The following is a 144,179-nucleotide window of genomic DNA, read 5'->3' on the forward strand; positions in this document are numbered from 1 at the left end:
ACTGCTCCACCAGGGCTGCAATTATTGTCACTAGAAAACAAATTATGTGAAAATCTTAATTATGAATACATAACTTAGTGGTTTTGCTGAAATGAAGGCAGTAAAAATAACTACTATGGAATAAGGATGTAATAAATTATGAATTATGTCTATATTCATTTCGTTATCATCCATTATAGATGGAATCGTGTCCCCCCAAAACGTGTCAACTTGGCTAGTCCACGATTCCCCGGGTTGCGTGATGGTCCACCATTTTATCATCTGCTGTGATTTTCCTGTGTGTTGTAAACCCTACCTCTTTGATGTTAATGAGGCAGGATTAGAGGCAGTTATGTTAATGAGGAAGGACTCAAGCTACAAGATTAGGTCATACCTTGAGTCAATCTCTTTTGAGACATAAAAGAGAGAAGAGAGCAGAGAGACTTGGGGACCTCGTACCACCAAGAAAGCAATGCCAGGAGCAGAGCATGTCCTTTGGACTCGAGGTTCCTGCACTGAGAAGCTCCTAGACCAGGGGAAGACTGGTGACAAGGACCTTCCCCCAGAGCCGACAGAAAAAGAAAGCTTATCCCTAGGGCTAGTGCCCTTAATTCAGACTTCTAGTCTCCTAGGCTGTGAGAGAATAAATTTCTCCTTGTTGATGCCATCCACTTGTGGCATTTCTGTTATAGTAGCACTAGATGACTAAGATATCATATAAACACTACCCAGACTAACAGAAAAACCCTCAGGCATACTCAGTAGTGATTAAGTCAGCCATCACTGACTTTTGTCAATTTTCAGTGTTAGGAAAACCAAAGCTACACAAATGTTTTTATTCCATCGTTACCAGAAACTGTCCACATAGGAGGGAAACACATGTTTATTTAATAGTTGGTTACTTTCTCCATAATTTTAAAAAATATTAACATATTCTAGGTAGAACTTCATTTGTGCTCCTACCTCAGGATTTACAAATACTGGGCCATAAGAATATGTATCCAAAGTAAAATCTAAAATTCTTACTTTTTCTGTCATTGTCTTCTCTTATGGCATGCATGTCACCCTGTGTCCCCATTAAATGGTGAGGTATGGCACCTGCCTTTTCTCTATTGCTCATGGCATCCTTCACTATTCTGAGCAATTTGTTGGTCCCTAAATACCTTTTGGGAGTCCCTGGGTGATTAAGTGCTCATCTGCTAAACTAAAGGTTGAAGGTTTGAGTTTACCCAGAGGCACCTCTGAAGAAAGGCCTTCTGGTCTACTTCTGAAAAATCAGCCACTGATAATCCTATAGACCATAGTTTACTCTGACACACATGGGGTCTCCATGAATAGGGGTCGAAGGCAACGCACTTTTTAAAAAACATTTGTTCACTGATTAGAAAGAGACGAGAAGACACAACTATGAGGTTACAAATAGCTAGCGTTTCCAAGCCAAGTTGGGTTTAGGCAGCAGTGGTAAGGAGGAGGTTGTCTGGCCTGGAAAGACACAAGGATGGCAGAGGGAGCTGGTGAGGGTTTCATCAGGGAGTCTTTGCACAGTTCCTACTGACAGAAAACGGGTGAGCAGGTGTCTTCCTGGAGGAAAACCAGGTTCTCACAGCTGTACAACAACGCTCAGTGGTGTTTAATTTAAAAATGAGGGGAGTGAGAGTACTCTTAGAAAGCAAATCTGCACTCAATCTTTTTGTAGCTCTCCTTTACGGCCATGTCAAACTCCTCCATTTGCGGCCCTTCAGTGGGCCTGCTCAGAATCGATTTTTGTGTGAGCAGAAGTGAAAAGCTGCCCTGCCTAGCCTCACGGAAGAGAAAATGCATGATATTTAAAGCCAAACTGATGTTTAATGATGGCCAGTTTGCTATTAAATAATAGGATTCTTAAAAAAAAAAAAAAAAATTAACCAAATACCAAAGCCATCATTTTACAAAGACATTTGGACTTAGCTGATTTCTAAAGCCGTTGTTGAACAGCTGCAAAGCAGTTCAGCTAGAGACATTTCTCCTGTACAGAGAGCCTAACGTTGCAAAATGTGTGTTGTAAAATTTCTAAATAAAAACCAGCCTACTGCTCTAGTTTTAGGTGTTTTAATAAACATTTGTAAGATCATGCCCAAGATAGTTTTTATTTGGGAAATAAAATGCACAATATTCTCATCCCCCATTCCAAAACACATATGCTTATATATACACTCACAATGGCTTGGAAAGGGTGAGAGGCAAAAAGCGGAAGCTTCGCAGAAAACAGATGCTCATATTTAACTGTGAATAAGCCCTATTTCACATCACTTTTCTTACCGTCTTGTAATTTGAGTCAATGAATGTAAATAAAACATTTAGATTTTAATTTGTCTATACGTATGTTCGGAAACCCTGGTGGCTTAGTGGTTAAGTGCTACGGCCGCTACCCATTTGCAGTTCAAATCCACCAGGCGCTCCCTGGAAACTCTTTGGGGCAGTTCTACTCTGTCCTATAGGGTCGCTATGAGTCGGTATCAACTCAACGGCACTGGGTTTGTTTTTTTTTTGGTATAAGTATGTTCAAGTTCTGGAAACCCTGGTGGCATAGTGGTTAAGTGCTACCTCTGCTAATCAAAGGGTTGGCAGTTCCAGTCCACCAGGCGCTCCTTGGAAACTCTATGGGGCAGTTCTACTCTGTCCTATAGGGTCACTATGAGTCAGAATCGACTCAACAGCACTGGGTTTGGTTTGGTTTTGGTTATGTTCAAGTTAAGTTATGGTGAGACAAACTTCATAAAAGGTTAAGCTTCAGGACTTGGATTGTATGCCAATGATCAGAAAACATTGTGGCTTACATTAAAACAAGGTTAAAATCTGAGCTACTCCTCTTCTTCTGCCCCCTCTTTCCTTCTTGCCCCTTCTATTTCTAGTCTACAAGTCACCCATGGAGCCCAGTGAGCCAAGCCTCTGTGCCTACTGGGGTACCAATGGTCAGGAGTCATGTGACCTGCAGGACATCAGGGGCCACAGGAGAGAGGAGGGTGTCCATAGGAGGGGCACATGCAGGGGGCACTGTCCACACTCTGGGGCAGCCCAGCCAGACATCAGAGCCCACACGAGGGGAAAGACACCACACTTGAGGGTAGCCTGAGCTGGGTGACAGGTCATTCATGCGGAGCTGGGTATGGCCAGCACAGTGTGGGAGCCTGAGTAAAGTGAGGAGGACATTCATGTGGGAAGAAGAGGTAGGGGCAGCAACAGAGGGTTGGAACCATGGTGGGAGGGCGGGGTGGAATCGACAAAATGAGTAAATAGTATAATGGGAATTACTCTTGGAGAAGGAGTTTCACATATGGAAAGAGGAAAAACTAGAACAAACTTGTAGTGTGGAGTAGAAATTGATGGTATTGCTGGGAAGTTATTCTTTTTGGTATACATAGCAACACATATAAATAACCCATTGCTGTCGAGTCGATTTCAACTCATAGGGACCCTATAGGACAGAGTAGAACTGCCCCATAGGGTTTCTAAAGAGCGGCTGGTGGATTTGACCTGCCGACCTTTTGGATAGCAGCCAAACGCTTAACCGCTGTACCACCAGGGTGCCAAATAAATTTGGATGTAAATGAATATGTACATGTGTGCATATACACATTCACGCACACGTTCCCTGGCTCAGTACACTGAGAGGGTGTGGATCCTTGGAGAAAGCGCTGATTCCAGGACCTGTGCAGGGAAAGATGAGCCTTGGGCATCTTGTGCCAGAAAGTGAGGAAGTGTTCAAAGACAGAGGACCACATGTCCAAAGAACAGGAAGCCTGCTTGAAGAGGTTAACAGTAGCCACATCTGGGGATTTGAGCATCAAAATGAATTGTAATAATGGATTATAACGCATTGAATAAATAGAAAACTATGAGTCCATAAAGATGGAAATAAATAGATAAACTGCAAGTTTGACGGGGAACAGGACAGTTACCATAGTCTCAAAGTAACTCCCTGCAAAATATTTACTCACTACAAAAGATAAAAGTAATTTTATAAAGAAACTTGGCAGATGCCACCTTGGCCATGTGATCAAGCTCATCATTAGTAATGGGGACAGACCAAAAGTGTTTGTCACTTGATAGGAAAAGAATGCAGTGTCTCTTCTGTGATATCCCTGCCAAAGATGCATAGCCTAAATCCAAGCACAAGGAAACATCCGAAAAACCCAAACTGACATAAATTCTATAAAATAAATGTCCTGTAATCTTCAAACATGTCACTACTATGGAAATTAACGAAAGACTGATGAATGCTTCCAGATTGAAGAGGACTAAAAAAACTTCACAACAGATTTGGAGTGGTATCCGTGTGCTCTAAAGGACATTGTTGGGACAACTGTCACAAGTCACCGAGGCCTGAGGAGGAGACGGTAGCAGTGCAGCCCTGTTAGTGCACCATGTTGGTGTTTGTGTTGTGCTGATGTAGGAGAACGGCTCGCCGTGTAGGAAATAAACGCTAACATCTTCCAGAGATATGGGCCTTCAACCCAACATCTCACTCTCAAGTGGTTTAAAAAGAAAAGTTCTTTGTAGTTCTCTTGCAACTTTTCTGTTGGCTTAGGACTCTCTAAAGAAAAAAAGAAAAGAAATTTTGAGCCTTAACATACAAAGAAGCTCTCCTCTTAAAAGATAGTACAAAATAATCTGAGAGAAGCTCTAAAACTAATTTAATGGAATTTTCTTCCCTTGCTGGCTGTATTTCCATTTTTCATTCAGGTAATATGATCAGAGCCTGCCCTGTGGCCCACAGTCTATTATTACTAACATGACATGGAGATCCTGGGCCGACTACCACTGCCTTCTACACCACCTAAAACCCCATAAATGGAAGGTCCTCCCCAAGGACTAAGAATCGTCTTTTGAAAGAGCCATTTTAGAATGATTTCCTGAATGCCAGATGAAGAACTCTTGGCGGGAAAGCACCCAGAAAGAAGTACATGCTCAGGGTAGGTTTATCTAATCTTTCACTCTTGCAAACCTATTTTGAGAATATGTGATGGGGAGAAAAAGAAAATGTCACATGCCAGGGAGTAGCTATGCCCTGGTGTGGTGAGCTGGAGTCAAGGACCAGGTGGTGCCCTCTGCCAGCAGGACCTACCACAGGGACCCAGGCAGAGGTGCCCTAAATCAGCATCGGGGGTAGTGGGTCCAGGAGCAGGTGAGTGACTGCTGGGGGAGGGGCGGGGACAGAAGAACCAGTGGCCAAAAATGGAGTATAGCCAAAGAGACAAAATAAGCATGAAGACGGGCTCTAAGAGTGAAGAGCGGTTGGCCAAACATGATTCACATGACAAGAACCACACTCAGAAAGGACTTGAAAGGCAGCAGTACTAGACAAACAGCAGTGAGGCGCAGAACGCCACCCCCAGTGCAAACGTGTGTGCTGAGGGCCCAGTCAGTGCTCTCTGGGGCCCAGTCTCCTTTCTTCCCAACACTCCCCCTTTTGGTTCCTGGTCCCCTGGAAGTTTAGTTATGTAGACGAGAGGCAGGTGAAGGCTACAGGTGGTCTGTTCCACAAGCCACTGTAGGCTTAGCTCATAATGGTGTCAAGGCTTATGATGCAAGTTACCAAGGTTGGTTAACCCAAGTGTATTTGGACCTCCATGGCTATCAGGTCATTTTGGGTAGATCTCAGTGTTCCTCTTGGGAGAGTCTGTCTCATGAACAGAGGTCCCCAGAAAGCTGATTCCTTCAGACTACCTCATATGCCTCTTCTCTTAACTCTCTTATGGTGAAGCTACCAAACCTACTCACCTTCTCTCTCTCCTGGGAAATTTCAGAGGCACCAACTTCTATGATAAAAAACCCAGTGCCCTCGAGTTGATTCCGACAAGACCTTATAACTCTGCCTTAAGGAATTTAGTGCCTTTGTTCCCAAAAGGGTGCAGCGAGGCAATGGAAAGAGCTCTCAATTACTACTTTAGTGCATTCAATAACAACATCTTTGGAGGCTGCCAAAAGCTTATATTTAACGAAGCAATGATGGATTCCAACTCATAGTGACCTTACAGGACAAAGCAGAGCTGCCCCATAGGGTTCCCCAGAAGTATCTGGTAGATTTGAACTGCTGACCTTTTGGTTAGCAGCTGAGCTCTTAACCACTGAGCCATCAGGGCTCCCAAAGGACAGAAAAGGATCTCTCAAACCCATCTTCAATGATGTGATGGAGTGATACTTGGCTTTCACTATGCAAATGGTTTCTGGGTTAAGAGGGGCCATAAACCTCTCCTTCTAGCAGCAAGTGCCTGGTGTTATGGACTGAATTGTGTCCCCCAAAATATGTGTTAAGTCCTCACCTCCATGCCTATAAATATGACCCTATTAAGAAATACGAGTGTAGAGTGGATCCTAAACCCAATCACTTCTGAGTTGCAAAAAGGGCATAACAGATACAGAAACACATGTAGGGGGAGGACAGATGCTACACAAAGCCAAGGATCACCAAGGAAGTCCCAGGGCTACTGACAAGGAAGGCTCTCCCCCAGAGTCACGGCCTGAATTTGAACTTCTAGACTACTGAACTGTGAGAAAATAAGTTGCTGTTCATTAGTTGTGGTATATTTTGTTATGGCAGCATTAGAAGGTTAAGATACCCGGTGATGGACAAAGCCCTCTATTCCCCACCCCCTGCATCCCCTAGAACGTTGGGAACCCAGTTCTTCACAGACACATGGAAGGGAGGGTCCACTGAAAAGGAAGGACTGAAGCCAGGAGAGTGCTGTCTAATGCTATGCATTATTATTTTTTTAGGAAAATAAAGGATTTCCTAGTTTCTTGATTTTATGAATTATCATTTAAAAGAACTAAAGAAAAAAAAAGGATTGAATTAAAAGGAGGAAGTGCATTTTAATTTTGGAAAATACCTAATAGAGCTTCATACCCATTCTGACTATCAAATAGTCAAGCATTAGAAAATTGACAACACCGTTAACATGTAAGAAACAATAAAGAGATAAATGCATGGTAGTATGTTTGCTTGTGCTGGGAAACCCCTATGTGATAGCCTGTACTGGTTCTACATGCCAACAAGAATTTATCCATTGTCTTAGAAATGGAGCCCTAGTGGTGCAGTGGTTAAGAGCTCAGACACTAACCAAAAGGTCAGCAGTTCAAATCCACCAGCTGCTCCTTAGAAACCCTATGAGGCAGTTCTATTCTGTCCTATAGGGTTGCTGTGAGTCATAACCAACTCGATGGCAATGTGTTTGGTTTGATTATAACAGAAATTCCACAGGTGGGTGGCTTTAACAAGCAGAAATTTATTTCCTCACAGTTTAGGGAGCTAGAAGTCTGAGTTCAGGGCATGTGCTCTAGAGGAGGGCTCTCTCTCTCTCTCGGCTCTGGGGAAAGGTCCTTGTCTCTTTTCAGCTTCTGTCCGTGGTTCCTTGGCATTCCTGTGGCATGACATCTGTCTTCTCCTATCTGAGTTTGCTTCTCTCTGCCTAATCTGCTTGTTTTATATCTCAAAGTTGATAGGCTTAAGACACACCCTATACTGATAGGGCCTCATTAAGGTAACAAAGAAAACCCTATTCCCAAATGGATTACATCCACAAATTTAGGGGTTAGGATTTACAACACATATTTGGGGTGGGGGGGAGAACACAACTCAATCCATAACATCATCAGGATCCAAAGCAACCATCCCCTACATCCATAAACTCCAAGCTGCCTTGTCTCCTTCACCACAATCCTTTACTAATTAAAAAAAAAAAAAAAAAAACAGCAAAATGGGAAACACGTTCTTTGTCTCCAATTAAAATAGATCCAATGTCCCAAGAAGGATCACCTTTAGGGAGCCTCCAGCACTGGCAGTAAGTATGCAGAAGAGGAGTAAGTTTCTCCCATTGGGTGCACCAAAATTATTGCATAAATCTGAATATCAACACTGAGATTTCTGGTAAATGGGTGTGAGCTAACAATCTCTGATACTCCCACCATGAGTAGCCATGGTGATGAATCAAAAACCAAAACCAAACCAGTTTCCACCCAGTCGATTCCAACTCATAGCAACCCTATAGGACAGAGTAGAGTTGCCCCATAGGGTCTCAAAGGGTTGCCTGCTAGATTCGAACTGCCAACCTTTTGGTTAGCAGCCAAAATCTTAACCACAAACACTTTACCAGGGTTCCACAGTGATGAACAGTAAATATTAAAATGCCTTGTAACTTTTTTTTTTTACACTTCTTGATCCATTTCCATTTTTACACTTTCTTGTCTCCATTTCTGGTAGACAGGAGCAGGCTGCATGAGAAGACTGGCCCAGGTAGAATTAAAAAGCGATGTGAGTAAAATGCTTCTGAGCTCTGGAGTTGCACAGGAATCGAACTGGTTCTCATGTGTGGTTGGGTAAAGGTGATTTAAAACCCCAAGGGAGTTGCACGAAGACTTAACCAGACAAATCTATAAAGTTCTGAGTCACTGAGCCTTCAGAAAATTCTAATGGGTGAACTGGGGCAAGGTTAAAAAGGAAAACAATACCTCGTCATTTGTTTTACAGATATTTCTTTTCTCTCTGTATGTTTGCTGTTACAATCGGCTGATTTTGTTTTACTGGTGTATGGATAAATGTGATGACTTCTGACCTGTTCCTAAACAACAGTTTTTGACTTGCCTCTCCTCCCAGTAATCATATTTGCATTCTTTTGTAGATTTGGTATAAAAGACAAGCTGTATAGTACAGGGGCTCAAACATAGCAATGATTGTGAGGGTGAGGCAGGACCAGGCGTGTTTCGTTCTGTTGTACATAGGGTCACTATGAGTTGGAGCTATTTCTGTGACACCTAACAACAACAACAATATTACAGGTTCATCTCCTCTTTTGCACTGACTCTGCAATTAGGAGTTATTGTCCCCAAGTATGTGGTGGTATCTTGGTAACAGTTGCATAAGAAACTATAGTTGAGGGGAAAATAATATTCCATGCTTTGCACTGGATTCTCTCCTTAAAACACGTATGTATTGGGCAAGGTGACACGCTGTCCACATCCTCCTTCAGGCATGAAGGGCTCCTTCTCTGAGCTGCTGGAGAGCTGTGGTCCTAAGCGTTGGTCCCTCAGGTCTGATTCATCTGCCCCATGAAGACATACTCCTTCCCAAGGTGGCCTTCGTTCCATGACTGGTGTGCACAGGGATATAAGGACTACCCCTCACCCCAACTCTGAAGGGCTCCCTGTGGCTTAGGATGAGGCCCTCACAGACTGCACCACAGCTCCATGTTTCATCTGCTCTGCTCCCCACAGGTGTCTTTCCTACTGCACCCCAACAAACGCCTTCAACCCTAATCTCTACTTCAGTCTACTTACCAGAGATCTCAACCTAAGACAAGTGCAATATTCAATCAAACTTGAGCAACATGTCAGCTTGCAGTTTAATGTCATTGATGGCACAAATGTTTAAGCACTCAACCACTAGCAAACACCGTTCAGGGCAGTCTACACACAGTGTTTATTAAGTGGTTGACTGAGTTGTGTAACTTCTCACTAGATCCCCACGGAAGTTGAGTGGAACTTTTATTCCTGTCTGCCTCCTCAAAGGGCTCTTCTAAAGCAGCCTCTTCTGTCCTGAGGTGCATTCCCTCTTCCTGAGCTCACACCTCCACAACGGCTCTTGTTTCTCTGTCAAGATACCTACTACCCCCATTATCTAAGCTATCAAATCTCTCAGGCTTCCTGTCACTGAGATCTGTACGCTATCCACTCCAACCCCAAAAGCCTGGTGCTTATATCCCTGGTGCAATTGTGTTTCCTCTCTGATCTCTGTTTCTTTTATCTTTGCATAATGTCACAACTCCTTTGTACGACAAGGAGGAGAATAATTCTTCTCTCTGAAAATGAGAGATTTTTATGCATTTTCCCCATTGTGGAATTCTGCACTACAGAAAATTACTCTCCAGGAAACTGGTATGAATTTTCTGTGCCCCTGGATGAAAGAAAAAGGGAAGTAGCATTTGGTAAATGTGCTCCCTACTAAGGTAACCCTGTCGTTGAATTGTCTTCTTAGTGCATTCCTTTAATAAATGCAAATAGATTGTACGAGGACAAACTGAATTAATTACATTTTCTGTTTGCAGTTGGAGACAACTGCATATAGAAAGACACAAATGTGGCTCTGCATTATGCTGGTAGAGCCCTGGCATTTACAGAGCAAGTTTTCGGGAGACACCGTGTAGTGAGATGGGTCACTTCACAAAAGTGGGCTTTCTGATACAGAAGAAATCTCTCTCTGACAAGATGTTTAAGTTCTGGGAGCCATCAGAGGAAAGCCTTTTGGGTTATTGTTGTTGGTAGGTGCTGTCGAGTCAGTTCTGATTCATAGAGACCCTATGCACAGCAGAACGTAACACTGTCCAGCCGTGTGCCATCCTCACAATTGTTGCTATGCTTGAGCCCATTGTTGCCGTCACTGTGTCAGTTCACCTCATTGAGGGTCTTCCTCTTTTCCACTGACGCTCCAGGGACTGATCCCTCCTGATAATATGTTCAAAGTATGTGAGATGTAGTCTCACCATCCTTGCTTGCAAGGAGCATTCTGGCTGCATTTCTTCCAAGACAGACTTGTTTGTTCTTTTGGCAGTCCGTGATATATTCAATATTCTTTGCCGGCACCACAATTCAAAGGCGTCAATTCTTCTTCGGTCTTCCTTATTCATTGTCCAGCTTTCACATGCATACAAGGAGATTGAAAACACCATGGCTTGGGTCAGGCAAAACTTAGTCCTCAAATTATTAGTTGTTCACATTCTGGCAGTAAAAAGTGTTCTCTTGAGATTTAGGAAAGTCAGAGTGAGCTGATATCACAGGGCTGCTTTTCTCCCCTGACATTCCTGAGGAATCAACACAGAGGTGCAGGGATGGGGAAGGACTGTCCTCATGAGGAGTCAACACTGAGCTCCAGGGAAGAGGAAAGACTATTGTCTATGAGGGAGGACTCAGTGCTGAGATCCAGGGACAGGGAAGGTCTGTCCTCATGAAGGGTCAACACTGAGGTCCAGAAGGGTGAAGGACTGTCATCTGTAAGGAATCAGTGCTGAGGTCCAGGGAGGGGAAAGGACTCTTTTCAAGAGGAGTCAACACTGACATTCAGGGAGGGGGGCTGTGGTTGGGTATGCCATTGTGTTTTTTCTATAATAACTGGACCCATTCTCCTGTTTTCTTTTTTAATTTCATTTGGCACTTTCAGAGTCCTATAAATGATCATGCAATTGTAACTCTATGATATAAGTTTATGAGAGTGTTGTGATTTCTCATTTTGCCTTTATATAAGAATGTTGTTTTGATGTTTTTATAGTTAATTTTAATCCAAATATACAAATTTGGGATGCTATATGAGTTTAAGACAAGGAAAAAGCCACCAGCCCATGGGTAAATGCATCCCTTCATTTTAGCTTATCTGCAAGAAGTATTTTGAAGTTCAATGTTCTATGTGCCTTGCCGGAGCTCTCCTCCCACTGCCACTATTAAGTGAAACAGACTTGACTTACACATGTGAAAAAAAAACCTGTGTTTTGGGAGAGTTCAATGGGAAGGGCACCTTTAAAAAATTTGGGAGCTAACGCTCTCTGGAATACCTGCATACCACAAATGGCTAAGCACTCAACTATTAGCCAAAAGGTTGGCAGTTCTAACCCATGCAGAGGATCCTGGAAAGACAGGCCTGGCGATCTGCTTCAGAAGGATCACAGCCTTGAAAAACATGCGGAGCAGTTCTATTCTGCAAATGTGGGGTTACCACAAGTCAGAATAAACTCAGTGGTTACTATCAATAACAACAACAGCAACAATAACTTCAGAAAGGAAAGGAGGTCCAGGCCCAGGTAGAAGGGGGAAGGCAGAAATTCCCAGAATTCCAAGTCTACAGGCAGGGAATGCTTACTCTGTTGATTCTTCAGGGAAGGATCTCACCACCACGAGGACCAATTGCTTTTTGAGAGTATGGTGTGCAGGAGCTGAACAGCAGGATAACAAACACTGTCTGTCCTAGAGTTAGAAAGCCCCAACACCTTGTTTCCCAGGCAACCCCACAAAGCTGCACCTGCAGAAGGTATCCCAGCACAGCTGAGGGGCAAGTGGGGGGAGAGTCTACCCCACATTTCACTCATGATGCTGTGCACCCCAGCTTGGAGGTGCTGCACCTGAGGGAGTTGTTGTTAGATGCTCTCAAGTCAGTTCCCACTCATAGCATCCTATGTGCAACAGAGCGAGACACTGCCTAGTCCTGCAACATCCTCACAATTGTTGCTGTGTTTGAAACCATTGTTGCAGCCACTGTGTCAGTCCATCTCATTGACTGGATTGACTGGCTCTTTACTTTACCAAGCATGATGTCCTTCTCCAGGGGCTGGTCTCTCCTGATAATATGTCCAAAGTATATGAGACAAAGTCTTGACATCCCTGCTTCTAAGGAGCATTCTGGCTGTACTCCTTCCAAGATGGATTTGTTCATTCTTCTGGAGCCCACAGTATATTCAATATTCTTTACCAACAGTATAATTCAAATGCATCAATTCTTTGGTCTTCCTTATTTGTTGCCCAGTTTTTGCATGCATATGAGGCAATTTAAAATACTATGGATTGATTCAGGGACACTCTAGTCCTCAAAGTGACATCTTTGCTTTTTAACATTTTAGAGAGGTCTTTTGCAGCAGATTTGCCCAATGCAATATGCCCTTTGATGTCTTGACTCTTGCTCCCACGGGCGTTGATTAAGGATCCAACTAAAATGAAATCCTTGACAACTTCAATCTTTTCTCCATTTATCATGATATTCCTTATTGGTCCAGTTGTGGGGATTTTTGTTTTCTTTATGTTGAGGTGTAATCCCTACTGAAGGCTGTGGTCTTTGATATTCGTGAGTAAGTGCTTCAAGTCCTCTTCACTTTCAGCAAGCAAGGCTACGTCATGTGCGTATTGCAGGTTGTTAATGACCTTTTCTCCAATCCTGATGCCCCATTCTTCTACATATAGTCCAGCTTCTTGGATTATTTGCTCAGCATACAGATTGAATAAATATGGTGAAAGGGTACAACAGTGACACACACATTTCCTGAGATTAAATCACACTGTATCCCCTTGTTCTGTTCAAAAGACTGCCTCTTGGTCTAGTTACAGGTTCCTCATGAGCACAATTAATTGTTCTGGAATTCCTATTTTTCTCAATGTTATCAATAATTTGTCATGATCCACACAGTTGAATGCCTTTGCATAGTCAATAAAACACAGGTAAACATTTTTCTAGTATTCGCTGCTTTCAGCCAATATCCGTCTGACATCAGCAACAATATCACTCATTCCACATCCTCTTCTGAATCCAGCTTGAATTTCTGGTAGTTTCCTGCTGATGTACTGTCACAATTGTGTTTGAGTTATCTTCAGCAAAGTTTTACTTGCATGTGACATTGGTGATATTATTTGATAATTTCTATATTCTGTTGGATCACCTTTCCTTGGAATGGGCCGCTGAAGGAGGGGCGCCCTCAATTCACACCAAGGTATCACAAGAAAAAGCAGAGATAGGCCCTGTCCTCCTCCCCATCCTGACCCCTTCCTCTCTACTTTTCTTCCCTCTCCTTCCCTTTTCCCTACGTTCTCCCTTCCTCAATCCCATTTCTTCCCTCTTCTCCTTCTGAATGTTCCCAGGAGCATTATGTGGCTGTACCAAAAAGATGAATTTGACTCCATTAATGAATCAAGAAAAAATAATGAAATATGGAGCTGGTGAGGTAGGGATTAAGGAGGGAGGAACTGGTGGGGTTATTAAAATCCAGGTCTGGAGATTAGGAATGGGTTAAGGGATTTGATCAACTAGTGCCATGAGGGAAAAAACTTTGAGAAATTCATGCCTGGTAAGTGCATATCTGGCAAATCTACTGGAAAAGACCTCTTTAAAATGTTAAAAAGCAAAGATGTCACTTTGAGTATTAAGGCGTGCCTGACCCAAGTCATGGTATTTTCAATTGCTTCTTATGCATGTGAAAGCTGAACAATGAGTAAGGAAGACCAAAGAAGAATTGATACGTTTGAATTATGGTGCTGGCAAAAAATACTGAATATATAATGGACTTCCAGAAGAACAAACAAGTCTGTCTTGGAAGAAATAGTGCCCGAATGCTCCTTAGAAGTGAGGACGGCAAGACTTTGGTTTGCATACTTTGGACATATTTTCAGGAGGGACCAGTCCTCGGAGAAGGAAATTATGTTTGGTAAATAAATGGTCAGCAAAAGAAAGGAAGACCCTCAATAAGATGGACTGACACAGTGGCTGCAACAAAGGGCTCAAACCTGGCAACTTTTGTGAGGATAGTATGGGACCAGGTAATGTTTTGTTCTGTTGTACATAGGGTTGCTATGAATTGGAACCAACTCGATGGCACCTAACAACAACAAGCATATACAGAGTGAAATAGATCAAACAGAGACTAGAAAGATTTATTTCCGTTTCCCACAAAGGAGTGAATTATAAGAAAATATTTGTGAGGGAGAGAAGAACAATTGGACTACTTTCAACCAGATGGAACCAGCCAAGAATGTACTCAGGAAAATCAATCGAGGATGACTGGGATACGGTTATAAAAACAGCCTCATGAAATAACTGAGTACTGGTAGCAGAACATATTTTTCATATTCTGTTACTTGAATTTAGTAATTTATGGAAACTTCCCCACATGAGCAGTTTGAACAGGCATGGAAACAAGACAAAACAAAAGTAGAATATTGCAGAATACCAGATATATGTATTTATACTGTGTGGAAACAGAACATTTCTATCTGTGGAGTGTGTGTGTGTGTGTGTGTGTGTTTATGTGTGTGTGCATGTATTCTAGAGAAGTGGTTAATTCCTTCCTAATAACAAAACCCTGAACAAGGCTGACAGGTTAACACATAGGTAAGAGACAGGCCACTACTTCCCGTAATGGTTCTTGCTAACAGGAAAAATTCAAATTGGAAATGTAAAGGAAAAATTTTAGGTCTTGTAAGTAGAGATCTATCCCCATATAATTTGAAAATTGTAGTAGAATTCCAAGACTCAACCTTGGAAATTTATTTCCAGCATTTAATTTTATTCTTTCCCATAATAATTGAGCATACAATCAGCTCAGCACTTGACGAGAGCTAAATAATCACCAATTTTTACATAACCAATTATTTCAATCTTTGTCTCAGTTTAATGAAGTTTATGGGACTTTTTATACTTATCATTTTTTGTATTTATCAACCCATTTTTTTTTCAAAATTCATAGGTGCAAATGCAATAAAACATTCAAATAATGGAACAAACACAGCTGTGCAGAATTGTTGAAAACAGAACTGTTGGCTGTCAGGCTGTACCAACTTAACTTCGAAATTCTTGTTCTTCAGATAATGCATGAAGTCTAGATTCAGAGTGTCTCTACTGAGCACACATAGTAATGTAAAACAAAATAAGACCTTCCCTTATCTGGAAATGGGGACAATACAGGCTTCGGAATTTTGGATGACGATTAATAAAATGATATATATAAAGCAAATAGGCTAGCATCTAGCACATGGTATTCGCTCATTTATTTATTCAATATGTACTTTCACAAGACCAAATACTGCAGTAGGCAATAGAGGTCCAATAGGAAACAGGACAGGTACAGTACCAGCCCTGGCAGAGCTCAGAGACTTAGGAAGGAGGAAATCGCAGTAGTGTAATACTATGATTGGAGACCAGTGGGCACAATGGGAAACACACAAAAGTGTAAGGACATGAGAGTCAAAGGAGGCATCCAAATGCTTCTCAGCTGGGAATGGGCTCAATAAACATGGTGGAAGGAGGTTCTAAGGGGAGGATACCGTATGTCTAAAGGCAAAGGATTGTGTTCCATATTTGAAGAATTTTAAAGTTTCATTCTAGAATACAGAATGCACAGTGGAAAGTGCCAGGAACTGAGACTACATCTGTGAGCAAGAGCCATAATGGGCAAGGGTTTAGGAAGGAATTTGTACTCGATGCTGAAAATAATGGAGAGCTGATGGTGTGTTGGGAGCAAAGGTGACATCATTATAAAAAATATTTATATCTTAAAGAGATCAGTACCGAGCAGTAAACTGAAGGGAGCTCCATTGGAGACAGGGAGATCAGGTGAGTTTAGGCGTAGGCTCATTCACAATGGTCACATTTCACTGATAATGGAAGAAGGAGTTAGAATGCCAAGGACAGATGAATGATGTGGCAAAGGAATGGCAGGTCCTCTCATTCCTCAGCTCATTGGGTCAACTGCTAGGGCTTCCTAAAGGGTTCCCTACTCCAACTGAAGAAGAATTGCCCTCGCATTGAGTTCTACTAAATTGACCCAGAGAATCACAAGCCATTTTTATGTATATCATAGCTAAATAGATTAAATTTATTTCCCCTCCTTTTTCCTAAACTATCTCTTGTGAAAATGAGGGAAACCCTCCATTAGACGGGTTGACACAACAGCTACAACAGTGGGCTCAAACACACCAGTGATCATGGAGGTGACACGATGCCAGGCAAAGTGGCTCAAACACACCAGTGATCATGGAGGTGACACGATGCCAGGCAAAGTGGCTCAAACACACCAGTGATCATGGAGGTGACACGATGCCAGGCAAAGTTCGTTCTGTTACCCGTAAGGTCTCCAGGAGCTGAAGCCAACTTGACAGCAATTAACAAAAACAACAACCCTCACATTGCCATTTTTCATTCTTAACCCCAATCCATCCATTTCTCTCAAGTCAATTTAAGCTCATTTCATTTTCTTCAAAGCCACATTCTTTGGCTTTTCCAACAGTAATTTATATTTCTTCTCTGAACTCTAATTGAATTCTTGTTCATATACTACATTTGGATAAAATAGTGTCGTATTTCACTAAATGATTGTTTAGAGTAAACAGTCTCCCCCAAATTATTTTGAAACGCTTGAGAAGAGTGGTAAATCCTATCTTAATTTTCCTTAATGTTCTTTTCAAGCAGTAGTAAATCCTATCTTAAATTTTTTAAGTTTTCATACAACACAGTGCTAATTATATACTAATCACACAGTGAATACTTGTTGAGTGAATGAAATCCATTTTCAATGATCTTACTACAGAAAAGTCTATTTTCATAGCAAATATCAACATCTTGACACTTGCTTGGGACATCAGCACTCCCCTCTTTGCCACCACCTACTAGCAGAAGGTTTGCATTGCTAGGAGAGAGAACTATTACAAAAAAAACCAAATCCCTGAAGCAGTACTGCGTCAACTAATATGTTTTTGGTTTTTTGCCATCTCCTGGAAGACTCCAGAGCCCAAAACACCTTCCGTGCCCAGGGCTTTCTGGATTCTAAAATTCACATTTGATTCCATCTCTAACATGGAAATAAACACCATTGTAGGGAGCATTTACATAATTCAAATTAAATTTGGGAAATTAATTACCATTTTTCCCTGTTTAATTGAATATTAGAATTTATAGACATTTATAGCCTACTTGTGTTAACTGGAAACCCTGGTGACGTAGTGGTCAAGTGCTATGGCTGCTAACCAAAGGGTCGGCAGTTTGAACCCGCCAGGTGCTTCTTGGAAACTCTATGGGGCAGTTCTACTCTATCCTGTAGGGTCGCTATGAGTCAGAATCGACTCGACAGCACTGGGATTTGTGTTGAGTAAGTAGTCTTAGGTTGTTTCTAAAAAAAGTGAGAGCCAAGAGCTTAGTTAATGACCTATTGTAAGTTCATTTCTATTTGAAAAAGATATTCAATTTATATAATTTCACCTCACTATATCCTGGTGACCTAGTGTTAGAAGCTATGGCTGCTGACCAAAAGGTCTTTGAACCTACCAGTTGCTCCTTGGAAACCCTATGCGACCGGTCTACTCTGTCCTATGGGGTGGCTATGAGTCAGAATCGACTAGACCGAAACGGGTTTGTTTGTTTGGTTTTTTGGTTAATGCCTCTTCTACAAGCATAATCTACCTGAGAACTATTTTAGAGAGCATCATAAGCCTAAAAGGAAATGTTAGTGATCATGTAGTCCCAAATCTGATTTTACAGACAAAGTGATTCTGAATGACTCGATATTCCCTCAAAATTTCAGTTAGAGATGAGTGATGTGGGACAGTAAAACTCAAATGTACTACATTCATATAATTATTTATTACCTTCTGGTGGGCTAAGTTACACTAAAGTTACTAATTTATTTATGCAATACCTTCTATCTTTTTAATCACTGCAAAACTCTACCTCAAGGTATCCCAAAAGCCCATCGTGCCACCAGGACTCCTGCAAAATTGTTTGAAAATGTAAGATCAAAAAAATAGCCACAGAAAATACAAAATAGAACACAGCTCAGAGGCAGAGAAAATCGATGAGCAGAAATTCCCTAGGAATTTGAATAGGTCCGCCCACATACCAAACATCCATGAAAACATTCCTTTTCTCATATTGTTAAAAAATTTTTTACCCTTTGCATATATAATGTATATTTAGCTATTTAAGTAGCTAAATTAATTTGCTACCAGCTGCATTTTCATCCCTTTCTTCTCCTTTTCTACTATTGCCTTCAACAGCTGTATCCTTATTTACAAATGAAAATCTCAATAACTGCTCAACAAAGCCCCTCGGTTGTCATAAGATTCAAATTTGCTAATAACCAATAGATACGAAGCTACTTGAAAAAGTCAAAAGCTCACTAGAGGTTAAGACACATTTGCCATCCCTCATTTCTCAAACAACAAACACCTAACTTGTGGCCACCTAGAAAGAAAAATAAGGAAGAGCTTATTCTAGGCATACAAAGAGTTATGGAAATAAGCACAATGTTAGAATATCTGCATACTTGAAGCAAATATATGTCTGTCAGTTTGTCATACTGTGGGGGCTTGTGTGTTATGGTGATGCTGGAATCTATGCCACCAGTATTCAGATACCAGCAGGGGCACCCACGGAGGACAGGTTTCAGCTGAGCTTCCAGACTAAGACAGACTAGGAAGAAGGACCCGACAGTCTACTTCTGAAAAGCATTAGCCAGTGAAAACCTTATGAATAACAGCGGAACACTGTCTGATATAGTGCTGGAAGATGAGCCCCCCAGGTTTGAAGGCACTCAAAGATGACTGGGGAAGAGCTGCCTCCTCAAAGTAAAGTCAACCTTAATGATGTGGATGGAGTAAAGCTTTCAGGACCTTCATCTGCTGATGTGGCATGACTCAAAATGAGAAGAAACAGCTGAAAACATCCATTAATAATCAGAACCTGGAATGTATAAAGTATGAATCTAGGAAAATTGGAAATCATCAAAAATGAAATGGAACGCATAAACGTCGATATCCTAGGCATTAGTGAGCTGAAATCGACTGGTATTGGCCATTTTGAATTGGACAATCTATAGTCTACTATGCTGGGAATGACAACTCGAAGAGGAATGGTGTTGCATTCATCGTCAAAAAGAAAGTTTCAAGATCTATTCTGAAGTACAACACTGTCAGTGATAGGATAATATCCATACGGCTACAAAAAAGACCAGTTAGTACGACCATTATTGAAATTTACGCACCAACCACTAGGGCCAAAGATGAAGAAATAGAAGATTTTTATCAGCTGCTACAGTCTGAAATTGATCGAACATGCAATCAAGATGCATTGATAATTACTGGCCATTGGAATGGGAAAGTTGGAAACAAAGAAGAAGGATCAGTAGTTGGAAAATATGGCCTTGGTGATAGAAACAATGCCAGAGATAGAATGATAGAATTTTTCAAGACCAATGACTTCTTCATTGCAAATACCTTCTTTCACCAACATAAACGGTGACCATACACATGGACCTCGCCAGATGGAACACACAGAAATCAAATTGACTACATCTGTGGAAAGAGATGATGGAAAAGCTCAATCTCGTCAGTCAGAACAAGGCCGGGGCCTGACTGTGGAACAGACCAATTGCTCATATGCAAGTTCAAGCTGAAACTGCAGAAAATCAGAGCAAGTCCACAAGAGCCAAAATATGACCTTGAGTATATCCCACCTGAATTTAGAGATCATCTGAAGAATAGATTTGACTCATTGAACACTAGTGACCGCAGACCAGACAAGTTGTGGAATGACATCAAGGACATCATCCATGAAGAAAGCAAGAGGTCACTGAAAAGACAGGAAAGAAAGAAAAGACCAAGATGGATGTCAGAGGAGACTCTGAAACTTGCTCTTGAGCGTCTAGCAGCTAAAGCAAAACGAAGAATTGATGAAGTAAAATAACTGAACAGAAGATTTCAAAGGGCATCTCAAGAAGACAAAGTAAAGTATTATAATGACATGTGCAAAAAGCTGGAAATGGAAAACCAAAAGGGAAGAACACGCTCGGCGTTTCTCAAGCTGAAAGAACTGAAGAAAACATTCAAGCCTCGAGTTGCAATAGCGAAGGATTCCATGGGGAAAATTTAAATGACACAGGAAGCATCAAAAGAAGATTGAAGGAATACACAGAGTCATTATACCAAAAAGAATTAGTCGATATTCAACCATTTCAAGAGGTGGCATATGATCAGGAACTGATGGTACTGAAGGAAGAAGTCCAAGCTGCTCTGAAGGCATTGGCAAAAAACAAGGCTCCAGGAATTGATGAAATATCAGTTGAGATGTTTCAACAAACAGATGCAGCACTGGAGGTGCTCACTCGTCTATGCCAAGAGATATGGAAGACAGCTTCCTGGCCAACTGACTGGAAGAGATCCATATTTATGCCTATTCCCAAGAAAGGGGATACAACTGAATGTGGAAATTATAGAACAATATCATTAATATCACATGCAAGTAAAATTTTGCTGAAGATCATTCAAAAATGTCTGCAGCAGTATATTGACAGGCAACTGCCAGAAATTCAGGCTGGTTTCCGAAGAGGACGTGGAACCAGGGATATCATTGCTGATGTCAGCTGGATCCTGACTGAAAGCAGAGAATACCAGAAGGATGTTTACCTGTGTTTTATTGACTATGCAAAGGCATTTGACTGTGTGGATCATAACAAACTATGGATAACACTGCGAAGAATGGGAATTCCAGAACACTTAATTGTGCTCACAAGGAACCTTTGCATAGATCAAGAGGGAGTTGTTCGGGCAGAATAAGGGGATACTTATTCTGGTTTAAAGTCAGGAAAGGTGTGTGTCAGGGTTGTATTCTTTCACCATACCTATTTAATCTGTATGCTGAACAAATAATCTGAGAAGGTGGACTATATGAAGAAGAACAGGGCATCAGGATTGGAGGAAGACTCGGTAACAACCTGTGTTATGCAGATGACACAACCTTGCTTACTGAAAGTGAAGAGGACTTGAAGCACTTACTAATGAAGATCAAAGACCACAGCCTTCAGTAGGGATTACACCTCAACATAAAGAAAACAAAAATCCTCACAACTGGACCAATGAGCCACATCATGATAAATGGAGAAAAGATTGAAGTTGTCAAGAATTTCATTTTACTTGGATCCACAATCAAGACCCATGGAAGCAGCAGTCAAGAAATCAAAAGACGCATTACCTTGGGCAAATCTGCTGCAAAGGACCTCTTCAAAGTGTTGAAGAACTAAGATGTCACCCTGAAGACTAAGGTGCGTCTGACCCAAGCCATGGTATTTTCAATCGCATCATATGCATGTGAAAGCTGGACAATGAATAAGGAAGACCAAAGAAGAGTTGACACCTTTGAATTGTGGTGTTGGTGAAGAATATTGAATACACCATGGACTGCCAAAAGAACAAACAAATCTGTCTTGGAAGAAGTGTGGCCAGAATGCTCTTTAGAGGCAAGGATGGTGAGACTGCATCTTACATACTTTGGACATGTTGTCAGGAGGGATCAGTCCCTGGAGAAGGACATCATGCTTGGCAGAGTACAGGGTCAGTGGAAAAGAGGAAGACCCTCAACGAGGTGGATTGACACAGTGGCTGCAACAATAAGCTCAAGCATAACAACGATTGTAAGGATGGCTCAGGACCGGGCAGTGTTTCATTCTGTTGTACATAGGGTCACTATGTGTCAGAACCAACTTGACGGCACCTAACAACAAGAACAACTGGAGCAAAGGTGGCAGAGAGACGAACTGGGGAAATCAGAGCTTGGGTAGATGTTAGCATTCAAGCCAGTCAGTTGGAGTGGCCCAGCACTGTCCGGCTTGGCTGCTGCCTTTCCAAGGCCCACCCTTGATCCTCTTTGTTCTTTTTCTTAGTCCCAGCTGAACTGACTTAGCTCCCCTGGCTATTCCAGAAGTCTTCTCTTTTGGTCTCCAGTCTCTTCTAAAGTGAAAATCTTTTCCCTTCTCCAAGTGACCTCATCCTCTCAACCTGCATTTTTGGGCGTATCGTGGATAAATATGATTCTCCACCCAGAGCTCTCTGATTTCCCCTGGGGAAGAAGGCAGCTCTTGTTTACTCTCCACGATTAGCCACGTAACAAATATAAGAAAAGTGTCGGTATGGTTTTGTGAAGTAGACGATTCATGGAGAAGAAAAAATAACTTTCCCAGTGACTCCAGTGTCTGAAACCATCTTTTGGGGGGAGTTCTTGCCCTGCAGTAGTGTTCTTGATGGAAGGTATTTATCCAGTCTGTGAAAATCTGTTCTAAAGCCAGTACTCAGTGATGATTTCCTGTGGTTATTCTAATCCAAGCTAAGAAACAGGATGGAGAAATGAGCGCTTTGATGTGCAGATGTGAAATGTAAATTTACAGGCTTTAAAGGTTTGCACTGACAAAATTGTTGGAGGCACTGAATGTCACAAAGCCGTAAAAATGTTCAATGTTCTGTTCTTATGTAGAATTACTAGACACTGAGCAAAGAAGGCAAAATGAATACTAGATTTTGAGTTTTTAAAGACAAACAGCCAGAAATTTGTAAAACCTTCTAACTTGCCAGTAGAGTTTCGATTGGACACAAAAATAAAAACTGAATGTTAGAGTCAAATATTTGTGATGTCTCATTTCTTCTGTAGCTTTAATAATTGAACACACCAGAATGACCCTGAAGAATTTCTCTAAGTATAAATTTCTATAAAGGCCTATTTCATAACAGAAAAATAAACCACTGAAACCCAATGTTTTCCTTGCATTGAACGCAGAATAATTGTAGTGATGGGCATCTCAATGTGGAACTCTATGTCACTGATTATGACTTAATAAATTTGTTTCTGTAGATGAGGCCTGGAGCCCTGGTGGCTTAGTGGCTAACAACTTGGCTGCTAACCAAAATTTTGGCAGTTCGAATCCACCAGCCACTTCTGCCCTATACGGTGGCTTTGAGTTGGAATTGACTTAATGGTGATACATTTTGGTTTAAAAAAGGCCTAGAAATGCTGATTGCTACCTGTTAGCCATTTGTCTGCAGTTCCAACTACTAACAAGAGATAGCAGTGACTACAGATATGGTAATTGGCAAGTAGGATAAAAAAAGTATCTCCACTAACATAAATAACTAAGATCCTAATTATAACACATGATCTAGACAATATAATGTTGTTAACTGCTGATGAGTTGGCCCCCAACTCATGGTGACCCATGCACGATGCAACAAAATGTAGCCTGGTCTCGTGCCACCCACATGATTTGTTGGGGATCAGACCGTTGTGATTAATAGGGTTTTCATTAGCTGATTTTTGGAAGTAGGTCACCAGGCCTTTCTTCCTCTCTCTCAAAGTCTGAAAGCTCTGCTGAAACCTGTTCAGCATCAGAGCAAACCGCAAGCCTCTGCTGACAGATGGGTGGTGGCTGTACATGAGGTGCATCAGCCAGGAATCAAACCAGAGCCTCCCACGTGGAAGGCCAGGATTTTACTGCTGAGCTACCACTGCCCTTATAAATTTTAGAAAAAGCACACCTGTTGCCGTTGAGTCGATTCCAACTCATAGCAACCTCGTAGGACAGAGTAGGATTGCCCCATAGGGTTTCCAAAGAGCAGCTGATGAATTCCGGGGCCAACATTTTGGTTACCAGCAGTGGCTCTTAATCACTGCGCCACCAGGACTTCACTGCCCTAAGGACAACATAACACCTGCTGTTTTGTTTTTTTTTTTTAAGACCAGTAAAACAATGGCAACAAATATTCCTATTCGCTACACTTGCCCAGTGTACGTAGAACTATATGAAATAAGGTACAAGATATATATTAGATAGCTTTCTTCTTTTTTTTTTTTAATTGTACTTTAGATGAAGGTTTACAGAGCAAACTAGTTTCTCATTAATCAGTTAGTACACATATTGTTTTATGACATTGGTTAACAAACACATGACATGTCAACACTCTCCCTTCTCAACCTTGGGTTCCCTAGTACCATCTTTCCTGTCCCCTCCTGCCTTCTAGTCCTTGCCCCTGGGCTGGTGTGCCCCTTTAGTCTCATTTTGTTTTATGGGCCTGTCTAATCTTTGGCTGAAGGGTGAACCTCAGGAATTACTTCATTACTGAGATAAAAGGATGTCCGGGGGCCATATCCATGGGGTTTCTACAGTCTCTGTCAGGACAGTAAGTCTGGTCTTTTTTTGTGAATTAGAATTTTGTTCCATGTTTTTCTCCAGCTCTGTCCAGGACCCTCTATTGTGATCCCTGTCAGAGCAGTCAGTGGTGGTAGCCAGGCACCATCTGGTTTTACTGGACTCAGTTTGGTAAAGACCACGGTAGATGTGGTCCATTAGTCCTTTGGACTAATCTTTCCCTTGTATCTTTCATTTTCTTCGTTCTTCCTTGCTCCCAAAGGGGTGAGACCAGTGGAATATCTTAGATGGCCACTTACAGGCTTTTCAGATACCAGATGCTACTCACCAAAGTAGAATGTAGAGCATTTTGTTTATAAACTATGTTATGCCAGTTGAGCTAGATGTTCCTCTAGATCATGGTCCCCACAGGCCTCAACCCAGCAGGACAGTCCCTGAGGGAGTTTCGTTGTGTCTGTGGAGCTTCCGTGACCTTGCCTTGTACAAGTTGTGCTGGCTTTCCTGGTATTGTGTACTGCCTTACCCTTGACCAAAGTTACCACTTATCTGTTGTTTATTAAGTGTTTTTCCATCCCCACCCCTCCTCTTTGTGTAGAACCCTTTCCATGGGTTTCTACAGTAGTGGTCTCATATAATATTTGTCCTTTTGTGATTGACTAATTTCACTCAGCATAAGGCCCTCCAGATTCATCCATTTTATGAGATGCTTCACAGATTCATCGTTGCTCTTTATCATCGTGTAATACTCCATTGCATGTATGTGCAATAGTTTATCCATTCATCTGTTGGTGGGCATCTAGGTTGTTTCCATCTTTTTGCTATTGTGAGCAATGCTGCAGTGAACATGGGTGTTCATATGTCTATTCGTGTGACTACTCTTATTTCTCTAGGATATATTCCTAGGAGTGGGATTGCTAGGTCATATGGTATTTCTATTTCCAGCTTCTTAAAGAAGTGCCATATTGTTTTCTAAAATGGTTGTATCATTTTGCATTCCCACCAGCAGTGCATAAGAGTTCTGATCTCCCTGCAGCCTCTCCAACATTTGTTATTCCCTGCATTTCTCTAATGGTTAGTGATCGCAAGCATTTCCTCATGGTCTGTTGGCCACTTGAATGTCTTCTTGGGTGAAGTGTCTGTTCATTTCCTTTGTCCATTTTTCAATTGGATTATTTGTCTTTTTGTTGTGGAGGGGCTGGATTTCCTTGTAGATTTTAGAGATTAGAACTTTGTCCGATTTGTAATAACCAAAATTTTTTTTCCAGTCTGTAAGTTCTCTTACTCTTTTGGTGAAGTCTTTTGATGAGCTTAAGAGTTCAATTTTTGGAAGATCCCAGTTATCTAGCTTATCCTCTGGAGCTTGTGTGTTGTTAGTTGTGATTTGTGTCCTGTCAGTGCTGTGTATCAGGGCCACTAGCAATGAGCCTATTTTTTCTTCTATGGACTTTATACTTCTTGGCTTTAAATTCAGGTCTGTGATCCATTTTGAATTAGTTTTTGTATATGGTATGAGATATGGGTCCTGTTTCATTTTTTTGCGGAGTATATCCAGTTTTGCAGAACCATTTATTAAAGAGACAGTCTTTTCCCCATTTGATGGACTGATGGACTTGGGCCCTTGTTGAAGGTCAGGTGACCGTAGGTGGATGAATTTACGTTTGAGTTCTCAGTTCTGTTCCATTGGTCAATGTATCTGTCGTTGTACCAGCACCAGGCTGTTTTGACTACCTTAGCTGCATAGTAGGTTCTGAGGTCAGGTAGTGAGAGTCCTCCTACTTTGTTCTCCTTCTTCAATAGTGCTTTACTTCTCCGGGGTTTCTTACCTTTCCATCTAAAGTTAATGATAAGTTTTTCTGTCTCTTTAAAGAACGTTGTTGGCATTTGGATCCAGATTGTATTGTATTTGTAAATCGCTTTGGGTAGAATTGTCATTTTCACAATGTTGAGCCTACCTTAGATACCTGTCTTCTTTGAATGCTTTGCTTGATCCCATTTTTGCTTGGAGCATCAAGAAACTGCTTTTGTTCTGTAGCTAGGCCTTAGTGGCACAGTGGTTAAGAGTTCAGCTGCTAATCAAAAGGTCAGCAGTTCAAATCCACCAGCCACTTCTTGAAACAGCTATGGGGCAATTCTACTCTGACTCATAGGGTTGTTATGAGTTGGAATTTATTCAATGGCAATGGGTTTGGTGTTTGTTTTGTTTTGTTTGTAATATTCTACTTAGGACAATACTCTTCTACTCCTCAAGACCTAAATATCCAGTATGTTTTTGTGGTTCCCCTTTGTACTTTTCCATTTCAGTCGTGAAACTGAAGATCATGGCTTTTCTGGTACTGGTACAAAAACAGATACATAGGCCAATGGAACAGAATTGAGAATCCAGACATAAACCCATCCACATATGAGCAGCTGATATTTGACAAAGACCCAAAGACAGTTAAATGGGAAGAACACAGTCTTTTTAACAAATGGTGCTGGCATAACTGGATATCAATCCGCAAAAAAATGAAACAAGGTCTATACCTCACACTATGCATAAAAACAAACTCAAAAAGGATAAAAGACCTAAATATAACATCTAAAATGATAAATATTATGGAAGAAAAAAATAGGGACAATGTTAGGAGCCCTGATACATGGCATAAACAGTATACAAAACATTAGCAACAATGCAGAAGAGAAAGTAGATAACTGGGAGCTCCTAAAAATCAAACACCTTTGCTCATCCAAAGACTTCACCAAAAGAGTCAAAAGGTTACCAACAGACTGGGAAAGAGTTTTTAGCTATTACATTTCCAATTACCATCTGATGTCTAAAATCTACATGATACTGCAAAAATTCAACTATGAAAAACAAATAACCCAATTAAAAAAATGGGCAAAAGATATGAACAGACACTTCACTAAAGAAAACATTCAGGTAGCTAACATATACATGGGGAAATGCTCACAATCATTAGCCATTAGTGAAATGCAAATTAAAACTTCAATAAGATTCCATCTCACCCCAACAAGGCTGGCACTAATCCAAAAAACACAAAATAAAAAATGTTGGAGAGGTTGTGGAGAGACTGGAACACATACACTGCTGGTGGGAATGTCAAATGGTACAACCACTTTGGAAATTGATTTGGCGCTTCCTTAAAAAGCTAGAAATAGAACTACCATAGGATCCAGCAATCCCACTCCTTGGAATATATCCTAGAGAAATAAGAGCCTTTACACGAACAGATATATGCACACCCATGTTTACTGCAGCACTGTCTACAATAGCAAAAAAGATGGAAGCAACCAAGGTGCCCATCGATGGATGAATGGATAATTAAATTATGGTATATTCACACAATGAAACACTACGCATCAATAAAGAACAATGATGAAGCTGTGAATAATTTCATAACATGGAGGAACTTGGAAGGCATTATGCTGAGTGAAATTAGTCAGTTGCAAAAGGACAAATATTGTATAAGAACACTATTATAAGAACTCGAGAAATAGTTTAAACAGAGAAGAAAATATTTTTTGATGGTTACGAAAGGGGGGAGGAGGAAGGGAGAGAGGGAGAGGGGTTTTCACTAATTAGATAGGAGACAAGAACTATTATAGGTGAAGGGAAAGATAACACACAATACAGGAGAGATCAGCACAACTGGACTAAACCAAAAGCAAAGAAGTTTCCTGAATAAACTGAATGCTTCAAAGGCCACCGTAGTAGGGGCGGGGGTTTGGAGACCATGGTTTCAGGGGACATCTAAGCCAATTGACATAACAAAATCTATTAAGAAACCATTGTGTATCCCACTTTGGAGAGTGGCATCTGGGGTCTTAAATGCTAGCAAGTGGCCATCTAAGATGCATCAATTGGTCTCAACTCACCTGGACAAAAGGAGAATGAAGAACACCAAAGACACAAGGTAATTATCAGCCCAAGAGACAGAAAGGGCCACATAAACCAGAGACTACATCATCCTGAGACCAGAAGAACTAGATGGTGCCTGGCTACAACCAATGACTGCCCTGACAGGGAACACAACAGAGAACCCCTGAGGGAGCAGGAGAGCAGTGGGATGCAGACCCCAAATTCTCATAAAAAGATCAGACCTAATGTCTGACTGAGACTAGAAGGACCCCAGTGGTCATGGTCCCCAGACCTTCTGTTAGCCCAAGACAGGAACAGTTCCCAAAGCCAACTCTTCAGACAGGGATAGGACTGGACTATGGGATAGAAAATGATACCGGTGAAGAATGAGCTTCTTGGATCAAGTAAACACATGAGACTATGTTGGCATATATCTCCTGTCTGGAGGGGAGAGGGAGTCAGAAGCTGGCCAAATGGACATAAAAAGAGAGAGTGGAGGGAAGGATTGTGCTGTCTCATTAGAGGAAGAGAAATCAGGAGAATATAGCAAAAAAAAAAAAAGGTGTGTATGAATTTTTGTATGAGAGACTGACTTGATTTGTAAACTTTCACTTAAAGCACAATAAAATTTAAAAAATAAAATAAAAGATTGTGGCTTTTCTGCCCATTTTCAAGAAGCTGTACAAAACTCACAAAGTTCTCTTATCACAGACATAGTAAAAATTTGACTATCTTTTTAAATTTTAAACTCCTTTTTTTTAAACACGTAAGTGATATTTCCCCATAATTCAAATATTCATTCAACAAAGATCGATGCTCAACTATTCATTCCAGACAAGTAATTTAAAACCAGAGAACTTGCAGATGCCCAAAATACATCAGAAAGCACGCAAGAATAAGCAGACCCCAGTTGAGAAATGCTGACGTACAGTTAAAGCTATTATTTTAAGTAATTTCTTGAGACAAAGTGGCCATAGACACATATGTAACCAAGTACACCAAAAAGCTATGGCACCATCTATGTGGACCTTCGTCATCAGGTTTATCAAGAGCATACTTTCAACTTTTGTATATCAATTAAATAAAATTAGATCATTAAATACATATAAACAAACAAAAAAACCCAGTGCCGTCGAGTTGATTCCTACTCATAGCGAGAAAGATATAAAGAAATGGGGAGCTCGAGGGTCTCTGAGAATACAGGAGATGATTATTCAAGGTCTAAAGACCTCAGGCTGAGAATCTCTGTTCCATGTTAAGATTAAAATTCCATTAATTTTAATTTAATTTTTTCCACTTCATGAAAATTCTAGCCTCCACCTCATAGCATCTGCCTCTACTTGCCCTGGATAAATATCCTGCCTTATTTATTCCTCCCATATCTAACCTCCTATCTGGTACAGATAGCTTATTTAACAGCTCACTAAATATTTAGATTTTTTTTTATGTCCTCCATGTCTTTACTTCTTGGCATACATTTATAATAACTGTTTTAAAGCCCTTCTCTGCTAATTCTAACACGTATGTATTTTCTGGAAACCCTGGTGGCGTAGTGGTTAAGTGTTATGGCTGCTAACCAAAGGATCAGCAGTTCAAATCCACCAGGAGCTCCTTGGAAACTCTATGGGGTGGTTCTACTCTGTCCTATAGGGTCACTATGAGCCGGAATCGACTCTACGGCACTGGGTTTGGTTTTTTTTGTTGTTTTTATGTATTTTCTGGGTCCATTTCAATGGATTGATTTTTCTCTTTATATTAGGTCATATTTTCCTGCCTCTTTGCATGTCTGATCATCTTTAATTAAATGCTGTTGTTGTTGTTAGGTGCCATCGAGTCAGTTCCGACTCCTAGTGACCCTATGTACAAAAGAACAAAACACTGCCTGGTCCTGAGCCATCCTCACAGTCATTGTTATGCTCCAGCCCATTGTTGCAGCCACTATGTCAATCCATCTCATTGAGGGTCTTCTTCTTTTTCACTGACCCTCCACTTTACTAAGCATGGTGCCTGTCCTTCTCCAAGGACTGATCCCTCCTGATAACATGTCCAAAGTATGTGAGCCATAATATCACCATGCTTGCTTCTAAGGAGCATTCTAGTTGTACTTCTTCCAAGACAGATCTTTTCGTTCTTTTGGAAGTCCATGGTATAGTAAATACTCTTCGCCAATACCATATTCAAAGACATCAATTCTTCTTTGGTCTTCCTTATTCACTGTCCAGCTTTTATATGCACCTGATGCAACTGAAAACACCACGGCTTGGGTCAGGCACATCTTAGTCTTCAGGGTGACATCTTTGCTTTTCAATACTTTAAAGAGGTCTTTTGCAGCAGATTTGCCCAACGCAATGAGTCTTTTGATTTCTCGACTGCTGCTTCCATGGGTGTTGATTGTAGATCCAAATAATATGAAACCCTTGACAATTGCAGTCTTTTCACAGCTTATCATAATTTTGCTTATTTGTCCAATTATGAGGATTTTTGTTTTCTTTATGTGCAACCCTGATGCACACCTTTCCTAACTTTAAATCATACAGTATCCCCTTGTTCTTTTTGAATGACTGCCTCTTGATCTATGTACAGGTTCCTCATGAGCACAATTAAGAGTTCTGGAATTCCCATTCTTCGCAGTGTTATCCATAGTTTGTTATGATCCACACAGTCAAATGCCTTTGCATAATCAATAAAACACAGGTAAACATCCTTCTGGTATTCTCTGCTTTCAGCCAGGATGCATCTGACATCAGCAATGATATCCCTGGTTCCACGTCCTCCTCTGAATCCAGCTTGAATATCTGGAAGTTCCTGTCAATGTATTGCTACAGCTGTTGTTGAATGATCTTCATCAAAATTTTACCTGGGTGTGATATTAATGATAGTGTTTGATAACTGGATGCTAGACATTGTGAATGCTACCTTGTTGGGTGCTGGATATTTTTGTATCCTTATAAATACATTGGAGCTTTGCTCTGGTTAAATCATTTGAAAACAGTTTGATCCTTCCTTGTCTTTCTTTTGATTTGGTAGGCAAGGTGAAGTCAGTGTTTAATTCAACAGATAGTGGATTCTTCTTATTTTACCGGAGCCTCCAGGGGCATTTAATCTCCCTCTCTCTCTCTTAATATCTTGGGAGTGCTAGCTAATTCACAGCAGGCATATTTCCACTTTTTAACCTTCTAACAACAAAACAAGTGAGGGAGGTAGTTATCCTTTAAAAACAGCAGAGTTTAAAACAAAAAGATGCACTTTGTCTTTTTTGTCCTCCCTCAAATTTATGATGCATATTTTAGCCAGAATAGAAGCATGGTGAGATTTCTAATATACACTTTTATGAATTTCACATTGCTTCTGAATTCTAAATGTAAGGCATGTTTTAAAGCCATTTGAACCCAAAATCAATCTGGATCATAGTCAAAAGCACACAACTTTTAAAAATATTTTCCCCAGAATGTTTTGGGCTAACAGAGAGGAAGGCAAAAGACTTGAAAGGGAGCTGCTGCGTCTCTGTAGTGTAGGGCGGACAGGTTCCCGGGGACGTCGGAGAGAAGCTCAGGCTGCTAGGAGTCTGAGTTTTCACAGAGAAGAATGCAACATCAAGAAGTGGAGGGTGAATACAAAACTAACCAGCGAAATCACTGAAACGATCTTTCAGATTTAGTCTGGGCAGGAATAGGAGAGCACATTTCAGGATTTGCAGCTGAGAAAATTCATGATTCAAGCTGTCCATGATAGGAATCTTGAATGATTAATAAAGAATAGCCACCACTTTGATTTAGAGAATTACAGCAACAGCACAGACAGAGCCCCTCGACACAGGCTGAGTAAGTCCATTTCCCACTGAATCCAGGCCATTATTGTTAATTAAATAGTGTCCAGAAAAAGTGGTATTTTATATCTAATGAGAAGTAGCTTAGACTATCTTGTCTGAGTGAAAACTGTGTGTCAGCTGGATATTGAGATCAACTTTTGGTGTCTCTATATTGAAAACCCATAAAAGCCTCTACCCTTCTGATTTGATATATCCACGACATAGCACCAGGAATCCTCTTCCATTAGTGCAGGAAGGCAATAAAGCGCAAGTATCTTAGGCCTGATTTGAAAATCAGATACCCAACACTTAGAAGCTACGTGATTGTAGGTACATTATGTAATCGCTCAGACATGCCATCTTTTTGTCTGTGAAGAGGGGGTAACAGAATTATTCAGTACATAAATAAATATTAATTGAGCACGGATCTTGGTGAGGCACTGCACTTGGCCTTGTAGATACAACAATCAATGAGACAAATATACCTTCTAGCCTTGTTCTTGTTGTTAGGTGCTGTTGAGTCTGCTCCAGCTCATGTTAACCTTATGAATAACAGAACAAAATGCTGCGCCATCCCCACAATCATTGCTCTGCTTGAGCTCATTGTTGCAGCCACTGTGTCATCCATCTCATTGAGGGGCTTCCTCTTTTTCAATGACCCTCTACTTTACCAAGCATGACATCCTTCTCCAGGGACTGGTCCTTCCTGATAACATGTCCAAAGTAAGCAAGATGAAGCTCGCCATCCCTGTTTCTAAGGAGCGTTCTGGCTGTACTTCTAAGACAGATTTGTTCACTGTTCTGGTTGTCCAATATTCTTGCCCAACACTGTAATTAAAATGCATCGATTATTCTTCAGTCTTCCTTTTTCATTATCCAGCTTTCACGTGCACATGACCCTATAATTAGCCATGTATACTCATCAGACAACATTTCTTCAGAGGGTTTTTAAAAGTCTCAAATGGTACAAGAGGCAGAAAACTCCTAGCAGAACGCTGGGTGCGTAATGATCACCCAATAGCACGCAGCTCTATTATTGCATTTACTGTTTGATTTTTGTTTAATGTTGATATTACCATCATTCCCATCACAAAGTTTAAAAAGTTAGCAATGCATGTAGTATGATTTCAGAAATCTCAAGAAGGCCCATATCCACCTGATGACGTTAGACCTTAACAGCCTGCCCAAGTCCAAGATCAGATAGGGCTGGTCCACACCAGCTCATCCCAGGGAATGAGTGGGGGAGGGTACATCTCACTTAGGCTTGGGAGGAAACCGAAGTTAATATAGTCCTACAAGGTAAATTGCTCTTAGAGCTGGGAGGTGTGCATTAAATCATAAACTTTATGTTATAACTTGGATTTGAAGTTGTCAGAAGCATTTCAAGTTTATTCTAAACAGCTGCAGCATTGAACCAGGAGGCTGGGCTGCTCCAAATACTGGAAATTTTACTAACTTTTTATGTGTACTCAAAATTTAAGTTGGTTTTGTCTGCATTTTTTAACCGTAAATGCAAATTGTAAACTATCATGACCTTCTCCACTGTCATATTTCAATATTTTCCTCCATTATCCAAAATGCATTTCACACACTTGCAACACAAGCACTGAGGCTTACACCAAAGATGTCACATTCCAGATGGGTAAAGTGGCAAGTGTAGCAGGTGAACACAGCAGAGGAGAGCCAGCCCCAGGCAAGGGCAAGTCACAGGCAGCTTTAAGCTCATTTGAGAAATTGACTTCACAGATGATTGGTTATCCAACCACATATTTCTTGCCTAGTTTACTGGGTGGAGGTTTCACCTTTCCTGTCAGCACACAGGAGGGGTTTATGAGACCCAAGCTGAATGTACAAGTATTCTCTTTCCCAAGAAGATCGATTCCTGGTTTCCCTTTAATTAAAGCAAGCTCTGTTTTAGAGGATGATTCTTATTTCTGAGGTTATATTTCCCTGAATCCAAGAAAGGACTTAAAATATTTGGCTTCCACAGGGGAAGCATAAGCCGAGGAATAAGCAGAGGAAACAGGGAATGTTTTACATGCTAGCACCTGGGAGGAACTGGGCAGTGTTTGCAAGGGAAGTTATCCATCACTGAAAGGCTGAAGCTGCCCAGGAAACAGATGCCTGACATCTGAGGGGGGTGTGATGTCATTGTCTGTTGACTGATCTTCCTAATACAGCTGGGTGAAGAACACTTACTCGTCCAGTATTCAACTGGTTCCAAAAAGACTGAAGATGTGCTGTGCTTTTTGGTGTGTGTGTGTGTGTGTGTGTGTATGTACCTATGTGTGTGCTTCTTGCAGATTTTTTATTCAGCTGCAACCCATCTGAAGGATGCACACAGCAATAGTGACTGACCACACAGCAATCCTCCAAGGTGGGACACCACCCTCAGATGGAGAATAGCACCAGAAATGTGTGAGAGAGGAGATATAGGTGGAGATTTGAAAAGCACCCCAGACCTTAAAAACCAGCAAGGTGGGGTACTAAGCCACACTCTATGAACATTCCTGTGAAATCTGAGTGGAGACCCCAAGTCAGAATGTGCCAACTCAGCACAGAGTGGAGCTGCAGTTCTCTTGAGAGATGAATTTGGGGGCTCTGTCTTTCACACTAAGACAACTAATTACTGTACTCTAGAGAGGTCCTTGAGTGGTGAAAATGGTTAGAACACTCATTTTCTAACCAAAAGGCTGGCAGTTCAAATCCACTCATCTCAGAAGAAAGACCTGGCAATCTACTTCCAAAAACTCAGCCATTAAAAACCCTGCGGAGCATGGCTCCACTCTGACATACGTGGCGTTGGCTCAGCAGCAACTGGTGGTTTACAATCCTTCGATGCAAATCATGACAGGGACAAGGTGGGCAAGACCACAGAGACAACAGGTCCCAGGAATAAGACAAAGAGACGCCAGGACGAAGAGGCTGGGCCTGCTTCAGAGCAGGGCAGGTCCAACACAGGTGGGGGAGACGGAACCATATCTGATATAACTCTTTTGTGACTTTGGGTAAATGGCCCAATTCCTGTAAACTTTGGTTTCCTCATCTCTACAATGCAGACGTTGAACCTACTTCACATTTGTGATTGAATGAGATAATGCTTATAAAGCAGTTAACCCAGAGATTGGTACATATTTGATGCTTAATTAAGGCTACTTGCCTTCATTGTCATCGTTTTAGGGGGAGAAGAAACCCTCTCTGGAGATGCATATTCTTGCTCCAGAGCAAGGGAGGCTCCTCCTCGATAGCCTTGAGAGCCTCCAGGATTCTATCCAGGTCATCCAGAGACTCGTCTTCAGTAAGTCTTAGTACTCTTCAGTAAGCCTTTAGCAATCGTATCTCTCGTATCTTAGAAATCTTCAGTACATCTTCAGTAAGGAAATGCCTTGCTCCAGGTCAAAGCACACGAAGGTTCCAGATCCAGAATCTATTCATGCCTTCCTAAACACACAGGACAAATGTCACAGCAGGTCGTGTCTGTGCATGGCATTGCTAGTGGGAAGGGCTGCTGAAACCAGGCTCTTAAATGCCCTTGTCTTCTCTTTTTCCACACGGACGCCCATCAGAATCCATAGCCCAGAAAAAAATGTACTGGAACATCATCCAAGCATACGAAGTGTTGGACTCTCTTTCTCTGTCAATTCATAAGATGCTTTTAATGTTTATTTAATGGCAGAGCTGAGAGACACTTCAAATTGGCCCAGATATTGAGAACCATGAATGTACCATGTAATTTTCCTACATATTTAAATGCCTCTTTTCTCTTTCTTACTTGAAAATGAATAAAAAAATCACTGAAATGGGTAAAACTTAAGCATTCAACATTCAAAAATTTACAGTAATGGGGCAGTAGTCTTATGATATACACTCTAGTCATATTAAATATAATTTCTAAAATAAAGATAAATTGATATCTCTGTACCAAAAAAAGAAAAAGAAACCAAACCCATCGCTGTCAGTCGGTTCCAACTCATAGAAACCCTATACAACAGAGTAGAACTGTCCCATAGGGTTTCCAAGGAGGGGCTGGTGGATTTGAACTGCCGACCTTCTGGTTAGCAGCCGTAGCTCTTAACCACTGCACCACCAGGACTCCTTTGTATCACTGTAGAAAGTGGAAATTTAAAGTTTTTTATATATTGTATGTTAAGAATCTTAGCTTTTCAGGTAATTTTTTTATTATTATTATTGTGCTTCTTTTTTTAGGTGAAAGTTTACAGCTCAAGTTAATTTCTCATACAAAAATTTAAACACATATTGTTTTGTGACATTAGTTGCAGCCCCCACAATGTGACAGCGCACTCCCCGTTTTGACCCCAGGTTCCCTGTGTCCATTTGACCAGTTCTTGTTCCTTCCTGCCTTTTCATCCTGCCTCTGGACAGGAGCTGCCCATTTGGTCTTGTGTATCTACTTGAACTAAGAAGCACATTCTTCACATATATTATTTTTTGCTTTATATTCCTGTGAAATCTTTGTCTAGAATCCCTGGTGACAGGCTTAATGGTTAAGAGCTCAGCTGCTAACCAAAAGGCCGGTGGTTTAAATCCACCAGCAGTTCTTTGGAGACCCTGTGGGACAGTTCTTCTCTGCCTTATAGGGCTTCTATGAGTTGGAACCAATTCGACTGCACTTAACAACAACAACAATCTTTGTCTGAAGAGTGGACTTCGGAAATGGTTTCTCAGGCAGATTTTAATGTACAGACTCACACGACATTAAACTCCATGTGTCCAAAATGAAGAGATACAGAAAGCATACTTTAGCTTTAATAGTTAATTGATCATTTTCATATTTTTTCATCTATGCATTTAATAGTATTTTTTTTTTTCCTTAAGCAGTACAATTCGCCTTCAGAAGCAATGGAAAAAGAAGAATTGAAGAATCTCCCCCAAAGTCCCAGTTATAAGGATATCAGTCACTTTCAAACTTAGGAGCCTATCAATGAGTTTAAGAAAATTGTATCTGGAAAAGAAATACTAACTGATCAGAATAGGATTTAAGATTCCAGAATAATCTTGGCTTATTCACGTATAAAGCAAACTGAATAGCCGTATATGAAAATGGCAAAGACAAATAGGCTTTTCTTCCTGAAATTGTAGAGTCGTCAGTTGCCGTCTGTTACAACCTAATTTTAATATGGTACAAATAACAGCTAATCCTGAGTGTGCAGTGATGTGCTATGGATAGCAAAATACAGGCAAAGTTTTAAATGATTGATTTATGAACTTAGAGGTAAATATTTCACTGATCAAAATAGAGATTTGGTGAACACTTAGGAGAATAAGACAATGGCGTAAGTCCTTTGAGTGCTTAGAAAATGGGCACAATGAAAATCGAGTGAAAATGGTAGTTCTGAGTTACCCTGAGGCAATGAAAATTCTATTCAGTTGTAAGAAGGAAAATACAAGATTTAGGAAAGCTGAGCTTGCAGGAGAGGAGGAATGAGGTTATAAGTTGCTTGAGGACAAAATCCTGGCTTTGTTGATCTCCGGTGGTTCCCTGGGCCAAGAGTACAGACACGCCTACAGAGGATTCTTGATCGACGTTTGCTGTGACACATCGGACTTGTGATTGACAAAAACCACCTGGGAGGTACTTGAGAGCTTGTTGGGGCACAGTACTAGTGAGGCACGGAGGAAATGAAATATTGGGAATGGGGGACGGGCAACAGCTTGACTTCTCTGTGAAGCCTGGAGGAGTGATTAGAAACCCATGGAGGTTTTTTATTCATTTATTTATTCATCCATTCAAAAAATATTTACCTAGTGTATCCAGTGTTCCAGAAAACATTCTCAGTTCTGGAGATTGAACAGTGAATAAAGTCGAGTCCTTGGGGTTCCTATGAAGACAAGACTTCACCACACTCGTAACTCCTGATGAAGGAGGTTCAGGGAGAGCCGGGGCACAACAACAGTTAATTCTCCCAAAATCTCAACTCTGTTATTGTTCTTTGTTTAACATCTTTCAACATTTTCCCATTGCTTTTTTTTTTAGTAAACTATATTTTTTTGAGTAATTTTAGGTTTACAGAAAAATTGTGCAGAATATACAGCGACTTCCCATGTACTCCTCCCTTCTGCACACAGCCTCTCTTACTGTTACTATCTTGCATTTCTGTGGTATATTTGATACACTTGATGAACCAATATTGACACATTATTATTAACTGTCATTGTTGATGTCAGATGGATCCTGACTGAAAGCAAAGAATACCAGAAAGACATTTACCTGTGTTTTATCGATTATCAAAGACATTCCACTGTGTGGACCATAACAAATTATGGATAACAATGTAAAGAATGGGAATTCCAGAACACTTCACTGTGCTCATGAGGAACCTGTACATAGACCAAAAGGCAGTCGTTTGAACAGAACTATGGTGTACTGTGCAGTTTAAAGTCAAGAAAGGTGTGCGTCAGGGTTGTATCCTTTCACATACTTATTCAATCCGTATGCTGAGTAAATAATCTGAGAAACTGGACTATATGAAGAACTTGGGCATCAGGATTGGAGGAAGACTCATTAACAACCTGTGATATGCAGATGACACAACCTCGCCTGCTAAAAGCAAAGGGACTTGAAGAACTTACCAATGAAGATCAGAGACTACAGCCCCTCAGTATGGATTACACCTCAACATAAGGAAAACAAAAATCCTCACAACTGGACCAATAAACACCATCAAGATAAAGAGAGAAAATATAGACGTTGTCAAGGATTTCATTTTACTTGGATCTACGATCAACACCCATGGAAGCAGCAGTCAAGAAATCAAAAGATACATTTCATTGGGCAAATCTGCTGCAAAAGACTTTTTTAAAGTGTTAAAAAGCAAAGATGTCACCTTGGGGACTAAGGCACATCTGACCCAAACCATGGTATTTTCCATTGCCTCAAGTGCATGGGAAAGCTGGACAATGAATAAGGAAGACCGAAGAATTGACGCCTTTGAATTATGCTGTTGGCGAACAATGTTGAATATACCATGGACTGCCAGAAGAATGAACAAATCTGTCTTGGAAGAAGAAGTACAGCCAGACCTTTCCTTAGAAGGAAGGATGGAGAGACTTTATCTCATGTACTTTGGACATGTTATTGGGAGTGGCCAATCCCTGGAGAAGGACATCATGGCTGGTAAAGTAGAGCATCAGCAAAAAAGAGGAAGACCCTCAACAAGGTGGATTGACACAGTGGCTGCAACGATGGGCTCAAACATAGTAACAGTTGTGGGGATGGCTCAGGATCAGGAAGTGTTTTGTTCTGTTGTACATAGGGTCACTATGAGTTGGAACCAACTCAACAGCACCTAATAACAACATTATTAAGTAGAGTCCATAATTTACATTGGGGTCACACTTTGTGTTTTATAGCTCTGTGGATTTTGACAAATGCATAATGTCACATGTCCACCATGACAGTATCATGCAGAACAGTTTGCTGCCCTAAAAAATGCCCTGTGTTCCATCTGGTTACCACTACTCTGCTTCCCCTGAAACCCTGGCAAACAGTGATCTTTTCACGGTCTGTATACAGAATGCCAAATACTTGGAATCATGTAGTATGTAGTTTGTCAGACTGGCTTCTTCCATATAACAATATGTATTTAAGGTTCTTCCGTGTCTTTTCATAGTTTGATAGCTCAAATTTTGTAATTGATGAATAATACTCCATTGTATGTTTGTACCACAGTTTATCCATTCACTTACTGAAACACATTTTGGTTCCTTCCATTTTTTGGCAATTATGAATAAAGCGTCTATAAACATCTGTGTGCAGGTATCTGTGCAGACATATGTTTTCGACTCATTCAGGTAAGTACCTAGGAGCATGATTTTTGGATCTATGGCAAGCTTGTGTCTAGTTTTGCAAGAAACAGCCCAACTGTCCTCCAGAGTGGCTGTACCATTCTGCATTCCCCCCAGCCAGGAGTGAGAGATGCAGTTGCTCCATGTCCCTCCAGTATTTAGTGTAGCCGATGTTCTGGATTTTTGCCATTCTAATAGGTGTATAGTGGTATCTCATTGCTGTTTTCATTGGCAATTCCCTAATGACCTGTGATGTTGAGCATCTTTTGGTATGCCTATTTGCCATCTGGGTATCTTCTTTGATGATGTCCTATAGCTTTTTGGATAAAATTCAAACCTCTTTGCCTTGTTCACAAAGCCCCTTCTGACCAGCTTTCTGCAGAGCTTTCTGGCCTCAGCTGCTCACACGTGCTCACAACGTTCTGAAGCAGCCACAGCAAAGCCTCTGCCCATGCTGGTCCCTTTGTTTGGAATGCCTGTCCCTGTGTTATCCACTTGAGTACCTGGAATAGATCTAATCAATATTTCAATTCTTGATTTCAATGTCTCCTCCTTGTGGAAGACTGCATCTGTGCAAACACACACACACTCTACTCACACATACTAATCACACGCACACCACACCACACACACCACACTCACATACACAATACATATACACACAACACACAACACACATACTACACATACATACACACCACACCACACATATACAACACACACCACACTTATACCACACACTACACATAAACACACACCATGCACACAAGCACAATGCATACACACAACACACATATACCACACGACACTCACAAAACACACACTACACGTACACACACAAACCACACACACATAAAACACAAATACACGCAAAACATACATACACCGCACCACACATACTCAACACACACCACACTCACACCACACACATAACACATACCATACACATACTACACATACACATATACCACACATACACACACAACACACATACATCACACCACACATACACAACACACTCATGCCATACACACACGACACACCACACCATGCACACCACGCACACAACACTACACACACACCACACACACATATATGCCACAACACATATACACCACTCATACACAACACACACTAAACTCACACCACACATACAGACACACACACACACACACACAAGCCCAAGGCTGACCCAGTTGCTTGTTTTTAGTGCCGCTTCTCAGTACTTTTACAATGCTCTGAGCATATCCATAGTACTTATCACATGGGTTTGTAAGCATTGATTGATTGCTTTGTCTCAACTCAATTGCATAAGGAAATCGTATTATTAAATGTTGTGTAAACAGTGCTTACCACATCCTGTGGCCATTAATAAACCAAAAATCAAACCCATTGCCATTGAGTCAATTCCAATTCATAGCAACCCTATAGGACAGAGTAGAATTTCCCCATAGAGTTTCCAAGGAGAGCCTGGTAGATTCGAACTGCTCACTTTTTGGTTAGCAGCCAAGCTCTTAACCACTGTACCAACAGGGCTCCAGGCCATTTATAGATTCTCAATAAAAGTGTTTGTATTACAATGGCTGCTAAACGTAGTACAAAGAGTTCACTCTGGAAATAAAGAAGAAATTGCAGAACTCAGATAAGACCTGGGTTGCCTGGACACTCCATATTCCAGTTAGACTTGTTTCTTTCTTCGGCATTTCATCTGTGAGTAAAAGTTTACTGTGAACCAGATGTTTAAGAGTTGCAGCAAATTTAGAATACTGTATATTTGCACGAAAGACACAGAGTAAGGAGAGTAGAGGGATTTATGCTCATTAACCCTACCTGGAGTCCCTGGGTAGTGTAAACAGTTAATGTGCTCAGCTGTCGATCAACAGATTGGAGGTTCAAGTCCACCCAGAGGTGCCTTGGAAGAATAGCCTGGCGATCTACTTCTGAAAAATCAACATTGAAAACCCTATGGAGCTGTGTTCTACTCTGACACACTTGGGGTCGTCATGAGTTGGGGTCACCAAGAGTTGGGTTCAACTCTAGGGGAACTGGGTTTTCTGGGTGAATCCTAACTGCAGCTGTTCCCTCAATGGAGAGGTGGGAAGTGATTCTAAGTGACCCCTCAGGCCTGTTGGTCACTCTGCAGTGGAAAGCACAAATGTTTTCTACCACCTTGATGGCGTTGCCTTCTTCCGTAGACCTGGGTGGAAATAACAAGCGAGAAAGCCCGGAGACAACCTGTGGTGAAAGAAAGTAGATGTGAAACCACAGAGATTGATTTGCTGTAGATGAATCATTCTTAATATTTCCTTTTTACTGCATAAATTCACAAGAATGTTATTAATTGAATGGAGTTGATAGCTTCTGAATTTTTTTCTTTTTTTCTGCAGTAATAAATGTGGCCCATAGCTAAATTAAGACATCCTTTGACTACTTGGGGCAGAGTGTTTTTTCCGAACAGCTGGTTTCTGTTAATAGGCATATCCTTCCTGCCAGAGCAAGCAAATTTGCGATCCCCATCACGCTGGCTGTGTAACCGCCTCAGAGCACATAATCACAGCACACGCTCCCGTTGCTTTACAAGGATTTTTTTCTTTCAAAGTTGTACTTTTGGGAGACACACCATCTATTTTGTACTCCAGTTTCCTGCCTTGCTTTAATTATTGAGCCTGATATTTATGGTGAGGAAAAGAAGATAAAGCTAAAGGTGTACAATTGCCTATTTAAAATATGTGCACTCACAAATCCTCAAAATATAAAAAGTTCTCTGAATTACTGAAGAAACATAACTCCGATTACAGATGTATCTCCTCTGGCATAAACCGAAAAAAAAAAAAAAACAGTTGCTGTGGAGTCTATTTGAACTCATAGCGACCCTATAGGACAGAGAAGAACTGCCCTCTAGGGTTTCCAAGGAAGCTGCTGGTGGATTTGAACTGCCAACTTTTGGTTAGCAGCTAAGCTCTTAACCACTGCGCCACTGGGGCTCAGATAGGTGATATTAAAAGATAAACAATAAGAGGCAGGGCCAAGATGGCAGAATAGAGACACTTCCAGCTAGCCTTTTACAACAAAGACCCCAAAAAACAAGTGAAACAAATATATTTACAAACTGAGGGGCGGGGGAGGAAGAGATGGTTCAGAAGCTGAGAGGAGTTACTGGACCCGAATTGCTGGGAGCCATCATGCACCATTCCCAGGAGTGGCTGCAGTAGGCTGGTACTACCATTCGGCCACAGTTTCCTCAAAGAGAAGCAGCCAGCCACACAGCCTACTGATACCTCCAGAATCGGAGAAAAACAGTGCTCTCAGTAAAAGCTAAGTACTTGTGTATATTTTACCAAGCCAGCTTCAGCAGCTGTTGATTTCCCTGGGCCTGAGATAGGCCCTGTTGAGTACCTAGAGCCATCCTCCAGGCCCTGGAGAAGGAACAAATTCACAATTGGGGGAAAAGATAATTTGCAAGCTCTGCTAACTGGGGGAGCTGAGGACTGAAGTGGCTCCTGTCCAGGCATAAATGGTCCTGGACTTTGAGTACCTTTCCCCTCTGCATGGACCTGTGTGGGCCTATTTCAGGAGAATAGGCCCTTCTTGGCAGACTACAACTGTTTCAGCTGTGCGGTGGAGTGGTGGGTGTTTGATGTTTCACACTGCTTTGACGATTAAACAGGGTTGTTGCCTACCCACATGAGGGGCCTAAGGAATGGTGGCTCCACTCAGGTCACCCAGCTACCCATGACAGCAGTCCAAGGATAAATGGTGCCTCCGAGTCCTCACAACCAAAATCATTGGATGCCTATGGCCCATCTGCAGAACACATCCACCTGTACACTCTAGGGAACAGGGACGTGCTTTCCTCAGAGACTTGTGGGGGATGATTCTTAGCCCACTGCCTTGTTCAGAGCATGACCCCTTGCTGCAACCAGATACCAGTACCTACACCAATCACTCCTGCCCCTCAAAGACTAAGACAGAGCCTGAACCACACACTTGATGATAAGCTACCTGGACACATGAGCTGAATTCATACAAGAAAAGTGAATGGACTCCTAGACTGATATACCTGATAACAGCTCTAGCCATCTGGTGACAGGACGTCAGAGCTCCAAAGATGAAAATAATCAAGCTAGCTCACTCAAGCAACCCATTTGGGCATATCAAAACAAGAAGCTACAATACAGTCAGCAAACATAAAATAAACTAATACAATAACTTATACATGGCTCAGAAACAACAGTCAATATCAAGTCACATAAAGAAACAGACTATAATCACCTCAACAAGCTCTCAAAACAAAGAATCAAGGAATCTTCTAGATGAAAATGCCTTCCTGGAATTACCAGAGGCAGAATACAAAGGTTAATATACAGAACTCTTCAAGACATCAGGAAGGAAATCAGGCAATATGCAGAACAAGCCAAGAAACACACAGATAAAGCAGTTGAAGAAATTAAAAAAGTTATTCAGGAACATAATGAAAAATTTAATAAGCTGGAAAAATCCATAGGCAGACAGCAATCAGAAATTCAGAAGATTAACAATAAAATGACAGAACTGGACAACTCAATAGTCAGAGGAGCAGGACTGAGCAAGTGGAAAGGAGAACTTGTGAACTTGAAGATAAAGCACTTGGCACCAATATATTTGAAGAAAAGTCAGATAAACGAATTTAAAAATGAAGAAACCTTAAGAATCATGTGGGACTCTATCAAGAGAAATGACCTATGAGTGACTGGAGTACCAGAACAAGGTGGGATAACAGAAAATACAGAGAGAACTGTTGAAGATTTCTTGCTGAAATCTTCCCTGATATTGTGAAAGATGAGAAGATATCTATCCAACATGCTCATCGAACTCCACATAAGGTAGATTTTACAAAAAAGTCGCCAAGACATATTACAATCAAACTTGCAAAACCAAAGATAAACAGAGAATTTTAAGGGCAGCCAGGGATAAACAAAAAGTCACCTAAAAAGGAGAGTTGATAAGAATAAGTTCAGACTAGTCGAAAGAAACCATACAGGCAAGAAGACGATGGGATGACTTATATAAAAAATAGAAGGAAAAAAATGCCAGTCAAGAATCATATACCCAGCAAAACTGTCTCTCAAATATGAAGGTGAAATTAGGACATTTCTGGATAAACAGAAGATTAAGAAATTCACGAAAAAAAAAAAAAAACCAAAACTACAAGAAATATTAAAGGGCATTTTTTGGTTATAATATCAATAATATCAGGTATCAACCCAAGATTAATACACTGGGCAGAGCAATCAGATGTCAACCCAGACAGGGAAATCACAAAAATAAATCAAGATAAAAAAAAAAAAAGCTCAAAACAGGGAAACAGCAATGTTATTATGTAAAAGAAGACAACATTAAAACAATAAGAGGGACTAAGAAATGTAGTTATAGATATTTCACATGGACAGGAAGACAAGTTGATACAAAGAGATAAAAGCTAGGTTTAAATTTAGAAAAATAAGGGTAAATAATAAGATAACGACAAAAGAGGCAAACTATCCTACTCATCAAAATAAAATACAAGAAAAAAATAGAGACTAAGCAGAAACAAAATCAGCTACAACAAATAACAGGAAAAGACAATATATAAACGTGAGCTACTCAGCACAAAAAATTAAGTGGGAAGAAGAAACTATCAACAACACATAAAAAAAGACATCAAAATGATAGCACTAAATTCATACCTATCCATAATAACACTGAATGCAATGGACTAAATGCATCAATAAAGAGACAGAGAGTGGCAGGGTGGATAAAAAAACAAAATCCGTCTATATGCTGCCTACAAGAGACACACCTTAGACTTAGAGACACAAACAAACTAAAACTCAAAGGATGGAAAAAAATATATCAAGCAAACAACAAACAAAAAAGAGCAGGAGTGGCAATATTAATTTCTGGCAAAAAAAAAAAAATTTTTTTTTTTAAAAGATACTAAAGTTAAATCCACCACAAAGGATAAGGAAGGACACTGTATAATGATTAAAGAAACAATATACCAGGAAGATATAACCATACTAAATATTTATGCACCCAATGATAGGGCTGCAAGATACATAAAACAAACTCTAGCAGCACTGAAAAGTGAGATAGACAGCTCCACAATAATAGTAGGAGACTTTAACACATCACTTTCAATGAAGGACAGGACATCCAGAAAGAAGCTCAATAAAGACACAGAAGACCTAAATGCCACAATCAACCACCCTGGCCTCATAGACATATAGAACACGCCACCCAACAGCAGCCAAGCATACTTTCTTTTCTAGTGAATATGGAACATTCTCTAGAATAGACAACATATCAGATCATAAAGCAACCCTTATCAGAATCCAAAACACTGAAATATTACAAAAAATCTTTTCTGACCATAAGACCATAAAAGTGGAAATCAATAACAGGAAAAGTAGGGAAAAAGAAAGCAAACACTTGGAAACTGAACAATACCCAAAAAAGACTGGATTATAGAAGACATTAAGGATGGAATAAAGAAATTCATAGAATCCAATGAGAATGAAAACACTTCCTATCAGAACATTTAAGACAGCAAAAGCTCTGCTCAGAGGTCAATTTACATCAATAAATGCACACATACAATAAGAAGAAAGGGCCAAGATCAAAGAATTATCCCTACAATTTGAACAAATAGAAAGTGAGCAACAAAGGAAACCCTCAGGCACCAGAAGAAAACGAATAATAAAAAGTAGAGCAGAACTAAATGAAATAGAAAACAGGAAAACAATTGAAAGAATTAACAAAACCAAATCTGGTTCTTTGAAAAAATTGATAAACCATGCCAAACTGACAAAATAAAAACAGGAGACGAAGCAAATAAACCCAATAAGAAATGAGATGGGTGATATTACAACAGACCCAACTGAAATTAAAAGAATCATATCAGATTACTATGAAAAATTGTACTCTAACAAATTTGAAAACATACAAGAAATGGATAAATTTCTACATACACACTACCTACCTAAACTAACACAAACAGAGGTAAAACAATTAAATAGACCCATAACTAAAGAAGAGATTGAAAAGGTAATCAAAAAACTCCCAACAAAAGAAGTCCTGGCCCAGACGGCTTCACTGCAGAGTTCTACCAAACTTTCACAGAAGGGTTAACAGCACTACTACTAAAGGTATTTCAGAGCATAGAAAAGGATGGAGTACTCCCAAACCATTTCTATAAAGGCAGCATATCCCTGACACCAAAGCCAGGTAAAGACACTACAAAAAAAGAAAATTACAGACCTATATACCTCATGAACTCAGATGCAAAAATCCTCGAGAAAATTCTAGCCAATAGAATTCAACAACATATCAAAAAAATAATTCACCATGACCAAGTGGGATTCATACCAGGTATGCAGGGATGGTTCAACATTAGAAAAACAATTAATGTAATCCATCATATAAATAAAACAAAAGACAAGAATCACATGATTTTATCAATTGATGCAGAGAAGGCATTTGACAAAGTTCAACACACATTCATGATAAAATCTCTTAGGAAAATAGAAATAGAAAGAAAATTCCTCAACGCATTAAAGGGCATTTATACAAAGCCAACAACCAACATCGCCCAAAATGGAGAGAGCATGAAAGCATTACCCTTGAGATTGGGAACCAGACAAGGATGCCCTTTATAACCACTCTTATTCAACATTGTGCTGGAGGTCCTAGCCAGAGCAATTACGCTAGATAAAGAAATAAAAGACATTCAAATTGGTAAGGAAGGAGTAAAAGTATCTCTATTTGCAGATGACATGATCTTATACACAGAAAACCCTAAGGAATCCTCAAGAAAACTACTGAAACTGATAAGCAGAGTTCAGCACAGTATCGGGATACAAGATAAACTACAAAAATCATTTGGATTCCTCTACAACAACAATAAAAAAAACAGCAAAGAGGAAATCACCAAATCAATATGATTTATAGTGGCCCCCAAGAAGATAAAATACTTAATAAATCTTAACAGAGATGTAAAAGACTTACACAAAGAAAAGTACAAAACACTTCTGCAAGAAACCAAAACAGACCTACATAAGTCGAAAAACATACTTTTCTCCTAAATAGGAAGACTTAACATTGTAAAAAGGACTATTCTACCAAAAACGATCTATAGACTTAATGCAATTCTGATCCAAATTCCAATGGCATTCTTTAATGAGATGGAGAAAAAAATCACCAGCTTCATACGGAAGGGAAAGAGGTCCTGGATAAGTAAAGCATTACTGGAAAAGAAGAACAAAGTGGGAAGCCTCACTCTACTTGATTTTAGAACCTATTATACCTCCTCAGTAATCGAAATAGTCTGGTACTGGTACAACAATGGATACATAAACCAAAGGAACAGAATTGAGAATCCAGTCATAAATCTATCCACATATGAGCAGTTGTTATTTGACAAAGGCCCCAAAGCAGTTAAATGGGGAAAAGACAGTCTTTTTAACAAACGGTGCTGGCATAACTAGATATCCATCTGCAAAAAAATTGAAACAAGACCCATACCTCACACCATACAGAAAAACAAACTTAAAATGGATCAAAGACCTAAATATAAAATCTAAAAATGATAAAGATCATGGAAGAAAAAAATAGGGACAATGTTAGAAGCCCCAATACATTGCATAACAGTATACAAAACATTGCTAACAATGAAGAAGAAAAACTAGATAACTGGGAGCTCCTAAAAATCAAACACCTATGCTCATCCAAAGACTTCACCAAAAGAGTAAAAAGACTACCTACAGACTGGGAAAAAGTTTTTAGCTATGACATTTCCAATCAACGCCTGATCTCTAAAATCTACATGATACTGCAAAAACTCAACTACAAAAAGACAAATAAACCAATTAAAAAATGGGCAAAATATATGAACAGACACTTCACTAAAGAAGACACTCAGGTAGCTAACCACTACAAGGAAAACCAGTTAATACAACTATTATTTAAATATATCCACCAATCACTAGGGCCAAAGATGAAGAAATAGAAGATATTTATCAGCTGCTGCGGTCTGAAATTGATCAAACATGCAATCAAGATGCATTGATAATTACTGGTGATTGGAATGGGAAAGTTGGAAACAAAGAAGAAGAATCAATAGTTGGAAAATATGGCCTTGGTGATAGAAACAATGCCAGAGATCAAATGATAGAATTTTGCAAGACCAACGACTTCTTCATTGCAAATACCTTCTTTCACCAACATAAACGGCGACTATACATGTGGACCTCACCAGATGGAATACACAGAAATCAAATTGACTACATCTGTGGAAAGAGATGATGGAAAAGCTCAATATCATCAGTCAGAAGAAGGCCAGGGGCCGATTGTGGAACAGACCATCAATTGCTCTTATGCAAGTTCAAGATGAAAGTGAAGAAAATCAGAGCAAGTCCACGAGAGCCAAAATATGACTTTAAGTATATTCCACCCGAATTTAGAGACCATCTCAAGAATAGATTTGATGCATTGAACACTGGTGACCAAAGACCAGAAGAGTTGTGGAACGGCATCATACATGAAGAAAGCAAGAGGTCATTGAAAAGACAGGAAAGAAAGAAAAGACCAAGATGGATGTCAGAGGAGACTGAAATTTGCTCTCGAATGTCAAGCAGCTAAAGCAAAAGGAAGAATTGATGAAGTAAAAGAACTGAACAGAAGAGTTCAAAGGGTGTCTCAAGAAGACAAAATAAAGTATTATAATTACATGTGCAAAGAGCTGGAGATGGAAAACCAAAAGGGAAGAACACACTCGGCATTTCTCAAGCAGAAAGGACTGAGAAAAAAAATTCAAGCCTTGAGTTGCAATAGTGAAGTATTCTATGGGGGAAAAAATTAAACGATGCAGGAAGCATCAAAAGAAGATGGAAGGAATACACAGTCATTATACCAGAAAGAATTAATCAATGTTCAACCATTTCACAAGGTAGTATATGATCAGGAACCAATGTTACTGAAGGAAGAAGTCCAAACTGCTCTGAAGTCATTGGCGAAAAACAAGGCCCCAGGAATTGATGGAATATCCATTGAGATGTTTCAAAAAACAGATGCAACGCTGGAGATGGTCACTCGTATATGCCAAGAAATATGCAAGACAGCTTCCTGGCCAACTGACTGGAGGAGATCTGTATTTATGCCTATCCCCAAGAAAGGTGATCCAAATGAATGTGGAAATTATAGAACAATATCATTAATACCACATGTAAACAAAATTTTGCTGAAGATCATGCAAAAATGGCTGCACCAGTGTGTTGACAGGGAACTGCCAGAAATTCAGGACGGTTTCAGAAGAGGACATGGAACCAGGGATATCACAGCTGATGTCAGATGGATCCTAGCTGAAAGCAGAGTACCAGAAGGATGTTTACCTGTGTTTTATTGACTATGCAAAGGCATTTACTGTGTGGATCATAACAAATTATGGATAACATTGGGAAGAATGGGAATTCCAGAACACTTAATTGTGCTCATGAGGAAGCTTTACATAGGTCAAGAGGCAGTTGTTCGGACAGAACAAGGGGATACTGACTGGTTTAAACTCAGGAAAGGTGTGTACCAGGGTTGTATTCTTTCACCATACCTATTTAATCTGTATGCTGAGCAAATAATACAAAAAGCTAAACTATATGAAGACGAAAGGGGCATCAGGATTGGAGGAAGACTCATTAACAAACTGTATTATGAAGATGACACAATCTTGTTTGCTGAAAGTGAAGAGGACTTAAAGCACTTACTAATGAAGATCAAAGACCACAGCCTTCAGTAGGGATTACACCTCAACATAAAGAAAACAAAAATCCTCACAACTGGACCAATGAGCCACATCATGATAAACGGAGAAAAGATTGAAGTTGTCAAGGATTTCATTTTACTTGGATCCACAATCATAGCCATGGAAGCAGCAGCCAAGAAATCAAAAGATGCATTGCATTGGGTAAATCTGCTGCAAAGGACCTGTTCAAAGTGTTGAAGAACAAAGATGTCACCTTGAAGACTGAGGTGTGCCTGACCCACGCCATGGTATTTTCAATCATATCATATGCATGTGAAAGCTGGGCAATGAATAAGGAAGACTAAAGAAGAGTTGACACCTTTGAATTGTGGTGTTGGCGAAGAATATTGAATATACCGTGGACTGCCAGAAGAAAGAATAAATCTGCCTTGGAAGAAGTACAACCAGAATACTCCTTAGAAGCAAGGATGGCAAAACTGCATCTTACATACTTTGGACATGTTGTCAGGAGGGATCAGTCTCTGGAGAAGGACATCAAGCTTGGCAAAGAACAGGGTCAGCAGAAAAGAGGAAGACCCTCAACAAGGTGGATTGACACAGTGGCTGCAACAATGGGCTCAAGCATAACAATGATTGTGAGGATGGCGCAGGGCTGGGCAGCATTTTGTTCTGTTGTGCATAGGGTCGCTATAAGTTGGAACCGACTTGAGGGCGCCTAACGACAACAAAAACAGATACATGAGGAAATGCTCATGATCGTTAGCTATTAGAGAAATGCAAATCAAATCTACAATGAGATTTCATCTCACAAGGCTGGCATTAATCCAAAAAACACAAAATAATAAATGTTGGAGAGGTTGTGGAGAAACTGGAACACTTCTATACCACCGGTGGGAATGTAAAATGGTACAACCAGTTTGGGAATCGATTTCGCACTTCCTTAAAAAGTTACAAATAGAAATACCATACGATCCAGCAATCTCACTCCTTGGAATGTATCTTAAAGAAATAAGAGCCTTTACACGAACAGATATATGCACACCCATGTTCATTGCAACGCTGTTTACAATAGCAAAAAGATAGAAGCAAAGAAGGTGCCCATCAACAGATGAATGGATAAATAAATTATGGTATATTCACACAATGGGATATACGCTTCAATAAAGAACAGTGATGAATCTGTGAAACATTCATAACATGGAAGAATCTGGAAGGCTTTATGCTGAGTGAAATTAGTTGCAAAAGGACAAATATTGTATAAGACCACTATTGTAAGAACTTGAGAAATAATTTAAACTGAGAAGAGTATATTCTTTGATGGTTATGGGACAGTGGAGGGAGGAACAAAAGGACAGGGGTACTCACTAATTAGATAGTAGATAAGAACTACTTTAGGTAAACGGAAAGACAGCACACAATACAGGGGAGGGCAGCACAACTGGATTAAACCAAAAGCAAAGAAGTTTCCTAAATAAACTGAATGCTTTGAAGGCCAGCGTAGGAGGGGCAGAGGTTTGGGGACCATGGTTTCAAGGAACATCTAAGTCAATTGACATGATAAAATCTATTAAGAAAACATCCTGCATCCCAAGTTGGAGAGCAGCGCCTGGGGTCTTAAATGCTAGTAAGGGGCCTTCTAAGATGCATGAATTGGTCTCAACCCACCTGGACCAAAGGAGAATGAAGAACACCAAGGACACAAGGTAATTATGATCCCAAGATACAGAAAGGATCACATAAACCAGAGACTACATCATCCTGAGACCAGAAGAACTAGATTGTGCCCAGCTACAACCAATGACTGGCCTGACAGGGAACAAAACAAAGAACCCCTGAGGGACCAGGAGAGCAGTGGGATGCAGACCCAAAATTCTCATTAAAAGATCAGACTTAATGGTCTGACCGAGACTGGTAGGACCCTGGTGGTCATGGCCCCCAGACCTTCTGTTAGCACAAGACAGGAACCATTCCCAAAGCCAACTCTTCAAACAGGGATTGAACTGGAAAATGGGATAGGAAAGATGCTGGTGAAGAATGTGCTTCTTGGATCAAGTAGACAGTTGAGGCTAAGTTGTCATCTCCTATCTATTGAGGAGATGAGAGGGCAGAGGGAGTCAGAAGCTGGCAGAATGGGCTCGAAAAGAGAGAGTGGAGGGAAGGAGCAGGCTGTCTCATTAGGGGGAGAGCAATTAGTATATAGCAATGTGTATATAAATTTTTGTATGAGAGACTGACTTGATTTGTAAACTTTCGCTTAAAGCACAATAAAAATTAAAAAAAAAAAAAAAAAAACCAAACTCATAGTGACCCTATAGGACAGAGTAGAACTGCCCCATTGAGTTTCCAAGGAGCGTCAGGTGAATTTGAACTGCCAGCCTTTCGGTTAGCAGCTGTAGCACTTAACCACTACACCACCAGGGCTCCCAAAAGATAGACAATGGAGATAATATATTCAGGATCTGATAAGCCTTGAAATGACCAGATGAGACAAGACTGTATCTTTGTAACATGATTACATCATTGAAAGTGCGTCGGAAGTATTAAATATTGAGTTTTATTTGGTTTTGTGTTTCATGTTAGATAATTACTCCATTCACAATTTGGTGGTAGAGAAGAAATAATTAGGCTTAGTCTTTAATTCGCCAAGTAAGTATGATCATTGCAGTTCAGATTTTGGGTCAAGCTATAGTCTCAGAATTGCTAGAGTAATGAAAAATAATAATAATAAAGTTGATAAAAGAAGACAATATTAAAATAATAAAGAGGGACTAAGAAATGTAATCATATGCCTTCCATAGGGAGAGGAAGATACGGTGATACAAAGAAATAAAAGTTAGTTTTAAATTTAGAAAAATAGGGGTAAATAATAAGATAACCACAAAGGAGACAAACTATCCTACTCATCAAAATAAAATGCAAGAGAAAAATACAGACTCAGCAGAAACAAAATCAACAACAACAAATATGAGGAAAGGACAATATATAAAGAAAATCTACTCAGCACATAAAATCAAGTAGGAAAAAAACTGTCAACACACAAAAAAAGACATCAAAATGATAGCATTAAATTCATACCTATCCATAATTACCCTGAATGTAAATGGACTAAATGCACCAGTAAAGAGACAGAAAGTGGCAGAATGGATTAAAAATCAAGATCCGTCTGCCTACAAGAGACACGCCTTAGACTTAGAGACACAAACAAACTAAAACTCAAAGGATGGAAAAAAACATATCAAGCAAACAACAATCAAAAAAGAGCAGGAGTAGCAATATTAATTTCTGACAAAATAGACTTTAAAGTTAAATCCATCAGAAAGGATAAGGAAGGACACTATACAATGATTAAAGGGACAATACACCAAGAAGATATTACCATATTAAATATTTATGCACCCAGTGACAGGGCTGCAAGATACACAAAACAAACTCTATTAGCATTGAAAAGTGAGATAGACAGCTCCACAATAATAGTAGGAGACTTCAACACACCAGTTTTGGTGAAGGACAGGACATCCAGAAAGAAGCTCAATAAAGACACGGAAGATCTAAATGCCACAATCAACCAACTTGACCTCGTAGACGTATATAGAACACTCCACCCAACAGCAACCAACTACACTTTCTTTTCTAGTGCACATGGAACATTCTCTAGAAGAGACAACATATTAGGTCATAAAGCAAGCCTTAGCAGAATCCAAAACATTGAAATATTACAAAGCATCTTCCCTGACCATAAGGCCATAAAAGTGGAAATCAATAACAGGAAAAGTAGGGAAAAGAAAGCAAACACTTGGAAACTGAACAATACCCTGCTCAAAAAGGACTGGATTATAGAAGACATTAAGGATGGAATAAAGAACTTCATAGAATCCAAAGAGAACAAAAACACTTCCTATCAGAACCTTTGGGACATAGCAAAAGCAGTGCTCAGAGGCCAATTTATATCAATAAATGCACCCATCCAAAAAGAAGAAAGGGCCAAAATCAAAGAATTATCCCTACAACTTGAACAAATAGAAAGAGAGCAACAAAAGAAACCCACAGGCACCAGAAGAAAACAAATAATAAAAATTAGAGCTGAACTAAATGAAATAGAAAACAGAAAAACAATTGAAAGAATTAACAAGACCAAAAGCTGGTTTTTTGAAAAACTAAACAAAATTGAAAAACCATTGGCCAAACTGACAAAAGAAAAACCGGAGAGGAAGCAAATGACCCGAATAAGAAAAAAGATGGGCGATATTAGAACAGAACCAACTGAAATTAAAAGAATCATATCACATTACTATGAGAAACTATACTCAAACAAATTTGAAAACCTAGAAGAAACGGATGAATTCCTAGAAACACACTACCTACCTAAACTAACACAAACAGAGGTACAACAACTAAATAGACCCATAACAAAAGAAGGGATTGAAAAGGTAATCAAAAAACTCCCAACAAAAAAAAAGCCTTGGTCTGGAAGGCTTCACTGCAGAGTTCTACCTAATTTTTACAGAAGAGTTAACACCACTACTACTACAGGTATTTCAGAGCATAGAAAAGGATGGAATACTACCAAACTCATTCTATGAAGCCAACATATCCCTGATACCAAAACCAGGTAAAGACATCACAAGAAAAGAAAATTATAGACCTATATCCCTCATGAATGTAGATGCAAAAATCATCAACAAAATTATAGCCAATAGAATTCAACAACAAATCAAAAAAATAATTCACCATGACCAAATGGGATTCATACCAGGTATGCAGGGATGGTTCAACATTAGAAAAACAATTAATGTAATCCATCATATAAATAAAACAAAAAACAAGAATCACATGATTTTATCAATTGATGCAGAGAAGGCATTTGACAAAGTTCAACACTCATTCATGAGAAAAACTCTCAGCAAAATAGGAATAGAAGGAAAATTCCTCAACAGAATAACGGGCATTTATACAAAGCCAACAGCCAACATCACCCTAAATGGAGAGAGCCTGAAAACATTCCCACTGAGGTCGGGAACCAGACAAGGATGCCCTTTATCATGGCTCTTATTCAGTATTGTGCTGGAAGTCCTAGCCAGAGCAATTAGGCTAGATAAAGAAATAAAGGGCATCCAGATTGGCAAGGAAGAAGTAAAAGTATCTCTATTTGCAGATGACATGATCTTATACACAGAAAACCCTAAGGAATCCTCAAGAAAACTACTGAAATTAATAGAAGAGTTCAGCAGAGTATCGGGATAAAAGATAAACATACAAAAATCAGTTGGATTCCTTTACACTAACAAAAAGAACATCGAAGACAAAATCACCAAATCAATGCCATTTACAGTAGCCCCCAAGAAGATAAAATACTTAGGAATGAATCTTACCAGAGATGTAAAAGACTTAAACAAAGAAAACTACAGTACACTTCTGCAAGAAACCAAAAGAGACTTACATAAATGGAAGAACATACCTTGCTCATGGATAGGAAGACTTAACATTATAAAAATGTCTATTCTACCAAAAGCAATCTATACATTTCATGCAATTCCGATCCAAATCCCAAGGACATTCTTTAATGAGATGGACAAACAAATCACCAACTTCATATGGAAGGGAAAGAGGCCCTGGATAAATAAGGCATTACTGAAAAAGAAAAACAAAGTGGGAGGCCTTACTTTACCTTGTTTTAGAACCTATTGCACTGCCACAGTAGCCAAAGCAGTCTGGTACTGGTACAACAACAGACACATGGACCAATGGAACAAAATTGAGAAGCAGACATAAATCCATCCACGAATGAGCAGTTGATGTTTGACAAAGTCCCCAAAACAGTTAAATGGGGAAAAGACAGTCTTTTTAACAAACGGTGCTGGCATAGCTGGATATCCATCTGCAAAAAAATGAAACAAGACCCATACCTGAATCCATGCACAAAAGCTAACTCAAAATGGATCAAAGGCCTAAATATAAAACCTAAAACGATAAAGATCATGGAAGAAAAAATAGGGACAACTTTAGGAGCCCTAATACATGGCATAAACAGTATAGAAAACATCATAAAGAATGTAGAAGGAAAACTAGATAACTGGGAGCTCCTAAAAATCAAACACTTATGCTTATCCAAAGACTTCACCAAAAGAGTAAGAAGACTACCTACAGACTGGGAAAAAGTTTTTAGCTATGACATTTCTGATTAGTGCCTGATCTCTAAAATCTACATGATACTGCAAAAACTGAACTGCAAAAAGACAAGTAACCCAATTAAAAAATGGGCAAAAGATATGAATAGACACTTCACTAAAGAAGACATTCAGGTAGCTAACAGATATATGAGGAAATACGATCATTAGCCATTAGAGAAAAGTAGATCAAAACTACAATGAGATTTCATCTCACTCCAACAAGGCTGGCATTAATCAAAAAAACACAAAATAATAAATATTGGATAGGCTGTGGAGAGATTGGAACACTTCTACACTGCTGGTGGGAATGTAAAATGGTACAACCACTTTGGAAATCAATTTGGCACTTCCTTAAAAAGCTAGAAATAGAACTACCATACCATCCAGCAAACCCACTCCTTGGAATATATCCCAGAGAAATAAGAGCCTTTACATGAACAGATACATGCACACCCATGTTTATTGCAGCACTGTTTACAATAGCAAAAACATGGAAGCAACCAAGGTGCCCATCAACGGATGAATGGATAAATAAATTATGGTATGTTCACACAATGGAATACTATGCATCGATAAAGAACAGGGAGGAATCTGTGAAACATTTCATAACATGGAGGAACCTGGAAGGCATTATGCTGAATGCAATTAGTCAGTTGGAAAAGGGCAAATATTGTATAAGACCACTATTATAAGAACTTGAGAAATAGTTTACACTGAGAAGAAAACATTCTTTTGTGGTTAGGAGAGGGGGGAGGGAGAGTGGGAGAGGGGCATTCACTAATTAGATAGTAGATAAGAACTACCTTAGGTGAAGGGAAAGACAGCACACAATACAGGGGAGGGCAGCACAACTGGATTAAACCAAAAGCAAAGAAGTTTCCTGAATAAACCGAATGCTTCGAAGACCAGCGTAGCAGGGGCAGGGGTCTGGGGAGCATGGTTTCAGGGGACATCGAAGTCAATTGGCATAATAAAATCTATTACGAAAACATTCTGCATCCCACTTTGAAGAGTGGTGTCTGGGGTCTTAAACGCTAGCAAGCAGCCATCTAAGATGCATGAATTGGTCTCAACCCACCTGGATCAAAGGAGAATGAAGAACACCAAGGACACAAGGTGATTACTAGCCCAAGAGACAGAAAGGGCCACATGAACCAGCGACTACATCATCCTGAGGCCAGAAGAACTAGATGGTGCCCGGCTACAACCGATGACTGCCCTGACAGGGAACACAACAGAGAACCCCTGAGGGAGTAGGAGAGCAGTGAGATGCAGACCCCAAATTCTCATCAGACCAGACTTAATGGTCTGACTGAGACTGGAAGGACCCCAGTGGTCATGGCCCCCAGACCTTCTGTTGGCCCAGGACAGGAACCATTCCCGAAGCCAAGTCTTCAGACATGGATTGGAGAGGACAATGGGTTGGAGAGGGATGCTGGTGAGGAGTAAGCTTCTTGGATCAGGTGGACACTTGAGACTATGTTTGCATCTCCTGCCTGGAGAGGAGATGAGAGGGCAGAGGAGGTTAGAAGCTGGCGAAACGGACATGAAAAGAGAGAGTGGAGGGAGAGGGCAGGCTGTCTCACTGAGGGGAGAGTAATTGGGAGTGTGTAGCGAGGTATATATGGGTTTTTGTGTGAGAGACTGACTTGATTTGTAAAGTTTCACTTAAAGCACAATAAAAACTATTAAAAAAAAAGTTGATAAATATTTGGCAGACTATTCAAAAAAAAATTTTTTAATTCAGGAATGAAAACATTAACGGTCTATAGATGTTAAAAAAGATAATAAGAAGGTATCATAATAACAAATGTATACAAATAAATTTGAAAATGCAGATGAAATTGGAAAATTCCAAGAAAATACAACTTACAAACACTGGCCCAAAACTATATAGAAAGCCTGAACAATCCAATATCTATTGAAGACATTGAATACATAATTATAAACTTTCCAGAAAGAAAACATCAGATCAAAACGGTTTCGTCAGTGAATTCCACCAACCTTGATGAAGAAATAATTCATAACCTGCATAAAGTTTTCCTGCATAAAGTTGAAAGAGAATACTTTCAACTTGTTTAAAGAACCCAGCATAATCTCAACAGCAAAACTGTTAGGAGTAGAGATGAAAATACTAAACAGCTACTGGCAAACCAACTCCAGTAATAAAGAAAGATCATGCCCAAGGCTGAGTTTACTCCAGGAATGTAAGTGTGTTTTACTATTCAAAAGAATCGGTCATTTGCCACATAATGGAAACAAAGAAAAACAAAACAAAACAACAAAAAAAGACCATCTCAATAGATGCGCAAAAAGCGTTGGATAAATTAAAACATCCATTCATGTTAAAAACAAAAGCAAAATGCTTAGCAAACTACAAAAGAAGGAAATTTCCATAAATATAAATCCTAGGTCTATTTTATACATAACTGTAGAAGGCAAAATAATTAAACTTCTAGAATCTTGATAATAGAAGAATATTATTATGACATAGGGACAGGGCAAGTTTTTAGAACCAAGAGCTCTGAATATAAAATTTGATAAACCAGACTAGTTAAAAGAATGTATATGCATGAAAAGTCATCAAATAGAGAGTATGAAGGTAACCAGAGCAGGAGAAGATAATTGAAATACATGTAAATAACAAAATAACAAAAGCACCTATCTAAAAACCAAGCATAACAATGATTGTGAGGATGGTGCAAGACCAGGCAGTGTCTTGTTCTGTTGTACATCGAGTCAGAATCAACCCCACTGCTCCTAACAACAATAACAAAAAACTTGGAAAAAGGAACCAATTAAAAGTAAGTATATACTCTCTTTGTATGTGTTATGTGACCTTGCTATTCTGTTACTTTTTATTGGAGCTTGTAATTTTTTATTTTAAAATCACTTTTTTTCTGGTGGATAAAAGAGAAGTAAAACCAGAATGGATTACTTTAACATTCTCTTTGTCAACAGCACTAGGCATTTGGTAAGCACCATATACATTTGTATTAAATAAATAAAATCAATAAATCTTTAAGCATTGTGCTACTTACACTTTCCTCATTCATCTTAATCCATTGAAAAGAACAGTGAAATATACAAGAATAAGACTTTTCTTACTTTTGACAATGTTGTCAAATGTCAAATCATTTGAGTTTTTTAACTTTAGACATTATTTATTGATATTTCCCATATTTTAATTCATTTTGTTGCATAGCCACACTTCCATCCTATACTTTGATTTGTTTTCATCCAAGTTTGTCAGAAAAGCCTCTATACAGCTCACCCCTCCCCTTTTGAGCCCTGAAGGAGCACTTTTTGGAGGAAGATGAGAACGCTACAGCTCTGGCCCATGAATAATTCACGGTGCACAACTTCAGCCTGACCCTCACTGGCCTTCAGCTATTCTTCTATTCAACTTCCATTGATTTCACAGAGAAAACAGAGGCCACATACACTCTCACCTTCACATCCAAGAATCAACATCCCTGCATTCACATAAGTTCCGGACTCAGAGAAAGAACTGTTACTACCATCATAGACTGAGGGGACTCAAAAGAACGTTGGAGGTCACTCACTCTCAGCCCTTTAATATTTCAGCCGATGAACCTGAAGCCAAGAAAGGTGACGTGACCTCGGTATAGAGCCAGGGATGTCTATTCTGCCATCCTTTTAATTCAATCTGCTCTTATTCTGTTACTGAGTTCTATGCTTTTCTATCTTTTCTAGAATGCTCCTTTATCAAAAATCTCTTCTCTCTTTAATATTTTAAATGTATTCCTTTGAAATGGCAGCTTTTGTTCACCCCATATGTCGCTCTTTCAATCAGAAATGCATTAAACCATGAGCAAGATAAAATCTGACCAAAAGTTGCTTTAAAAGATAAGGTTTATTTTTCTCACATCATATATCTGAAGTTAGGAGGCTTCTCACATGAGTTCAGCCCCTCAAGGATGCCAGGGTTGGCTTCTCTGGGATTTCTTGGCCTTTTCTTCATTGTCACAGATGATGGTCTTAGCTCCAGGCATCACGAATGTTCAAGGAAGTGCGACTCATAATTGCACCTGGAACAGAAAGCAGAATTTTCCTGCAAGCTCCTTTCCAGCATATTCCACACAGAAATATATTGTGTGGCTCTCCTGGGTGCAAGGAAGGCTGGAAAATGCAGAAAGCATTGCTTTCTTGCTTGTTTTTTAATACCTGTGCACATGGCTGCCCTCAACAAAATCGGGGTTTTGTTAGGAAGATGAAAAGAGGATTCTAATAGCTGGCAATTGGCATTAGTCTCTGGTTCTATTACCATTAGAATAGAGTCCACTTCATCATCATGGCCTGTAGAGTGGGGACCCTGAGTAATTTGCTCTGCCTATCTCTCCAGCCACATTTGAACCCCTCTGCTCTTCACTGTAAAAAACAAAGATATCTCTTTAATGACTAAGGTGCACCTGACCCAAGCCATGGTATTTTCAATGTCCCCATATGCATGCAAAAGCTGGACAATGAATAAGGAAGACAGAAGAATAGATACATTTAAACCATGGCGTTGGTGAAGCATATTGAATATGATGTGGACTGCCAGAAGAACGAACAAATTGGTCTTAAAATAAATACAACCAGAATGCTCCTTAGAAGCTAGGATGGCAAGACTGCAGCTTGCTTACTTCAGACACATCCCCAGGAAAGACCAATCACTAGAAGAGAACATCATGTTTGGTAAAGTAGAACCTAGAACTCCAGTGCCGTCGAGTTGATTCTGACTCATAGCGACCCTATAGGACAGAATAGAACTGCCCCATAGAGTTTCCAAGGAGCGCCTGGCAGATTTGAACTACCCACCCTTTGGTTAGCAGCCATAAAGTAGAAGGTCAGTGAAAACAAGGGAAACCCTTAGTGGGACCGATTAACACAATAGCCAAGACAATGTACTCAAACATACTAACAATCATGGAGATAGCACAGGACCAGGAAACATTTCATTCTGATATGCATAAGGTCGCCATGAATCGGAGCCGACTCAATGGCAACTAACAACAGCAACAGCCCCTTACTGACTCCAGCGTGGGCTACTAACCTCTCTTCAGTTCCTTGCACAGCCGTGCTTTTCCCTCATGGCCTCGAACATGCTGTGTGCTCTGTCTAGAATACTCTCCTCTTTACTCCTCCCATTATGGCTCATTCTTCACCTTCAGGCCTCCACTGTAAGGTCACCTTCATGAAGAGACGTCCCTGGCCACACTGTCTAAAGGTGGTCTTCCTCCACTCTTCCTCTTTCTCTGTCATCATTCAGGGTTCCTTTTTCCTTCATGGTAATTAACACAATTTGAAAATTATCCCATGTATTTAAACTTTTTTTTTCTTATCTCCTCTGCTAGACTACTGGCATTAACTAGTTTACTTCATTAGCTCATTCAGCGGATATTATTGAGTAACTACTATGTGCCACGTACTATCCTAGGTGCTAGGGGCAGCAGTGAACAAGACATAAAGACCTGGACATCACAGAGCTCACATTCTAGTGGGAGAGACAAACAATAAACCATGAAAATCATCAATGTGCATCTTGTTTTCCACTGTATTTCTAGAACCTACTTTTAGTGCCTGATGTTAAATAAATGTTGAATGAACAAATGAATTATTACTGGCTAGACATGGTGTGCACACTGGAGATACACCCCTTATCCTTATGAAGCTTACCGTCTCTCATGGGTTGAAACATGTTCCCCAAAATGAAATGCTGAAGTCCTAACCACCATACCTGTAATTGTGACTTCATTTAGAAATCAAGTCTTTGCAGATGGATCAGTTATCAGTTGTGTTAGCCAGGTCATACCAGAGTAAGGTAGGTCCTAATCCCATCTGAGTAGTGTCCTTATAAAAGAAGACGAGACACGCAGGAGGACGATGACCATGTGAAGACGCATCTACAAGCCAAGGAGCACCTGGGGCTGCCAGAAGCTGGTAGAGGCGAGGAAGGATCTCCCTCTAGAGACTTCAGAGAGAGCGTGGTCCTTCCCACGCCCTGGATTCAAACTCCCAGGCTCCAGAGCTGTGAAGCAATAAATGTCTCTTCTTATAAGCCACCCATTTTGTGGAATTTTGTTATGGCAGCTCTAAGGAACTAATACTAGTACCGATTTGTAAGTTAGAAAGCTTTGGGTTAAAAGTGGGAGAATAACTGTCTACCACCATCATGCTTATTCCCGGAATTCCATCTATTTAAGAGTAGACTCTGCAGAACTTGCTCAGTAAGACAAAGTCGAATCATTCGATTAGGAACAATCTCTAAATGGTTAGAGAAACTTACACATCATTGATTTAAAATAGTTAGACAAGTAGCTTATTGAGGAAGTTAGAATATATGGCCTCTAAGTTTCTACGTTTCCATAATATTGTTTACACGTAACCAAAAAGATGATGAAAGATGAAGACGTTAAAATAAACCTAAAGGTAACATCAATGATAAAAAAGTAGTAAGAGACATGATCACAGCAGACTTTATAGTCTAACCACGATTATTTTAGCCAATCTGGAAGAAACTAGGTGTCGTATGTTTTTTACAACACCTTCTCTGCCACCCGATTCATTAAGAAAACGAAAAAATGAAGTTCAACGTTCACCAGCGACATTTTTTGCCCTTAGAGTACTGAGCATTTTATGCTTTGGGGTTGATGATAATAATAAGCTTCTAACTGAATAAATGGGAATGGCCCAAAGGGAAGGAGTATCAGTTCTGAGTTACAAACCACAACGTGACTCTCATGAAAGCTTTCTCAGCATCCTTCTCAATAGTCTTCAGGTTTGCAGTTGGAACAAGCTCTGAGTGGGCTTCGGGCTCAGGTCAAGGCCAAGCCCCACCTTCTCCATCTGTACAATTAGGATGGCAACACTAAAGGCAAAAGGTTGTTGTTATTGTAAATGATGAAATGCTAAAGCCAGTAAATAAAAATTTGCTGTTTTATTGTCATGAGTCCAAGATTATGGCAACCCATTGAAAGCGTGCAATCTTTTGACCTGATCTCACTATAATTCTGCAACTAATCATGTCCTGGTCTTTTATTATTTAGTTTTTCCTCTGATTAGGCAAGCTACTGTTACCTAAAAACAAAAAATATAATGTAAGTGTTGTTTGTTTTTAATGGATAAGACACTATTTGTCATGTTCACCTCAACAATTAAGTATGTTGACTAAATACGCATAAAGTTAGGTAATACAAGGGTTGTTTACGTCAACTGAACTGAAAGGTCCCTTGGGGAATTCTTTTTGTTCAGTACCCATAACCTAATACCACTGAGTCAATTTTGACACCTAGCAACCCTATAGGACAGAGTAGAACTGCCCCAGAGTGTTTCCAAGGCTGTCTTTACGGAAGCAAGCTGCCACATCTTTCTCCTGCAGAGTAAATCGTGTGTTTGAATCACCAACCTTCTGGTTAGCGACCAAGTGCTTAACCACTGCACCATCAGGGCTCCTTTTGTTCAATACAGTAGGTTCTAAATAAATAAATGGTGGCTGTTTGACTACTTAGTTGATAAAGATTAGATTTTTCTTAAACTCACAGCAAAATATTTTCCTATCTTCCCTATACCCTGCCCACCACAAATATTTTTATACAATATATATAGTTCCATTTTTATACAAAGATCTTTAATGAAAACAATCATTTTCTTACAACCATGTCTCTTCTGCAGCTTTAGATCCCCACTTGGGGGGTTTGGCCTTTATCCTATGTGTTCATAATTGAGAAAGTCTGTCCAACCGACCTCAGAACAAGTGATTCAGAGATTGATCTCCACAGGTCTTTTTCCTGGTGAAAAAAAAAAAAGTGAGGCTGTAGCTAAAAAAAAAAAAAAAAAAGTTTTGTAGCTAAAGTGACCAGAAATAACGTGCCCCAGATCCCATTGAAAGATTTAAAATTTGCAGAAAATTCTGCTGATCATCAGATCCAGAATTCTACCACATATACTGAATTTTAAGTGGAAGGTTGATTCATTTTCTTAGGTATGACTATGTGAATGATAAGGCAGAGCATTTTGAGATAAAGCACACTTTATCCCTGAAAACATTCACATCTTTCATTCAGATTAGAGTGGAATGCTCACATCTAGCTACACCCACTTGTCATCAAAGGGAAAGGAGAAAAACATTTTTCTTCTTCCTTTTCTCCTAAATATAGATTACAGATATATGGATATAGACATAAATAACCATTTACGCATCTCAGTAAATTCTGGTGCTTTTACTCAGTATGTACTGCTTTATTCTGTGGGTGCCGTGAGCTTTCCATCCTTTAGCTCTACTTTCTCACCAAGGAAGAGGCTTTGTGGAGGGCACATATGTTCAGTGACATCATGTCCCCTGGCACTAACGCTAACTGCTCATTGAAGCCAAGCTCATGCTGGCCAGGAGCCCAGACTACTGGGGACTCAGCAACTCCATGAAGCCAAAGAGGTATTATTGAGGAGAATGCTTCAAGCAGCTGGCATAGAGCTTAGAAGTTCTGCTCTCTGAGACTTGGTTTCACCCTGCTCTTTGGACAAAGTAGGAAAACCACGGGCAGAGAAACCATCTCAGAATAACAGCCCCACCTTCTCAATTCTGCCCCTCCCCCCCATGGAGTCAAAGCTTAGTCAGGGTCTCCACAATTCAGGGCACCACGGTCCCCTCACTTTGAATGTGAGGAGGGGAAATTTTGTGTATATGGCAAGGGTTGCAGACTTAAGCCTCCCAAGACTTGCTGTCCTCGTGTATAAGGAAAAAAAAACATTTTTTTTTGCTATGAGTGGGTTCTGACTCCTGGTGAACCCATGTGTGTCAGAGTAGAATGGTGCTCCACAGGGTTTTTCAGTGGCTGGTTTTTCAGAAGGGAATTGCCAGACCTTTCTTCTAAGGCACCTCTATGTGGACTCAAACCACCAATTTTTGGTTAGCAACTGAGAGCATTAATCATTTACACCACCCAGGGATATTTCCATGTTAAAAAGCACAGGCTATTTTAGACTTTGATTATCTAACTCATTTCTTCTCCATAAGTCAAGCTACAACAATAAACATTTACTTGAGTAAGACACTTTACTCCATATAGAAGCTGTAATAATTCCATTTTTCTAAAACAAGACACTTGGCTGCCATTTTGAAAAACAAACATAACTATAAACATATAAACTATCAACAGAATCAGTAAAATAATAAAAATGCATAATTTTCAAAATGTTACGTTTTGAGGTGAGTCATGTGACTAAACACTATAGAACATCATCCTGGGAATACACCAGAAAAAGAGGCTAGAATATTGGGGATATGGGATTCAAAGTATGGGAAATGAGAAGTTAGACTCTATGTGGGCAAGTTCTCAACATCAGACGAATGTTCAAAAGAAGCTAGGTGGCAGAAGGCATGACAAAAGTCCATTAGAGCAGGGAAGTCATTAGATTTTCTCCCCAGTTATTTGTAGTTCTGTGAAGCTTATTCCACACTGTGTGCTGAATACTTATACTTTAGAGTTTGGATTTAGTCCTTTACTATAAAGATTGTAAATAAAGATGGCATTGTAAATACACATATTCCTTCTCTTTTGGTTGCCTACACCACTGATTCAGTCTCAATACCATTCATTGAACACCTACTGCATCCTTGGTAAAGCAGAGGGTCAGAGGAAAAGAGGAAGACCCTCAATGAGACGGACTGAAACAAGGGTCAAATGTAATTACATAACATATCAGCAATTGTCAATAGGGCATTGAAAGAAATATGGATAATAGAGCCCATTTTCAAAGAGTTTGTTGTTGTTGTTAGGTTCCTTTGGGTATCCTTCTCAAGGTACTGATCCCTCCTGATAACATGTCCAAAGTATGTGAGACAAAGTATCACCATCCTTGCTTTCAAGGAGCACCCTGGTCCCAATTCCAAGACAGATTTTTTCCTTCTTCTGGCAGTCCATGGTATATTCAATATTTCCCCACACCACAATTCAAAGGTATCAATTCTTCTTCGGTCTTCCTTATTCATTGTCCAAATTTTGCATGCATATGAGGCCATGGAAAATACCATGGCTTGGGTCAGGTGCACCTTAATCTTCAAGATGACATCTTTGCTTTCCAACACTTAAAGGACTTTTGTCAGAAATTTGCCCAATGAAATGCATCTTTTGATGTCTTGACTGCTGCTTGCATGAGTGTTGATTGTGGATCCAAGTAAAATGAAATCCTTGACAACTTCAATCTTTTCTCTGTTTATTATGATATTGCTTATTGGTCCAGTTGTGGGGATTCTTGTTTTCTTTATGTTGAGGTGTAATTCATACTGAACGCTGTGGTCTTTGAGCTTCATCAGTAAGTGCTTCAAGTCCTCTTCACTTTCAGCAAGCAAGATTGTGTCATTTGCATAATCCAGGTTGTTAATGAGTCTTTCTCCCATCCTGAGGCCACATTCTTCTACATAGAGTTCATATTCTTGGATTATTTTTTCAGCATACAGATTGAATAGGTACCGTGAAAGGATACCACCCTCACGCACACCTTTCCTGACTATATACCAATCAGTATCCCCTTGTTCTGTTTGAACGTCTGCCTCTTGATCTGTGTACAGGTTCCTCATGAGCACAGTTGAGTGTCTGGAATTTCTGTTCTTTGCAATGTTATCCATAATTTGCTATCATCCACACTGTTGAATGCTTTTACATAGTCAATACAACACAGGTAAACATCTTTCTGGTATGAGTTTAGGTATACAGAATTCTGCTGCGAAGATATGCCTGCTTAAGAAAAAGTTAACCTCCACAAGTCAGGATAAGGCTGTGACACTTCCTGGAGCTACATCCTGAATTTGACACTATTACTTAAGACACTGTCACAGTGCTGGGTAAACCATCCCCTAAGAACAGTAAGTGGCAGTACAAATAGTCTCATCTCACTCTTAAAAAACCTTCATAATACAAGTTGCCCTACACATGCAAGATCTTTGCTGTGCTAAAAAAAAAAAAAACCTGTTGCGGTCAAGTGGTTTCCCAGTCATAGCAACCCTATAGGACACAGTAGAACTGCCTCAGAGTTTCCAAGGAGGGCCTGGTGGATTCAAACTGTCAAACTTTTGGTTAGCAGCTGTAACCCTTAACCACTACACCACCAGGTTAGTAACCTCTATTCATGAAGGGCATGCATTCAACAGTGATCATTTAATTAACAAATACAGAGTATTCTAAGTAGAAATGATCCCTTCCTTATGTCAACTGTGTATTGATACAATGTAAGTGTCAAGGCTGAGTTATCAGGAGTGTCAGATAAATCTTTAGATGCCTTGTACTTTGTGCAATGGAAGTGATTTCACTTGGGGATAAAACCGCCATTTGGTTCTATCACTTTCATGCAGGCTAATTCCAGAAGGCAGGCAGGTTTCTCTCTCAGCCTTCTTTTAACTTGCGAAGGGCTGTGTCACGAGAACAAGTTCCTTGGATGTGGAATACGCTACGCTTCAGCCTTAAATAGAAGTTAAAATCAAGCAATCTTTGGGGAAGGTTTTAGTTGGCACGTAGAGCAAAGCACTGAGGAAATGTAGTCATTGCACCTCATCAACAGTCAGGATTTTAAAAACAACCTGCCCAGAAGGAATGATAGTTTATCAGTGGATTTCGGAATGAGTTATTTATAGAAGACCAGCAAAGGTTTAGGGTGAGCAGAAGACAAAGAATCAAAACTCTTACAGTATTCTATTCAACTTGTCATTTCTCTGTGACTTGGGATGTTCCTTGTAACTTGTACATATCTTTCGCTGTTGTGTGCCATTGAGTTGATTCCTACTCGTACCGTCCCTGTAGACAGAGTAAAACTGCCCCATTGGGTTTCCTAAGCTGTAACCTTTATGGGAGCAGACCACCAGATCTTCTCCCCTATGAATCAGCTGGTGGGTTTGAACCACCTACCTTCAATTCACATCTAAGCACTTACGAGACGTGCCACCAGGACTTCTTTTTACATATCTACCTTTCCATCGGAGCCCTGGTGATGAAGCGCTAGCTTTTCCATTGTTAGAGCGTTCTATAATAAGAGGGAAGTTTAAGTTCATGTTCAAAATTGTTTTCCAGTTCATGTATAAATTATGTCTTATTTTTTTAAAAATCTAGCAATGTTATTACAGTATAGGCGTAATACAATATAAATTCCATTTTAAATAGAGCATCAAGTAATTTTCAGGACAAAGTCCTTGAATACTGGTGGCCAAAGAAAGCGTTGTACTATACCCAAACCCACTGCCGTCGGCTTGATTCCGACTGATAGCGACACTATAGGACAGAGTAGAACTGCCCTGTAGAGTTTCCAAGGAGCACCTGGTGGATTCGAACTGCCGACCTTTTGGTTAGCAGCCATAGCACTTAACCACTATGCCACCAGGGTTTCTGTTGTACTATAGGACACCAAATAATCAGATTTTGTTGCATCAGTATCTATTAATTTATATTTTAAATGGGTTTCAACTAAATATCCAAGCACAATATTTCATTTTGATAAATCATTTTAGACATCTTTTCTTAAATGTAACTACTTTTGCACTGAAATTTTATCTGTTATGTTGTTGTTGTTAGGCTCTGTCTAGTCAGTTCCATCTCAAAAGGACACCAAGGACAATAGAATGAAACACTGCATGGTCCTGCACCATCCTCACAATTGTAGCTGTTTGAGGCTGTTGTTGTAGCCACTGTGTCAATCCGTCTTGTTAAGGGCCTTCCTCTTTTTTGCTGACCCTCTGTTTTACCAAGCATGATGTCCTTCTCCAGGAACTGATCCCTCCTGATAACACGTTCAGAGTATTGTGAGACGTAGTCTTGCCATCCTTGCTTCTAAGGAGCATTCTGGTTATACTTCTTCCAGGACAGATTTGTTGATTTTTTGGCAGTCCGTGGTATATTCAATATTCTTCACCAACAACACGATTCAAAGGCATCAATTCTTCTTCAGTCTTCCTTATTCATCATTCAGCTTTCCCATGCATATGAGGCGATCGAAAACACCATGGCTTGGGTCAGGCTCACCTTAGTCTTAAAGGTGACATTTTTGCTTTTTACCACTTTAAAAAGGCCTTTTGAAGCAGATTTGCCCAATGCAATGTATCTTTTGATTTCTTGACTGCTGCTTCCTTGAATGTAGGTTATGGATCCAAATGAAATCTTTGACAACTTCAATCTTTTCTCCATTTATCATGATGTTGCTTATTAGTCTAGTTGTGAGCATTTTTGTTTTCTTTATGTTGAGGCACAATTCATACTGAAGGCTGTGGTCTTTTATCTTCATCATTAAGTGCTTCAAGTCCTCTTCACTTTCGGAAACAAGGTTGTGTCATCTGCATAACACAGGTTGTTAATGAGTCTTCCTCCAATCCTGCTGTCATGTTCTTCTTCTTATAGTCCAGCTTCTCGGATTATTTGCTCAGCATACAGATTGAATAGGTATGGTGAAAGAATACAATCCTGACACACACCTTTCCTGGCTTTAAACCAACAAGTATCCCCTTGTTCTGTTTGAATGACTGCCTCTTGATCTATGTAAAGGTTTCTCATGAGCACAATTAAGTGTTTTGGAATTCCCATTCCTCACAGTGTTATGCATAGTTTGTTATGATCCACACAGTCAAATGCCTTTGCATAGTCAATAAAACACAGGTGAACATCCTTCTGGCATGTTCTCTGCTTTCAGCCAGGATCCATCTGACATCAGCAATGATATCCCTGGTTCCACGTCCTTTTCTGAATCTGGCTTGACTTCTGGCAGTCCCCTGTCGATACACTGCTGCAGCTGCTTTTGAATGATCTTCAGCAAAGTTTTACTTGAGTGTGATATTAACGATATTGTTCCATAATTTCCACATTCTGTTGGATCACCTTCCTTGGGAATAGGCATAAATGTGGATCTCTTCCAATCGATTGGCCAGGTAGCTGCCTTTCAAATTAATTCCTTGGCATAGACAAGTATTTCCAGCACTGCATCCGTTTGTCGAAACATCTGAATTGCTACTCCGTCAGTTCCTGGAGCCTTGTTTTTCACCAATGCCTTCAGTGCAGCTTGGACTTCTTCCTTTAGTACCATCGGTTCCTGATTATATGCTACCTTCTGAGATGGTCGCTAGTATTTTGCTGAATTATTAGGGCTTAAGAGCTGAGAAAACAAAAGCCATTTATGGAAGTGTGATTTTGTGTAGATGTTTCTGTTGTGGAGATTCTAACTGAATGTTTTGAGATGCTGTATTAAAAATGGATTTCCAGTTACACTTAAGCTGGGTCACCTTAAAGAGTATATATTTATTTTCCCTGTTATACTTAATTTCAAATTGCTTTCAGGATCAATTTCTACAATTAGAATATATGTTTTGTTCTTTGGACCTGTTTCAAATAATGATTATTATAATTTGTATCAATAATATCTTAGTCATAAGACACTTTTTTAATGCCGAGTGGTATTCTTTTCATCATTTGCAAGGGAGAAATGGGTCTTTGTTTTTCAATGACAGCCTTCTCTGATGTTTTTTCTCACCGCGCAGGCTTTGTCCTCCCACGTATTTTGCAACAGTAAACCAGGAGCAAAGCCTCACTCGTACATAACCCAGAAGAATGGGAAAGCTGGTGGAGAAAAACACAAGTAACTAGAAAGACTGTGGTTTTTACAGTTCAGTCCAGCTACTTAATTTAGGAAAATAAAAAATTGTTTAATTAGCTTCAATCTGATTCCAAATGGAAAAATGAATAAAAAACAAAAGTTCACTTTGATTAGTTGCAACAAAGAAAAGGTATCCCAAGAAAATACAGTTTTTAAACTGTTCACCTATTTTTTAATTAAATAAATTCAAATTTAAATATTCAATCTGTTCAAATTCAATGACATTTCCTTTTTATTTTATTTATTTTAGGTAACAAGGTGATAAAATGCGCTACTGCCAGGAGTCTTATTTCCACAACCTTTGTTTATTCATATACACAATAACAAAAACGTTGACTCTGGAACACTTGTAAACTTTGTATTGTTTCTAACCCTTATGAATTATTAACAATAGCCCTTATAATTTATACATAATCACCTTTATTATTCATAAATTATAAGGACTCTCCATGATTTCTCCGTGTTCCTGTAAATACCCTAGCCTAGCAGACTCTTTGCATACCACGGGATAAGTAGATCTGTAGCCTCTGTGTAGTTAATTGTTCTGATCTGAAATGATAATGAAGCCTCTCTTGAGAGGGTCAGCTGGTTACAGCCTAGACTAGGACCGGGTGTTAAGTCCCAAGGTGCCAGGAAGAATGGACGCTGTCTCCTTAGGTGTTAACATTTCAAAACGTATGGAGTCTACAGAAATGAAGACCTTCCTAGGTCACAAAAGCTGGAGGCATTCTGGGTTTATCTGGCTCTTGGATATATTTGCACAAGACAAGAATGTTGAAATGGCAAATGTTTTGTTATGTAAACAAAAACAAGAGCTTTGTGATCCCAAGCTATTATTTTACTGTAAATATATATTGAGATTGAGCTAAATGAGTCACTAATGTCCTAGAATACCATTTGTACTTGAAAGAACATCTGGTAGACAAACTGAGGTTATTCAGACTTGGGTATTTGGCAAATTTTTTTTTATCATTGTGGCGAATGCATTTGTATATCACAATAAAAAAATAGTAATAATTTAGGCCTGCAAAACTGGTGTTTTTGTGTGTTATACCTATTTACATTAACAGCATTAAAAACCAAATCTGAGACTTTAAAAAATATTCATTTATTAATTTAAAATATAAGCTCATATGTTAACACAAATTTTTTTAAATACTATATTTTCTACACAAAAATAAGATAATAAGAGTGGCATTGTTTCATCATTTTTTAAAAAAATCTTTACAGAAGACAGCTGAATTCTCATATCTATGTCTTCATTCAGTGTGTTGCAATGTGTTGTTTTGATTGAAGTAGTTAAAAGAAAATCCTGCCTCACACAGGTATGTAATTGAAAAAGGGGAAAAGAAGTATTTTAATAGCGTTTTCAGATAATTTTGGGCACTCTTCTTTGATACTACACCAAAATTCAACAAGAAGTCACTTTTTAAATGTTAGTTGCAGGGTGAAATCTAAAACCATATCAATGAACTGTTCACACCCAGTTACTTAGAAATCCACCTGTCTGTCTTGTACTATGGATGGATTTTCTACTCATGTTTGACTTTATAACATCTTCCAAATACTGACACAGTTTATTACACAGTATCAAAAAATCACATTCATTAATATCGCCACAAATCTTCTCAATAAGGTCTTAAAGTATTGAAAAGCTGTAAAGCTCACAGTGGCATTTAAACTTCTTCCAGAATTCTAGTTGTCACTTAAAGCAAGAATTTTATCATTGGCAACAAACACCGTCAGTTGTTTTCCTTAAAATGATGGGCTCACTTCATTCATTTTCAAGAAAACGTCTGCCAAAAACCCAACTCTCAATGACCACAGTTTGTCTATCTGTTGTTCTCTCAGGTATAAATGGTATTCCATGAAAAAAGTGACTTCTTTAGCTTAGTCTCACATGGGAAATTCATCTGACCTTACTTTTCTAAATATAAATCAGATTAAAATTCCTTAAAGTAACAATATCCTAACTTTTTATCTCATGACCCCTTTACATTCTCAAAAATAATTTGGGACCCCCAAAGCTCTTATTTTCATGGGTTATACCTAGTTACAGTTGTTGTTCCAAGTAAAAATGGTATTTCCTGAGAAAAGAGGTGAGTTTGGCTCAGTCTCACAAGTGCTTTTCCTTGAGACAATCTTCATAAGTCGGTTTGCAGCAGAAGTATGTCATTCACACTTATCATTCATCACAGAATATTGAAATGACCTATTAAACATTCACATAAATAACACATTTGATGAAAAATGACTTTTCAAAAAACAGTGAGGAGTTTTACAAGGGTCAAAAATTAACACATTTGCTGTTTTGTCAGGACTTTCTTAAGAAAACCTTTTTTTTTTTTTTTTTTTTTTAGGTCTGAGTGTGTAGCCATGAAGAATACAATGGCCACACCACTCATTGGAGCCACTGCCTTAACCATGGTGAGTCACTGCCATTTGACCCACTAGTGCTTCTGTATCATTGCAGCAGCACCCACAGACTGTGAAGGGCAAAAACTCTTCATATTATGATGAAAATAGTGTGGACCTGTGGACCCATAAACAGGCCTCAGGAGCCCTCCGGGTCCCCATAGACCACACTCTGAGAACCACTGCCTAAAGCCATGAAGCTGAGACACCAGGTAGAAATAGAGACTCAATAAGACCCCAAATGGGACCTTCATTGAGGGGACTACACAGAATAATGACCAGAAGATGCAATGACACTTCTCAGAAACCCTCTCCAAGTGTGCAAGCAGAGGGGAGTCAGCCCCTAGGATTTCTTTCCACCATGATGGAATCAGCCCCAGTTCCTGGTAGACCAGAGGGAAGTTTCCTTTGACAGGCAGCCAGTATAACTCTTCTTTCCTGTAATTACCAAATTCAGATAACAACCAGCCTTGGAAAATTCGTAAATACCTTTCCCTAAATCTTTCGTAAGTCCCTTAGAGCAAGAAACAATTGTGTGACTAGACTTTCAGGAACAGCTGAAATGTCACAAAGTTCCCAAAGGTTGATATGCAAAACAAGAGCTAATAGGAGTCTAGTAATGGCTCTTTCTTCCCCAACAGGCTTGTAATTTCCTCTGCAAGGAAATGCATCATTTGACTTTCTAAAATGCCCCCTATGGTCCCCAGCACTGTGCTGGCCCCTAAGAGCCTCAGTTAAGTACCTGATTGAGTGATTCATCACAGCTGAGTTAATGCGTGCATGGAGTCATGGGGGCGGGGGCATAATTGAGCCAAAATACCACAGGCAGAGGTATTCACGTGAACTCCCACATAACTAAGAAACTCACTTACAATAAAACTCTCTTCATTCCACTTTATTTCTCCTTGTTTTTTATGTGCAGGTTGAGTATTTTTTTAAAATGCATTACCGCAGGCATTCCACAGACACTCCATGCCACTTGTACCCCCAAAGACAAGCCTCTAGAAGCTCACTCCCAGCACAGCCTCACTCCCACCGCTCCCTGGAGCACTGCCTCTGTGGCCTTGGCGGGGGCTCTGAGTTGTTGGAGTGGCTGTGGAGAAGGAAAAGTCGGAAGAGACCTGAGCTTCTGGGGTTGTACAGCGAGGTTGTGAAATCCCTTCCTTAAACATGAACTGCTTTTGGAGTGTCTCCCTCAAAGCTCTGATCTGCTACAATGACGTTTAAGTCACATTCCAAACTGGAGAACACACCCTGTAGTTCCATTCAGAAGAGGATGTGCTGCCTCTGAACACACCTCTCAAAAGTTGGTGCCAGATGAGGGTCACGCACTCTTCAGCTGAGCCTGTTGCCTTGGCAGACCACCATGTGAGACTATTATGACCCAAAGAGACCTAATGACCCATTTAATGAGGGTGTGGATGGAGATGGGGCATCACTGTTACAGGCTGAACCATGTCCCCCAAAAGATAGTCCAAGTCCTAACTGTCCTACTTGCGAACATGGCCTTCTTTGGAAATAGGGTCCCTGCAAATGTTATCAGTTAAGATGAGATCATGCGGGAGTAGGGTGTGCCCTAAATCCAACATTTGGTGTCTTTATAAGAAGAAGGGAAGACACAAAGGGACATAGAGAGTGGAAGGCCATGCAAAGATGGAGGTGTCAGCAGCAGGATGGCTCTCACTGCCCAACCTCCATCCCTGCATCTGTCCCCAGGGTCTCCAGCTCATTCCTACCTCCAACCTACCTGTCAGCCTTTTCCCTGGGGCTGATTCCAGGTGCTGCTCTGAGGTTCTGGGCAGTTGACTGGGCCCGGCTCCCAAATCCAGGTCAGCTCCTGCCTGCTTCTTCATGTTTGTAAAGCCAACCCTTTCACCGGTATAGTATTAACTCCTGGTGCTTTGTACTAGTGGTCCAGCTGCCTTGGCTCCTTTTCTATATTAACAAAGAAATGAGTGGGGAAAAAAAAAAGGAAAAGTAATGCATCCACAGGCCAAGGAGTGCCAGAAAACACCAGAAGCATGAAGAGACAAGGAAGAGCTTTCAAAGGTAGCATGGCCCTGCTGACACCCTGAATTTGAACTTCTGGCCTCCAGAACTCTGAGAGTATAAATTTCTGTGTTTTTAAGCCACCAAGTTTGTGGTAGTTTGTGGTAATAGGACAGTCATCAGGGGGACAAAGAGGACAGGTGAGAGAAGATAGTAGCTGCTGAATATCACCACACCAATTTCTTACATCTGTCTTGGGCCAATCCAAAAATCCAAGGTCATGCAGCAAGCCAGCCTCTTGATTCTAAGTCCATCATGATTTACAGGAAGCAGCCATGAGGGCTGGGTTTCCTGGCAGAAACTTCACTGACTGAACGGACCCATTTCCACACACCAGGAGCTTAGAGTGGGGGAATCTGTACCCACCATGTTGCTTCTTAAGAATAAGCCTCGTGACAATTTCCTGGGTGGGAAGGCTGACTGCCGGAGTCACGTGTGAATAGTAATCCCTTTGTTTTTTAAATAGCTTGTAAATAATGAAAAATCTTAGTTTCTCTTTTTAAAAAACTCTCAAATGCAAAATTATTGACTTTACACTTAAACAAATCCAAACTTTAATACAATGTAAAAATAGCTTTGCAGTCCAGTTCCCACAAAGAGTAGTTGTATACACAAGCACAGAAGCGGTCAGTCAAGTCAATGACAGTGACTTCCTTCTAACCAAGCATCCTAGACCCCGACTCAGGAAGGCTATCAACACATCCGTGCTGACCAATCACCTCCTCCCGCTTCGTTCCCCTGAAGTCACTGCAAAGCGACCTATGCCTGGATTCAGTCCACCCCACTGGCCCCATGCTCCTAACCAATATACCTGATTTTTCCCTAAAATCAAAATTCACTAAAATGTTTCCTAAAGATCTAAAAGAACGCTGCTCTCTTTCGCAGTAACTAATTTATTTTAAGACAGTACCAGAGTCACTGAGAAGAATCCTATTTACTAAATAACTAACTTTAAAGTAGATTACAGCTTATTAGTTACCAAGAAACTTACATTTCAAAGAGAGAAGAAACAATTTTATGGCATTTGTGTGGGTCTCCCCTCAACTGAGGCATAGTTGTTGTTGTTGTTGTTGTTGTTTTTATAGATGGAGGTTGTTTTCTGCTGAGTTCCTCTAATGCACCCTGAGTTTGCAACATTTTCTTCAAAAAAACTCAAAAAATCAAAAACAAAAATTAATACCTGGAGAAGAGTCCCCAACCCAAGAACTGATGAAGAACTTCTCAGGACTGGAGGCTTTGGTTCTCGCAGTCACTTGTCTTTATCCACACTTTGGGCACATGTCCCGCTGCCTGGATGCAAAGAGTTGTCCACCCCAAGTTTTACAAGGGCGACTCGTTATGTCCTTCCCCAAAATTACACACTCACTAATTTATTATGCAGTCTGTCTAGCATGCACACGGCCTTTCTGCATGATAAATTACACACAGGACTTCTCAGGCCACGGGTCATTAGGACTACAAGCTGGTTTTGGGTTAGTCCTCAAATTATACCCCTTTTCTAATGCAAGTTTTACCTCTTCCTATGGCATAAAGTTAAATATTTCCATAATGTTATATAAAATAGCAATTCTCCTGGCCGTTTCCCCATATTCTCCTCTTTGTAGGTAGCCAAGTTCAACACTGCTAGAGCTGATTTTTAAAAGAAATTACCTCAATATCTTTATATAACAGGCTTGCTAATTCCTCATTATTTAGTTTTAGCTTTTTCAGAAGATTAGCTATTATGGAGATGAGGATGAAGCCTTCTCCCTGCCCCTCCATACACATCCCCCTGCATGTTTCCTGACCCCCAGTATAAACCCAAACCCACTGCCACTGAGTCGATTCCGACTTAAAACTACCCTAAAAGACAGAGTAGAACTGCGCCATAGTGTTTCCAAGGCTGTAATCTTTACAGAAGTAGACAGCCACATCTTTCTCCCATGAGAGCAGCTGATGGGTTCGAACTGCTGACCTTCTGGTTAGCAGCTGAGTGCTTTAATCACTGCACCACCAGGCCTTCTACCCCCCAATATAGCTATATCATAATTTCAATAGATCAATATACAAGGTCTACATGTATAAAAAAAACTACGTAAACACTATTCTTAGCTGAGCTATGACAAACTATGATTGCTTTAATTTTCTGTACATCTTTTCGTTTTTCCTGGAGTAATAATTGTACAGTTGCTTAATTTTCCATATAATTACCACAGGTTAGAGCTGACCCTGAACTTTCTTCCAGTCCTGTATCTTCCCTGAGGAAACACAGAGGTGTAAAGTATTCTACCCACTTCATCTTCTTGAAGAAATGTCTCCCGGACCTTCTGAAGTGTCTCCACACAGACGGGCTGCTTGCTGGGCCTCATTCCCCTGGGGTTCCCAGTTCTTTTATCCATGCTGGCGTTCTGTTTTTTTATCCCATGCCTTCTCTATTCCCTGTAATTTCCTAGGGCTGCTGTAACAAAATACCACAGCGGCTGGCTTTAGAGAACAGGAATTTACTGTCTCGTGGTTGTGGGGGCTGAGAGTGTAAATTCAGGTTCAAGGTGTCGGCAGGGTTATGCTCTCTCCGACGGCTCTAGGGAAAGATCCTTCCTGCCTCTCCTAGGTTCTGGCAGCCCCAGGCGTTCCTTGACTTGAAATCCTCACCTGCAATATTCTTCATGTGTGTGTGAGTGTGTTTGTCTTTATAAGACACCACTCAGAAGAGGCTAGGTTTAGGATCCACCGTACTCTGGTATGACCTCATTAACAAAACAAAAGAAGATCTCTCTTTCCAAACAGGGTCGGATTTACTGGTATAGGGTTTAGGACTTCAACACAGCTTTTTGGGTGACACAATTCACAACACCATTCTTGGGTCCCTCCCTTATTTTGGTAGAAGATATTACCCAGTATCTTCCTAAGACAGGATGCATAAGAGGTAAATTTTTGAGAACTTATATATCTGAGAATACTTTCACTTTTTTTCTCATACTTGATTGATAATTTACCTGAATATAGTATTAGATATTGGAAACCATTTTCCTCCATTTCATTTTCTATTTTCCAGTGTCAAAAAGAATCTGTATGATTCCTGATCCTTTGTGATCATTTTTTTTTAATTTCTCTAGGACAGCACTGTCCAATAGAAATATAATGTGAGCCACGACTGCTAGCCAGATACGTAATTTCTTAAATTTTAGTAGCCCCATTTAACATAGTAAAAAGAAACAGATTAAACTAACTTTAATAGTTTATTTAACTGAACATGTCCAGAATGTTGTCATTTTAACAAGTAATCAATACCAAAAATATTCAAGGACGTATTTTACGATCTCTTTTTTTTTTTGTACTAAGCCTCCAAAATCTGATGTGTATTTTGCATGTATAACATGTCTCAGCTTGGACTAGCCACGTTTCAAGTGCTCAGTAGCTACATGTGGTCCCTGGCAGCTTTATTGGACAGCGCAGTTCTACAAGAATTTAAGGCATTTTCTTTGCTCCCAGTATTCTGGTATATTTTAGTAATTTTCCTCAGTGAGTCCAATTTTGCCCATTTTCCTGGGCATTTAGTGGACTCATTTGCCTGAGAACAGCTGTCTATCAGTTCTGGGAAAAGTCCATAAATTATTGCCTTGATAGTTCCCTCTACCTCTGTCTTCAGTGTTTTCTCTTTCTGGAGCTTCTACCATTCAGATAATGTACCTGCTGTGCTGATCCTTTGATTAATTTATTTCTCCTTTTTGTCATTTATTTTTCTTAGTTCTGCTTTCTAGGAAATTTATTTAATTACCAGTCCTTTCTGTGGAATTATTCATTTCTCTTACCATATTTTTTTTTTGAGAAGCAATTTGTTTCCTTCTTGATCCTTTTTAATGGCATCTGTTCTTGTTTCATGATTATAATATCATCTCTTAGCCCTCTGAGGATATGCGTGATGGTCTTTTTTAATCTTCTTCTTTCTACATCATCTCTGTTTCCTCCAGGTCTTTTATTTTTCCTCTCTATTCCTTTAGTCTCTATGTTTTGTTGTTGTTGTTTTGTTTTTATGTAAAAGACTTTCCACAGTTGTTCCTATTTAAGAGTGAGAAACAAAAGAGTTAACTAGAATTCCTCAGTATCTGGATGAAGCTGCTCAATCATTACCTTCATTGTAGGGTGAGCTGACTGGGCCATTTCACATACAGTATGATTCCATTTTCATAGTATTCTCAAAATGACAAAATTACAAATACAGGAACCAGTTAGTGGTTGGCATAGGCTAGGATGCTGGGGAAAGGGGGATGTGTGTGACTGCAAAGGGACAGCAAGAGAGAGATCTTTGTGGTGATGGAATGGTTCTAAGTCTTGACTGCAGTGGTGCTCATCTGTTACACATGTGCTAAAATGACATTGTACTACAGTTATGTAAGATGCAAACTGAGGAAAGCCAGGTGAAGGGCATCCCAAATCTCCTCTACTTTCTTTCCAACTTCCTGTGAATCTATAATAATTTGAAAATAAAAAAATCACCATCAGTTATGGGCATATTGTGTCCCCCTGAGTCTAGAAGTGAAGGACAGTAATAAAACTCCAATTCCAGGTAAGAGTAAGTATTTTCTCTCTTACTACATCAAGTCATGCATCAACATTGCAATTGATACAATTTGAGAATCTGTGTGCTGTAATCTCTATATTACACTTGGGATTTAGTTTAATGGGTCCTAACTTTTAATTTTGTATCTTTTTTGGGGTTTCTTTTCTTCTTGCTGAAATGGCATTTTGTTTTCTCTTAATGCCTTTAAACTCGAGTATCTGTACCCAGTAACATGACATCTTAGAATTTTACACTTTTTTCTTTATTAGTTGTTATATAGTTTTATTACTTGTTGAAAGATTGTCTTCTTTCTTTTATTATTTTGGGCTAGAGACAGCTAAAACATTGGCAGTGGTCGTTCAGAATAACAACGACGTTTTATGGAGAAGATTGGAGACTTTGTTCAGTGAAGAAAAGTCGTTCTGAAGTTTTAACGACATACCCATCAATCACCACAATTAAGTTGTTGTCTGAACCTGCATCACCAGAAAACAATGCCTGATATTCCCCTAAATCACATTTTAATGAATAACGAGTTGATATTTATGACATTTTTATTGTATTGCTCTCGCCTTTAATTCAAACTTGAACTATATCAACTGTGTATTTAATTGATAACTAAAGGCATTCCCCAACTTGGAAACTGGCGATATTCTGATTATAAATGGATGGTTTTTCAACTTAGAATTCACTTTATCATCATAACAATGTTACTTATGGTTGATTCGCAGATGAATCCACAAAGTCAGATTTAAACCAAGGGGCAGTCTAAATATGTGCAGAATGCTAGAATACCAGAAAACAAGAACTCAATGTGACCTTTATCTTTAAAATATATTTTCTTAATATTTGAACACCAAAGTCCATAAAAACACATTTTATTTTCATCAAACATCTACTATTTTCCTGACCTAAGAGTTAATGGATATTTAAGATTACTGTTTCTTCCCCTCAGGGCTGGTGTGTCAGGGAAACGCTGGTTTACTCAGACAACTGTGACCAGGTAAACAGAATCCTGGGGGCCTTTCCAGGACTTTACAGGCCTTTTCTGGGTCTTGCAGTAAATGATTATTTCTGGTTCTTGAAAACATTTCTTAACATGCCCAGGCTTCCAAACTTCTTTTTTCCTTAAGAATGTATGACCCCGGCACTCTCCTGGACCTATAAGCCAACATTAAGGTGTTTTTGTTGTTGTTAATTTCAAAAATTAAAGAAATGCAGAATTCTTTCACTAAGAAAACAAAACGTACTCAAACAACAAACACAATGTCTGTGTATATCCTCACCTTGCAGCCCCTATCTAACTCTCCATGTCTCCAGATCTTGCCCACACCCACTCTGGCCTCAGGGAGACCTCATCCTCCAAAGGAGATTGGCCTCCCAACAAAAAGCCCTGATCCCAGGCAGGTACCTGAGGACCCCGTGGTCTGCTTGAATACCCTCCTTATCTTCCCAGGCCAGTTATCAATCACTGCCTGCAGTCAATACACATCTGTGGTAAAGACCAAGTGCCTTTGAGCACACCTCCTTTCAAGTTAGTGCAGCATCAAAAGGGCACTGAGGAGGGGTCCGAAGGTTTCGGGCTGCAGCTAAGGGTCCCCAGTGTGGGGTGCAGATATCAGTGGAGTGGGATCCAGCCGGCTTCCCCGGGTGCGATGGTCCCACCCCTGGCAGCCTGGCACCTGTGCTTACCGTGGTCCTCAGCTGCCCCACAGAGGTGGCCCACAGGGGCCACTGACCAGCCATCCAGGCTCTGCTGTCAAGGATGGGAGGGGGGCCAGGAGAAGCCCAACACAAACGGGACAACAGCCCTGAAAAGGAGGCTGATTCTAAAGTAGGGTCACTCCCATGCATAGCCGAGCACCTGTTACTCCACTCTTCTGCTCCAGGAAGAAGAAATGCCTTCATCCAGGTAAAGAGCACCAAGAGTGGAGAGGGGCGAGATGAGCGTTGCCGCTACCCCCAAGGGTTTGGAGGGGGCAGACAGGAGTCCTCAGCAGCTTGATAGGGCACTGGTCTTTTTTTGAGGTGTTCTTGACTTTGCCTGGAGAGCATATTTATTAGCAAATTATGATCTAATGCCCAGATTTCCAGGTATATTTTGGGATAAGAACAAGGGTCGTAAGCTAGAGGCTATGTTTGGACAAATCTATGGGCCTCCTGTAGCCTTATTTGTGCTGACTTTGTTGACTTTTATGTTAACCTCAGGGTCAGCCACGATTTTCTTTGTCATACTTCATTTCATTTCCCTAGAGAAAAAAGGACCTGTTAAGTGGCTCAGGGAACCCTGGTGGCCCAGTGATTAAGTGCTACAGCTGCTAACCAAAAGATCAGCAGTTTGAATCCACCAGCCACTCCTTGGGAACCCTGTGGGGCAGTTTTACTCTGTCTGTAGGGACACTATGAGTCAGAATCCACTCGACAGCAAAGAATTTGGTTTTTAACAAGTTTTAAATGGCTCAGAGAGAAAATGAAATCCTAATTAGGCAACTAATTGGTCAGTGATTAAAAAAAACAAACAAAAAAAAAGAAAATTTTCAACTGCATATAAAAAAGAAATTTCTAAATGAGAATTGTTTAAGGAGGTAATGGCCTGCCTTAGAAAATTCTGAGCTCCCATCACTAAAGGCCTTCCAGCTAAAATTGGATGACCATTAATAATTATAGAAAGGATGTAAACCATGGAGGCCTTCTTAGCCCACGTGTTCCAGAATTCTAAAGGCTGAAATGATTTAAACGTTAAAATAATCAAAGCAAATTTAACTGAGTTCAGCTTTGATCTATAATTCCAACTTCTGCCAAAACTCCTTAATCAAAATGTAGTTACGTGCAGAAAATATTTAATGTTCAGAAAGTATTGTTGATTTGAGATGGCAGCACAACAAAAACTTTAAGCTATTATTGCTGTTGTTAGGTGCCGGCTAGTGGGTTCTGACTCATAGCGGCTCTATAGGACAGAGTAGAAACTGCCCCATAGGGTTTCCAAGGAGCAGGTGGTAGATTTGAACTGCCGACCTTTTGGTTAGCAGCCGAGCTCCTAACCACTGTGCCGCCAGGGCTCCAAATGACCTGAGTTGAAAGAGTCTAATTGTGATATTGGCTCTTTCCAACTAGATAATACCCATGCGATCAAATGCATAGCAACCCTTTAGGACAGAGAGTTGCCCTATAGGGTTTCCAAGGAGTGGCTAATGGATTCAAACTGCAGATCTTTTGGTTAGCAGCCAAGCACTTAACCACTGGGCCATCAGAGATCCATTAAGATCCATGAAGATCCTTAAGATCCATTAAGATTCCCTAAGATCAGAGATCCGTTAAGCCATTAAGGAGTAACTATTCCTAAATTATGCCATTGACCTCAGAGAATATAATTCTATTTCCTACCTGTCTAATGGGATGACGGTTTAGGATGGAATGTGGAAAGATAAATTCAGCTCTGAAGAAAATACTACTGTTATCTATAATCGTCTGAAGAATTAAACCAAGCATTTTTAGAGTTTTAAAATGGCAGACTGTGTGTACAATAGACTGCAAAAGTAAAAGCAGAACTTTTTTGACTCCCACCATGTTGTCTAAGTGTTGATTTTAAAACTTCATTTTAGTGAAAAATAATTTAAACACACCTTCTTTAGACAAACTGCCACCAGTTAAATCTTGTCTCATTTCAGAGAGCTAGTGCAGAGGAAGTAGTCATAAATCATTTACATTTTAACCTCCGTGTCCAACTAACTCATCAACGCGTTTTTCAGAGTTTATCAACGACCTACCCTAGTGTTGACAGAAGCCCCTCGGTGGGGAAAACGGTTTGCATTCGATTACCAACTAAACGAAAAGTTGTCAGTTCAAACCCTCCCGGTGGCACCGTAGAAGAAAGGTCTGGCGACCTGTTTCCATAAAGATTGCAGCCAAGAAAACCCTGTGGAACAGTTCTACTCTACAACACACGGGATCGCCACGAGTCAGAATCGACTCAACAGCACAGAGTTTAGTGTAGTGTTTACAAAGAGTGGTATCCCGATAAGCTTAGGCTTCGGATTGCTGCAAAAGTGGATGTGATCACAAGTTCAGAAGTGAGCTTTTTTAGCCCAGTTCCTTCTGCCACACTTTGCCCTCTATTGCTATCGGCCTCTTTTTTCCAGCTCTCCAAATTCTTGGGCTGGCATTTTATCTCCTCATCTGTTCAAGTGCAGCCTGTCTGTATCCAATTCTACATAAAATTAAAGTGTGTCGCCACCCTCTCAGAGACATTTTTTCTCTCTTTTATAAATGTGTCTGTCTGCTGTCACACAAATAAATCAGTGCTGGTTCATCCCTGAGTAGATATTATTGATTCACTAAACCCTAAAGATTTTTGACCTTTTTAAAAAGAGATTCCCACTGCACAAGATATTTTACAAAGTGACAAGAGCTTCTGTGCATTGCATGAAATCAGTCCCATTTAAGTGGAGCATATTTCCTAGGGAGATTGCTGACTGCACGGCATTCAAATATTGTGTCATGTTAAATGAGGGACACTTTTAATAATTTCAGTTGTGCTTTTTCTGAAAAGAAGGGAAATAAATATAGCAAAAAAAAAAAGAATCCCGTGCCAGAAATTGAATTTAAAATCAGCAAAGGGATTAATAACTTAAGCTGAAATTGGTATAACTTAGCTGTGAGGCTGAAAAATGCTTTTGAGGGTGAAGGAAGGCTATGATTAATCTAGAAAGTAATTAGGCAATGAATGATCCAAAGTACTGTGCAGAATTAAGACTTAAAGGTACATGTGATTTAGAGTCAACAGGCCTGAGTTCTATTCCCACCCCTGCCACCTCGTGAAATGTACTTCCCTTCCCAGGGCTCAGTTTCTTCACAAATAACACAAGCAGGTTGAGTTAGACTGTCTCTAGGGTCCTCTTCAGAGCGATGAACTATATGATTAACCAGGTAGGTCCACACAGCATAACATAATAACCAATGGAATAAACAGATTAATTTAAACAAACAAACAAAAAAAACCCACTGCCATCAAGTTGATTCCAACTTATAGCAACCCTATAGGGTAGAGTAGAACTGCCCCATAGAGTTTCCAAGGAGTGCCTGGCAGATTCGAACTGCTGACCTTCTGGTCAGCAGCCATAGCACTTTAACCGCTACACCACCAGGGTTTCCAGTTGAAACAAAGGAAATATTTATTAGGCAAGAATTATGTGAAACGCACTATGATAGACATTAAAAATGCTAAGTTAAACCGAAATCCCACAGGATATGGGAACAGAGCTGAAGTTGGGCTACTAGGTTTTCCTTACTTAAGAAAATGAGAAATTCTGAAGAGCAATGACCCTAAGGTGATTTGATCAGCCTCTGGGATGTGGCCAACCTGTCCGTACTCGATATTGAAGAGTCCCATGCATCAGCTTGTAAACACACACACACATTCAGACACACACACACACACACATTCACACGCACACACATTCACATGCACACACATTCAGACACGTACACACATTCAGACACATACACACATTCGCACCTGCACACATTCACACAGACACTCACACACATACACATTCACACCCACACATTCACACACATACACATTCACACGCACATTCACACACACACTCACATGCACACACATTCACACACAGACATTCACACACACAATACACATTCACACACAGACATTCACACACACATAATACACATTCACACACATACACAACACACATACACATTCACACACACGTTCACACAAATACACACATAAATTCACGCACACACATTCACACACATACACATTCGCAAACATACACATTCATACCCACACATTCACACACACATTCACACACATACATGCACATACACATTCACACACATACACGCACATATACATTCACACACACATTCACACACATACACATTCACACACACATTCACACACATACACATTCACACACACATTCACACACATACACATTCACACACATACACGTTCACACACGTACACACACATTCACACACACACATTCACACACACATTCACACACGTACACATTCACACACACGTTCACACATGCACATTCACACACACACTCACACACATACACACACACATACACATTCACACACACATTGACACACTCACACACACATTCACACACACATTCACACATTCGCACTTACACACACGTTCACACATGCACACGTTCACAGACGCACACGATCACACACGCACACATTCACGCACACATGCACACATCCACACATGCACACGTTTGCACATGCACACATTCACACACACACACATTCGCACGTGCACACATTCACACACGTAAACACACATTCACACACATACACACACATACAGACACATGAGTTCTCCAGGGCCCATTTGTACAACCTAAGAAAGAAATCTTTCTCTTCTGCAGGAGATCACACCTGGCTCAGATAGACCAGATGACCCCTCGCCCCCCACGACCACCATCACTAAACCCAGTTCTGGGAGGTGAGAATCTCCCAGCACTCACCACCTTTTCAGTGTGGTTGCCTTCTCTAACCCTGCTCAACTGCACCATGTCTCTCTTCTGGGTAATTGTCTTTAAAAAGCCTCATTCGATTGCCTCACCAGAAAGTCTTGTTCCTGGGGCGACCACTGGACCCACAAAGGATCGGAAATAAACCACCACCAGGACCTAATTCAGGGTGCCCTATCTTGTCTGCACCAGCCAGGCTTGTCAAATGCAGCTTGGGTAATTAAGTGTTCTTCACTTGAGGGGGAAAAAAATCACAAAAAAATCAGGAGAAGGAAAAGCTGGAGGGGAAAGTGATGTGCTTGCAGAAGAAAAGTTTGACATGTCTATACAACAGCCCAGAAGAGGCGTCCAGAAGACCCAAGCACAAGTACAGAGCTGAAGAGAAAGGCTGGAGCTGCAGCTACGGTCCACAAGTGACCAGCATGCACGCCTTTTCATGTACTTTGGTGCAGAAAACTGGGCTTTTTCTGCTACAGTCCAAGCACATAAGACTATGTGAATGGTTAGTGCTACAGGTAAGCATCAAGAGTCACATTTAATGACATAACTCATAGCCCCAGGCTATTCTTCTTAGTGCTACTGGATCTGGGAGCATCCCTGCTGCCATTGTTTCTTCATTCTCCAATGCAAAAGACCTTCCTTCTTCTATTTCCTGTATTCTCCAGAGCTGTCGTTCTGATATCTCTCATTGAAGATGTCTTGCAGTTATTAAAATGATTTCTCAAGACTATGTGCATTTCAAAAGGAATAATTGTTTTAATAATCTAAAGGGATTCACTGACAGTAATGGAATGTCAGACACCAGTGATGGGTTCTTAGGGGATGTTTCTATGAGGGAGTACTACGGAGGACTTGAAACTATATCATCCAGGTGAACATCAACTCTGTCAACGTGAAGGCCATTCTTGATTTTGTATTTGTAAGCTATGGCAAATTGTTTTGTTCTTGAGACTAACCTGGCACTCTCTTACAACCACTTTTAATACAGACGTATACAGGCAAATCACACATTGATTAACTAAATTGCTTACCTTCCCTTTGCATGATTCTCACCTTCCCTTTTGCATGATTTTTATGTGCATAAACAAAACCTAACCAGTTGCCATCAAGTCAATTCCAACTCACAGCGGTCCTATAGGACAGAGTAGAACTGCCCCATAGGATTTCCAAGGATCAGCTGGTGGATTTGAACTGCGGATCTTTTGGTTAGCAGCCATAGCTCTTAACCACTGCACCACCAGGACACCTTTTATGTGTATAGATAACCAAAAATTACTTTTATGTTTAATAGTACCACAACCAGGTTTCTGTGATTAATGTATTCTTTATAGTCATATCATTATAGTAATTCATAGATATATTAGTCTCCCGGGGCTGCTGTAACAAAATATCACACACTTGAAGCTTTCAAAAACAGAAGTTTATTGTCTCACGGCCCTGGAGGCCAGAAGTCAGAATTCAGGGTGTTGGCTGGGCCATGCTCTCTCTGAAGGCTCTAGGGGAAGATCCTTCCTTTTCCCTTTCAGCTTCTGATAGTCCCAGGCATTACTTGGTTTGTAGCAGCATCATTTCAATCTCTGTGTCTTCACATGGCTTCCTCTTTCTGTGTCTCTTCATCTCAGAGTCTCTTGTCCTCTTCTTATAAGGACAGCTGTCATTTGGAGTAGGGCCCACCCTACTCCAGTGTGACCTCATGTTAACCAATTACAACTGCAAAAATGTTGTTTCCAAATAAGATCACATTCACAGGTACCAGGGGCTAGGACTTGAACATATCTTTTTGGGAGACACAAATCAACTCACAACAACACAGTATATTCTCTTCTTTTTCTTTCCCTCCTTATCTTGCATTAATTTTTCTCTCTCTCTCCCTCGTGTGACTATTTCAAAAATAAGACCAGAATATGAGATCAATGTGAGGAAAGGGTAGGGTGGGAACAACTAGATGTATTAAATCATAGTGCAAAGCTTCAGGTGGAATCTTTTAAATTCAGAGAAAGGCAAAGTCTAGAAACCCAGACTTTTACATAAACATGAATCAAAGTTTGAGGGATTAACCACGAAGTAACTGCAAAGCAAGTAAAGAATGCAAGACATGGTATAAGAAAATTTTTATTACACAAGAAGGAAGAAAACCTTTCCAAGCCCAGAGTGTGAGGTGTTGGAATGGATTAAGGGCTAAGAAAGGACAGAAAAGATAAGAGTTCAAAGAGATCAGGAAGAAGGTCTTTGCTTTTCTCTAAAAAGGGGGATATTATACAAGATCTCATCACACATCTGTCAGTTTGTCCTACTATGGCGGCTTGCATGTTGCTGTGATACTGGAAGCTTTACCACTAGTATTTCAAATACCAGCAAGGCCACCCTTGGTGGACAAGTTTCAGCTGAGCTTCCAGACTAAGACAGGCTAGGAAGAAGTACTTGGCAGTCTACTTCTGAAAAAGTTGGCCAGTGAAAACCTTATGAATAGCAATGGGACATTGTCTGATATAGTGCCAGAAGATGAGTCACTCAGGATGGAAGCCACTCAAAATATTACTGGAGAAGAGCTGCCCCTCAAAGTAGAGTCAACCTTAATGACATGGCCGGAGTCAAGCTTTCGGGACCTTCATTTGCTGATGTGGCATGACTCAAAGTGAAGATAAACAGCTGCGAACATCCATTAATAATCAGAGCATGGAATGTACGAAGTATGAATCTGGGAAAATTGGAAGTCATCAAAAATGAAATGGAACACATAAACATCAGTATCCTAAGCATTAGTGAGCTGAAATGGACTAGTATTTTGAATCAGATAATCATATGATCTACTATTCTGGGAATGATAAATTGAAGAGGAATGGCATTGCATTCCTCATCAAAAGGAACATTTCAAGATCTATCCTGCAGCACAACGCTCTCAGTTACAGAATAATAACCACACACCTACAGGGAAGACTAGTTAATAGGACTATTACTCAAATTTACACACCAAACACTAAGGCCAAAGATGAAGAAATTGAAGATTTTACCAACTTCTGCAGTCTGAAATTGATCAAACATGCAATCAAGATGCATCTGCAATTACTGGTGATTGGAATGTTAAAGTAGGAAACTACAAGAAGGATTGGTAGTTGGAAAATATGGAATTGACGATAAAAACGTTGCTCGAGATCACATGATAGAATTTTACAAGATCAATGACTTCATTCCAAATGCCTTTTTTCAACAACGTAAATGGCACTTATACACATAGACCTCACCAGATGGAAAACACAGGAATCAAATCAACTATATCTGTGGAAGGAGATGATAGAAAATCTCAATATCATCAGTCAGAACAAGGCCAGGGGCAGACTGTGGAACAGACCATCAATTGCCCCTATGCAAGTTTAACTTTAAACTGAAGAAAATTAGGACAAGTCCCTGAAAGCCAAAATAAGACCTTGAGTATATCCCACCTGAATCTGGAGATCATCTCAAGAATAGATGTGATGCATTGAACACTAATGACTGACGACCAGGTAAGTTGTGGGAAGACATTAAGGACATCATACATGAAGAAAGCAAAAGGTCATTAAAAAACAGAAAAGAAAGAAAAGACCAAAATGTATGTCAGAAGAGATTCTGAAACTTACTCTTGAAGATAGAGTAGCTAAAGCAAATGGAACAAATGATAAAGTAAACAAAGATTTCAAAGGGCATTTTAAGAAGACAAAGTAAAATATTATAATAAAAAATGCAAAGACCTGGAGTTAAAAAACCAAAAGGGAAGAACACACTCAGCATTTCTCAAACTGAAAGGACTAAATTAAAAATTCAACCCTCTAGCTGTAATTTTGAAAGATTCTATGGGCAAAATATTTAATGATGTAGAAAGCATCCAAAGCAGAGGGAAGGAATACACACAGTCACTCTACCAAAAATAATTGGTCGATATTCAATCATTTGAAGTGGTAGGATATGATCAAGAAGCGATGGTACTGAAGGAAGAAGTCCAAGCTGCATTCAAGGCATTGGGGAAAAGCAAGGCTCCAGGAATTGATGAAATACCAACCGAGATGTTCCAGCAGATGGATGCAGTTCAGAAGGTGCTCACTTGATCTATGCCAAGAAATTTGGAAGACAGCTGCCAGGCCAACTGACTGGAAAAGGTCCATTTTTATGCCCATTCCACAGAAAGGTGATCCACAGGATGAGCAAATTATTGAACAATATCATTAATATCACACACAAGTAAAATTTTGTTGAAGATCATTCAAATACGATTGCAACAGTACACTGACAGGGAACTGCCAAAAATTCAAGCTGGATTCAGAAGAGGACGTGGAACAAGGTATATCACTGGTGATGGCAGATGGATCTTCGATGAAAGCAGAGACTACCAGAAAGATATTCACCTCTGTTTTCTTCACTATTCAAAGGCATTTGGCTGTGTGGATCATGACAAATTATGGATAACATTGTGAAAAATGGGAATTCCAGAACACTTCATTGTGCTCATGCAGAACCTGTACATAGACCAAGAGGTAGTCATTCATAAAGAAAAAAGGAACACTGTTTTCAAATCAGGAAAGGTGTGTATCAGGTTTTATCCTTTTACCATACCTATCCAATCTGTATGTCGAGCAGATAATCTGAGAAACTGGACTATATGAAGAAGAACGGGGCATCAGAATTGTTGGAAGGTTCCTTAACAACCTGCAATATGCAGATGATACAACCTTGCTTGCTGAAAGTGAAGAGGACTTAAAGCACTTATTGAAGCCTTCAATATGAATTACACCTCAACATAAAAAGAAAACAAAAATCCTCACAACTGGGCCAATAAGCAACATCATGATAAATGGAGAAAAGATTGAAGTTGTCAAAGATTTTATTTTACTTGGATCCGCAATCAATGCCCGTGGAAGCAGCAGTCAAAAAATCAAATGACATGTTATTGCATTGGGCAAATCTGCTGCAAAAGACCTCTTTAAAGTGTTAAAAAAGTGAAGATGCCACTTTGAGGACTAAGGTGTGCCTGACCCAAGCTATGATCTTTTCAATCACCACATGTGCATGCGAAAGCTGGACAATGAATAAGGAAGAATGAGGAAGAATTGTTGGCAAAGAATATTGAATATACCATGGACTGCCTGAAGAACAAACAAGTCTGTCTTGGAAGAAATACAGCCAGGGTGCTTCTTGGAAATGACGATGGTGAGACTTTGTCTCACATACTTTGGACATGTTATCAGGAGGGACCAGTTCCTGGAAAAGGATGTCATGCTTGGTAAAGTAGAGGATCAGTGAAAAAGAAGAAAACCCTCAAAGAGATGAATTGACACGTGGTTTCAATAACGGGCTCAAGCATAACAATGATTGTGAAGATGGTGCACGACCGTGCAGTGTTTCGTTCCTTCGTACGTAGTGTTGCTGTGAGTTGAAACTGACTCATCGGCACCTAACAAAAACAACAACACATATGGTATACGCAGCCAGATAAATTTAGAAGTCTCTGAGAACATCCTTTCTCTACAGAGCAGGGAACAAGATCATCCACTGTGCAGATTACATAGGGAATTTGAAGAGTGCGTTGAGGTTCAGAACAGCTTACTTGTGAGTTTAGAGAAGATGAACAGAAACCAATACAAGAATTACTTAGTTTCACTGACAGTCTAGCTGAGGCTGGAGGCTGCAAATTCTAACAGCACAAATCTAAACCAGGTTGAGGACTATGAGGGTGGGTTTAGCTGTAAGAATAGGGACTAAGAGCACCATACCCGTTAGTTATAAAGACAGAACTGGTGGACTAGGAAATGCAATAGACTGAGGTCCCTAAACTAAACAGGGAAGTCCATGAAACAAGAAGATAGCTGATGGGTTTACTACAATGAGTTCAAGGGCATAGTGATCTAACCAAAGCCAAGAGTAGGCTGAGTAAATATAAAGAAATGAGGACTGGAGGGAAACCAGTAGGGTAAGAGAGCAGATTGTCTAAGATTATTATCTCTAAGGTTTTCATGATGATGATGAGTTCACAGGAATAAATGAAGATGTCTCAAACTATTAACTCCCTTGCTTTCTGTCACATTATCTGAAGATAGCTTAGATCGGAAGTCAGCAATTTTTTTTTTTTTTTTCTGTAAAGTGCCAGATAGTAAATATTTTAGGCTTTGGAAGCCATATGACCTCTGCTGCAACTATTCAACTCAGCCACTATAGCATGAAAGTAGGAAAGCAACCACAACAACAACTAGCAAACAACTTGGCATGATTGTGTTCCAATAAAACTTTATTTGCAAAACAGGCGGTGAACCAGATTTGGCCCCTAGCTGTCATTTACTGACCCCTAGTCTGGACACAGAGCTCCACGCTGATCCACCACAGTGGTAATGTCACATAGACAGGAAGTAGTGAGCTGGATAAGGCAAGCGCTCTCCATGGCCTTGTGAGAATCATGTGTTCTGGGGGTGGGGGTGAAGCCTGCTAAGGTTCTTGAAGGGCCATCCCAGCTGCACAGCCACTGAGGGATCCCTGAAGCCTCTCTTGCACTCTCATCTACATTCAGTTTTTTCCTCTGCCCATCCCACCTCCTGAACTCTGATCCAGCTCTTCTCAAGAGCAGCACTCAATAAGCCACTCACACAAAAGCTTCAATTTCAAAAGTCAGCCCCTTGGAGAGTGCCTATTACACAAATTCTGGAAAATTCTAAGATTTGTGATTCAAAGATCTGAAAGGAATTCAAGAGCATCTATAATTCCATCACTGACACATATCACTGTTAGTATTTTCACTGCCTCTTCCAGTAGAATGATAATTCCTGAGCAATTGGAAAATAGGAGGGATGATAAGCAGGTCAACGTTACCCTACTGGTTTTAATTGCAGCTAAAATGTTGAGTGACTTCTGATGACTGCAAAAATAAAATTGTTTCTAAGTATTCATGTAGCTCCCTGAAGACTGTACAAAATAACCTCATCTAACATTGCACATAAGGTCATGTGATATGTTTTAATCAAGCCCAGTAATTTAAAAAACATTTTAATTGGCTCATGTGAAAATGTCTTTGAAGATCTTGCCTTGAAGAATAAATAGTACATGAAATAAGCAGAACAAGAAACCGACACTATGAGTTGAAAGTAATAACTCAAGAGTTATAATCAAAGAAAAGAACTATGATTAAAATGCCAGAGGCAAAGTTCTCTAAAACTATAGAAGTAAATGGAAATTCAAATGTCTGAAAATAAAAGAAGAAAATATGAGAAAGATGGTTACCTGTGTTTTATTGACTATGTAAAGTCATTCAAGTGTGTGGGTCATAATAAATTATGGATAACATTGCAAAGGATGGGAATTCCAGAATATTTCATTGTGCTCATGTGGAACCTGTACATAGACCAAGAACCAGTCATTAAAACGGAACAGGGGATACTGTGTAATTTAAAAACAGAAAAGGTATGTGTCAGGGTTGTATCCTTTCACCATACTTATTCAATCTGTATGCTGAGCAAATAACCTGAGAAGTTGGACTATATGAAGAAGAACATGGCATTATGTTTGGATGAAGGCTCATTAACAATCTGTGATATGAAGATGACATACATTTGCTCGCAGAAAAGGTGAAAAGGACTTGAAGCACTTACTTATGAAGATCAAAGACTATTCAGTATAGATTCCACTTCAATACAAAGAAAACAAAAATCCTCACAACTGGACCAGTAAGCAACATCATGATAAACGGAGAAATGATTGAAGTTGTCAAAGATTTATTTCACTTGGATCCACAGTCAGTGCCTATGGAAGTAGCAGTCAAGAAATCAAACCACATATTGCGTTGGGCAAATCTGCAGCAAAAGACCTCTTTAAAGTGTTAAAAAGCAAAGAAGTCACCTTGAGAACTGTCTTAGTCATCTAGTGCTGCTATAACAGAAATACCACGATTGAATTACTTTAACAAAGAGAAATTTATTCTCTCACAGTTCACTAGGCTAGAAGTCTGAATTCTGGGTGCCGGCTCCAGGGGAAGTCTGTCTCTCTGTGTCAGCTCTGGAAGAAGCACCTTGTGATGCATCAGCCTTCCATTGGTCTGGGAGCATCTCAGTGCAGGAACCTCAGGTCCAAAGGATGCACTCTGCTCCTGGCGCTGCTGTCTTGGTGGTAGGAAGTCCCCATATCTCTCAGTTCACTTCTGTCTTTTATATCTCAAAAGAGATGGGCTTAAGACACTATCTAATCTTGTAGATATCGTTAATACAACTGCCACTAATCCATCCCGTTACATCATAGTGATAGGATTTACAACACAAAGGGAAATCTCTTCAGATGACAAAATGGTAGACAAGCATACAATACTGGGAATCATGACCCAGTGAAGTTGACAGATATTTTGGGGGGACACAATTCAATCCATGACAAGACTAAGGTGCACCTGACCCAAGCCATCATATTTTCAATTGCCTCATATGTATGCAAAAATTGGACAATGAACAAGGAAGACTGAAGAAGAACTGATGTTTTTGAATTATATCATTGGCAAAGAATATTGGATATACTATGGACTGCCAAAAGGATGAACAAATCTGTCTTGGAAGAAGTACAGCCAGAATGTTCCATAGCATGGAGAATGGCGAGTCTTCACCTCACATACCTTGCATTTGTTATGAGAAGGGACCAGTCCCTGGAGAAGGGCAACATACTACGTAAGGTAGTTGTTGTTGTTGTTGTTAGGTGCCGTCGAGTCGGTTCCGACTCATAGAGACCCTATGCACAACAGAACGAAACACTGCCCGGTCCTGAGCCATCCTTACAGTCGTTGTTATGCTTGAGCTTATTGTTGCAGTCACTGTGTCAATCCACCTCGTTGAGGGTCTTCTTCTTTCCCACTGACCCTGTACTCTGCCAAGCATGATGTCCTTCTCCAGGGACTGATTCCTGGAGAAGGACATAAGGTAGAGGATCAGCAAAAAAGAGGAAGACCTTGGATGAGATGGATTGACATCACAGCTTCAACAATGGGCTCAAACAAAGCAAGGATTGTGAGGATGGCGCCGGACCAGGTGGTGTTCCGTTCTGTTGTACACAGGGTTGCTGTGAGTCAGAACCTACTCAATAACACCTAACAACAACAACAATAAGGAATTAATTATATCATGAAAGAGAGTTATTCTGCTTTAAAACTGTGTCATTCATGTCTCTTTTCAATAATCTCTAGTTTGGCTACATAAAAATATTTTTACATGAATATGCTTTGTTTCTTAAATTTACATCCATTTATAATTCTGCGTCCCTGTGCTATCTGCTGGTTGTATGCACAATACACAGGAGAATTCTGCATCTGTGAATTGCTCTTTACAGAAATTTCAATCTCAATACATTGCTTTTCCTTGTAATCCATAAGGCCTTAAGCTTAATGGTCAATGTAACAAAAATAAAAAATGCTAACTTAAAGTATGAACATATCTTTCATCTAACATTTGATTGCGTAAATTAAATGGCTCACATTTTAAAAACAGTAGAGTCTTGTACTTTGGTTATCATGAGAGGGTGAAGGTCATTCTAGGCCCTCAGGAATAGCAAAGACCACTATACTTCCACTCCTAGCACTTTCTCCACAGAGATCAAAGCTCTTACGTATCCACCGAGAACCAAAGAGACTTTATGGAAATAGTTAATAAAGGCTCAATATGAGTTGAGGCTTTCAGGCAATTTAGTAGAATATTAGATCTTCTCATATCCAAAGAGGTTTTTGGATTTATACCATGTTCAGAAGCTAGTCTCTAGGGTGAAAATAGCTGACACTCTTGACGATTAAACCCCTTAAAAGGGAATGGGAAACGATTTCATAATTTCCTTGCTGGAGTTTATGAGATCTAAACTCACATAGTTCAACTCTTATTCATTACTATCCACTCTTAATTATGAGTTTCCATTACACATTTGTGGTTGTAATTGTTCTCTTGTTGGGCCCATTTGGATGTTTACTGCTATTGGCCTTATTTCCTTGTGCACATTTATGTGTATGTGTTTTCTACTTTACTAGATTGCAAATTATAAAATAATTAAAGGACACTCTTTCTATTAAATGAAATTTTCTGTGCTTTGTAATTCCCGGTAACAAATATGATACAACAACAAAGCAATTTTCCATAAATTTTTTTTGTCTCCTGCATTCTTCATCACAGCCCCCATCAGAGTCTGGAAACCTACTAGAAGGTGGTACAGAGATAAAAATTCTTGAAAAAATGGCAAAGTGGATAAAACTGGCATTCTTACACTTGACCCTCTACAATAAACCCAGCATCCGTCTTCCCTCAGGAACCTCAAATGTTGACACAGTCCAGGCAGAGCTCCTCAGTATGCCAGTTGGTCCTATTCTCCTTGCAAAGTATACTAGAAGCCAATAACTCTATAGTGAAAATCCCAAGGATGGTACTTTTTCCGGATTTGCAGGGATGTAAATTTCTTTCAGCCCCATTTTTCTTATCTCTAAAAAGGATTAAATAAACCAGCCTTATGTAGTTTTTGCAAAGTTAAATAAGAAAAGTATCAGGCACAAACTGTGCATTAAATAAGCGATTCCTTACCTAGCTGTACACAGGAATCTTCTGGAAAACTTTAAAATTCCAATTCATAGACCCTATTCACAGAGATTCTGGTAAAAAAGATCTCATCTGACCAGGAACCTGTATCGTTGAATTCTTACCCAGAGGTTCTAAGGTTCAGGGGTAACCAATGAGCTCGATAGAATCTAGTTTTCTTCTATTGCCTTCTGCATTCTAAGTTTCCACTTACTCATTGTAACTGTTTCGGCTCCGTTAGAAGGAACTCAGTCTGCAAGATTAGGCTAGCTCACCTCTAAAACAGTTTACATTCTTTCCGCCATCCTTTTCTCTTTCCCTCCTGAGCCTGAGCCTAAAAAAAAAAAAAAACCTGGATATTATAGACATTGGCCCTTGAAGCCCAAACAGTTGTCCATCAGGAATTTGGGATGCTTTAGCTTTGCAGTTGACTTGAACACCTTGACCTAACATTTTTAGAGATTTTTGTGAAAAAAACTGATTCAGTTGAATGAAGTTCAGACGCTGCTCTCCTGACAACATAAGCACAGCCAATTTTGTCAAAATTGTGCCATGAGTTATTAGGTTGATATTATAACAGTTCTAAATTTGTTTTACACTTCTCAGGAGAGTATCTAACAAGTGTAAATACCATTTCTTTAAATCCCTTCCTCATTCCATACCATAGGGCTTAAGGAAACAGTAATATATCCGTTAGATTAGGCGTTGTTTCATTTAATGGGAACTTCAAGGTAGGTGGGGGTGGCCTAAATAATACAGAAGATCATCCCCTCTCATGTAAAAGACATTCAGAGAGAGGCAGCTCTGAACTCCATGGTGATAAAATGTGTGGGGTCCTTCGATCTTTCTGTCCCAAAACCCTAGCAGGTGCTTTCATTTGTGAGATCACCTCACAGTACAAGAAGACAGTTGGAGTTCCAATAATCACATAAGTATTCCTGTTACCTGCACAGCAAAAAAAAAAAAAAAAAATATTTCCAACTCATAGAAACCCTATAAGACAGAGTAGAACTGCCCATAGGGTTTCCAAGGAGCAGCTGGTGGATTCGAACCGCCAGGCTTTTGGTTAGCAAACCAGCTCTTAACCACCTGAACAGAGAAGATGGGAAAGCAAAAGGAGTGTTTCTCACAGGGCAGTCAGTCCCCTCTAGCAGCCCTCAAAGAAGTCATGCACAGCACTTGTGCGTAGTGACAAGGCCAGCATGCTTTGAGAGAAGGTGGGTGATGTGGTCATTCAGAGGCTTACAGCCACCCAGGATGAACTGGAAGTGTTTACCAAGGAGAAGGAGGGATCAGATATTGGGGAGCCAATAACAATTTCTTCCACAGAAGGATATCAGTGAACTTCTGTTAATGACCTGATCTCAGTGGGATTCCCAGCCCAGCTATCCAGCTGTATTATCTCTCTCTTTCACAGATACCTGACCATTGAAGCTGGTGCCTTGGAAAGGTGGGCTGAAAGACTACTGACGGTGATGTTCCCTTGAATCCTCCTCTGAGACAGCGTAGAAAATGCAGCTGGGGGGGAAGGGGCAGAATACATATTTGCTCCATCATGGTTGTCACTACAGACCACTTCTAGTGCATCAAGTGAATTACATACATTTCCTTATTGACTCCTCACAATAAAGCCAGGTGTTACCCTCCCCACTCTACAGACAAAAAAACTAGATTTAGAAGAGTTTAACCCCAATGTTGCACTGTTTAGGCTCCAAATGCCTGGCTGTGCCCTGTTTTAGGGTTGGGGCTGCTCTGAGGTTGAGGGGTGTACACAAGTTTACGCACTGAGGCCATCAACAGTTGCCTGCTCCATGGGGATTTCTCTTGGAATTTGAGCAAATGAGAAGCATTCCACAGTCACCATTTACCAGAGCTGTGTTCTCATCAGTGCACTCTTCAACTAGATGTTGAATGATACTTGATTTAAAAAATTTTAGGGAGGAACAACTCAGGAAAGGAGGGCGAGAATGGTAGCACAACTTGAAGAACGTAATTAATGTCACTAAATTGTACACCTAGAAATTGTTGAATTGGCAAATGTTCTGCTCTGTATATTCTAAACAGCAATAAAATAAAATAAATTACATATATAAAAACATTTTAAGTGCTGTAGTCAAATAAGTGTTAAATCAAGTTATCTCAGAATGTTCAATGTGCAGGAGAGCTCAAAGCGTTAAGGATGTCAGTGTGCTTTGTTACCTGTTAACTCACTTCATACCTTCGAGTTGCTGGTCCTGTGCACATAAGGTTGTAGTTTTTCATAAAGGAATGGTTTACCACAAGTCCGGTGTAGCTGGGAACAATCAGTAAATCAGCTTGACCACAGCATGGACATTCATACAGGGCAGGGGTGAAAAACAAGACTGGAGACACAGATATGAATGAGATTGTGGAATAGAAGAGATGTCCAGCCCCTTTTCAGTCCCAAAGTGTCTGGAAGGGCCTTACAAGAAGAACAGACACCTTGGCTCTTAGATAATCTCGGGAGCACACACAGCAGTGAGAATACCCCTATGTCACCATCCGTCCGTACGAAGCAACCTCTGAGGCATAAATGGTGGTTACTTTTCTTCAGTCTTTCATGTCCCCCAAGTCTTTGCTACTGTTCATCCTTGACGTCAGGCCCCAGGCTCCACCTGGAAGGAGTCGCATCAAGTCCTTAAGGACGGGGCTCTGCTCCTGATACGTTCCATGAACCATGGGGTGGAATGTAGGGTCTTCAGATTTATGAGAGTGGAGCACCTGTATTACAAGCAATGTTTCTGTATTGACTGCCTTATTCTACTCAAATGTCTCTGCGTATCTATTCCAAAGATGCTCCTCTCTTCAGGAGTGAATAAGGGACAGGAAAGAAGGAAAACTGGTGAAAATAAGCTCCGTCTTGTCTGGCTGCTTTTACATATTTCAGCTCCTTCTGCTCATTAAAAAAAAAAAAAAAAAAATCACCATGTGGACCCTGGAAAGGTCAATCAGTCATATTCTTTCTCCTAGTAACTGAGCCAGGTATTGACCAAAGAGAAACTGGGAATAAAGTAACTGTGGAATTCTACTAGCATCCATGGGAAGGCAATGGCTTGGACATCCTAGAAGCTGCATTACTACTGATGTTGAAAGTGTGCCCCCATTCTTTCTCATCTTGGAACAACGGTGTTTTAGGTGATAAGAGATGAACACCCAGGCAAGAATACAGCAGAGGACTCGGTTCATGAAAGCCACAGAGCTCACTCTTTGTGGTAGGTGAACTCACAGAAGGACTTCAAGCTCCAGTAGTTAGGACAATAGTGGGGCAAACTGAAAAGTTATTTCATTTTAAAATGTGGTTTTCTTCAGGCACTGAAGAAAAACAAGATGTTTCAAAGCTTAAATATTCTGTCTATAGGGGACATGAATGGAAGACACCTCAGTATGTGTGACTGTGTGTGTGTGTGTGTGTGGCTGTGTATTGTGTGCGCATGAGTGTGTTTGCATGTGTTAGTATGTAAATGTGTGTGTATGTGAGTGCATATGAGTGTGTACTTGTGTGTGACTGGGTATGAGTGTGGATGTGCGTGAGTGTGGGTGTGCAAGTGTGTGTATAAATGTGGGTGGATGTCAGTGTGTGTGTGAGTGTGTGTGAGTGTGTGTTAGTGTCAGCATGTGCATTTGTGGATGTGTGAGTGTGTGTATGGGTGTGAATGTGTGTATGTGTATATGTGAGTGGGGGTGTGGGTATGTGGAGATGTGGGTGTGAATGTGTGAGTGGGGCTGTGTAGTTGTGTGTGTGGGGGAGTTTGAGTGTGAGTGTGGGTGAGTATAGGTATAGGTATAGGTATGGGTATGGGTATGGGTATAGGTATAAGTGTGGTTGTGTGAGTGTGTGTATGGGTATGTGGGTGTAGGTTTGAATGTGAAGGTGGTGTTTGAGTGTGGGGTATGCATGAGTGTATGTATGAATTGTGTGGGGGTGGGTCACTGCTTTCTGTGTGTGTGTATGTATGTGTGAGTGTGGGGGTGTGTGCTTATGTATGAATGTGTGTGAAAATACGAGTGTGTGTGTGTGTAAAAGTGTAGATGTGACCGTGAGTGTGTGTATATGAGTGTGTGTGTTTCGCTCCTGTGGACACAAAACATACTCACACTTCCAGTGCCCATGGTCACTGGATCTATTTCCTGTGAGTCATGCCTCACCAGCCCTGTCACTCAGGTTTGGGGCCAGCACTCTCAGGCAATGAATGGTTGGAGCTTTTATTTCTAAAACCATTTTTCAATGTCCCAGCCGCACATGCAGGAACATGATAACACAGGTGAAGGATGTTAAAACTGGCAGGCGGAAGAGCACTGTCACCAAATCCTCAGTTTAGCTCTGGGTCTTGGCTTTTCCACCCTAGGGTTTTTCCAACTCTCTTCCCAACCCCTCCCCCCGTTGTGTCTGGGAAACGCTAGTCCTCCTTCTACCCAGCTGAAGTATGACCTGTCAGTGAAATTCTGCCCATCCTCCAGCCCTCCCACGTTATAATGACAACAGTATCCTCTTGTTGCCCTTCGTACCCATGACAGGCTCTTCGCACAGTGTGTATTCTTTGAGACTCTTCCATGGCAACTTCAGGAAGAAACTGCAGCAAGTTTTAAAGAGTAATTCTAAAAATAGCAGTGGCATGAATGAACCCAAGCCTGGGTGGCGGGGAGGTGGGGGGGGACTACAACTGAAAAAAGAAGTGGGGATCTCCTTTTCAGTCTCTCACTTTTGGCTTCCTTTTCATTCCTCCTTGACTTTCTCCATCTCTGCTGACCATAAAGGGAATACGCCTCCCCACAGCTCTGATGGTGACTTGTACAGCCCGGCCACATGCAGAGACTCCCTAGCATTCCAATCCCAGTTCCACAGAGAAGGAGAAAGATTGAACCCACCCACAGCAGGTCCACCCCAGGACCAGCATGAGAGCCAGGGTCCAGCCACTGTGGGTGAGGAGCAGTTCTTAGAAAAATGGGCAGCACTTAAGCATGTCAGACAACACAAACGGGTTTACTACAATCTCTAATGTCTTCGACTTATCTATCTGGCTAACCAAAGTACAATGGAAATTCTTTGAGAGCAAGTACCATATCTAATAATTTTTCAGCACATAATGCTGTTTGTGCCACATAATAGGTGCCCAGTTTTACTTATTAAACAAAACCCTTTTTATTAAACCCTTTTGAATGGAACATTCATTAGGATGAAAATGGTCACTCATTTTATTTTAGTAGGCTCTGAGGAAAGGGGCCCAAATCATTACTTATATGGAGTATTCGTGGGAGATGGACAAGACAATATACGCTGGTGCCCATGTGAAAGCATCTTTGTCCATACTTTTATCCCGTACAGCAAAGTGATTAAAAATGGGCTTTGGATTCAAGCAAACCAGGGTTTGAATAGGGACTTGCCATTTTCTATTTATATGAAGTAGGATAAGTTATTTAACTTCTAAACCTCCATTTCCTCATGACAATAATAATACTTCATAGGTATATTTTAATATTTAAATGAGATGGTGCATATAAAGTGTCTGATGGTTAAGGTTTTGTGTCAACTTGGCTAGACCATGAGTCTCAGTGATTTGGCAGTTATGACGAAGTCTGGCAGCTACATAATAATGTAATCACTTCATAATGAGATCTGAGATAATGCAGTCACCTCCATGATGAGATCTGTTATGAGCGGCCAGTCAGTTGAAAGGGTGTGGCCTGCATCCAATATAGGTGGACTTTCTGGCAAAGCTCACAGGTTTTGTTTGCTCTGGATCCTGCATCTGGCCTCCGGTTGTTGGGACTTGAGCTAGCAGCTTACCTGCCGATCTTGGGTTCATCAGCCCCTGCAGCATTGTGGATCAGGAGAAGTCTCCAGCCTGATACATAGACTTGGGACCTCCCAGTCTCTACATTCAAGTGAGCCATCTCTCTCTACTTCCCTCTCTCCCTCCCTCCTTCCTTTTCTTTCTCTGTGTGTGTGTGTATTTCACTGATTTTGCCTGTCTAGAGAGCCAGCCTAAGACAGAGTGCTTAACAAGTAAGTAAACAATCAAATATTGGGTTTTGTTTTTATTTGTTTGTTTATTTCCTCTTCCTACCTCCAGTATAGCTCTCCAAAGAAAATGACCCCTACAATGCTATGAAATGCCTACCAGGAAAATCTAGTGAGACTATAGAAAGCATACACTGGACAAAGAATTCCACTGAAACCCATGATAGAAGTAATTGGAAATTAGACAGCAATAAGGAGATTGAAGTTTAGAGAACACAGGGAAAAATTTTAAGCAAAAGACTTTAAACACTGAGAACTTAGTAACACTAGAAATGATTTAAAAGTGAGTAATGCAACCTTGTACAATTGGAGTAGTGTTCTCGAAGACGCCCAGCAGTAAGTGGCTGAGCTGGATTTCCTAATGATGAGTTCAGTGTCCTCTCTAACATGGCCATTATTTCACAATATATGGTCTTTAAACCTAGGCTAGAAAAGCTTGAGACCCACTGGTATACAGCAGATGGGAAGAAAAATTTTATCATTTTATTAAAAGAGAGAACACACGTTTTCAGGCTAATTAAACATAAGTAGTTCCTCCTTATCGAATGATTTTTGCTACAGAATTAATTTCAATGTGTTTTATAGTTATCATAGCATGGTTTCAATATATGCAATGTTATGAAAGGTACTCAAGTTACCCAGTTATTTGGCAAAAGCCTGTTTCATCACAGTAAAGCAGAAAGACCATGTACATGCAAAGAAAAGTAATAGAAACCATTATTATGGAGTGATCTTTTTTTAATCTTACTTAAAAGTTAAAAATACCTTCAAAAAAATCATGCAGTATGTGACATATTAAAATTCTTGTAAAATCTTGACACATGCTCCACTATGGAGGGAGCAAGAAGACATACCCTGAGTGAAATAAGTCAATCACAAAAGAACAAATATTGCATAACCTCACATACATATGTATATATTAAAAAAAAAAAAGAAAAGGCAAATGTATAGAGAACAAAGTTTATCAGTGGTTTCCAGGAGAGGGAGGAAGAAGGAAAATGGGGATTAATGGTGATGGTCATATTGCATTGATTAAGCATACAGTTGCTATTAATAAGTTGTATATCTCTAAAATGTTGATGTGGGAAAAGTTGTGTGATAGATATACTTATGACAATGGCAAAAATAAAGAGTAAATACTGAGGCTACTTTGTACAACCAAAAACTTCATGGGATTTGATTCCTTGCTTTAGATATTTATCATCATGGTTTCATAAGAAATCCCAGTTAATTGGCCTAATAACGTGTTTAGTGCTTCTGCTTTCCCTCCTAGTTGGATGCGTACTGCCTGGGGTCTTAAAAGCTTGTGAGCAGTCATTCAAGACACAACAATTGGTCTCTATTTGCCTGGAGCAACAGAGGAAGAAGGACAGCCAGGAATAGAAGGAGGATATGGAATGTGTGGTATCATGGATTGCATAATTTCCCCCAAAAAATGTGTGTATCAATTTGGCTGGGCTATGATTCCTGGTATTGTGTGATTTTCCTATACGTTGTAAACCCTGTCTCTATGATGTTAATGAGGGAGGATGGGTGGCAGCTGTGTTAGTGAGGCAGGACTTAATCTACAAGATTCGATTGTGTCCCAAGGCAAATCTCTTGAGATACAAAAGAGAGTTGCAAGCAGAGACACAGGGGGACCTCATACCACCAAGAAAGCAGTGCAGGGAGGAAAGCATGTCCTTTAGACCCAGGATCCCTGCTTTGAGAAGCTCCTAGTCTAGAGAAAGACTGATGAGAAGGCCAACAAAGAAAGAAAGCCTTCCCTTGGAGCTGACACCCTCAATTTGGACTTTCAGCCTACTTTACTGTGAGAAAATGAACTTCTCTTTGTTAAAGCCATCCACTTGTGGTATTTCTGTTATAGCAGCACTAGATAACTAAGACATATGGTTAAATGACTCCATGAACAAGTGTCTCCTTTGCCATGAAACCAGAAGAACTGGATGGTGCCCAGCTACCAATACTGAACATTTTGATCAAAACTTCTATAGGAGAATCCTGATGAAAAGGGGGAAGATGCAGATCAGAATTTCAAATTCTCATGGATTCCAGACTTCCTGGAGCCATGAAGTTTGGAAGAATCCCTGAAACTATTGATCTGAGATCATTTTTAAACTTTAAACCAAAAATATCCCCTGAACTCTTCTTAAAAACCAAACAACAGTTCAGCTTAACTAGTAAAAAATATCTACCTTGGCCATTATGCTCTTTTAAGAACTATTTACATGAGATCAAATTGATAGCAGCAACTCAAAACATTAGACACAAACCTTAGGAAACAGTGACTTATGTTACTAAGGGAGGAATAACTCAGAAAAGGGGTTCAAAATGCTTGCACTACTCAAAGAATGTAATCAATGTCACTAAATGGTATATGTAGAAACTGTTGAATTGGTGTATGTTTTGCTATGTATGTTCTCAACAACAACAAAATAAATTAAAAAATATTTTTAGAAAAAGAAAACTCTCGTAAAACAAAGGGTGATAAAATTGATTTTTAAAGAAACTTCCTATTGATGACTAGTATACAGACTCAACGGCAACACGTTTAGCAGATGATCATTTGGCGTGAGCCTAAATACTATCAGTGATAAGAAAGAAAACAGTATGAGAAATAGCTTAGCCAGTGTTGGACTCACAGTATTAAAGAATTGATTGACCTGGGTTCCAATCTCTTCACCAACACGGTTGCCCTTTTTTAAACACTTTATATGTAGTAAATGTCTTTTTTAGAAAGATATTCAGAACAGGGCACTGACTCCAAGATGTGGTCCTGGCAGTGCAGACAGAGTGGGAATATTACTTTCATTATTTCATTCATTAAATATTCATTGACTATCTACTATGAGACTAAACCCATTGCCGTCGAGTCAATTCCGACTCAGAGCAAACCTATAGGACAGAGTAGAGCTGCCCCATAGGGTTTTCTAAGCTGCAATCTTTACAGAAGCCGACTGCCACATTTTTCTCCAGAGGAGCTGCTGGTGGATTTGAACCACCGAACTTTCAGTTAGCAGCCAAGCACTGGAGTACCTACTATGTGTCAGACACTCTAACAGCAAATGTCAATGTGAATACATTCTAGGTGAGACAAGATTGTATTCCCCAACTAAAGAGAATTTAATTCAAACAGAGCAATAAAAACCAACGAGAGAAATCTCTCTAGTGTGTAAATACTTACGCTTGAATGAAAAAAAATTTTAAGGTTAATGCTAATACCTACCATCCATTCTGTTCTGTATTATCATACAAGATATTCAACATTAGAGATTATATTTTCCTTCAGCGGGAAACACCACCCTATCCTGTAATGCACTGCTATACACACTGTGAACCTTCAAACCCTTTCTGGACGATGAAAAATGATATTTTACTCAAACATGTAAAGGTGTTTTTAAAGCATTTCTTTGTGTATTTTTTCACTTGGGAAACCTCTGAAAGCCCGTTATGTACTAAGCAGTGTACTGGGTTTAGTTAATTAGCAATGACGCTTCTACAGTACATCATTGATCCAAGAAGGAAAATGACGGAGTATTTGTCTATGTGCCTACACTACATAGAAGAGCCTAACTAAAGGGGACGCATCATTTGTTTTTTCTGGGTTAAAAGATGAGGACTGCTGGCCCAATAAAATGGACACCAAAACTTCAAGGAATTTGAGAAAGTATTTGAATGAATCAATTTATCCTAAAAGAGAAGTGTAATGGAAAAACTTTTATATTTTACTCAAGTTCACATGTCTTGAAAAGGAGATTTTTTTTTTTCTTTTAAATTTCAGTTTTCTCAGTTCTGCCGGTGGGTTGAAATGAAGAGTTACCTTTTTGATCAGTGAAACTTATAAAGTATTCATTCACATAACCTCCCTGATCACCACTCCTTCCTTTTCCACATCTGTTCACTTGTTCAACGTGAAGTTTAAAATAGAATTATTTTTGGCTTACAAGAGTTTTTCCTCCCTCAAGACTTTTTTTGACCTATAATTCCCTGTTCTCTTTCTTAGGCGAAGATTACATTTTCTTTTTGTCTCGGTTGTTGATAGAGTATCAAAGAGTCCCTTAACCCAAGTTGATCAAATGTTCTATTATTCTATGTTGAAGGTATGCTTTCCTCAGGGGTTACTGTGGCCAGCTTGAGCCTATGAAGTAGGTGATATTGTGAAGTAGAAAGGAGACTGTTTGGGCCTCACCTGATGAAACATTAAATCTGTACCCAAAATTCCATCTTCTGTTTTTCCCACACAGAAACTATATTTTTCATTAATTCAAAAGAAATATTTGGGCCTCATGGACTCACCAACAAGAACAGAGAGTGATTTGTAAATTAGCATGTGAACACAAGCCCCAGTCTCAACCCGTCACCCTCGCCCAGTTCTAGCTCTTTGACCAGAGAGCAAATCTGAAATAAGAAAGTTGACCAGTGAATAAAAACACAGGCAAAAGAAGGAGGATGGACTGCTTTTACTCAATTTTTTTGTTTGTTTTTGTTTGTTTATTTATAAAAATGATACTTGACTTCTGAGCAAGACGGAATAACGGAGGCCAGATTTATTTTCCCATATGAAACAGCCAAAAACACCAGAAGAAAAAACAGGAAACAAAGGGCAGTGATCCCTGAGAGATGGGAAACAAAAGAGATGAGCTCTGCCATTGCCAGCTCACTGCTGTGAGGGCTCCCAAGCCATGGCACTGGGAGGGAAAACCTAGGAAGAATATGGCAGACTCCTGACTGGAGAAGAGAGAGGAGAGTTCACAGAATAGGATATCATAGAAGAGAGTTGAACAGGGAGAAAACCCTGGATATCTTTGGAGTGTCTCCCTCAGGTACTCAGCAGAGTTTTGATCAGCTCATACATATGAGGAAACTAGGCAAGGCCTGAGAAAGGACCATCCAAGATGATTTTTGGGAACAGTGCCTAGTAATTACATAGGACCAGGAATAATGGCTCTTCTAACCAGTAAAATTAGAAAATTTTGTAATTCACAGTTCAGTGTATACAGCATTCAGAAGACCCGAGTTGTGGAGAATAATTAGGCTAAATTTTGTGCTCTCCTCACCTAACAAATAAAAGCAGTACTTAAAAGCATAAAACTGCTTCTGAGTGGCTTAACTGCCTCTGAGAACAAAACTCAAGAATATTTATAGAAATACAAAATTATCCAACACGCCAATGGAATACTACACAACAATAAAGAACAATGATGAATCTGTGAAACATCTCACAGCATCAATGAATTTGGAGGGCATTATGCTAAGTGAAATCAGTCAGTCACAAAAGGACAAATACTGTATGAGATCACTATTAAAAAAAAAAACTCATGAGAAGGTTTACACCTAGAAAAACAACCTTTGGCAGTTACTAGGGAGGGGAAGAATAAGGAAGGAAAAACGCTAACTAGATGTAATGGATTGAATTGTGTCCTCCAAAAACATGTGTCAACTTGGTTAGGCCATGCGTAGTTGTCCTCCATTTTGTGATTTTCCTATGTATTATAAACATAATCTCTGCCTGTGGTTAAAAGGATTACTCAGGTCACCTCCCTGATCCAAAAGGGAGTTTCCCTGGGATGTGGCCTGTACCACCTTTTATCTCTCAAGAGATAAAAGGAAGGAGAAGCAAGCAGAGAGTTAGGGACCTCATACTACCAAGAAAGCAGCACCAGGAGCAGAGCGCTTCCTTTAGACACGGGGTCCCTGCACCTGAGAAGCTCCTCCACTAGGGGAAGTTCTGGGACAAGGAATCTTCCTCCAGAGCCGACAGAGAGAAAAAGCCGTCCACTGGAGCCAATGCTCTGTACTTGGACTTGTAACCTACTAGGTCCTGAGAAACTAAATTTCTCTTTGTTAAAGCCATCCACTTGTGGTATTTCTGTTATGACAGCACTAGATGACTAAGACACTAGACAATAGATAAGTGGTAATTTTGGTGAAGGGTAAGAAGTACACAATGCTGGGGAAGCCAGCACAACTTGGCCAAGGCAACGTCCTAGAAGCTTCATAGGCACATCCAAACTCCCTAAGGGACCAAATTACTGGGCTGAGGGCTGGGGACCATGGTTCCGGGGGACATCAAACTGAATGGGCATAACATAGTTTATAAAGAAAAAGTTCTACATACTACTTTGGTGACTAGTGTCTGAGGTTTTAAAGGCTTGTGAGTGGCCATCTAAGATACTCCACTGGTCTCACCCTGTTGGAAGCAGGGGAGAATAAAGAAAACCAAAGACAAAAGGGAAAGATTACTCCAAAGGACTAATGGACCACAACTACCACAGCCTCTACCAGACTGAGTCCAGCACAACTAGATGGTGACCAGCTACCACCACTAACTGCTCTGACAGGAATCACAATAGAGGGTGCTGGACAGAGCTGGAGAAGAATATAGAACAAAATTGAAACACAAAAGAAGACCGGACTTACTGGTCTGACAGAGACTGGAAAAACCCAAGAGAATGGCCCCCAGACACCCTTTTAACTCAGTACTGAAGTCACTTCTGAGGTTTATCTTCAGCCAAAGATTGGACAGGCCCATAAAACAATAATACGCATAGCTCACCATGTATATGAGACTAAATGGGCACATCAGCCCAGGGGCAAGGACGAGAAAGCAGAGGGGACAAGAAAGCTGGATGAATGAAATGTGGAAGCCAAGGTCAAGAAGAAGAGAGTTGACATGTTGACATTGTTGGCAACCGATGTTACAAAACAATATCTGTATTAATTGCTTAATGAGAAACTAATTTGCTCTGTAAGCCGTTGGATCCACAATCAACACACGTGGAAGCAGCAGTCAAGAAATCAAAGGGCACATTGCATTGGGCAAATCAGCGGCAAGAGATCTCTTTAAAGTGTTAAAAAGCGAAGATGTCACCCTGAGGACTAAGGAGTACCTGACCCAAGCCATGGTGTTTGCAAACACCCATATACACTTGAAAACTAGACAGTGAATAAGGAAGACCAAAGAAGAATTGATGCCTTTAAATTGTGTTGGTGAAGAATATTGAATATACATCGGACTGCCAAAAGAACGAACAAATCTGTCTTGGAAGAAGTACAACCGGAATGCTCCTTGGAAGTAAGGATGGTGAGACTGCATCTCACATACTTGGGACATATTATCAAGAAGGATCAGTCCCTGGAGAAGGACATCATGCTTGGTAAAGTAGAGGGCAGCGGAAAAGAGGAAGAGCCTAAACCAGATGGACTGACACACTGGCCGCAACAACGGGCTGACGCCTAACAACGATTGGGAGGATGGCGCAGGACCAGGCAATGTTTCGTTCTGTCCTATTTAGGGTCGTTATGAGTGTGAACTGATTCGAGGGCATCTAACAACAACAACACAGAACATTAGTTACAGTTTTTTCATGTTTTCTGTTTCAGTTTTGATATAGAACTTTGGTAGAGAATTTATTTCAAAGGAAAAATACATTGCAACCATATTCTACATGTTCTGGTGAAAACCACAAGAAATTTAAATGTCCTCAGCTCAGTCCTTCTTTTTGAGTGGGTCTGATGTCTTGCTCTTTCTATGTTGGCCCATGAACCTCCTGCGTCAGAACCACCTGCATCAGAACCACATAGTGCCTTTAAATTGAAGATCCCTGAGCCAGCATCTTTGGAGACAGAACCTGGGGTTCTGAATTCAACAAGCTTGTAAGGAACATCTACATTCTTTGAAATTTCAGCAGCATTTCCGGTTTGCGGCAGGATCCTGTGTTTCAGAGCAGGCACCCCGTCAGTGTTCGGCCTTGGTGTGGAAATGATGTCTATGTTCACTGAAATTCCAGCGTCTCTGGTTTGCAGCAGAACCCTGTGTGTCAAAGAAGGCGCTTGGCCAGTACTCAGCCTCGGCTTAGAAGCCTCTACCAGCCACAAAGTGAAAGGTCCTTCCTCTCTCCCCTCTGCCCCCTGCAGTGTTTACAGTCTTTTCCTGGGGATGACACAGATTGGATGCTTCCAAGCACTCAGGAGCTCAAAGGTTAATGAGGCGTCTCATTCATATTTCATGATTGCTATTTGCCCTTCTCTGCCTTTGGGACACGCAGTGGAAAAGTGCAATCAATAGAATAATATCAGAGCACCAGACAATTAAAAGATACCAAAAATAATCCATAGACTCCTACTGTATTTAAATCGAATGCAGCAAATTAATAAATTATCAGCATAGATCATTATCTCACCAGAATTTGCTGATGTGTGTGGAGGGGGGGATATTAAACCCCGGAAGTAATTAGCACCACCCGATTTCCTTTTCCCATGGCCGCATTGTGAGCATGCCTGTTTTCGTAATGTCTGTCCTGTTTCTTGACATTGATGTGGTCCTTCTATGTGTTTGTTCTTTGTGTTTAAAAACTAAGCTCTTTACTCTCAGCCAATATGCGCACACATGGGACAGTGACAGAAAATACAAGAGAAATTCAAAATCTCTGTTGAAAATTGATACTTCGGACATTCACTTTCTAAACTCGCCAAATCTCTGATAACTTTAGAGCTCATATGTGGAGTAAGGCTTCTCCTCAAGCCTTGTGGAAGAGAGACTCTTCACTAATTAGTATTCTTTCTCTTCCTTCTTCTTTGGGGTCCTTTCACTGTCTTATATGGTGCCCTGTGTTATATTTGAAAAGTTGATTTATAGCCGTAAAAGAAACCATTTATTGAGTATCTAAAATAGTCCAGGAATTCTGTATATATTGTCTTTAAATCTTACAACAGTATTTTCCCAAAATACATTCTTTGGACCTCAAATCTTCTAATATGCTCTTTTTAAAAGTAGGGTTTGGTGGATTAGATAATTGCGGAATCGCTGCATACTATTTCCTAACTCTCAGGCTCCCAAAACATACTAACATATTAAATCATTTGAAGAGAGCTACAGTGGGAAAAAAAATAACCCCATAAAACTTGATTTATCCCAGAGTTTTCTTATGTTAATTTAACCATTTATTTTAACTCTTTTTAAATTTAACCCTTAATATAACTCTTTTTAAAAACAAACAATTAAAATATACTAGGTTCTAACAAAATCACTTTGGAGAATGCTGCCTTAGACAAAGGTTGAAGAATATTTAGTATCAGTGTTGTAATTGTTGCTGCTATTATCCCTGCTTTAAACACAGGGAACCAAGGCAGTGAAAATCAGGTGACTTGCCCAAAGCGACGCAATTCATGGGTGACAGAGCTGAAATTCAAACAAATCTGCCTAATTCAAAATCTCCTTTCTTTCTGTTGTTTCCACTATACTCTTTCTCTTTAATTCACAAATTATTTCTAAAATTCTATGAATTCTAAAGAACTTACATCTACTAGTAGATATTATAAACTCAATGAGAAATCTTCCTTTAATCAATTCTCCACCATGCCCATAAAATAAAACAGATTTTATTGTTAGAACACATTTGGTATAATGAGATTATATTTTTCTCTACAATCATTTCTCTTAATGTTAATTTTTAAGGCAAGTTCTAAAGTAAAAATAGACCCTAGACAATTTAAAAATTGTCTTTTTTAAATTGTGGAAACTTTGAGGCAGAATTTAGCAAGAAAGCATACCTCAACCAAACCATCAGTGAAAAACCATAACCAAAACAAAAAAAGAAAAGAAGAAGGAAGGAAGGAGAGGAAGTAGGAAAAAAAGAGAGAAACAGCTAGAGAGGGAAAGAAGGAGAGAAGAAAGGAAAGAGGGGAAGAAGAGTCAGAAGGAAGAAGGAAGGAAGGAAGGGTGAGTAAAGTGAAAATCTATTAAATTCAGGGGTAAGATAGGGAGAATAGGATTTGGAGTTCATAAGATCAAAGGACACAGCATTCTATTTCCAGGAAACTGTCCTACAGAGACATTTTGGCACAGGAGACAAAGTTTTATGTGCAAATATGTTCATTGCAGCATTGCTTATAAACCAAAAAAATGGAAACAACCTATGTCCCGAAATAAGGAAATGTTTAAATAAATTGCGACATGGAATATTGAGGTAGGTTTACACGAACAGATAGGAAAGAACTGCAATATATTTTCTCCCATGTAAAAGGTCACAGAACAAAACGTGTCACATGACTCCAGGTTATTGTGGAAGGCAGAGGAACGCTGACATAGAACAGGCTGTGGAGCAACCGTCTCACTTTTATTCCTCCGTCTGTTGTTGTTTATGTCTAACGGCAACAGGCTTGTAGCCCCAGAGTGGTTTTCTTATTTGAAAATAACTTTAAGAGGTTGAGTGAAAAGTGTATGTAATGCAGGCCGTGCACTGTCGTGAGCTAACCGTCATCTTCGTATCCAGACAATGTGAATTAAATTAGAGCTCTACATTCTATTCTTCAGGCAGCATTCATCATTCTCCTTCAGTTGCCTGAGCCTTCATTTTCTCAGCATAAAATAGGATAATTAACACTTTTTTTTGCAGTATGCCAAAGCATAAAGGTAATGTATAGAAAGGTGCTCAATACATGGTTGTTGTTGTTGTTAGGTGCCATCGAGTTGGTTCCAACTCATGGCGACCCTATAGGTCAGAGTAGAACTACCCCATAGAGTTTCCCAGGAGTGGCTGGTGATTTGAACTGCCGACCATTTGGTTAGCAGCCAAGCCCTTAACCACCACACCACCAGGGCTCCCAATATATGGTAGTTAACAATAATAATAGCAAATCTCTTTGAAGAATAAACAGTATGGTGTGTATCTTGTCATGTGCTGTTCCGTGTCTTTTGTTTCATTTATCTGACCCTAGATGCAAGTCCTTTAACAGAAAGATTTTCTGCGTAATACTTTTATATCTCTCTCCTTGCCATGTTTACTTACCGCTCACTACCTGATAATATCTTACGATATTTTAGATTGGGAAAATAAAGGATTGTGAAAACTTCAGAGCTGAAAAAATCTTAGAAATAACCTAGTCCAATTTTACTGACAAAAGAACAATTACTTGACATGTTAATTAGTTCACCTAAATTCATTATATTAATTACTTCTTGTGTGAAATGTTTTCACTAGTGGTATTTCAGGCCTGCATTAGTACAACTTCAAGTTTTGTGTATGTCACTGCAAATAAAAGGGAGGGTAACAGAGGTACATATCTTAACCACGTAGGTTTTACAAATTTATGGGCCAGGAGATTAACTCTGTAAGAAGCAAAATTTTTCTGCGGGCCACAGGCACTGTAGAAATAACAGCCCAAAAGAGATCTTTTTCTTACTAGGAAATATTTCAAGTCATAAAAAATATATAGAAAATAACATAATGAATTATAGTTTACCATCTAGCTAAAAACAAGCAAACAAAGAGATGCAAATGTTACGCCTTTCTCCTTCCCAGTGGCCATCACTGAACTGAGTTGGTATTATTTTTTCCATCTGTGTTTTTATACTTTGACTACAAAGTATGTATCCGTAACTACCTAGTATTCATTTGCCAGTATCCAAACAATACGTAAACTGTATCATTCTTTATACAGCCTTGTAAAATTCACATTTTTTTTTTTTTTTTTGCTTAAATTTAAATTTTGGTTTTGAAATTTATCCGTATCGATACATGTAGTTCTTTTGGATTATTCACCTTAAGAATATATCACAATCCATCCAATTTTCAGAGCCATGGTAGAGATGTGGTTAAGCGTTCAGCTACTAACCAAAAGGTCAGCACTTCAAATCCACCAGCCACTCCTTGGAGACCCTGTGGAGCAGTTCTGCTCTGTCCTACAGGGTTGCTATATGGTTTTATCCAGTTCTCCATTGGTGTGCATGTATGTTGCTTCCAGTTTAATTGCAAGGAATTTAATAAATAATATTCTTATACATATATCACCTTCAGCTCATGGGCATGAGTTATGTAATTGCAAGTCATAGGGTGTGTGCATTTTCAGCCTTGCTAGGTATAGGCAATTGTTCTTCAAACGTATTGTACCAATTTATACTCTCACCACTTACACGTGAAATTTTCTGCTGTACCAGCATTTTGGCCAATACACAGTAGGGTCAGGCTTTATAATTTTAAAAGAACTAGTTTTTCTTTTCTTGAAGTACGTATCATTCTAATGAAATTTTCTTTTCAGTATTTCTAAGACAACATCATGTAAAACAGATATGATAATGAAACTTGAACATAATTGAAATAAAATTTAAAACAATTTTCATAAAACTTTGAAACACTTACTTAAATAAGAAAAATGTGAGGAGATATTAAACATTGATTTTAACGACTTTGACATAAGCAGAATTGTATTTCCCAAATTGAATCAAGGGGACTCTCCTTAATGCGTGAGTGTGTACGTTGTACACACTCTTATGATAACAGTAAGTCTTTTATGATATTATATTTTATGATTTTATACAGACTAATTAAATATAGTAACAGTGATTTATTTTTGAGCTTACTATTTAGAAAATAGATGTTATGGATTGAATTGTGTCCCCTCAAAATATGTATCAACTTGGTTGGGCCATGATTCCCAGTATTGCATGTTTGTCCTCCATTCTGTGATTGCAATTTTATGTTAAAGAAGATTAGGGTGGGATTGTAACTCCCTTACCCCGGTCATATCCCTGATCCAATGTAAATGGAGTGTCCCTGAGGTGTGGCCTACATCACCTTTTATCTCTCAAGGGATAAAAAGGAAAGGGAAGCGAGCAGAGAGGGAGGAACCTCATACCACCAAGAAAGCAGTGCCCGGAGCGGAGCATACCGCTTGGACCCAGGGTCCCTGCATGAAGAAGCTCCTCGGGGGGGAAGGTTGATGAGAAGGCCAACAGAGAGAGAAAGCCTCCCCTGGAGCTGATTCCCTGAATTTGGACTTTGTCATGAATTGAACTATATCCCCAAAAATATGTGTGTCAATTTGGCTGGGCCATGATTCCCGGTATTATATGATTTTCCTATATGTTGTAACTCCTGCCTCTGTGATGTTAATGAGGGAGGAAGGATGGCAGTTGTGTTAGTGAGGCAGGGCTCAATCTACAAGACTGTATTGTGTCTTGAGATATAAAAGAGAGAAGTGAGCAGAGAGACAGGGGGATCTCATACCACCCAAGGTCCCTACGCAGAGAAGCTCCTAGTCTGGGGGAAGATTGATGAGAAGGCCTACAGAAAGAGAAAGCTTTCCCCTGGAGCTGACACTCTGAATTTGGAATTTTAGCCTTTACTGTGAGAAAATAAGCTTCTCTTTGTTAAAGCCATCCACTTGTGGAATTTCTGTTATAGCAGCACTAGATGACTAAGACATTACGTTATTAGAACTTAACATTTTTATATGTTTGGAGTTTTATTGTGAACACTTTTTGTTTACAAACTTCCAATAGCTTTTGTAGGTGACCATTAAATTTCTCAGTTTGATCTTTCCTTCCTTGTTCACTGTTACAGAACTCCTCTAATGATCTATGATCTAAAGAAGGTCGAGAACCAGTATTTCCTTTAGCTGGACAATTAGAAGTCCATAACTGTGAACTTTCTATTGAATGCCAGACTTCAGTCAAGATGTTTTCACTTGGGTTTTTCACAGACTGGTATTGATTTCCTTCACCATGCAGTATGTCTTTTCATGTAGTAATGCCTTAAGCAGAGAAGAGATGGAGGAAAGCTCTGAGTTTTTATCTGTTGAATACTTAGATATTTTCAAAATATTTACATGTATTGCCCCTTTTGTTCATATCAAATGAACAGGGCTAAATGATTTTCCCTCACAATTATATTTCACATTGTAGGTTTAGAAATTCAAACAGGTAAATGATTATGTCAACCATCACAATATGTTAGAGGGAAGGGAGCTGAGTAAATTAAGGAAAGCTCCCTCCCAACTCCCAAGTGGCTTCATAGGGTGACAAATCTCTAATTAATTTGCCACAGTCCAGGGTGACAGTTCTAACATGTCAGCACAAATCAGGGACAGCCATTTTAACCAAGTTCACAAAACTAATACATAAAATAAAAATATGAATTTATTGATTCACAGTGAGAAAAATGACTACCGAGGGGACCCATCAATTGGATCTTTTGGTCAATGTGTTTTCCCTGCAGACTCTCCACAATGAAAATCAAGTTCTAAGGTTGCTTGGTGAACCTGAAAACCAATCCTTAAATGAAATATAATAAATGTATACGTTAAAAAAAAAAAAAAGTAAAGGCACATGCTTGACCATCACAAAATGTTGAAGTGAAAAGAGTTCACCTAAGGAAGCCCCCTAATTATCCCCGAGAGGCCTCTCAAGATGCTATACATACTGAAGGAATTAAATTTGCAGTTAAAGTCTTTCCCATAAAGAAAACTCTAGGCCAAGACAGTTCCTTTGGACCAAATATTTAAGGAAAGAACAACACCAGTTCCACACACATTCTTCCAGAAAATTTAAGAAGAGACAACTCTCCTCAATCCATTCTATGAGGTCAGCATTATCCTGGTCCCAAAATCTCACAAAAACATTACAAGAAAGGAAAACCACAGACTGACATCCTCATGACACAGATGTAAGAAATCCAAACAAGTTTCAGTGAATTGAATCCAATGTATAATTATTTTATGAGAAAGACAATACACCCTGACAAGCGGGCTTTATCCCAAGAATGCATGGCTGGTTCTTACTCAAAAGTTAATCAACGTATCAACTGATGAATGGATACGTAAAATGTGATACACACGTACAATATTATTCAGCAATAAAAAGAAATCAAGTACTGATTCATGCTACAACACAGTTAAAATTTGAAAGGAGCCAGTCACAAAAGACAACATATTGAATGATTCCATTTATATGAAATGAGCAGTATAGGCAAAGCCATAGAGACAGAAGGTGGATTTCTCCAGGGCTGGGGTTGTGGGGTTCAGGTGATAAAAACTGATTATGGTAATGATTGCACAGTCTGTGAATGTACTAAAAACCATTGAAGGGTCTAGATGGATAAATTGTACCATATATGAGTTATATCTCAGTAAAACCATTAAACATCAAAGTAATTTACTATATTAATGAACTAATAAAAGAAAACCATATGATCATGTCAGTAGATGCAGAAAAAGCATTTGCCAAAATCAAAAATTCATCTCTGTAAAAACTTTGGCAATTAGACACAAAAACTTCCCCCACCTGATAAAGGGGATCTAAGAAAAGTCACTAGTTAACATACTTAATGCTTCCCCTAAGGTCACAGTTGGACCAGTCAACACATCAGTGATAAGAAAACAATGGCCCAAGAGCTATAGGCTGTCTGCTTTTGATTTGGACCCACTTGGATTGAATTTCATAATGAAAAGGTGGCATTGAATTTCCCTTCTGAAATATGCTCTGCTATTCACATTTTACTATGAACAAATATTTCCAATATGTTAATTGGCATTCTTCCAGTCAATAAATTAAGTGACCTCAATTGCCCAGACGAGTATGCAATCATACTATTTTCACTTTGAGGGGAAAAAAAAGAAAATTCTGAAAAAAAAAATCACGATTTTTGGAAAAGACTCCATGGTGAGAAGGAACAGAGATTCTCACAACTGCTACACAGCTGCATTCAGTTACTAAGACACATATTTTGTACTCAGTTTATTTGGAGAAAGACCCAAAGGTTAAAATTTGACCTGAGATTTAGAAATAAATGATTTTTACTAAAGTAGAATGTGGGTCGTTAGTGGATATCTGGTTTTATTTTTATTGTTGTTGCTGTTGTTCTTTTAGCTTTTGTTTTCTAGCTTTTGTTTATGCCAGGAGGAAGGGTTTTTCAGCAGCATGACAGCTACCATAACCCTAAACTTTGAGTTTCCTATGCAGCTAGCTCAGGATCCACCCCAACCTGCTGTAAGGACAGCCCCTTCCTCTCTTTCCGAGTACTGGAAGACAAAGGAAAAGAAATGGAGCTGTAGCCAAGATCTTAAATTTCAGCAAGTTAATTCAGTTTACACATCACCTTGCCTTCCTGTACTGCTGACACTTTCTGTGGGACGCTACTAACCCTGATTCTTTCCTTCCTTCAAAATGCCCGACATCAGGCTGCTGGTGTAGCAGAAAATTACTGTTCTGGAGAAAAAGGCATGTCCTGTCTAGGCAGGTCAAGCAACAGTAAATGCTCCTCTATTTCATGCTATTTTGTAAATCACTTCAATTCTTTTCAAAATAAAGCAAGAATATAAAGTGCATTAAAAAAAAAATGATCTAATTGTTAATGTACAAGTCTGTGCAAAGGCACACACAAACAAAAATCCAGAAAGACTTTCCACCTCAATTGCTATCTTAAAAATAAAATAAAATACAGGCACAATAAACATGAGGACATACCAGAAAATATTTGAAAATCTGAGAACACAAAGTATTGGTGAAAAAGTGGAGCCACAGGAACTCAGGTTTGCCAGTGGGAGTGTGAATTGCTACATCCTCTTCAGGAAGCAATTAAGGATTATCTTGTAAAGGTGACCATTCACAAACTCTGTGACTCAGTAAGTCCAATCCTAAGCTTCTGTCCTAGAACTCCACCAGCTAAAACAGAAGCAACTAGCCACATAAGGACTATTTAAATTTAAATTAATTAAAATTAAGTAAATATATCCCGAAAATAATGAGCACAACTAGTGCTCAGATCTTGGCTTCTAATACCATTTATTCTCCAATAAGAGGATCCAGAACTCCTCTAGGAAATGATTGATTCTAGGACTGGGGCAGGAAATATATGAGGTGAGCCTGGAGCATATTGTTGTGCCAGAAATAAGGAATTGCCCATAAAAACAAACGAAACGCAATGATGGCAGTATGTCAAAGGGACACAGGAGCCAACTGAAAGAGCTTTCAACAACCAAATCTGAGACAATTTGAGCAACAAAATGAAGTAGTGTCAGATTATAACCCAAAATATAAAATAAATGTGCTTGAGTCTATACTGATAATGAATAAAATATTGAATAAATAAGTAAATGAGGGAAGAGATGAGTGGCCTGTGCAGAAGTATTCCAGATAATCCCCACTCCTTCCAAAGAGTGCAGTATGGACAGTAGAGGAGGGTAAAGGGTAGCTTTACCATGAAGAAACCTGACAACACAACCTCAGCCAGGTGATGGAGTTCAATATCAACAGTGATAAGGCATGATGAGAACATGTACCTCTGATACAATGTAATGAAAATGGAATTTCACCTCTGTTGTCTATCTTCCAAAAACTCCAATATAATCAATCATAAGGAAAAAATAATCACACAAACCCCAAAAGAGGGACATTATACAAAATATCTGACCTGTGCTGCTCAAAACTACCAAGGTCATTAAAAAAAGAAAAAAAAGTCTGAGAAACTGTCCCAGCTAAGAGGAACCTAAGGAGACATGATGACTAAATGTGATGCAGGCCTTTGATGGGATCCTGGAACAGAAAAAGGACATTAGGTAAAAACTAAGGAAATCTACGTTAAGTATGGACCTCAGTTAATAACAATCAAGTAGTAACAAATGTACCATAGTAACAGAAGATGTTCATAATAGCGGGAACTGGGTACAGGGTATATGGAAACTCTCTGTACTATCTTGACAATTTTTCTATAAATCTAAAACTGTTCTAGAAGATGTTATTTTTAAAACGAAGAAAAGTAATCAGAGAAACAAAATACCAATAAGACATATTACATACACTATCTATCTAAGTGACATACACTATCCCCTTTTTCCCACTAATCTTTGCATCATGATAATAAATTTATTTCAACACTCCATGGATTGCTTTTTCTTGAAAATTAATGCATAAAGTCATATTGGACAGCATAGACAGAACTTTTCCATCATCACAGAAAATTTGGCTAAAGTGCTGCTCTAGAGAAACCCTTATGTATGCACACCAGTAGATACACACAAGAATGTTCATAGCAGCCTTGTTCATGATTAAAAAAAAAAAAATTTAAAAGACAGAAAACCCAAATGACCACCAACAGAGGACTGAATAAATTATGACGTATTCAGTTAGTAGAATTCTATATATGAATGAACTACAGTTTCATACATGAACATGAATGAATCTTTAACATGTTGAGTGAAAGAAGCAAATAGCAAAAACCAAAATATTATATCATTTTTAAAAACTCAGAAACAAGAAAAATGAAGAATGCATTGCTTATGGATACATTTGTAGGCGGTAAAATTATAAGGAGAAGCAAGAGAACAGCAATCACAAAATTCAATTCAACTCTCTGGGATAGAAAATGAGAGGCATTTAGTAGGAGAAGTACTTGGAGCTTCAGTGGCATTGGGAAAAAGTCTTTTGTTAAGATGGAGTGGTGGTTTGCATATCCTTACTTTTTCTCATTCTTCACAAGGTACATTTTCATTGTGGAAGATATCTGAATACATTATCTATCTGTCAAAGCTTTATCAGATTCCTGCTCTGGTTACATACCACTTTTCTCTACTATGGAACGCCCATTTCCATTATCAAGTGTTCCTCCACTCCAAAGGTCGGCTTTAAAACTTGCTGCCTATCAAGAATTTCGCTATTTGTTTCCTGACTCCTTAAATGTTTGTTGGTGATTGTGCTTCCAAATTTGCATTACTAAATTTTAGCCTGGATTCATAGACTAATTTGGCACTTCAAAACTCAAAATGAATATCAATATATGCTTCCCAATTCAGCAGATATTATCTTGCAAGTTAAATGAGCAAGGCCAATTCAGACAATCTATTGTTTAATATTATGTCACTCAAATATTGACTTCGCTTACAATGGAGCATCATTACGAAGATGAATCAACAGCACTTAAAATGCACAAAATGTTTCAGGGTTCCCTTCGTGGACTTTATTAATATTCTTCTACAAAATATTGTTGATGCCACTTCATTCGTATTTGAAAGTCCTCTCTTTGATTTACTTAACTAAATCTCTACCCACTCTTTCCTTTGCTTTATTAAGCACTAACTTCCTTTTAAATCCTGCTATGCTTTCAAAAATAGTAGTCAGATGGGAAAGTCTACTTGAAATTATTGTTTTTAGTTATTTCCCATGCAGATTTTCTGAATTCCTGTGTTTTTTAAATTTGGATTTTTTTTAAATTATGCATTTAATTACAACTGATGGATATTCTCATCATTTTTAACAATAAATAGGGTTTTTTTACAAGTTATTTAGCCTATTTTATTTTAAATTATAATGTTTCAAAGTGCTGCACTATTCAGAAATTAAATATAAAGGAAAATCAAATGAAGTTAATAGAATAATGAACAGCCTTTCCCAGTTGGCTAAGCATTTCTAACGAATGTAAATTGAACCACAGAGACGAGACCTCATAGTCCAAAGGTGTAACCGCAGCTTTCCACTGGGGTCTTTGTTCCATAGTCTTTTTTATGTATACATTGAAATATACGCTGGCTCCTTATTAAACATGGCAAATATTTATTTTCAGAGTATAATAACATTATATTGATCAATAAATTATAGTAATTGATATCTGGTTTTAAACAGTTTAAGATTAGGGATCTCAGTGCCAGACTCTTTTCCACTTTCACAATATAATTTCAGTGAATAAAATAAAAAAGGTGAGAACTCACAATACTGTAAACAAGGAGTGAGAATTAACTAAATCTGTAATAAATCTCCATTAACGTCATGGCTAGAACTGAATAAGAGAATACCTGTGAACTACACACTTGGAAATAAATGGAAATGTTCCCTTCATCATTCTCTTGATCTACACCTTGAATCAACCAGAAAATTGCTCCAAATCCTTCAGAGATGATATTTTCTAAGGCAGCCTCACACATATTCTCACTCATCCAGTAACTTGTTCCCTAAATCCAGGTAGAAACTGCAAATTCCAGTAAACACAAAGGCAGAAAGTGGAGGACACTGGCCACAACAGGTTGAAAAATGGAAATTTCAATTTCTACAAGGGTGGGGGACAGAAGTGGGACATTGTAGGCAATGATAGAAACCAGGAGAGACTTCTTTGGAGTGTCCAGAGGGAACTGACCTTTCCACTTTCCAATGGGTTTATATTGTTCAGGGGCCAGGTGTTAAGGGTAGAAGAGTCCAAACTAGATGAAAGAGAATAAACACATAGTAAATAGACTACCTATGCAATCTCCTTTTACCCTTCACCCCCACCCTGGCTGACCACCATACAGTAGACACTTTTCTGAGAACCATCTCGCCCTAGTCCCCATGATAAAAACTATTCTGATACAATGTGCCTCTACTCCTTGGGCCACAGTTGACTTGACCATGGGGGACCATAGCTGGGATATTCTTTCCTTTGTAGTTTAGAATTAAGAACAGCATTTCAAATCAGCCAAGTTAGCTTCACCACAGAAAATATGTTATTAGAGGGTTAATGGTAGCCATTTGTTTATATCATATCAGCCGAAGTAGCAGAAGAACTAAATAAGTTAGAGGACGGTGCCAAAAATGAGAGGTGGGGAGGAAGGGAGAGAACCAAGGAGGGAGGGATGAAGATAGAGAGAGGGACAAAAAGAGAGATAGAAATGTGGAAAGCAAACACAAAGAGTGAAGAAGAGACAGAAAGAGGGTCCCAATGGCATTTTATCTTTGGCCCAACTGATTCTGTTGCTCATGAGTTTCTAAGACACACTTCTGCATCTTCACATTAAACATCTTTTTTTTTTTTTAACTTGACATACTTAAGTGAATTTCTGCTATTTAAAACTAAGGGTAAACATAGAGTTAGCATATGACCAGCAATTCCACTCCTAGATACTGTCGAAGCATAATAACCCATAAACTGATTAAAGTAAAAGTGAGAGATTTATTGAAAGTAAAGAGACATTTCAAGCTAGAGATAAACAGAATTCCATGTGGTGGAATCCAGCAATCCAATATGGCAACTCAGCAGTGACATTTTTTAAGGGGCAGATGAAGCATATTATTTGATTAGTATTTCCAAACTTGTATCATTGAAAGACATTGCTTGATTGGCAATTACAGGCTTAGACCATCAAAGGACATTATTTAATTGGTACAACACGGTAGTAGGCAATTAAAGGCAGGAATTTCTGTGGCAGGAACTCGTAAAGCAGGATTTCCTACAGTGTAAGTTCATAAGGCAATTGGCTTAAGAAGATACATGTATCTTTCTTAGATTGGTTACAGTGTAGTAATTATAAAGGCATGCAAGAGGGGGAGGGTCTTGGGGTAGTTATGTCATCATTACCAGACATTCCTCTCTTAGAAACAGCATGAAAGATGACTGCCACTAGGATGAAAACGGAACCAGCAACCAAGGAATTGCACCCAAACTTCAAGCTGGCCACGTCACATCTTATCAGATACCTCAATTTTTTTTAATTCCCTCACATATTTCCTCCTTTTGATCAAGGATTTTTAGACCAATTCTTTGATCAGTTCACCAACCACTATTCTGAAAGAAGGCTTTCTTCAACATGTACTTTGAGCCTGTGTTCATTCTGGATGGGTACTCATTTAATAAGACTTTAAGACCTCAAATGCTATGTGTGTGAAAAGGTTATTATTGTTAGGTGCCATTGAGTCAGCTCTGACCCATAGTGACTCCACACACAACAGAATGAACCCCTGCCCAGTCCTGCATCATACTCCCTCCTTAGGAACATTCTGACTGTACTTCTTTCAAGACAAATTTGTTCATTGTTTTGGGAACCTATGGTACATTCAATATTCTTCGCTAACACAAAGGTATCAATCCTTTTTTGGCCTTCCTTATTCACCATCCAACTGTCACATGTATATGAGGTAGTTGAAAATATTATTGTCTGAGTCAAGTGCACCTTAGTACTCAATGTGACATCTTTGCTTTTTAACATTTTCTAAAGGTCCTTTGCAACATATTCATTCAGATATAGCATGTTGTTTGATTTGTTGATTGTTTTTTCCAGGGGTGTTAACTGTGAATTCAAGAAAAAGGAGATCAAACTATGAATAGCAGGTATAAATAGTAGCAGAACATTGTGGAAAGGTAGTTGGGCATTATTGGACATCTTCACCATGCCATAGCGTTAGCCTTTTGCTTCTGTGGTGTTACTATGTGAGGGTTAGTACAAGATAGTCCACTTTAGAGGAATAACCTGACATCTGATGGCTTATTCAAGGAGTGGGCTCAAGACCACCTGAAATATAAGTACTGTCAATGTACATTATTCTTCTCATAGGCATTAAATGGTCTTTTAGGTAACAGCATTTGTCAAAAGTTTCAAACAATATTTAACAGTCCCTATGTTTTGTTTTTAATTTTTTTTATGATTATTATGATTATTACAATGACAGTGGGTTTTATTGATCTGGTTGACAATAATCATAAAAATATTATTTTTTTTTTGATTATTACAATGACAATGAGTATTATTGATCTGGTTGACAATATAGACTTAATCCATGACCCAATGCCAGGTAGTCAGCTGAAAATACCTAGAAAAGAGGAGTCTGCAGGTAGAGGTATGCGGAGCCTAGGAGCTTTCTGGGGAGTTATTGTCATATCTTATTCTACCTCTCCTGACGTGTTAATCTAGGTGCAGCTAAGGTGTTAGTTACAGCACAGACCTTACTTTGCTAGGCTAACAGGAAATCTAGGGCAATTTAATGATCCAAAATTACTCTGACAAGTGAGTTCAGTGATTTCTCTTGAGCAGTCATAACATTGGCAAGATTATCTGCTACTCCTTCCATGGTTCTGGAGATGTTATGGATGGTGGGTTCTAAATCTCCTACTCCATACCAAAAGAAGAATATCCTTTAAAAACTATAACCTGAACCAGGAAATTCCCATAAGGGGTTCCCTCCACCTCTGCCTTGCTCATCTCTTGACTCTTTGTCTCTCCTTCTTTCTAATAGCTTCAGGTGGTCAGTCCAATGTAAACTGTCATCATAAGAATGAGTGTCTAAAGATTCCCATATGGCCTAAAGCACATTGGCCTGTCATTTTCTAACCATCAAAGCAGGATAAAGCCCAGGTGTAAGACTCATAATTTGGATTTGAATCAGCAAAAGTGGAGTATCTTGATCCTCCACATAAAAATGCATATCCATATAGGACACATATTATGTTGGTCCTGGCATCTTTACCGGGGAGAGAGACGGTTTGATTTGTCTGTTCGAGCCAATTTTCTGTCAAGGAGTTTTGGGGGATAGACAATCATCCTAACTTTAGCCAATTCCACATTTGGGCACAAAAAGGCCTTTTTCCTTTTAGACATGCTGTTAAATTTCCTGGAAAAGCCATGTTCCAATATCTGGGAGGAGCATTACATGAAATTAAAGACTCATTTTTACGATCTGAAGAGGAGGTCCAGAATATTTTGAAACGCTCTTTAACTCTAATCCAAGTAAAATTTAAACGTTGGACTTGGGGTTCGGTTAGTATCTCAGGAGGACTGCACAGTCTCACATACATGGATCACCTAGAGGTGATGTTAAAATTGACAGTAGCAGGAGGAACAAAGCTATAATTCAGTATGGGAGTAGCTAGTGGATCTGAGCTCCCATGTACAGTTTTGGGTAAAAGATGACAGATCCAGCATTCAGTCAGAATTGTGGATCGTGTAACTCCCTGAGCGGGCTTAACAAAGGTATTCTTACACCAAGAATTAATAGGAGCTGTGATGAGCAGGAGTAGGGGCCGAAAGTTTAAAATCAGCTTCATATTGGAGAAACACAACCCAAAAGAAATAATCGAGGGTTAATAGCATACAAATAATAGTGATGCCAAAATAAACTTAAGCAGTGAAAGGCCTAAGGGAAGATAAAAAGGCCACCAAACAATAAAGGACAAATGTAATTAGAATGCTAATGATAAAAAGATACAATGTTATTTCAACATTCATGTGTCTTATTAATCTGTGATTGGCATTAATAGTAAGGTGTTAATCGAATATAAATGGTAACAATTATAAAAATGCTATTAGGATTTAAAACAAAAGAGTTAATAAATGATTCCAATCACAGACAGGCCATAAGAAATATAACTATTTTCTAAAAGTGGTGTTTGTAAAAAGGAGTCTGGTTTGTTAGGGGAAGAACAATATACTAAAACATGGAATAATATCCAAGTTTGAGTTCAGTGATAATAAAAAAGGATTAGGGTAATCAGAAAACAAATTCCTAGTACTCTAGAGCTATTTTTTTCCATCCTAAAAGTTGAAGTTTATAAATGAAAAAGCTACTACAAAAGCAATGACAAGTCAAAAATTCAAATTAAGCAATAATGACTATAATGGTCAGCAGGTGGCACTACAGACAAATTAAATCATTAAAACCATCAAAATACCCGCAACCAAAAATCATAATCTCAGCACCTAAGAAAAACACAAAAAGGGTGAAAGCCCTCATTTAAACAAAGGTAACAAGTGGTATAATATAGTCACCAAAACTACCAGGTATAATTCCATAATCATGCACAACAGCTAACAATACTAAGATACTGAAAATGATAAAGAAAAAGGCAAACGGTCCAACTTTTACTTTCAGGTCAGGTCCAGAGATCTCAAGAAAGCAGTATGCCCATCTGCTTCTCTTCCTAGCTACGTTTGAATTTTAATTTCAATCTTGCATGAGGCTCAACAGTCCATTCAGGAGTCGGAGCTCTCTTCAGTTGAATAACTTAATCTAAGCCTTAACTGCCTGTAATTTTCTGGCAGAAGGAGTAGTGAGAAAGACCAAATAAATGTCTTTCCATCAGATTTTAAGAGAATTTTTTAATTGGTGTCTTTTCTCTTAAACATAACCTCCAGGTTGAACATTAGGTAATTTTAATTATCAAAAGCTTCTTTAACTTGTGTAAAGTATTCATTAGAATATTGGATCAAAGATTTACAATATTGAAACAAATCAGGCTGAACTAAATTTGAGTCAGGAGGAGGGTCATTGGCAGTTCACCAATAATTTCATGAGGAGTCAATTTGTGAGATCAAATGCAGTATTCCTTAAATTTAAAAGGACCAGAGGCAGCACCTAGTCCAAGGCAATTGTAAAGATTTGGAAAGTTTGGCTAGTTGAGTTTATATTATCCCATTAGTTCTTTCAACTAGACCAGAGGGTTGAGAGTGATAAGGACAATGAAGTCTTTGAAAAATGGGGAAGATTTTGCATATTTCCTTAATTATTTGCACAGTAAAATGGGTGCCTCTGTCACTACAAAGGACCCTTGGGGCTCTTGAAGTGGGAAAAATGTTCTCAAGAATTTTCTTAGCCACAAACTTGGCAGTAACTTGACAACAGGGAAAATCTTCTACCCAGTGAGAAAATCTTAAAATCATTACTAATACAAACTTGTAACCATTTGAGGGAGGAAGCTGGATAAAGTCCATCTGCCATTCAAGCATTGGTCCTGATGGCAGGGGAAACCTCCCACGTAGAGCTTTATAAGATTTACCTGCATTAAATTGAGAACAAATCAAACATTGAGAATCCACTTGCTCAGGGGCTTCATAAAAATGCCTCCACCAATATTACTCTAAAATTTCTATCATCTATTCTCATCCCAAATGGGTATTCCTGTGCAATGCCTCCAGTACAGAGGCTTGCATGGATTTGGGGAGAACAAAGTTCTCATTGGACCTCATCCATATCTCAGAGGTAGGACATTGGGAGAAACCATGTTTTTTTCATTTCTCAACCTCATCGTGTGGGGCTAATTTTTGATGTTCAAGTAAATCCTCTAAGTCAATTCTTCCTCCAGGCCTAGAGGAAATCTCTATAAGCATGCTAAAAGGTTGTTAATCATCTAAAACAGTGATCCAATGAGAGGGACCATACATAATTGTTAAAATCTTGTGAGGAGCATTAACAGGATTGAAACAAGAGGAAGTGTGACCTTTAAAACCATGAGAAAAAACATGATCTACAGTGACAGAAAAATCTCCCCATCAATGGGCTTCTAAAGCCCTGATTAGCTCATCTGTCATTACTTCTATACTATCATGCCAGGAATTTCAAACCACAGGAACATGTAAGCATTCTGGAAAGCAGAGTTTTTTTATTAGGCCCTATCCTCACAGCGGAAACCCTGGTGGCATAGTGGTTAAGTGCTACAGCTGCTAACCAAAGGTCAGCAGTTCAAATCCACCAGGCACTCCTTGGAAACTCTATGGGGCAGTTCTACTCTGTCCTATAGGGTCACTATGAGTTGGAATTGACTCGACAGCACTGGGTTTGGTTTTGGTTTGGTATCCTCATGGCAACAGATTTGGTTTGGCTTATCCTCAATCCAGAGCCCTGGTGGCACACTCATTAAGAGCTTAGCTGCTAACCAAAAGGCTGACAGTTAGAAGCCACCAGCCGCTCCTTAGAAACGTTATGAGGCAGTTCTACTCTGTTCAATAAGGTCACTGTAAGTCAGAATTGACTCAACTGCAATTTTTTTTTTTTAAATTACTCTCTCCTTTTCCTCATGATAGCAAGTGGAATTTTCATGGTCATGACCGAGGGCAGTATCTTTAAAGGTGATTGGCAAGCGGCTTGTTTAGCTGCTCTGTCAGCTAAATTGTTTCCTTTAATCTTCTCTGTTCGTGGAGCTCCCTTCGGTTGGTGGGACTGGATTTTAATTACAGAAACCTCAGGGGGGAAGCAAATGGGCTTTTAAGAGCTCTGCTACTAAGGTCCCATTTCTAAATTTTAAAGAAGTTAGGAATACCCTTTATTTCCATGACATGCCAAAATCCTGAGTAGCTCCACAAACATACCTGTAGTCCACAGAATATTTACTGGCCCTCCAGAAGCAAATATGCAAGGCTTCATGAGTGCAATTAGTTCAACTTGCTGGGCTGAAGTTACTTCAGGAAGGCACCACTTTTGAGGAATTCAGTTGAGGTATTCATGGCATATCTTCCCTGGTAATGGGAGCTTTAAATATGGCCCATCAACAAATAGAGCTAAATCAGGATTTGATAATAGGATTTCTTGTAAATCTGGTCTAGGAGCCAAAAGCTGTTAAGAGTTAAGCAATCATGGGATGGATGATCTTCATTGTTAGGTAAAGGTAATGGTGTAGATGGATTCAGAGACGTTACAGTATGTAGCTAAATAACATTATTGTTTTTATTTTGTCTCTTCGAGTCAATTTTGACTCATAATGACCCTGTAGAACAGAGTAGAACTGCCCCTTAGGGTTTCCAAGAAGCAGCTGGTGGATTTGAATTGCCACTCTTTCAGTTAGCAGCCTGAGCTCTTAATCACTTTTCCATAAGGGCTCCAAATAAATATTAGAAGAGGCCAAAAGAAGAGAAATTCATAAGCAGTCAGCCTATGGCCAACAGGTGCTGAGTAAGTGTTGAATTTTAAATGGCTGAAGCCACATGAGAGACATAAATGTCAAGAAAATTTCCTTTAAAAAAAATCTGCTGTTGTATCAACTAGTCTAGCGGTTTCAGCAACTGCTCTAAGGTAAAGGGGTAGCTCATTGTGATAGAGCCATGCTAGATATTATAATAACCAGTGGGTCTGAGTTGTTCTCTGTGTTTTTGAGTGAGACCATAAAGCATTCCCAGAAATCTCATGGACAAAATGTGAAAAGCCTAAATTATAACTAGGAAACGCTAGAGCAAGAGGGTTAATTAATCCTTCTTTTAGTTAAGTGATGGCTTTTTGGCCATCCTCAGAAAGCTGGATGGGATCAGGCCTGAACTCCTTAGATAATGGTAAGTATGTTGAGCCAGCAAAGAAAAATTAGGTACTCAAGTTCTGCAATAGTCACAGAGTCCTAGAAATCCACCTAACTGTTTCTTGATAGTAGGAACAGGATAAGCTAAGATGGTCTCTTTTCTTTTTGGATCTATAGTGACCAATTTTGCTGAAATAACATGTCCCAACTACCAAAAAAAAAGAATGGGCTAACTAATCTTTCTCTGGAGGTTTTGCGACCTCGCCTGGCCAAATATTGTAACAGGGTACTATCAGTAAGACATACCTGTGGAGAGTTAGAACAGACCAGTAAATCATCCTGAAGGAATTGCCTTAAAGGATTTACTTGAACATCAAAAATCAGCCCCACATGATGGGATTGAGAAATGAAAAAAACATGGCTGCTCCCAATGCCTTATCTATGGGATATGGATGGAACTCAATGAGAACTTAGCTCTCCCCGAATTCCTTCAGGCCCCTGTACTGAGGCAATGCACATGAATACCCATTTGGGATGAGAATAGGTGATACAAATTTTAAAGAAATATTGGAGGGGAAATTTTTATGAAGTTGCTGAACAAGTGGCTTCCCAGTGTTCAATTTGCTCTCAATTTAATTCAGACCCCTGAATGAACCGTAAAGTCTGTAAATCAACATGTAAAATATGAGAAAAATAGATGGAGGCCTCAGTAAAACCTTGTGGCATGACAGTCCAGGTAAATTTTTTATTCCCCCCCCCGCCCCCCACACACATAGAGGCAAACAAATATTGACTGTCCAGTTGGACTGGAATGCTGAAAAAAAAAAAAGCACTGCAAAGATCAACTACTGTATAGTGAGTTGCTTAAAGGGGAACATTAAAGAGAAGTAGGTGATGGTTAGGAACTACAGGGAATCTTGAAATTACTATACGATAAATAGCATACAAGTCTTGGACAAATCTTCATCTCCTATTGTTGGGTTTCTTAACAAGGAAAACAAGTGTTGCAAGGAATTATTAAGCCTTTAGACAAAAAGTCTTCAATTATAGGAACAAATCTTTCCTTCACTTCTCGTTTCAAAGGGTATCCAGAAATTTTAGGTAAGGGTTTGGAGGTACCTATTTGAGTTTTAATTGGTTCCACTGATAGGACCCAACCAACATTAGTAGAAGTAGTGACCCACTAACTTTCACATACAGAAGACAGACATTTCATAGAATTGGATAGAGCAGGGGAATGACCTTCTAGTGGTGTTAAGCTAAGTGCTTGTAAATAGAAATAGGCTTCTTCACTTAAAATATTTTATATCGTAGAGTCTATCTGTTAATTGGATTCAGTTCAATCTATTAGAATTTGTCCTGTTCCTGAGAATTTCATTTGGCAATTCCATTTGGATAACAAATATCTTTCTAATAAATTTACAGTGTATCTAAGCTGAGTGAAAATTGATGTATGTCCTCTATAGGACCTACAGAGACAGAAACAAGCTGGGAATGGATTAAAATCTGTTCTTCATTAGTGACCCCCGTGACTCAAGGCTTTATTACTCTGGGACATGGGGTTTTGTAAATATGTGGGGTTTATTGCAGATACGGTGACACCTGTGGCAATTTAAAATTTATATGATCCTCCATTTATTTGAATAGTAGTTTCTCCTTGAGAGTTTAGTGCTACCATAGGAAAAGCCCCTGATTTGTCCCCAGAGTTCCTTCATTCTATTTGCTTCTGGGAGACATCTGGTGTTAAGTTGCCCAGTTTAATTTTTAAATATTCCCTTTTAAAATGTCCAGGTTTTTTACAGTAGTAAAAACAAGTGGTACATTACTAGGCACAGTTTTAGCCATATGTCAGGTGGACTTAGCCAGTGTGTGAAAATTATTTTGAAGCTGTGCTTGTAACTACTGTAATTGCAGGGCCATAAGTTGATTTTGTTTAGCTTTGATTTTCTGTTCAGCTTCCCTAGCCTTTTGTTTAAGAGTTTGAGACTGCTTATAGGCTACAGGGGCTAACTACTAAGTGTTTTCATTTCCCAATCTAATCTGTGGCATTTTACTAACTCAGTGAGCTCTGGACAGAGGCCATTGACAAAAAGGGAATTGAGAGTAATACAGGATCTAGATTCTTCTAGCTTTAAACCAGAGTGTTCTTGAAAAAGATTAATTAAACAGCCCCTATAATTTTTTTTTATAATCACAAACATTTTCATCTCTATTTTGTTTGCAACCTTGAACCTTGGTCCAATCTATTTCTTGGGGGAAAACTGTTTGGATAGCTTCATTAAGGTTTGTGACAATAGTTCCAGTCTGTGCTATTAGTTCCATGTCAGGAACTTTAGACCAGGTGGTTAGCATTTGCAGAAGTTTTCCACTGGTTGTTTTTCATTCACCTTTGAGTGTCTCCTAGCCCTATCAGTGAATTTATTAGATTATGTAAGTCTGCCAGACCAGGTTCATAGGTATCAGCTAAGGTTCTAAATTCTTGAGCAAATTTGAGAGGGTCTTTGCAAGTGTTAGGAAATTCCTTAACCATAGTGCAAAGTTCCTCTTTTGTTTAGAGGACAAAAGTAAATTGTGGTGGCTCCTAAGTCTCTTCAGGATATTTAATCTTAAATGGCATTTCACAACTAGGTTTTAGTTTTCTACAGGTTTCTTGCAATAATAGGGAGGTTCAGTATGGGAGGTTTCATTGTAGTAGGTAGATAAAGAGAGGTAAAGGAAGGGAGCCAGGCATCAGAGGCTGGAGATGGAGTACAGATGCCAGGGATTTCACTATTTGGAGAAAGGGAGCCATTTATGGGAAGGGAGGCATTTTTAGAAAGGGTGTTATTTTGAGAAAAGGAGCCATTTTGAGAAAAGGAGCTATTTTGATAAAGGGAACCAGTTTGAGAAAGAAGGCCATCTTGGGGAAGGGAGCTATTTTAGGGAACAGAGTCATTTTGGGAAAGGGAAGGTATAGGGGCTGCTTCCAGGTAGATAGTCATTGAGGTTACAGAGCTCTGACACTGCAGTTCTTTAATTGTTTCACTTATTTAGAAATAGTCTCCTGCAAGGAGGTGTGTTTATCATTGTGATTTCTTTTGGAAGCTTCTAAGTACCAATCAAAAAATGTCACCCATTGCTTTAGTTTTATTCATAAGCCCTTAGTTCCTAATCTACTGTGCAGAAAATTCAACTTATTAACTCAAACTACCCCACAATTGTCATTGATCCTTTAAATTTCACTCCATAAGTGCATGTCAATGATCTAAATACAAGACTGAACCAGGGCTATAAATGCTTTGTCACATAATCTGTAGGAGTTCCTTTAGGGGAACTTGGACATGACATTCCCCGTATTACAGAGAAACTTGCAAGTATTAAAGACCTAAATGTGCATGGAAACCTTCTGGTGCACCAGAAAAAAAAAAGAGTTTAGTAAAATAGACTGGCTGTGAGATGGCAGTCCTACCAAACTTAATTTGACAATGAACTCGCAGAAAATGAAAGTATAGAGAAAAGACAGCCAATAAATCTCTCAAAGAGCCATCTTCACTATGTGGAGGCTTCGATCTGAGAGGCTTACCTCCAATGAACCTGGAGAACTCAAGGAGACAGTTTTGGGCACAAGTGGCCCTTGCTGGTACCAGGGCGAGCCATTTCCACAACTTCTTGGGAACCCAGAAGATAATACTCTGATTAAAGTAAAATTGTGAAGTTTATTGAAAGTAAAGAGACAGCTCAAGCCAGAGATAAATAGGATTCCATGCAGTGGAATCCAGTAACCCAAGATGGCAACTCAGCAGTGACGTTTCACAAGGGGTGGATGAAGGACATGAGGCACATTACTTGATTGGTATTTACAAACTTACATTATAGAAAGACATTACTTGATTGGTAATTATAGCTTAGATCATTGAAAGACATTACTTCATTGGTAGTATATCCATTATTTGATTGGTAGTAGGTCATTATAAGACAGGACTTCCTGCGGTGGTAACTTGTAGGCAACACTTCTTGTAATGAAAGCTTATAAGGTGATTAGCTTAAAATGATATGTGTGTCATTCTTAGATTGGTTAATAATGTAGTAATTACAAGCGTATGTGATGAGAGGGTCACAGGGTAGTTACATCATCATTACCAGATATTCCTCTCTTAGAAATAGCATGGAGGATGGCTGACATTAGGGTGAAAATGGAACCAGCAACAAAGGAATCACACCCAAACCTCAAGCCAGCCATTCAGACCTCGTCAGGTACCTCAATTTTTAAAAATTCTCTTACACAATGCAATCCCAAGAGAAATGAAAGCAGGGGTTCAAATACATACATATACACCCATGTCCACAGCAGCACTATTCACAGGTCAAAATGTGAAAACAAGCTAAGCGTCCATCAACAGATGAATGGATAAACAAAATGAGGGATATACTTACAATGCATACAGTGAAGCATTATTCAGTCATAAAGAGACATGAAGTTCTGATATATGTTACGACATGCTGAGTGAAAGAAGTCACACACAAAAGGACAAATGCTATACGATTCCACTTATATTAAATACCTAAAATAGGGGAAAAATGCATAGAGACAAAAGAGAAGTAGTGGAAACCAAGGGCTGGTGGAGGGCAGATAGGGAGTTAATGCCTCAAAAAAAAACAAAAAAATCATAGTTTCTCTATCATCTGAGGTAGAAAGGGAAGGAGGGAGAACAGATTGGAAGGAGTCACCCAGTCAGTAAATTGTGATATTTAGCCTTACATTCCAACCCTGCTTGATGGAGCCTCTGGGCTGAGAGACAGTACACAGATGACTGGCTCAGATGTCTAAAGATAAGTCCCCAGGAGGTCTGTCCATGCCATTCTTTCCCCCCACAATCTCTGCGTCCTCTACAGAGCCTCTCACAGAGTAAGATCTCTACTTGGTGATCATATCCATACTCAAGACTTCCTCTCTTAAAGGTAGGTGATTCTGAAATCCAAACTTCTAGACCCAGCCTTGCCTGGCTCACACCCATAGCCCCTTCTACCTCCTCTCCAAACCTAGTACTTTCTCCCCACTCCATCCTGCCTCTCAGAGGAGGGAAACCCAAAAGAACAAAGCTTGTCACATTGAGAACTGTAGTAGAAACCAATACATCTTCACAAATGAGATTGCATGTGAGGTAGGCCTAAAGAGAAAGTGAATTTCTCTAACCAGAGAGAGGAGGAGGGCAGGTCCAGGCATAAGTAGACATAGCAAGGTACAGAAGGAAGATGAAGTGTGGTCTGTTTTATAAAAAGCAAGTGTCCAGGGTGATATGACAGGCTCACAAATTTCTCAGTGAGGTGGGTTGTTTTCTCTGTTGTTTTGCATTGTTTTTTAGTCTTATAATCATTCAAAGGAACATAAACTAAAAAAAAAAAAAAAAAACTAAGGGCCACTGAATAAGTGAATATTGTATTTCATGTATGTTGTTGTTGTTAGGTGCCCTCGATTCAGTTCCAACTCACAGCGATGCTAGATACAGAACAAAACATTGCCCAGTCCTGTGCCATCCCCACAATCATTGTTATACTTGAGCCCATTGTTCCAGCCACTGTGTTAATTCATCTTGTTGAGGGTCTTTCTCTTTTTCTCTGACCCTCTACTTTACAAGAATGATGTCCTTCTCCGGGGACTGATCCCTCCTGATAACATGTCCAAAGTATGTGAGACGTATACTTATTACCCTTGCTCCTAAGGAGGATTCTGGTTGTACAAGACAGACTTGTTTGTTCTTTTGGCAGTCCATGGATATTCAATATTCTTCGCCAACACCACAATTCAAAAGCGTCAATTCTTCTTTGGTCTTCCTTATTCATTGTTCAGCTTTCGCATGCATATGAGGTGACCGAAAAGACCATGGCCTGTCAGGGGCACCCTAGTCTTCAAGGTGACATCTTTGCTCTTCAACACTTTAAAGAGGTCTTTTGCAGTAGGTTTGCCCGATGCAATGTGTCATTTGATTGCTTGACTACCGCTTCCATGGTGTTGATGTTGGATCCAAGTAAAATAAAGTCCTTGACAACTCCAATATTTTCTCCATTTATCATAATGTTGCTTATTGGCCCAGTTGTGAGGATTTTTGTTTTCTTTCTTTTTTTTTTTTTTATGTTGAGGCATAATCTATACCAAAGGCTGTAGTCTTTGACTTTCATCAGTAAATGTTTCAAGTCCTCTTCACTTTCTGCAATCAATGTTTTGTCATCTGCATATCGTATGGATCCCGCAAAATGGCATAAAATAAAGGATGATCTCTCCTCAGGTCATATATGTGATATATTAGTTAATACTTTCTTGTATGACATCCACGCTTTCTGCAGTAGTATCTCATTGTAATCACCCATCAAATTTATTGAGCATTAAAAAAATTTTTTTTTTTTTTGTCACCTTAGCACATTTTTTCCACAGTGATGACTCCTAACCTACAATTTTCTGGATTACATTCTATTGTTTTCCTTCAGAATCAGTCTTTCCCTAGTGAATTGCTTTCCATTTATCTTGATTAAACCTTACTCTATTGATTTCTGTCCTTTCTCTAACTTCTCAGAAACCTGCTGTATATTAATTCTGTGCTCTGTGATATTAGCTGTCCCTGCTGGCACTGGATAACATTTAGGAAAGTTTTAAAATCCAACAACACTGAATAACTTCCTTTTCAAACTTCAGATGCTATATTTAATTCCAGTAAGATGACAAAATGTGTGCCTGCGTATTTCACCTTGGGATGGAAAATTCTTTATGTTCCAATAATTCACTCTTCTTTCATTGGAGAGAATTATAACATTTATGAATCATCTACTGAAAAGTCAAGTTTAATGATACCATTCTGTCTTAGTCATCTTGTGCTGCTGTAACAGAAATACCACAAGTGGATGGTTTTAACAAAGTAAAATTTATTTCCTCACAGTCTAGTAGGCTAGTAGTCCAAATTCAGACTGTCAGCTCTAGGGAAAGACTTTCTCTCTCTGTCAGCTCTGGAGGAAGGTCCTTGTCATCAATCGTCCCTTAGACGAGGAGCTTCTGTACACACAGACGCCAGGTCCAAAGGACATACTACTCTCCCGGCACAGCTTTCTTGGTGAAATGAGGTTCCCCATGATCTGGAGGCTTTCCTTTCTTTTTATCTCTTGCAAAAGAAGAGGTGGTGCAGACCATGTCCTAGGGAAACTCCCTTTACACTGGATCAGGGATGTGACCTGAGTAAGGTGTTACATCCTACTCTAATCCTCTTTAACGTAATCTAATCTTGCCTCAATAACCACAGGGAGAGATTAGAATTTACAACACACATAAAAATTACATCAGATTACAAAATGGTGGACAATCATACAGTACTGGGAATCATGACCAAGCCAAATTGATGCACATATTTTTGAGAGACACAGTCCCACCCATGACAGCCTTCTTGTGCAGTGAGACAAAATAAAGGGAAAGGTTCATATCCTAAAACCAAAGTGTACTTACTATTTGAGAGTTAAAATAAGAGTAACAAGAAAAAAATGTATAATTACTTCTGCTTAAATTCTGTGTGCCAAATATCACACATTCATTGCTTATTTAATGATCATTCTAGACCTAAGAATTAACAGGTAAGTACTTTATCCAGTGTGATACAGCAAGGTGGGATTTGAATCTAGAAATTTCTGACTTTTTCTACTGTTACAGTATGTTCTTTTAATTCATAAGACAATAAGTGTTTGGATAAGTGAATGAATGATAGAAATTACGATTAACTGACATGAAGAGAAAGAAGAAAATGAGATTTTAGACTTCTTGCTGTCTTGTCTCCTCCAGCCTCCACCACTACCAGATATAAACTAAAATTCCTAAAATAGATTTAATTTCAAAGCCAGCCCCAGGTACGGTATGACTTTTGATGGCCATTTTAGGGCTAAAAATATCGTCTTTTAATAGGACACAAACATTTCGCTTCACTATTAGAGATAAAATGCTAAAGTTCAAACGACTTGGGAGCTAACACATTTGGGAATTAACACTACTCTAAATGTTATCAAATTCACCTGTTTTGATGTTGAGAGAGAATTAAAAATCAAGAAGGAAAGAGGCAAAGCACCTTGCATCCATGCCTCTGTACTAAGACAAATGATATTTGTGCCCAAAAGAAGCGTTATAGTGTGTATTTCCATACATATTCTACCAAGTCCAAAACAAATACTTCTTCCTACCACCAAGATGTCTGTACTGTGGTCCCATTCTCTCTGTACTTGCTAGGGTAGTAGTGGGTAAATGTGGATAATCACGTAAGCAAAACCAGTCATTCTCAAACTCGTCCAATCACCTGAGGAGGGTTTATTTGCTTGTTTGTTTGTTTTTAATGCATATTCTCACCTCGTCTGGAAATCTGTGAGATTGAAAACTGAGAAATCCAAGTTTTAAAAGATTCCCAGGTGATTTTGACGCTTAACCAGGTTGGAAATCACTAGACTGGCAAACATATTGCCTCTTGTAATATTTCATTAATTCAATTTAATAGGTATTTAATGTGTGTTGGTTATATGCTTAGTTTGGAATGATGATTTGGCTCTCATTTCACAGTGCATGTGGGTTTTCCCCCAGTGTTGTCCATAACCCCAGCAGGGCATTCGTTACCCCTAAGGAGAGTTGTTATCGGCAAACAAGAGAACCAAAAGAGATCTCTATATAACATGAAAGTGATTTAAAATAATGTGTTATTTAACAGAAATAATATTTTCCTTCCCTTTACCTACCCTTTTTGCCCAGACTATAAATTGTCTGCCTTGAGGATAAGGAAGGAGAAGTGACAGAATACCCAGACTGGTTTAAGTATTCAGTAGCAGAGGGCTTGGAAAGGAGCAGGATCCCAAAGTGTGCTCCCTCTTCTCAATGCTCACCTCCCAACACACATATATGTAACCCCCCATTGATTTAAGGATCATTAGAGAAGACATTACAGAATGATCTGGGGCAGCCTCCAGGGTTTTCTTTGACCTAGAGTGCAGTAGAAACAAACCAAACATTCCCAAGTTCCAGAGAGGATCAGGGAAGTATCAGACATTGAGCCAACCTGAGACTATCCTCCACTCTGGATGACTTAGCCCAGAAGATGAGTCAAAAACCACCGGTTGTGGATTTAGTTACATTCCTCAAAAAGTTACACTGAAGTCTCAATCCTTTTATCTCTAAATATGACCTTGTTTGGAAATAGGTTTTTCTTTTGTTACGTTAATGAGGTCATACAAGAATAGGGTGGGTCCTAAACCTAATCCCTAATCCCAAAGAGCAGAATAGACACAGAGACACACACACACACACGAAGGGAAACAGATGCCATGTCATGTGAGGATCATCTACAAGCAAAACAATGCCAAGGAAATCCTGGGGATACTGACAAGGTAGGACCCTCTCCTAAAGTTGATGCCCTGATTTGGACTTCTAACCTTCAAAACTGTGAGGCAATACATTTCTCTTCTTTAAAGTTACAGTCACCCACTTTCTGGTACTTTTTGTTATGCTAGCGCTAGGAAACTAAGACACCACTTGAACAGATAAAAACATTCACTTACCTCCCAAGACTTACAGGAAACCTTAGGAATGGGGATACAAAGAGTTGAGGGCATCCTGAATTGACTAACCTCAAATTTCTACCAAACAAGGACTGGAGGCACATGTGAAATAACTTTGATTCGTAGAAAATGAAAGAAAGATATATTTCTTGCCCAGACTTTGAGGTCTAGTACTGTACCTGCTACATTTGCTTAAAGCTATGGGTGACTTTAAGAACATAGCAAATCATAGGGACTCTTCCCTTGAAGGGGAGTTCTAGGGTGGTGCAAACAGTTAACACACTTTGTTGCTAACCAAAAGGTTAGAGGTTGAAGTCCACCCAGAGATGCCTTAGAAGAAAGGCATGAAGATCTACTACCAAAAAATCAGCCATTGAAAACTCTAAGGAGCACAGCTCTACTCTGACATACAGGGGGTCTCCAGGAGTAAGAGTCAACTCAGTGGCAACTGGTCCCTTAAAAGAGGCTGTGGAAGGACAACTGTTGTCTGGAGGTATCAGAAGCCATCTAACTTCAGAAAGAGAAGAAAGAACCACCATCAGCTTGAAGCTGATTCCTATAAAGTGGAGGTCAGACATACTTCTACTCTCCAAACTTTTTACCAATTCTGAAACCAGCCCTCCTCCCCACAGCAGTCTGTATTTCTTCACTGGATTTGATAATTCATTGCAATGGCCACACAGAACTCACAGACCATACTCACAATTATGAAGTTTATTAGCGAAGTTGTTAATTTCTGTCTAGTTGGTTCTGACTCACAGTGACCCTGTGTACAACAGAATGAAACATTGCCCAGTCCTGTGCCATTCTCACGACTGTTGCTATGTTTGAGCCCATTGTTGCAACCACTGTGTCAATTCATCCCATTAAGGGTCTCCCTCATTTTCATTCACCTTCTACTTTACCAAGCATGTTGGTCTTAGGCTGGGTTCTCTAGAAAAGGAAAACTAGTAAAGTGTATAAATATGTAGACGGAGATTTATATCAAGGAAACAGCTCACCCAATTGCAGGGGTTGGAACATCCCAAGTCCTTGGATCAGGATAGAGGCCTTTCCCAATTCATGGATCCAGAAGCTGATGAACCCAAGACAAGCAGATCGGAGAGCAGGGCTCCTGCTCACAGGCTGTGAAAGTCAAGGAATCTCAAGGTTGGCAAGCGTGACCGCAAGGTTTCTCCTGGTTCAGGTAACTGCAGGGGTTGGCAAACCCAAGATCAGTAGGTTGGACCGCAGGACTCTTGCTTGCAGGGTGGGAAGATCCACAAATCCCAAGATGGACAGGTAAGCTGCTAGCTCAAGTCCCAAGAACTAGAGGTTAGACAAGAGACATCTGTTAGATCCAGACAAGCCAACAACCTTTCCCAGGCAAGCAGGAAGGAAGTAGGCAGCGGAAGGTGGAGAGATGAAGACTGAGGGGGACTCACCACCACAGGTCCCACCCCTACCAGTACCACTCAGCGGATTCCATCATGAGGGTGATCACATATCGTATTTCAACAAGGAAATGATCACGACATTATACAACTGCCAAAGCACTGAGAATCATGGCCCAGCCAAGTTGACACACAATCTTAACCATCACAACGTTCTCCAGGGTCTGGTCTCTCCTAACAACATATCCAAAGCACATAAGACGAAGTCTTGCCATCCTTGCTTCTAAGGAGCATTCTGGCTGTACTTCTTCCAAGATAGATTTGTTTGTTCTTCTGGGAGTCTATGGTATATTCAATATTCTTCACCAACACCATGATTCAAATGCATCAATTTTTCAGTTTTCCTTATTTATTGTCCAATTTTCACATGCATATGAGGCATTTGAAAACACCATGGCTTGAGTCAGGTGCACCTTAGTTTTCAAAGTGACATATTTGCTTTTTAACACTTTAAAGAGGTCTTTTGCAGCAGATTTGTCCAATGCAATACATTTTTAGGGAAGTAACAGGTTACAATTCAGAATCAGGGTTAACTTGAAAGTAACAGGTACAGCTCAGGTAACAAGATAAAGTTCATCAGTCAGGACAGCTCCAACCAAGACAGCTCTCAACTTCTTCCCAGCCATGCCCTCAGGCAGGCCTCGCTTTCAGCCTCTGCTCTTTGATCTGCTTGTGCAAGTTTAACTCCACCATTCCACTCTGCTTGCAGGTGTCCTCCCAGAAGGTGATCAGCTCCCTCACTCTGTGGGTCAAGAAGCACACTACAGCTGTCTAATGGTCCCATGAGTCTGCCATCTCATGCCATCTTGTGCTGTCTCCAGTATTTTAGCTCTTTCTGTCTCCTGGGTCTAGGAGGTTCTAAGCACAGGGACCCTGGGTCCAAAGGACGTGCTGTGCTTCCAGTTCTTCTTCTTAATGATAGTGAGGTCCCCCTCAACCTCTGTGGAATTTGTCCTTTTAAGCCCAGCAGGATGGCACAACTGACCAATCCTCTAGATAGGCCACAGTCACCTAGTTTCCACAGTAATTTACCAATCCTTACAAGGGATTGTACACACTTTATTTGCATATTAGATTAATCAATCCCTTTGTGAGATTGTGGCCTAGCAATTTGGCCCTATAAACTCAGGACCAAAAAGGCCATATATAAAGAGAAACTCATTGCACTGCAACAACAAAATTTAGAGTCAGACATACCCAAGATGAATCCTGGGTATCTGGCCAGGGACTAGATATTTACCCACTAGAGACTCACTCTCTTCATCTGTAAAATGAAAATTGTATTTGGGAATGAAATGAGAGGGAGAAGTCAAAATCCTGGATACATGTTTGTTATAGATTCAATTGTATCCCCCCAAAATTTGTGTCAACTTCAATAGGCCATGATTTTCAGTATTGTGTGGTTGTCCACCATTTTGTCCTCTGATGTGATTTTCCTATATGTTGTAAATCTTACTTCTATGATGTTAATGAGGTGGGATTAAAGGCAGTTATGTTAATGAGGCAGGACTCAATCTGGAAGATTAGGTCGTGTTTTAAGTCAATCTCTTTTGAGATATAAAAGAGAGAAGCAAGCAGAGAGATGGGGGTGAGCGTCATTGAACCTCATACCACCAAGAAACAAGAGCCAGAAGAATAGCACATCCTTTGGACCCAAGGTGCCTGCTCTGAGAAGGTTTTTGACCAGGGAAGATTGATGACAAGGACCTTCCCCTGGAGCCAACAGAGAGAGAAAGCCTTCCCTTGGAGTTGGCACCCTGAATTCAGATTTCATAAGTCGGAATCGGCTCGACGGCACTGGCTTTGGGTTAGCCTACGAGAGAATAAATTTCTCTTTGTTAAAGCCATCCACTTGCAGCGTAGAAAATTAAGACAGTGTTACAAGCTCAAAAAATGTTCACTTTTTCCTTCCAAGAGGGTTTTTTAAAAAATCTTATTTAACAGGCTATATTGATACAAATGAAAGAATAATTACCCTTCTATAATTTATTATATGGAAACCCTGGTGGCATAGTGGTTAAGAGCAGACTGCTAACCAAAAGGTCGGCAGTTTGAATCTACCAGGTGCTCTATGTGGATTGCTGTCACCATTTAAATCTAGGGGAAAAG

The sequence above is a fragment of the Elephas maximus genome, chromosome 8, assembly GCF_024166365.1.
Source record: "Elephas maximus indicus isolate mEleMax1 chromosome 8, mEleMax1 primary haplotype, whole genome shotgun sequence".
Lineage (NCBI taxonomy): Eukaryota > Metazoa > Chordata > Mammalia > Proboscidea > Elephantidae > Elephas > Elephas maximus.